Below are 121,896 nucleotides of genomic sequence, written 5' to 3'. Positions count from 1 at the left end.
ACACTGACACATTATCACCAAAAGCCCACACCAAGGAGTTTTGACTGTACCAGTTAGGTCTACCTGTAATTCTAATAACCATTAGGCTATATCCTACAAAATATCAGAATATCCGCAAGAAAAATATTTATCTTTGTTCTATGTTTTTAGTCATTAGTTCAATTTCTGCCAAAGCCATTATGTCTTAGGTGGAAGATTCCCTTTAAACTGTTTTATTATTTGTTATGCATTAAGCAACATTTTAGAAAAAAACAGAATGAGATTTTCCTATAGAGAATACAAAAGCAGGCAGAGATACACGATGAGCAGAGATAAAAGCAGAGTTGACAGTGGAAAGGACGGTTAAATGGTCAGAAATGCAAATACAGAAGTCGATGTATGAAACAGACTTTGAGGGCTGTGTCATTATATAACTGTAAAACTAAAGACGTATGATGTTATATTCAAGTCAAAACTGATATGAAAATTAGAATAATTAAAAAAGCTTGTTGAAGACTAGGCTTTAAAAGCATGTTAAGACGTAAAGTGACTACAGGAATTTTAATAGCTGTCAACAAAATATGTTAACCAACGACAAAATCTGAGAGGAATAAAGTATCTTTTAACCTAGCTGGATCTACCTTACTGCAACGCAGTGTAGACAAAGTTTCATCCTTGTAATATACAGTAATTCATCTTAAATAGCCACAAAAGGTAAATGAACTCAGCGCTCAGTTTCTCTAGCTTCAAATCGTAAACCACTTTTAAATGTTTGTGAATGAGTTTTATTTATTACTTGTACGTTTTAGAGGAAGCCAAGTTCTGTCACTATGGACAGAGCCAGAATAGCTGTTTCCATTTTCTCTGCCAAGCTCATCAAAGCTAACCTAGCTGCTAGCTGTACTTTAGACTGATATTTAGTGTCCAGATAAAATGGTGGGAGACACTAGCAGGTTATAACACTGTTCCGTTTCAGTTAGTGGGTCTTAGATTTAAACACATACCTTCAATCTTTTTGGAACATGTTTGCATGTTTGTTTAACTAGGAAAATATACAGTAAGCTAATCACATATCGACACTTCTGTGCTTAATTACCCCATGATAAGGTTCTGGCCTCAAGTGTACTTTAGTTATAAAAAAAAAAGAAAGGTTACACTGATATCAATAACTGAAACAATATAAAGGAATTCACACTTGTTTGCAAGTGAACTAAAGTGCTTTTTCTCTCTTTTCAATGACATGTGACTTCTCAGGGAACTTTCTGCAAAAGAAAAAAAAAGCATTTTAGTTGTTAAAGTGGTTTTGTTTTGTCTCCAGATAAAGAAAGATTACTTAAAACAAGAAGTGGGAAAACTGTGCCTTTCATGCACATACAGTTTTTCAGATGCTGCTAAGGCCATGTTTTGAAACTGGCCAATTATGCTGTGACGTGAATCTAAATCACACATTTTGACTTAAACAGAAGGATGGCTCCATCTACAGGAGCTACCATTACCTAGAATAGAGTTTTACAGTGTGCACTTTGTCCAGTGTTCTTCCATTTAGATAACTGAAGTCAAAACTACTTAAGTACGTAAAAACTAACAGAGCCTCTAATGTTAAAGCTTTAAATATTTTGAATGTGATGTAAAGAATCAAATTATGATCTACTTTTTCCAATGTTTAGGGTTGAGTAAAAAGTGAGAACCTGAATCCTCATATTTGAGAATTCAACTTTATGAATTAAAAACATTTATAACTAGTTGTAACATCAACGGCTTATTGATACAACTGTTATTTACAATATGCAAGCAAGCTTCACTAACATTTCTATCAAACTTCAGCTTCACCTGAAGAACAGGTTTTTTTTTTTGTTTTTTTACAAACAGGTTAAATCTTTTTCACTTCTGTGATTAACATGAGATATCCAAGAAATTATTTATGATTTCTCAATAAGAACAATTCAAAAAGTCATGCAAGTTCATTTATTTATTGAATGCAAAATACAGATACATTAAAAGTAACAAAGTAATAATAGCCTCACAAAGCAAACCATAGCTTTAAACGCATGCTTAAATTTCATCAGTGCATAATATAATTGTTATAATACTGGCTAGTCCACCATTAATTTGGCTCTGATGAAAATGTTTGTCTGACTGACTGCTTGCTGTAACAGAGTTAAAATATTTTTGCAATCATATTTCATGTTCATTAGGCTTCTGGCTAAAACAATGAAATTTGTTGATTTGAAGTTGTAAAAAGTAATCCCAAAAGCAGGAAGAACATACAGTAAGAGGAGCATTAGAGGGTTAAGCCTGGGGAAGACCATTTGCTTTACACAGCGAAGACCAGGTGTCCCGAGAAGTAGCAATTGGTGCTCAGGCCACTGAATCCATCTTTTGACTCCACCCACACTTTGTCTCCCAACTTCAGCTGGAGCACCGTGTCCCCTGATGCCTTAAGCCGACCTCCCTGATATGTGGGGTAACTATGCAAGACCACCTTGTTGTTACAGCACAGATCCATGCTTCCTGCACCGTTGTTGGACGTGCAGACAAAGCTGAACTGATAGACACCAGGTATGACACATGTGAACATGCCAGTCTGCGCACTGTAATGGTTCTGTTCATTGTAGATGATGTGATGGAAGCGAATGATTTTCTCTGAGGGTGAGCTGTACTTGCCACGAACGACGGAGAAAGCAGATTGTGTCTGTGAAGCATTAAGGTTAAGTGCCATTGGTCCTGGGGGGCCTCTGGGGCCAGGGGGTCCTACTGGACCTACAGAGGTAGACAAGTATTGATATGAAATGTTGTATTAAGGCACAGTCTGTTCTCAGCTTGTATTAATCATATTATCAGTTTTATATCAACTTTGATGAGCTGCAGTTCTGAACTGACGTTTTCAGTTGTCTAAATGTGGCAAGTAAATGAACACATTTATTAAAATACTATACTTTTTTTTTTTTTTAATTGCCTAAACCTTTTTTGACACACTTTGGATCTGTGCCGATTTTTGAGCTCCCTGTTGACAAAACATTACCTCCAATAACTTTGCTGCATTTGTCCTGTGCATGTGTTTATTTTAATTTTTCAAACGTCATCCTACTTCAAAGTAACTGTCAAATATAATACTTTCCCACCCTGCGGCACACTTCGAGACATTAAATATTACTATAGAAATAGTTCATTTTGCTGATAGTATTAGTTTCATTTGCAGCTTAAATAGAGGCTTCAATATTTATATCATGCTCCTTTATAACTAGGTTTGAAGAATATGTTTTAGCTAGTGACTTGTTGTTGCTCAGTATGTGTTAAAATGGTATACTATTAAAAACCTTCAGCCATCCAGAAAATACTAAGGCAAATGGCAAAACAGGCATGACAATAATATGAAGACAAAGTACCTCGTTGTCCTCGAGGTCCTGGAGGTCCAGGGAGTCCGACTCGCTCGCAATCTGTATATCAAGGAAATATGAAAGTTAAAACTGGTTAGGCTTTGTGATCTCAGTATTTTTGGAACTTGTATTCGAAGACCACCGTCACCAAGGTGACTAAATGTTAAAAACAAGAGGTATTCAATTTAAATGTGCACTTTTCATAAAAGGTGAGGCTACATTGTGCTCTTAAAGTGTGAAAACTAATTGTTAGTTTTTAAAACCGACCTCTGCTGCATTGACTTCATTACAGCCACCATCAGCGTCTGCAAGATTAAACGCCACACGTGAAGAAGAGTATCCGTACAAGGGGTTAGAAAAGAAATAAAACACACCAGGTTAAAAAACACAGTGGGTGACAAATGATTGTGAAAATGGTGCTCCCCTCCCAAGGTCAAAAAGTCTTGTGCGTTGTTGTTTCACCTGTGCACGCCTCTCTCCAGGCCGACAGGTCCAGTCTCGGAATGGCTGAGCAGTTAACACGTCGGTTCCTTCGTGATTCCACATTGAACGGGTCAGGGGTGATAGTGTTGACTCCAGTGTTGTCACAAATGATCCTTGATAATGTAACCCTGGACAGAGCTCTTTTCTGTCTCTGGGTAAAGACACCTGGGTTCTCGTACCAAAGCCTGATTGTTTTAACAGGAGACAGAGTGAACAGTGACTTCATTTGAAATGCATATATTTTTGAGATTTGTTTTCAGTCTGCAGTTAGCACTTGATACAGCCTGTCAGTCAGAAATGTGTGAGCTTGAAATGTAGTTTATTAGACTGGTCAAAGTCAGTTAACTGGTGCCTTAAGATAGTACCACACATGCACTCACCTGTCACCTTGGCGGATCCTCTTGAACTGTTCTGCGATAAGGCAGGAAAACAAAGCTCCAACACGACCACCGCGCACAAACGGCTCTGCAACACCTCCCAGCCAGACATCAATGTTTTCTGCTGTACCGTAGAGCTGCAGCAGCCTGGTGGCCAAGACACTGTTGTTCATAACCTGAGTAAGTTGTGCCAGGTTTGTGGGCGCCGACAGGCCGCAGAATCTTCGCCACGCGTTGTAGCCTAGAGGAGAGGATGCAAAAAACAGGGAATTGATGAGGACGGTAAAGAAAGATGAAACATCAAAAAAGGTTTAAGAGGCAGAAAATGAAGGGAAAGATGTACCAGGCAAGCCATGGTCACGTCCCCTCTCCATGTTGAGAGAACCCAGGTCCAGAGCCATATGCATCACAAACTGGAACAACCTCTCCCTTAGAGCGTCAACCATCATGTGATCCTGAGTGTTTAGTTTAGCAGGGCGGCCAACCAAACCACGGAGCAGAGGGTCAATGCCACCTAGAGAGAAAGAGAGAGAGATGGAAAAATAAAATTAAGGTGAACGCAACGAATAGAGGTGGATTTTATGTTAGAAAGTTCTCTCTGGATAGCTCACCCTCAAAGACGACTCTCCAGGGGGTAAAGAAGGCCTGGAACAGTGGGACGCTGGGGAACTGAGTGTTCTCCCTGTAGCTTGCATCAAGACGAGACAGAGCTGGCTGGATGGCCAAATGGGCAAAGCGGTAAGCGGCCGTTGCAAAGACGTTGGAGATGCTGGGGTCAACATTGGGATTGTAGCCGGGGTAGCGACCGAGCTTTGTGGCCATTGCTCTGTCGCCCACAATGTGTGGCAGGTAGTCCCTGAACACAAACAACTGAGAATGACAGACAGATTTATTTCAGTAAGGTCGCCTTCACACAGGCAAAGGTGGCCGGTACTGTGCTTAACATGATTGCTCACCCTCCCAATTCCCCCACTGGCCTCCAGGACTAACATGGGCCACATTCATGGCTTAACATAATCGTTAAAATTAATCTGTTTACAAGACAGATATACATATGTAAAAAAAATACAAAAATAAAAGGGACATGACAACCACTTTACTGACTTTGTGACTTAATTTAAATCATTTTAGTCAGATATAGCCAGAACACTCTTTAACACTTTTAATACAATGAAGGATGCCCACGTTGTATGCCTGTGCTTGTGCGTGAACTATACTGTGCAGAAGCACAACTCTTCCAAGCGTACTAACGCCAAGGAGGGGAATCGTGCTTGAGCACAGATTGATGCACTCACACTAGTCAAACAAACTGGACTTTAGGGGTGAAGTGTGCTTGGGCATGTTGAGGGTTGTTAGCGTTAGTGCACCTTAAAAGAGGGTAGTCTGTAAGACCCATGTTCAGATGACTGACTCTAAGATTTATTTATTTACCTGTGTGTAGGCACCCATGATCTTGCGGGCCTCTTGGTAGAGGGTCTCACTGTCCCAGCCTGGGTTCAATCTCTTTAGCTGACGAGCCAAGCGGTTATGCTCTCGCATGAACAGTGTGTGAATGGAAGTCAGAGCAATGTTCTCATCAACGCGGACGTCACCTAACAGGCAGAATTGTTCAGGTTAAGAAGTTGTTGAGAGGATTTAATCTCTACTTTCACTTTCATGTCCATCATCAACTTGTTAATAAAGATAAATGAATCATTTGGTCATGATTGATAAAGTAGTATTATGTCATTAATTCAACATTTCAGCTATTAAATGATTATTTTAGTTCATGCCCTTAGGGCCTGACAAAAAAACCAAAACAATAATAATTTCAAGTGTCATTTTTTTAAAAGCTCAGGCAATAGGAACAGGATCAAAAAGAGATTCTCACAGCCTGGTAACGCAAAATTCTTAATATTCAACAGTGGTTCAATACTGATTGTAAAAAGATATACCAAAAAACATTTACACATTTTGTATGTTCAAGTGACGTTGCATGGTATTACCTGCAAGGAAACAGGGCACCTCTCTGGCGTTGGTGTCGTTGGTGACTCTTGCACGAGTGGCGCACATGTTCCCCTCGAGAGTGTGGAAGGGCAGCAGCTCCCGGCCGTTATCCTTGAACTCTGTGTTCACCCGCAGCAGACCTTCACTACTGCTGAGGTTGCGAAGATTCATTGCAAGATTCTCTTCTGAGCCGTACACCTGACCAAGATCCAGGAAGGCTGTCAGGGCATTGATCTGCTCCCTCTTTTCAGGTTCTCCACCAAAGTTGTAAGCTGAAAATCCAGTTCCACAAACTGGGGCAGATCTGAACGCAGGGATGCAGCTGTCTGGACCGGTAGGAATGCGGGGGTCGCCTGGAGGGATCTGGATTTAGAAATGAATCAAAGGTTACACATTTAAACTTTAAGTGAAGTGAATATTTAGGTTTGACTTGGAACACTAACCGCAATTGGGATGCATGGCTCAGTTTTCTTACAGCTCTCATCACAGTTTATCCCGTCGCTAAAAGAGACGATGCTCGGGGAGAAGGGCGTAAAGGTGAGATCGTGGTCGTTCCACTGCCCAAACAAGGTCACCATGTGAGTGAATTCTGCATCGTTCACCACGCCTGCATCCGTTGTGCTTAAGATCTTGTTGGACACTTCTCGCACCTGAAGACAAGAACGATATATTTTTATTTAAAATAATCATTTATGCATATTAGCTGGCAAAAGCTAGTGTGTGTGGTTCCAAATCTGTACCAGTGGGAGAATGAAGTTGTTGAAAGTTCGGTTTGCGTTCCAGCCTTTCGGTTCAGCTATGCCGTCTTCATACTCAGCAGGTAGCAACCGAGTAAATGGTGTGTTGGAGGCTCCAAGACGAGGCTTTTTTCTGAAAGTAAGCCACAGACCTCGGTTGTAATAACATTGTTTTTCATAAATATATATGGGACTTTTCTGTTCTGACGGGCAAACAATCTAATTAGGTAATAAAAGTTGATCATGTAGATTTGAGTACATCTAATCTACATGAAAAGTTTCTTTGAAAAGTTTCTCTTACAGGTTGTTGCAGATACTGTTGGCTGTGCGGTATCTGTTCAGGTTTGGTGTGGTGAGACATTGTGGAAGAGCGACTTGAGCTGCACACCCAGTTATTTCAGAAAGGCGTCTCAAGTCTTCGTTAGTGAGCAGATCTGAAAAAATGCAAAAGGAAACCTTTCACAGACTAAAAATGTGTCTGTACAGTATGTCTGTCTATTCCGTCCATTGTTGTCTAGTCATTAATTATAGCTTTAAAGTGTTTGCTTTGACCACATTAAGAAACATAACACCTCAGAGCCTCAACGAAGAAAGGGGAAAAGTTGTCACAAAAAAAACAACAAAAAAAACAATGTAAGGACTGTGAATGTGTGTTTGATTGCTGCGTGTCTGACCTGTTGCATTGAGGGAACGTTTGTGAATGTGATGTGTCCGCTCTTGCAGCAGACGCAGGGTTTGTGCCATATAGTCTGCAGATCTCACTGCTAAGCGAGTATTAGCACGAGGCTGCTTGAGGAGACGGAGAGTATCGTGAGGGCGCACCACTGCCTTGCGAACTCGTCTCAGACTCCTGAAAAAGAAAAGATGGGGGAAAAAAACCCCCACATGCTTAATATTTTAAAGTTTTTGTAATTTATTTTTAATGAGGAACTGAGCTTAAGAGATGCTTTAATGAACAACTTATTCTCACTTTGGCACCAGCTGTGCTGTATCACTCAATCAATCTTCAATTTTCATACCAAATGTTATCTCAAGACAGATTATGACTTTACTCTTTGTTAAAGAATATTCATTCTGCTTCAAATTATTTAATTGAAGCAGAATGATTTTAATTAGATTTTTTTTTTTTTTCATACACTTTGTCCTATTTCACACGACTGTTGAGATGTCAGATTCCAAGCGAATCAGTATTGTCTTTGTCTGTGTAGCTTAAACTAAACAGATACACCCAGACCTGAATTTAAAGAAAGTGATTTAAAAAAACAACAACTACAAACTGCCCTGTTTCTAAAAGACAACTGTGTACACTTAGGCCGTTCGTCTTAAAGGGATACTTCACCCATTTGGATGAAGCTGTGTATAATCAGAAACATGGTAGTAGTGTTGAATGGTCATGAATCCAACCCTCATTTTGCCCTGAGATGAGAAAAATATGTTTTTCTTTGCCTGGAAGTTTTCTTCATGTGATGCAATATGACGCTTTTTGCATCACATGAAGAAAACTTTCAAGCAAAGAAAAACCAATTTTTCTCGTTTCAGGGCAAAATGAGGGTTGGATTCACGACCATTCAACACAACTACCATGTTTCTAATGATACACGTGAAGTATCCCTTTAAATATCTCACAAAACTTAACAAACTCACTCTTCTCTGGAGTACTTGTAAGCATCATCCACTAGTTTCTTAGCATCCTCAAAACTCTGTTGAAGGAGAGGATTGTCGAAATTTTGTCCTGAAAAAAAGAGTACAACAATCTTGTCAAATTGTGTCAATATTAATATACTTATATAAATGCAGTATCATATAGTTGATGTACCTGATGGTTTGGAGCAAGCAGGCACCAGGCACAAGCCCAGCAGGCACAGAACAGAGAGAAGCATCTCTGAAAAAAATAAAAAGATACAAAAATATAAAGTAACGCCAAGGGAAAATTTTAAAACACCATGTTAAATGTATAAAACAAACAAAGAATCTTGATACCTGTGCGTGCGTGGAGAAGTTAGCTGTTAAGATTTGAGATGCTCTTGGAGATCTGCAGTCACAGGTGTTTATTCTCACATTGTCACTGACTTTATACTCAGTGTGGGGCCATGAGGCCTCGCCCCCGGGGTTGTCCAGGTGAAGCTACTGTCAGTAAAGTGCAGTTCCTTCTTCCTTCTCTCTGTAAAAATGCTATCAGTTATTATCTTTGGCAAATGATTGGACCGATACGATCTAGAGGAGTTTAGATTAAGTTGTATTCAATGGGCTTTAGGAATGCTCAATTTGTGGGAACCGACCATGTACAATCATTTTTCATCAGTTGTTTTTAAGAATTTTAGTCTGACACTGTCTGATGTAACAAAGTCCTTGTTTTGCATCATTAGGAGCTTAGCATTGAAAGTCAAGTTCTTTCCTTTATTCATAGCTGACAGTTGAGAGATGACAATGTATGGACCGTTTTCTGGCCCTATTTTTCACTTTTTTACTGATGTTGACATGTTGCGGCTTGTGGCCCTCAGTATTACCACACAGAAACTGATGTCCTTGAGAAAGTCTTTGAAAAGAGGAACACATTTACACCTGTTCATTGTGACTATGATTATAATACTACTGCACATTAAAAAACGAAGAGAAAAAAGCTAATCTTGATGAAAAGAAAGAAAAAGTGGATAAACTGTCATTCTTTCCAGAGCGCTGGTAGCTTAGAGGTTAGTGTGTGTGCCCCATATACAAAGTCTTCCAAGCAGGCTGCCTAGGTTTGATTCTGACTTGTGACTCCTTTCCTGCATGCCATTCCAACTCTTTCTCTCTCTCTCACTGACTTCCAACTCTATCCATCGTCCTGTCTCAACCATAAAGACAACGAAAGCCCCCCTCCCTCTGAAAAAATAAATCTTTAATTATGGCAAATGAAACTTACGAGTTCCAGTATGTGCCTCATAAACTTAAACACATAGTAACATAGGTAAATAAGTTATAGGCTGTATTTGTTACAAATTGTTGTGCAATGCAGAAAAAGTAAAATATAAACCAAAATTTAAGTTTGCCCGGAAACTTTGTCGAGGGCAGGGAGCCCTGGGCTGCTGTAAAGACACTTTTTTCATAGCTCACACGCAAAATGGTCACTGATAACAAACAAGGAACCGAGGTCGGAGAAGTCCATTGACCCATGAATAGCCTTCCTCATTGATTTACACGCTCGTCTTGAGCGTATTTCTTCATGTAGCTCGTTAGTCCATTTAAAGCAGAAAAACACAACAGGAGACAGTGAGAACATTCCCTGGCTTTCCTTTGAGCCAAAGAAGGTTGAATATGATTGTGCAACAACCATGCACTCTATTCTTAGAGCCAAAACATTCAGGTAATTACAACACACTTCTTTTGTTTATTTGTGAAATTCTTGTGAAGAACAATATAATAAAATCCTTTTCTTCCCCTCATTTACATGCATTTTTTGTAAAATAATATTTTAGTGTTGTCTTTTATTAATAAAATGCAAGGTCATGTTTTCAGCATGCACAGGGAAGTTGCGTTAATGGCCATTTCATTGAAGAGGAAGACAAAAAAGCAGAAATGTCTTTGCAATGGATGAAACAGTGTTAGTCAATTTCACGGTGTAGCAAGAGCTTCTGTTTGTCAAGCCTGTTGGTTAGAGAGGAGCCACACAAAAAAGGAATGTCACAGGGCTGCGCTGTGAGGAAATTCAGCTTTCAGCAACAATTCTGCACAGCCATGCAGGAGGCCGCCATGGCTCAATGGTAGAGTCGGTCAGCTAGGGGTCCAATCCCCAGCTCCAATAGAAACATGTCCGACAGTTAATACTGACGGACACTTTTCAGCGCAATGTGTGTGTGTGTGTGTGTGTGTGTGTGTGTGTGTGTGTGTGTGTGTGTGTGTGTGTGTGTGTGTGTGTGTGTGTGTGTGTGTGTGTGTGCGCTTAACCAGGAAACTGATGCTTATTAGTTTGTTATTTTGATGACTCAGAGCTGATAATGAATGATTATTATTTTACAAACTGTTTGCCTAATGGACAAACAGATGAAAATTAGCCTTTTGGCTAACTCTGTTATATTTACCGAAAAGTTTTTAATATGCCTTGTACCTGTAAAATAAAAATAAAATAAATAAACATTGGCATTACATGTTTGTTTGAAAGCTAGAGAGCATGCAGGAGTTTCCCTTGCTCTCCAACACATCTGTCTTATGAAATTGGTTGTGATGTTGGTGTGAGACTAAATCCCCATATTCCAGGAAGCACAATTATAATGGACAATTATTCCATTTATGAACAATAACTAATTGTGCAGTTTGACCTTTATTGTGAACATCAGGAAATAGCACATTTAGTACTGGAGACGTTAAAGTCAAGGCGTCTGCCTCTAGACAAGTCATGCTTGAAAGAGTTTCCAAGATGGAGGAAGCAAAATTTTATGCACACAAAAAAAACAAAAACAAAAAAAAACAATTGCAGAAGCTCATAGATCTTTGACATATCTAACTGCTTTAACAGCGTACACATTTAGAAACATATGATCCCTTTGATAGCTTTCTGAATCAACTACAAATGCATTAACATGACCTGTTTTGTCAACAAACATGTTGTAGTTTTATAGTACATTCAGTGAGTCTTGCTACACTGAATGTAAGTTTGAGAAACAAGAGGTCACATCTTGTCTTTTTTTTTCACATGATTTCCTCGTTTCAGACAAAGCCAAAGCTCCGTTCAGAGAGGAACAGGTCTACTCTAAAGACTATCTGTATGCAGAGCCAACAGTCTGAAATGCTTCTTTGTCCTACGTTTTGTTTTCAGAAAAACAGAAGAATTCTGTGTCTTGTAAGTGAATTTATCTAATTGAAGAAAACACATTTTTTTTAAAAAGAGGAGGAAGAGGAAACACTGATGAACTGCATGCCAGGATGATTACACAAGCTGAACTTTGAGTGACAAGGAAGAAAGTCAGCCAGAAACAAAACACGTTGTTATGGAATCCCACCCACTATTATTTCCAGACTATTGTGTCGCCAGGTACTTGGATCATTCAATGGTGCGAGGACATAATGCCAAACACATTCTATTGCTAGCCTTGTCAGCACATTGAGTTAGTTTTTACTTCCCCTTACTTTGTTACAGTACCCTTAGCTTACACGCTCACCAGGAAGTACAAGTCCAAGTTGTTAAGTGCTCACATAACCTACATCAAAGCAGTAAAACAGGGATCGATGTTGGGTTTAGTACTACTGTTACTGTAGTATATATTTACAGAGAGTTGTTTAAGACTACTGCAAAGTTTTGAACGAGTGGTAGTGACACACTTTTGTTACCATAAACTTCTCCTCATAAAGATAAGACAAGAGACAGGCAATGCAAATTTTTCAAATCACAAAAAATTGTAGGCTAATAATTCGCCAACTGGGCCCATGCAACACTTTAATCTAGGCCGCCTATTTAACTGCACATTAACTGCAATAATGCAACATATCCTTCTAAAAAAAGTAACATACACAGACATACATCAGATACCAACATGATTTATTACTAGGATGGACTCTAAAACTTCTAGTTCATAAAGGGAAAACTACAATCTTTCTAAAATAATAAGCATCATCATGGTTATATTATCATGTAAATATATAATGTGCAAAAAATAGAATTGACGGAAATAATGTCTAATTTGAGACCAAGTCTAAACACAAAATTCAGGCTTTGTCTTTTGCAGAAAGTGTTTCAAGACGTTCAAACCATTCTAGGAAAATATTTAGATTTTTAATTGTAATTAGCAACCTAAAAAGTATATAGTTGGGGTGGAGCTGTCTTCGCAGTTCCACCGATTATGACGCCTTCATCCTGTCCTGACGGTGATGCAGGAAAAAGTAAAGTTTTGAGCACTTGTAAATCCTGTTTACCCTACAAGGACACAGGTTAATGGTCTTCATTGACATATCATGTGAATTTGTCTCCTCGTTACTTTGGTCCTCGAGAGAATGTCGAGTAAAATTCCTGGTAGCTGCAGCGTGTCTGGATGACTCACCGCCTGCTAGCTACTGTAGCTGTCTCAGCTACAGCGCGGGACACAATTCCATTGACATCTTTTCAAGTCAACAGCATCACCGGCACTTACTCAGCTTTCATTGACATTCATCCTTCCATTAAAAAAAAACAAAAAACACAAGCATGGTGAAAAACAGTTTGGCATCAGTTATCGTCAGAGGTTGAAATGCTGTCCTGAAGAGGTAGATTCTTATCCAGGAGCTGGTCAGGCCAGAGCAGCTTTGTTTTTGAATGGCCTTAAATGACCTAAATGTCTTAAAGGAAGATCTGAACAAATTTCCTGTTTTATTTCCTTTTAGAAAAGATTTTCTATTCGCTCAAAGCAAAATTTATCTGCAATATTAACACTCATTGGCCTCACAGTTACTTGTCAATATGACACTGATAAAAGCTGTTTGATAATGTATAAAACTGATAAGCACTGCAAGTATTTAAAATTTAGTACTATGTGTTCTTTGGCTGGCTTTTTTTTATCCTGTTCCTCCATGTCAGTAATTCAACTTCACTGTTTTTGTTTTCATCATTATAATCATCAATTATTTGTGCTCTTGAAAAGTAAAGGCAGAAGCAAAGACTAGATGTAAGGGAAACATCCAATACATAGGGTGAGGGCTATAAGTGTATGTGTGTTTCTTCAGCTGTTGGGACAAAATAAATTTCCTCCAATGGGGGATCATTAAAGTGTATCTTTGATCTTTAAGATCTTTATCTTTACGTATTGAAGCGACAAAAGCAGAGAGGCTAAAGAGTGAAAGCAGAGATGATAAAATTTAATTTAGACAATTTTTTCACACAGTCATTTAAGCTAAATGCTTGTCTTTTTATTTTCACCTTTATTAGGAGGAAGATGAGGAGTGTAAAGACATATGGGGGAGAGAAGAGCGGCAAAGTGTACAATAGAGAGTCTGGTCTATTGTGTTTGTAGCCTTTATATATGGAGAACTTGCCATGCCAAAAGCACCGCTTCTATTGTCCCTATGAGGCATATTGTGTAAAAAGGTTCTTCTTGGGACAGTGAAAATCTTGAACGAAACCTGCAGGTGGAGAAATACATCGTGAAATAGAAGGGGAAGTCAAATGTCAAGGTAGTCTTTCAGGAAAAATAACAAAGTTACGTATGATTTTAAGTCAGGGAAAATCTGTTAACAAAGAAGTGTTTTAATCAATTGTGAGATTACTGGATTATTTTAGGATGATCCAGTAATCTCTAAACAAAGGGATAAAAAAAGATACCTACACGACTAGTTCAACTTACACCAGTGTGTCCGCCCCATAAATTCCCTTTGGGTGAACTGACACGCTTTAGATGTTGTTTAAATACATACTTACATGTTAACCTTTCCTTTAACCAGGGAATTTAATTTAAACCTGGCGCCTGCTAAATGCACGTGTATGTTTGCTGCCATCGTGAGAGCTTGAACTGTCTGTTTCTATGAGATTGATCAACATTTGTTAAATATTTATTAGGTTAAGGATAGTTAGGGATTAATCTTTAGTCTTTTTACTTCCCCACACGGAAACCAACCCCCCAAATCCACAGCCCCATTTCTGTTCAAACAGACAATTCCCAGGAACTTACTGTACAAACACAAAACACATATCCCAGGGTTTGAATGTGTTTAGTTCCTGGTGTATTACAAAGAATAATACAGTGAGCTACTGGTAAAACATAGAAAACTAAAGTCAGACCTTTCCTTTGGTACAGTATATAAATGTACTGAAGTCGTTACAAATAGCAGAAGATGCAATCTACAAATCCCAATGTAATAAAACAAACCCAATCTTAACAATTATATATAAACATCCTGAAAAGTATATAGGACTTATGGAAACTTTTTCACCTTTGTACCTTGAAATATTTAAAATAATAATTCCATATTGGTCTTAGTTTTGCAAGTAATCTCATGTATTGAAGATCTTGTAATAATTGGTTGAAATAACGTGAGCATACTGCTGTTTTTGTGTCTCTTAATGGAAGCCAAGCTGACCTACTTTCACTAACCTTTGAACACCTCTAAGTAATAAAAAATGAACGAACAGCAAAGCCATGCTGCTGTTGATAACTAATAGAAAATGTGTTGCCAGGGTAACAATGACAGGTTTGTTGTTTTGAGACAACCAAATTCCTACAATGGGCATTGTGCACGCACAGGTGAAATTGTGTAATCAAGAAGTCATGGAACTGCACAGAATGAGGTGCCTCAATCAGACAGGTTAAATCAGTCGAAGGTGTTGATTTAGTTTTGATCTGACTTCCACTGCTGTTCAGAACTGGGACGTCTGCCAGGACTGCAAGCAGTTATTTAAGCTTAATGCTTACAGGCTTTATGATGCAGATGTCTAAGTACCATAGACGACTGAACAAAGGCTTGCTTTTTGCTCACTGATAATGTTATTCAACTGCATGTGTACACATTGTCACATATCTGGAAAGTCTTATACCTATTGGTTTATCAGGTGCATTGTTCAAATTCAAAGACGTAAAAAGAGTCTTGCTACACCTACCTCTACCTCATCGGTGCTGCTCAGCCACCGGACAAGGGCCAAAAGTTCATTTCTAAGAGGGTTTCTATCAACACCTGCCCTCAAAGATCATTTTTTAAGAGTCTAAACTGCCTAAAAATACATTTAAAAAAGTCAAATTGATGGTTTTGAATACCTTGTTATCCTGGAAAATCATTTTCAAGTAACCTTGTATTGAAGTAAAATCTATGACTTTTGAGTGGGTGGTGTTGATCAAAAAGGGGAGACTGTTAAGTCTTGGTGTCCTCGCGGTTCAGACTTCTTATTGATTTTTAGAAATGTCAAAGTAAAATTCACTAACTTTTCCTTTTCAGATCACTATTTTTTGAAGTCAAAGGTACAAAGGTTTATTTGTATTGATTTTGCCACATATGATGACATAATGGTTCACTTAAATACTTGCAAACCGCACATAGAAGCCATTTGTTCCACAGTACATTTGGGTCTATCTAAAGGGTAACATTTCACCCTTTGCGTGCACTTTGTGAATTAGATGGTTTCTATTTGGCTAGATTCAGCAGTCTCAAAAGAAAGACAATCGTGTCAGTGAACGAGGCCCAGAGTCTTTCTTGAAGCTGCCACTAGGAGCTGCCAGAGAGAAAATGATCACTTCTTAGATGATCCATGCTTTGAATATACTTCTACTTCTTGATTGTCACGCCTAGATCCCTAGAAAATGACATCATCCTGGTTATCCCCCTCAACCATCTCTTTTTGCCTGCATCATGTTTCTGCTCTTTTGACAATCATCATCATGAAATGTGTGATTCATTAAGATGGAAAAACTACACAGCTCCCACTTTAATACATTTCATGCAAGATTCTGTTGATCCTCGAGTCATCAAAGCCAAACTTAGAGACTGCAGAATAACATTAGCAGTTGTGTGTGTTGTATTCTTGCTTGAAAGTTCAAGATGAGGCGCAGCTTGTGAAACTGAAACGGGTGAGCGTTGTGAATTTCTAAATAAAGGTGCATGTTGACCTAATAATGTACACCAATGTTTTGACTTTCCAATGATTTGATTTAATTTTTGATTAGGTATTGTAAAAGTCACAGCTAAGGTACACTTAAGTCAGTGGTGTCCAAACTTTTTTTCTTGTGGACCAAAATTGTCGTGTTAGAATTACTTACAGGCCACAGTTTTTTTCTTCTTTTTTTTTTTTTTAAATGTAAAATAATATTGTAAGAAACTTTTTGTATTTTGACCTCTTCAAACACACATCACAATCAAAAGGCTTGCTCGCTGTTTTTTTATTTGTTTTTCTCAGAATCAAACCTGTGACATGGTTAACTTTTTTGTAAAAGCTTTCTGTAGTTAGCTCAGGTTACTAAAGGGTTAAAAAACAGTCTGCTTGTTTGCAAAGATTATGCAAAGGTTCCTTTTCATAGTTAACTAAAAATGTGGAAAATAGCTGTTTAAAAAAATAAAGAAAAACATAAATTTTGCTGAAAAAATTCTATTTTAGGAACACATTTCAGCCCTTGCTAACATGGCCAAAATCGTCTTATTCTTCGATTGAAGTCGTGGCCCGCAAAAAATCCCCTCAAGTTCTGCAAATGGCCCTCTGGCCGCACTTTGGACACCCCTGACTTAAGTGAATGTAGTGGCTTACATTATACACAAAGAATGTCAAAATTTCAAGACAGTATTCAGAGTTAAAATTAAACAAACTGAAACTACACAGGATGTCACACAAAGGAGCGGCCACATACCACTACATATTTTAGTATTTTCATCTTGGTTTGAGGATATGAAACTTGACTAATGTTTACTTATTGGTTAAGAGAAAAAAAACTTCCGCTATGCTGATTAAACTCCCCTCCCCAAATCAAAAGTTTTTGGTGGGGGCTACTTGGCAGGTGGGCTCTGTCAAATATAAGCTGCTTTCACAATTCTCTGTCCAGAACTTAGGAGGGAAGACATTCAACTAAAAGCAACAAGATGATGGCCTCTCTCAAGATCGCTGTGTTTCTCTTCATTTGTCTTGAAGGCTTTGGTGAGACATAACATAAATTAAAAAACGGATGGTAAAAGAATTTAGCAATTTCATTGAAAATGTATTCATTGTAAAAATGTCAACCTGCAGCTCTGACTTCCGCTTTTAATGGCCGTGATGGTTTGCAGGATGTTCCACCTGCCATGGCAGCAGTAAGTGAAACATTTTTGATTTCTTAAATTAGAATAATATATGAGGTACAGTTCACAATAGATGTGTGTTTAACATACTGATAAAGCCATTAAACATAATTTCACATATCAGCACATGAAAATAATACATGTGTGAAATTCAAGGACTGCCCGGATGAAATACTGACGGATGTGTTTGAAGCATGAGCAGTAATTAGTGTTTCACTGTTTGCTGCTGCTGGTGGTTGAGCTACTTTTAACTACAGTATACTACAGTTACAGGTATATTAGGAAAGGTTATGGATGGACACCACTCAGTTGTGGACAATTTAAGACACACCAGAAAGGAATCTAGAATTGAAAACAATGGTAAAAGTTGGAATCTTGGTTAAATGTGTCTTTCAATGTCAAATATTTAACTTTTGGGAGTGCAATCCCCTTTAAACTGTGCTGCCGTTAAAGGGATACTTCACCCATTTACATGAAGCTTTGTATCATTAGAAACATGGTAGTCGTGTTGAATGGTCGTGAATCCAACCCTCATTTTGCCCTGAGACGAGAAAAATATGTTTTTCTTTGCTTGAAAGTTTTCTTCATGTGATGCAAAAAGCGTCATATTGCATCACATGAAGAAAACTTCCAGGCAAAGAAAAACATATTTGATGGATGGATTCACGACCATTCAACACTACTACCATGTTTCTAATGATACAAAGCTTCATGCAAATGGATGAAGTATCCCTTTAAGTAGGGCTTGACTTAGAAAGAAGCATCTTGAGTATTTGAAGTATAGTTATAGTGCATCAAAAAAAAAAAAAAAAAGCCGACTAGAATAACAGTGAAGTTGATTACCCCCACTGCTATTTTAAAGCAATATGACAGTAGTGATAGGAGCAGTATGATACTTTCATACAGGGGTTTTTTGAGACACACTACAGTTAATTTTACTTAACCAAACTGAAAGTTACAGAACTCGTGTTGACTCCTTTCTGAGAAAACTGAGATTTGCATTTCTTGAAAATCAGGAAGTATTTAAATACTTCCACTTCATGATAAACAATCATACATAAACCTCACACTCATCCTCTAATTTTGATTTGAGTAGAGAAGAACTGAGGCAGAAAGAAGTTTACTCTTCTGAAAAATGTTGAAAAATAAAGATTTCAAACCCTGTCCAAGTAGTTCCCTTTTGTTACTCATGCATTAACAGATAAGTATGAAGGATTTTATGAGTTAACGGGTTTAAGTTATCTTTTTTTTTTTTTTTTGAACCACCACTTTTTATTCTATATTCATATTTATACACAGCTTTTGTAAACAGCTTATATAAACAACAAGTATAAATGTTCAAGGCAAAGCGTCAACAATTTGAAAAAATCATAATATAAAAATAAAAAGAAAACATTTAAAAACATGAAACATACAGTTCGGCAAATTAAATAAAATCCTAATCATGGCATCATCTACACCCACAAAAAGAGGAAATCCTCGATTTGGTCCAAGGAGGGTTACTGTCACAGTCACCTATTACAAGGTGCAAAAAGGGGTTGCAAAACATGCCAGGGCAAGCAGTCCTTATACATCACAACATTCCATTATGTATAATTCAAACAGACAATTCTCCCAAGCAGTCACGTCAATTTGAGGCAGGCAATGACAGGGGTCCACAAATTCATAAACAATTCCAACTTTAAGTGTAGTTTTGCTGTTATTTTTTCCATTAAGTACACTTTCTTTAACCTTTCTCTCCATTGGAGAGGGGTGGGAGGTAGTGGGTTGAGCCAGGAAACAGTTATCATTTTCCTTGCCACTAGTAGCAGGATATGTAGTAAACGAGCCTGTTTTGGGTTTAAGTTATCTTAATCATGTGACATTAACTTTACAGAATGGAGACATCTGCAAGGACTGTACCCAAATATTTGAACTTCTTGCTGACCTCTTTTCCAATGCAGACCTCCAGGTGAGTACAATAGTCGATCCAACAGTAAACACGTTCTTTGAGATTGAGATTTGCTCACAGATGTTATTGTTACAGTGAATAACCATATCCTCAAAGCAAGATTAAAATACCTACTGTGCTATCTGAAGTGCTTACTAAGACCTGTGGCTGCAGTTTACAATAAAATACATACATATAAAAAGTTTGAAATTCCAGCACTTATCCAACTGCTCTTTTATCAGCTTAAAAACAATATGCATATCCAGACGTGCTAATGTTTTGCACACTCATGTACACAGTTAAAATCACAGATATGAAAAGATAAAGTTCATTGTGAAATTGAGCTACCAGCCACTTCCTGTTTTTTGTCTTAAAAGGGGAAGTAGAATGTCTTTGTAATTTTCATTGCTTATCTGACATCAAAGATTCTCCAGAACTAGACTAAATTATACAGAACTGCTCAGAGCTGAACTGAAAGGGGTGTGGACTAGCGCGACGGTCATATCAACATATTACATTATTACATTTAGTTTAAAACGTTTTCCTACTAAAATGCTGTGAACAATAAACTATTAATTTATATTAATAATCTGATTGAGATACCTACAAACATCCATCTACTAAATAATAAAACCTTGAATGCTTGATGCAGGTTTTCAGCTGCTACTCTTTATTGATCAAAGTTGTTAATAGTGTTGTCTATGTGTAGCATACAGTTGTTTGTCATCCCTAATCCCAACACGTCCTATCCGCAAATTAAAAGACTATGTATAATTTAGATAGTCAGGAAATACTGTAGCTGTGTTCTTTTTCAAATAGCATCAACATGAGAAGTAAAACTATTCACTCAATCAGCTTACTTTCTATTTTTTATTTTTAAGGAAGAGGGAATTAACCCAGATGCGTCTCATAAACATCACGATCAGTCGTTGATTTGCAGGAGTTTAGATCTGTGAAGTCGAAATTACACCAACACATCAATAACTGGCCCATTGTCTAGATTGTAGAGGACATGGTTTGATTACTAAAGCCTACAGCTGATACAGCGCTTTACGAACAGAAAAAGATCATGGATGCCATTGACAATATGTGTGACCACCTGCCTGGACCACCTGGTACTGCCAAGCTCTGCAAAGACGAGGTTCAGAAGATACTCCCAGTGGCCATCAACTTCATTACTGCGGTCGTTGTAAGTCACATGCTGAACATGTCCTATTGGTTTATCAAATAAAGGTGTAAAACAAATTTTCCTGTATTTTTCTCTGTGTACCTGATCCATCTGAAAGGTCTCTTTTCAGTATAACACACTATATATTTCTTCTCTTTATATCTGTAGAAACCTGCAGAGATCTGCAAAATCATTGGTCTCTGTGGCTCCAGTTACAAGCAGGAGATGATCAGCTATTTCAAGGAAGCCATTCAGGCTCCTGTGACCGGTGAAAATGTACATGTCAAACTCAAGGAGTTTAAAAGATTGCAAAAAAAATAAAAAATGTAAAGAGTAAAAGCTCAACTTTGATCTGTGTGCTTTCCTCCCTCTCGTTTGTCTTTCAATCAGGGGAAGCCGTCAAAAGAATGCTCCTTCTGCATTTTTCTTCTCAAGACTTTTGAGGACATGCTGCCTAAACAAAGGACTGAGGTAAGCAGCAATGGGACTCACACATGCCCGTTATCAAACAGGGTACATCTCTTCATTCTGCACATCCACAAACGCAGCCTTTTAAACAGCCTAAATGCCACCAGCCAGCACTGCAGACTTTTTGAAAAAGTCATGCTCACCAATGTCTCTGTTTTATCTGCAGGACGCTGTGATCAAGCTGCTGGAGGAGATTTGTCACATTTTGCCCGCAGCCTACCAAGGTCAGTGTGAGACTGTTGTCAGCAAATTCACCAAGACAGTGCTGGACGCCATCCTGGGCTACGCCACACCTCAGGCCATTTGCGCTCTACTCCACATGTGTGACGGGCAGGAGGCTTCTGTTGTGGGTCAGTTTTTCAATCACTTCTTTTGTTCTACTTGTCAAAAAAGGAAAAACAGACAACCAAATAACAATGTCTCCATTCTAAGAATTAGTACCCAAGAAGTAAAACTGTACAAAAAAGTAAGTTGGAAAGGCCCGAGAAGTGTTAAAGCTAGTTAAACAAGTTCAACCTGTTTGACATGTTTAACATGCGTCTCTGTGAGGAATTATTTGAAAAGTCAAATTATTTAAACTATTTATTGAACCTTATTCAGCAGCTGAAACCAGCAGGTGTTTATGGTATAAATAATGACCAATCAGTTTTTACATGATTTATGTCCAGTAAAATAAATGTGTCTTTTTCCCTATTAGACCCATGCACTCTGATAACATACAGCTGCAAAGACATCAAGACTGCCCTCCAATGTGGAGTAAGTAAAAAACAAACAAAAAAACATCCAAATATCAACTTGTGAAAAACATAAATTATCAGTAGTGATGACGTCTGACTCATTGACTTTTCATTTCAGACTGTGTTCTACTGTCAGAAATTTGCCTGGAAGCCTCTCAACACCAACACCATTTAAAATGTTACGGTAGGAGGAATTGTATTAGTTTATGTGTGAATCTAAATCATGATTTGTAAAAGATAATGCTGTTTACATTCAGAAATGTCTTAAATGTATTTTTCCAGGGTGGATTGAAAAGGGCAAGTCAACGTGGATGAATCAGATCCGTCAACCAACAAATATTTAACCGCTTTAAACCTGTGATGTTTTTCTGATGGGATTTCTTCAGCTGCTGATTTGATATGTTACTGCATTTTGTTTATCTACATACCGTCTGCACTGAGTGAGGAAAACAAGGACTTAAGTTTGACAAAAGGAATAATTAAACTTCAGAAATGAATGAAATATTGAACAGATATGACAGCTTAACTGTAGAATCGGGGACTTAAGTAATCATCATGAATGTAATAGCAATAGTTCTGCTTGCTTCACACAATTTTTGTTTTTGTAATACTTCACTGTCCAACAGTCCATATATAAAGTTTCATGGCCTGATTTAATGAGAATTCTTCATCTAATATTTTATTCAGAGGACTACAGACGAACTACCTGAATAAAATGTGCAAACAGTTGGGGTTTGAGAAAAAAACCAAAAAAAACAATTACAAGCACTTAATATGTGCTTGTAATATACAAGTGTGTAGAAGGTCAAATCACAATTTTCCATGACTAAAAAGTGTATGACTTTGTACAAAGGGTTTTTCACAGTTAGTCACACTGCTGGTAAACACACTGAGAACAGTATGGAAACGAGAAGAGAAACAAATGTGATGGTTTTATGTGACTTATTTTCAACACCTGAGGAAGTGATCCTGTTAGCCCACGTTCACCATAATCTTCAACGTTTTGTCACGAGTCGTTACATAAACGTACTCAGGATATGCATGTTTTGTGTAATAAGGATCAGAAGATACACAAATCCAGCTGGAGAGAACACAGAGGAGACTGAACTTTATTTGACGGTTTGAAAGAGAAATTCAACAACAAACAGAGTCCTTTGATTTGAATCACTGAATAGCGAACGTGTAAATCGAAGGACAGAAACAAGGGGAGGATGCTAGATGGGAGTGGGTCAGGGTCAACAAGTTGAGGAGTACGTTTTGAGGGAAGTGGGTTAAAGAAGGCACTTTTCCACAAATCAGCCACCACACTGACAGACTCACTTCCAGTTCTTCAAAACTATCTAGAACAGAAAAAAAAACCCTCACAGGAGACAATGTAAACAGGCTGGTTTCTCTGTACAACACCAACCAATCAAATGTCTCCTGTGGGTCGAGTGAGAGGATGCAAACCTTTTGTCCATAATAATCTGTGGGAGAATATGTAAAGTCAAGTTTCATATCCTCGATGAAGGAGGATAAAAAGAGGGGCCTTGGATAACCTTTAGCCGAGTAGAAAACAAAGGAGTGTAATACATCAGTAAACAGTGCCACCTAGCTGCGTGACTCGACGCATTAACGACACAGCTCCAGCTAGGTTCAAGCTACGGTGTCCTCATTTCACTCAGGCTTGCAGTGAAGATTGTCAAAGTAGATGTGCAACTGGAGAAGCATCAAAGGCCAATACTGCGCGTCTAAGTCTCACCTAACAAAACGTTTCCTCAATGTGTCTGCATCAAAGCTTACTCCATAAACCTGCCTAAAAACAAAAAAGAAACAAGGACGAGGCAAAGCCTCATACATTTAAAACAAATTCATGTCAGACTTGTGTTGATGGAATTTGTTTTGAAGTATGAATAGGCTTGTTTTTTTGTTGTTTTTTTTAAAAATAAATTAAGAAAAAAAAGAACCTCTTCAACAACAAACAGTTCAAACGATTGCACATATAACACGTTTTGGTGACTATGTGCTCAGCATTTCTAGTGAAACATTCAAACTCCACAAGTAACATCTGATCTGATCATAACAGCTGATCCCAAGTCGTTCATGTAACAAAATTAAAAAAAACACTCAGCTGAGAAGATGTGAACAGTAGTACCGTGTCTCACATTCAATAAGCAGCCTGTTAGCTCTTTGTCTTGGTCATCTGCGCTCCGTTCGTGTGAGTCAGAGAAGCCCAAATATGTGCAAACACATTTTTCTCCTGGCTCAACCTTAGTGTAAATTCTCTGAAGTAGTAACTGTGGATAAAGGCACTCCCTCCCCAGAGGTGACAGAGCCCGGGTTTCTCTGTAGCTACACCCAGCATCAGCCTCAGGAGAGGGGAGAAGTGTATCACCTACTCGTCTTGCTTTAAGTAGAAATTTGACACAGCTATCACCTGGAACATTCACAATGGCATTTAAACTAACAAGGTCATTTACAAAAATTGCAGTGGTTCCACAGTGCAGCCCAACATGACCACAGGATCAATAGCAGCTTCTGACTTCTCTGTAAAACGTCAGAACTCAAGTGGCCTGAAGGGACGGCACGCGTAAGGAAACGAGTCGATTTCTTTTTTCACACTGTACAAGCACTGCGAGATATTTTCTTACAAAACGCAGTCAATGGTGGGTCATACTCACATGGTCCTTTAGGAAATCTCCTTTAAATATTTCATGTTTTTAATTTAATATCTTGGCATCTGACATACTATTGTTTTGTCCTTGAACTGTGAAGAATACTTGTAAGTGGAGGAAGGTCAGTTTATCGTGTAGGAGAGGCTTTGGTGACATGATTGTGTGTGTGAGGAGAACGAAGAGGGAGGTGGAAGAGTAAGGAAAGCAAAGAGTAGAGAGCAAAAGGAAACAGGTTTCTCTGTAGTACACCTGCATGAACATGAGAGAATGGGTTCAGAATTTCAGCGTCTTGGGCACCTCCCATGAAAAGACGTCACGACCAAAGTGCCCGTAAGCTGCTGTGCGCTGGTAGATGGGCTTCCTCAGGTCAAGATCCCTGCGACAGGTATTAAAAAAATATAATTACATTTAATATAATGGTGGGGTTTGATTGTTTGTAAGAAGAAAACTCAAAAATCGAACAACGCAGGATACCTCACGATTACTCCTGGACGGAGGTCAAAGTTCCTCATAACGATGTCCAGCAGCTCCTTTTCGCTCTTCTGCGACGTCCCGTAGTGGAAGATTGAGATAGACAGCGGGTGTGCGACTCCGATTGCATAGGATACCTAAACCATCGATACACACCATCAAAAAGGTTTCGCTGGGACAGATGATACATCTCAAATGTTGAAAGCACTGCATCATATCGGCTTGTTTCTTTTTTTTTCAACGTTAAAAAAAAAAAAAAAAAAAAAAAAAAAGGTTTCATTCCAGAAAAATGTTTACATAAATAAAGTCTTGGACATTAAAAAGGTGAAACATATCCCATGACTGTATGGATGCAAGTATCCCTTTCATCCTGACACATTGTAATAGTGTTAGTTTGTTACACATTACTCATTGAGAATTATTTTTTAACTATCCTGCTATTATTTACTACTATTTATAGTAACTATCCTGAAGTCTTCATTGAGTTAAGTCTTAAATTCTCCAAAGTGTACATTTAGGAAACATCAAGGTTAACACTGAAATATTGTAAGCTCACCTGGACCAACACCCGCCTGCATAGCCCAGCTTTCACCAGAGATTTAGCCACCCAGCGTGCAGCATAGGCAGCAGAGCGATCCACCTTTGTGTAGTCCTTCCCTGAAAATGCTCCGCCTCCGTGTGCACCCCAACCCCCGTAAGTATCCACGATGATCTTCCGGCCGGTCAGACCAGCATCACCCTGTCCGAATGACACAGGCCTTTGAGATCAATTCTTTCAAGCTTTAAAAGAAGCACTGAATGGACCACCAGGGTCCGAAGACTTGAAATAAACCCCCTAACAACGTGTCATCTTGTACGTTTTCTGTGTGGGTAAGCAAAATCACAGACGTTACCGATGTTGTTATCTCACCTGCGGTCCACCGATGACAAAGCGTCCGCTGGGCTGCAGGTGATATATGGTTTCATCGTCCAGGTATCCACTGGGAATGACAGCTTTCACCACCTGCTCCTTCAGACAGTGGATCATGTCGTCCAACACCACAGTCTCATCGTGCTGCACAGAGACCACGACCGTGTGGACGCGCAGCGGCACCATGGCGCCTCGATCCTGCCTGTACTGAACAGTCACCTGAGGAGAAAACAAACAGCTGAGTATAAGCTTTGAAAAAGCAAGCAGAGTGGAAGAGATCATTCACAGTTCCACCTCATATTTGTTTAACCTCCAGGGATACAGAGTCTGATACAAAGGCAGAAGAGTTAGTGGAAAAGAAATGCTGCCTTAAGCAATGTTAAGATGTCATATTAATAAAGTTAAGTTAAAAACAATGAACCCAACCTGAGAACACACCCCATGTGCAGAGGCTATAATCCTCTTTGCAGCAGCTGTGGGTTTGAATCCAACCATGGCCCTTTGCTGCATCCCCCCCCCCCCAACACTTCCTGTCTCTCTTCAGCTGTCCTTTCTAATAGAGGCTAACATAGTTGACTCAAAGGTGTCATTTCCTCACTGATGTTAACTGCAAACATTCTATGATTCCTTTTTGCCTTCTTTAGAAGTAATCTAAGGGCAAGGACCACTTCATCCTTTTAAGCTTCTCAGATTGAAGGATTTAGGTTTTACTCTGGGCTTTAAGAAAGTGAGTTTTGCAATTTCCTTCTTTTTTTTTAAGACGCCCTTTTCCATTAGTCAAAGGAACTACAAATGATTCACTATTAAATGTTAATAATCTTTGAGGGAACATACCTGCGTTTTGGAATCAGGTCGGAGCCACGGTAGTGTTCTGTCACGCCGCAATTCAGCCATCTTGGCATTGAGCTTGTGAGCCAGAACAATTGTGAGGGGCATACACTCTTCTGTCTCATCAGTGGCATACCCAAACATCAGACCCTATGAGAGTTTGAGTGACAAATCATCACAGCACTGTACAGGTTAAAAGGAAATTCAAAGACATTTCTGGCACCCAGCTGGGGGTCAAACGGTCATCAAGGTATGATCTCTCCAACCTGGTCGCCGGCTCCCACGTCCTCTTCTTTTCGATCGAGGTGAACGCCCTGTGCAATGTCAGGGGACTGCTGCTCCAACGCCACCAGCACATTGCAGGTTTTAAAGTCAAAACCTGTAAAGCATAACGAGGGACCTTTATCACGCCTGAATGAGGTTCAGTTAAAAATCTCTGGCATTCTTTTTTTTTTTTTTTTTTCGAAGCTCAAAAGAACAATATCTTTCTGTATCTTTCAAGGGACCGGTCTGGTTCAGTGATTCAATATTAAGGTCAGGAATCATCACTTAGTCACCATATAGGGAAATAAACAACAAGTTCAGAGACCACTCACATGATCAATCACAAACTTAACTCATCTGTTTTTTAAATTAACACCACAAACTACAGTGACTTTCACTGTGTAGTACAGTGGGCTTGTCTTGAACTGTTTGGTACAGAAAGTTAAGTAAGGTAAGAAACAGTAGACATAAGCCATTTTCACAAATGCACTCCTTAAAATATCCAGATCATTTCAGTAGGACTGTTCCGGTTATTGTGCTGACCTGGCTGTTCACACACATAATGAAACCGTTTTGATGATTTGAAAAGTAAACATCTTACCTCTCTCTGGAACAACCGGCCCTGAACAATGCTGAGCTTTGAATGTATTATGAGTGTTTTAAAATGCTCAAACAGGAATACACTCAAGCTTTTATGACTGTACCTTTGGAGGAGTCATCATAACCGATGTGTCTGATAGTGTCCCTCACAACCTTCTGGTAGTCCACGTTGGCCCTAGAGGTGATCTCCCCTGCTAGCAGGATCATCCCCGTCTTAGCAACAGTCTCTGAGGACACGAGGACATTAAGTGTAAAGGATGACAGTCGGACTGAGCATTTCAGGCCTTTAAATACAAGCAGATTAATGGAAATTACTTTACAATGTAGAAGGTTGAAGTGTCAAGTCCAGTCTTTTTTTCTCTCTTTTTTTTCCTTCAAAATTGTAAAACATGAAAGGAACAGGAAACATTCCAACCAACATTGTACAACCAAAAGTTAAGAAATTTTATATATATATATATAAATATTGAATTTCATACGACCAAAATATTTGATTAACCAAGGGGTGGAGTTCTATAAACATGAAACGTATATAATGCATAAACCACAGCTTGCTTACATGTATTACATATATGTGTGTTAATATAGCTCCGACTACAAATGGAAACAACACTTCGCATCCTGAAAATCCAGACACTGTGTGCCGACCCTTTGTATGTAAAACCTGTAAATAGAGATCAGGGACTCCAACTTCTTAGTGGAAAATTTCTTCTCTTATTTTCAGTGACTATAAAGCTTCAAGTACAAGTTGGTTGAAATGAGGTAATACATCACATGAACAACATGATACTTCAGAAAAAAACCCCAATCTGAATCGGGAAAACAAAACATGCTTTAAGTTTACAACATGGACCTCACCACTGTTTAGCATCATGCCCTTCTTTCACATGCATGTCCCAACCATTGATAAGAAGCAAAGGCCAGCTGCTGTAGTTTCACTGGTTTGCCGTAGACTTACCACATGCTACTTTGGCATCAGGGTCTTGTCTAAGGTGAGCATCCAAGACAGCATCACTGATTTGGTCGCAGATCTTATCTGAGGAGGAGCACAGATATATTTGGAGATGTCTTTCAAAAATACTTCATTAAAAACCGGAGGGTTGCCGGTTCAAGTCCCTGCATTGACCAAGTCCGGAAATTGGTTTGGTAGCTGGAGAGGTGCCAGTCCACTTCCTGAGCAGACCTCTCCATTGATGCATGTCACTAGGATCCTGTTTGTGCATGAGTGTGTATTTCAGCCTGTGTGTGTTCATGTTCTTTAAAAAGAGTGTAAACCGAATTTCCCCTTGTGGGATTAATAAAGCATAAATTATAATACATTTTTACACTAAATTACGGTAAACATTTTAAATAAAGTGTTTTAACCTCATTGGAAATTTGTGACAATTTCTGGCTTATTCCTTTATTTTGAAGAGCTCAAAGTTTGAAATAGTTTATGTGTCGTCGTCGTCGTCGTCGTCACCCCCCCCCCCCCCCCCCCCAGTATTTCCACTCACATTGTTAAAACTGGTTTGGCAGCAGATCAAAGACTGGACTGAATGACTGAAGCATTTCAGATGTATGAAGGACAATTTGACCCCCCTCCGTAAATTGACAAGGAAACACTTCTAGCTCATTATCAGTAGAGATCGACAGTATGTAGGTAGTTCTAGAGTGCCCTGTAATTATAAAGCATGTAGATGGACTTCATTACATCCACTGCTGAGCTGCAGCCCCTGCAGTACCTATATTTAGGACTACTGCTAAGCCTATTATCTGTTGCAATGGAGGGGCACCCACTGCCCCAATGTAAGAAACTCTACATTTTAATTATTATTATTATTATTTTTTTACAAATAAATGATGCTTAGTTTAAAGCTAAATAGGTGAACATTGATTAAATAAAGACTATACAATATGAGTTAGAGTAACCCTTGCAGTTAATATCACAGATGATGGGCACTTCTGACATCATTGCACAACTATAACAAACAGCTGTCAACATCAAACTCTTTATTTGTACGTTTGTCTTTTCTCTTACAGGCTAAACAATAACTTGTTTACCTGGTGAGTCACAGTAAGCTTAGGTGATGCCACATGGTAGCTAGTAATCCTGTCTAAATTAACAGTAAACTAACCACATTGTTGAAAAAAGATGTGCATGTTTCTGTAGTATAAGATTGTGTGGACGCATAACTAGAACCGTGTAAGTAAAAGAAATAAATACCATGTGGAGCTCAGTGTGACTGACAGGCACGAGCAGTCCCAGCTAACGACATGTTAGCTTTCAGAGCTAGCCGCCGTGTTGTTAGCATGCAGCCGCAACTTTTCTCCAAATAAAATCCCACAACACGCCGTTTTATAAACACGTTTGTGGATCTTTAAGGGATATTAGTTCAATAATGAGCAGTCTGCTCCTGTTACACCGCATGGACACGCTCACTGCCTGTATTGTTAAAGGTCCAAAGAGAATGAATGGTCCAGTACGGATAGAAACAGTAACACCACATGACCTTGTTTTATATGCTAACAGAATGCTATTTGTTATGGTACGATGGGAAACTACCTCCATGTTAAAAACCTACCAGGGTGTCCTTCACCGACCGACTCAGATGTGAAGAGGAAGCAGTCTTCATCAATTAGCGAGTTGCTATGGAAACCGTTCAGCTGGCCGTTCATTTTCCCCTCTAAATAAACTGTTAGCTTACAAGCTAAGTTCAGATACACCTACTTCTTCACCTCAGACTCTAGCTCAGAAGGCGACCACGCTGCTTCTGGTTTGGCTTGGTTGGATGAAAGGCAGAGTAGCTCAGGCAGCTGCTGTTATCCGCCTGTATGGAACTTGTTCTTATTTATAGGTATTTAAGTTATTTCCTTGCAGCCAATGTTGATGTTAAGCACAGACCATGTGGTGCACGTGGGCGTGCTCTAATTGTCCTCGAGGTTAAATGGCCTGCTTGAAGAAGTGACGCAATATTGACTTTTAACAGCGTAAATACTGTTTTCTTCTTTATTTAAATTAAGCCATTTCAATTGGCGATACAATAAAGTATGTACATTATTTATGATAAGGGAATATTAAAAGGCTGTGAAAGCATGAATTACTGTGTTTCTCTGACTTAAGGGATTTGTTAGAGGCCCAAATAGGTGTTTATTCATTTTCAGGAATTAAAGAGATTTTCACAGGCTATATAAAAATAGTATTTCTCTAAGGCTATTTGAGGACGTATTCTTGGCCTACAGGTGCACATTTTGTTTATCCAGCAAACTTAAAACATACAAAGTGATTTACACGTGCAAAGAAAGGGCTTCTAAAAATGAATGGACTTGTTTTAATGAATAAAAATGAAAAAAATCAGAATAGTTACAACTAGAAAAGAATTAAGGTTGGGAAAGTATTTTGGAGGCTATATATTTTACCTTATCATTCAGAGGCTTGGTTTAACAGGAACAACATGAAGTGCTGCTCTTTGACAAGACATTTGAGGGAAATGTTTGTAGGTCTTAAACATTCATTCATTTAAGGGACTTAAACATGTATTATTAACCAAATTTCTTAAATTCTAAAATTTGGGGGGGATATTTTGTCATTAGAAAACATTAAAGTCGGTTGTATTTCATTTAAGGGATTTCAGAGGGCTGAAAGGAAGAAAGTACTGTATAGTGTGCCCCCAGTTTAAAAAAAAAACTGTTTTTAGGTTGTCAGTGTTTTCTTGTTGTTTTTAACTGCTCTTTAGTTGGCTTTGTGATAGAGTGCAGGCTGACCATTAAGACCACTCACATATTTTTGGCAAGAAAAGCTGTTTTAGAGGTATTCCTATATGTTTTGTAACACTGGGTGGATATTAGGTTTATGGATACACTGAGATTGTTATTCTTTTTTTAAGGTGACAAACAATATATATTGACTTATATATTAATTGTAAATACATGTGAGCATTTAAAGTCATCAAAGAAAGTGAAAGGTTTACATCTACCTACTCCTTTTCGAACACTCTTCTCTTTTTTTTATCTTATTTTCATTTTTGGTTTGGAAGAAAGTCTTTCATTCATTCATTTAACTTTCAGCAGCCAGTTACATTTTAAAATGTACATGGGATCAAATGGATTTTTTTGACAGCACATGAGAAAAAAACAACCCAGATGATATTATGCGTCTGCAGCTTGTTTTACCTCTTCATCCTGTGTCTGTCTTTGGTTTAGGGCCTACTTGATAATCCAAAGAGTGATTATCTTGATTACAAACATGGGGGGTGCACACAACTCAAGCCCTTCTTGTTCTTGATTTCATGCATGGCGAGCTTATTTGTATCTGCTTGTGTCTGTATCAAAGTCTCAAATACTCATTATGTGAAAAAATACGTAGAAAATAAGTCTCTGTACACACTTCCAACACAAATATTCTTCCTGACAGTTTGAAACAGTGTTTGTCTAATAAACAGTATGAAGTAAGTTTGTTCTTGTTTTATTTGCACACTCACACAGTTACACAACACTGTTGCCTTGAAGCAAAATAACCACATTAGCCTAAACATCCATTCATAAAACTCTATAGAAGAGGGACTGTATTCACAAAGCTGCTGAGAACAAGAGCATTAATCTAAGATTACCATTCAAGTCACATAATCGTACACACATTTTAGATTGGCCAATAGGTAGAAATGCTCTATCTCTCTGTTTGGATACTTTTATTAATTTATGAATACAGACCAAGAACTATAGAGGGAACATTTCAAAACCATCATCTAGTAAATGCAAGTTTCACATATTTATGTCGTGACACAGAGGTCTAAATCAACACACGCACGCACGCACACACACACAATGCGGGGTCCTTATTTTAACACGAGACTGTTTACATGGATCCTTATTGCTAACAATAAAACTGACCACATGTCCATCACAGGTTTACTCTGACTTTGGTTTCACATTCAATATGTTTGTTTACGTATAGCATATGAGTCTATAAAAGCACTTGTAATCAGGAGTCTGGATACATCTGTGACTCCCTGATACACACAGTGTATGCGATTGTGATGATGGTAGATTCAGAAACAGAGAACTGCAGGGCTACAACGCGGAATGTTTGCAAACGACATTAGAAGTCTTTAAATGTGCTGTTTCTACGAGCACACCGACTCTGTGAGATCAGAATCCTAATGCATGGATATTGCAGTTGTTCTCCTTGTTCAGCACCTCTTTTTTTTTTTTTTTTTTTTTTTTTTAAACCTGGTTCCTATTTTTTCATATTTTGGAGACTCCTTGACAAATAAAAACAACAAAGTCTCGATGCCTTAAATTGCATCATCTAGCAGACAGAAAACAGGCCCTAATGGCTGGTACAACATCTGTTTGGGGAAATGTGCAAACTCTCAATATATTCACTTTAAGTCTTTTTCTTTTTGCCATAGAAAGGCTCATATAGTCTGACTAAATTACAGAGAGAATCCCTACAGAGACTAATCATTTTGTGACATTATAAGGAAATATTTCTAAGACCAAAAACAACTGTTAAAAACTTCTTTCGAAGCCACCAGACTGCACTGATAAAAAAACAAAAAACATCTCTTGCTTGCAGAAGACTGGTTCCTGGTCTTCGGCTGCCTTTATTGATTCGTTTGTTTGTTTGTGGGACTTGAGGTCATTTTAAATAGTTATCACGTCACTAGCACAATATCTTCATAACTCGACAAACCAATGAAGGCAGGGATGACTAGGAGGTCTAACTTTCCGCCCAAATAAAATGATTTGTTAACTTGAGTCCAGAGGCTTTGAAGAGAGCGATGTAGCGACTGTTTCCTGTTTGAAAAAAGACATGTAACGCTTGACAAAAGGTTGAATTCTGTAGGGATGCTTTTTGTGACATTGTAAAACACATACAATAACAATCTTTGCATCTCAGTGGTAAATTAAACACTCTTTGTTGACACACTTTGATTGGGGTATGTGCCCCAAAGAAAGAAGCTGCATCCATTAAAGCCTGATTCAAGGCTGCTGGATGAAACAATCTTCTAAAGCAGTCCAAAAAATTGTATAAACCTTTCGTCATAACACCTCAAAATCTGTAAAAATAGGGCTTATGTTTAAAAATACTGTAATTCCACTTTAGTTACTGATATTCTATGCATTGTCTGTTTGTCCTGCTTTGCCTATCTGTTTGACCCCAGTGGGGCTAACCTGAGCTGGTCTGTGTTCACCTATGATGGCTGCGATGAGGGCCTCCGGTGCAGTCACCCCCCCTCCTGGAGACACAGGGCTGCGGGGGCTGAGCGGACTGATGGTGGGTGACTGAACAGTATCGGGGGAGACCAGCCGCTCCTTCTTAGCAACAGAGCATGGAGAGCGACTGTGGGTCTGTCCTTCTTTGCTGCGAGGATGGAGGCTGAGGCCCTGCAGGGAGGGGAGGGGGTTGGAGGAGAGAGACGAAACAGCGGGGCTCCGGCTGCGACGGTGACGATGGTGGTGTTTGCCGTTTTTAGGGCTAGGACTGCGGGAGCTCGGAACCAGAAGGACCAGAGTGCTGTCGTCTTCTGAGCTGACATCTGAGCTGTCAGAGCGACGACTGGTGGGGCTGTGGACCGGGATCTTGATCTATTTAGAATGAGGGATTCAAGAAAAAATTTAAATCAATACTGGGATGGATACTTTTAAAGAGGCATCTACTGCTGAGGTGAAGATAATTCAAGGGGCTTATGCACTGATGGCTGTTTGGTTGGGCAATGTATCTTATTTTGCTAATCATATGATATGCTTAACAATCAGAATCTGCACAAAGAATAGAACTCAAAACATATAATTGGAAAAAAAAGCAATATTTCCTACAGAAATGTTGTGGAATGAAAGTATAAAATAGCAGAAAAGTAAAGGAAGAATAGTAACCAATTTACATAAATGATTTTGTCCATAGAATGTTCCAAACTAAAACAAAGTGTGTTAATGCAGTCTACTCACGGAGAACTAAACATTTAAATCCTTACATCTTTAATGAGAACATTTTATAAAACTTCAAAAGGGGAAAGCTGCCAATTATTTTCAGTTGACTCTCTTAATCATTAATCCACTTGTAATTTCATCCCTAAGGAAATTTAAATGCAGTTTCCTCCATGCCTGCCTGCCTGGCCTGCATAGAGACCTGAACTCAACCCCATGAAATTACTTTGTGAAGGAGTGGAACACTGAGTGCCAGTCAACAGTGGCAGACTTCACTAATGTCAGAAAGAAGAGTAAGTCTGACTGGTAATGAAGCTGGCACCATCTGATGCAGTGTTTACGTTTTTCATATTCTTTTATATTTGTCGTGTACTATGATGCTCCTTTTTATCGTACGTCCTCTATGCATAGCTCTTGTGGCCCCTTACTATCAATTTCTTGTATTAATAATCAATAATTCTAATGTATATTTTTCCTTGCTTTGTATCACATGACCTGTCAGGTGACTTTAGAGGTTGTATATATGTGGAGGTGCGTCTCCTCACTTGTTTAGGTCTGATGAGAGGCTAGGGCCCGAATTGTCACATGTGGTGATAATTTCCATTAAATGTGACTTGTCTTAGTCTTCTTTCTGTCTTTGCTTTTTTCTTTTTGTCCAGCATCCGGCTCTCAATAATACCGATGTGCATGCTATTGGATATTTTTGTAAGACTTCCCAAATGTTAAATCTCGTGAAAAATCTTTCCTGGGAGAGGGAATGTGGTTAAAAAATGACCATGAAAGAATCAAATATTGAACAGTAACATATTGATCTAATTTTTGGATGTCCATATTCTCTTTGCCTTACATGAAACTATGAACGTATAATAATAAGCAGTGAGATACTTTCATTACCTGAATTGATGTTGACAATCCAACAATAGTGTTCATGTTGTTACTATAGTAACCCAATATGTATTCACAGTCATCTCTTGGTAAATCCTCCTCTGAAAATGTCACCTGTTGAGGAAAGGAACTTAAATAAATTGTCCCTGCTTCGCTGCCTTCACAATAAATGTGTGATTTTTAGTGTGTGAACCACCTGTGTTGTATGCTCTCCTTTGGCCCATATGTATGCCTGATAGTCTTTGTGATGTCTGAATCCCACCTGTGGAAAAGTAACAATGTTAACAGAAAATCGGCACACATTCACATAAATCCCAACGCTATGGAGCAACAATAATGACCTTGTATATTGCCACCCAGTCCCATGAGCTGCGCTGATACGTCGATGCAACAGTGAATCTGACTGTGGCGTCTGAGACTCTACTCCACTCCTTTTTGACCTGTAGCTCCACCAGAGGCACCTCCACCTTGAATGGGAACTAGAACAGGACAGTGTAGGAATTGGATTAAAAAGAAAGTTCATCGATTTGGTTACAGCGTCGACAGTGAGGAAATGTCTCACGTGGAGTGAAAACGTCGCAGAAACAGGTTTGTGGTCACTGATGGTGAAGCCCATGTGACTTCGGTACACATGCTGTGTCACTTTAGTTGCCCCACCTAACCACGAGGTCAAACCCCGCTGTAGTGCTGCATTGTGGGTAGGAACTGGGGAGCCAGTGCGACGGAGGCGCCAGAGGATTCTGTCTGTCCACGCTGGTTTCCTCTTTTTAGCACTGAAAGAAGAAAAACAAAAGAGATGGGCAGTTATAACAGGCACTGACAGTTTTACTGCTCTGAGTCTGATGGAGTGATGGACACTGGACTAACCTGGTGTCGTATGTATGAGTGCCCACATCAAACTTATATGTAGGTGGGAATTTGAGTGGACCCTCTATGAAGCCCTCCAGAATGGACTCTGTGTTTTTAGCCATGTTGAGCTGTAGAGACAAAAAGCGGAAGAAAAGGAGCTGGTGAGGGAGGGTAGTAACTGTATATTCACATCACTGGATCCAACATGTTTATCTCTATGACAGCAGGTGTTGTTAATCATACCAATCCTTTAAGGCGATAAATATACAAACACCATTCATAAAATGAGGGAACTAAGTGATAATACATTGTAAGACAGTCAAACGAATAGTGCTACAAAAGCCTTACTACACTGTGATCAAGTGCTCGGGGACATTATAAAGAAGTGTGTATGGCATCAACATCCTCTTCATACAGAAATGCTAGAGAACAAAAATGACAAAGATTTCACACATCTATGACATATCTTTTATGTCAAGTTTGAATACACAAAAGCAGTAGGGTAATATTCACATATAGGGTAGTATTCACATTTGTTGTATTCTCCAAAATGATTTTTTTACTCTCATTTTTGTTTTGTACAGATGAGTGTACAGGCAAGAATGAATTGAATTAATCCTAAGCGATGGCAAACTTGCATTTCAGCGCCCTCTGCTGCCCATGGTTGGTGATCAAAAGGAAAAGAGGTGCCCTTGTAAGTAAAAAAAAAAAAAAAAAAAAAAAAGACGTCTCACCTGATCTCGCTCCAACAGAAGAGGCAGCTTATTGCTGTCAATGGCACATTTCACCACATGGATGTCGTAGTCTTCAATACGGAAATTTAAATCGCCAAACCAAAACACCACACTGGGAAAAACAAAATGAACAAAATAAAAACCCAAACATGTCGGTTGTTAAAAACATTTAACAATGTAACAGCTTTGTCAGTATATTAAGTATTACATAAAGTATGTTATTTGAATCTCCAGACTTTCTAAAGATCAAATAACAACACTCTAAAATGGTCCCTTCAGCTCCTAAATGACACTTAAATGTTTAAATGTTGTCACTCACTCGTGGTCCAGCACACCCGTGGCCAACCCTCCTTCAAACTGCTGCTGCTGCAGGATGCTTTCGAAGTCCTCCATCCGCTGCTCCAGGTTCCTCATGTGAGCCGGCAGGTGACAGTTGAGAAAGCACACCGGGTGGCCAAATATTGTCATCCTCGCACTGACGCCACCTTTATTCCCCTGAGGAGGGAAAAAAAGGGAAAAGAGAGAGGACAGAGAGAGAAATGGGTATAAACTCTAAAGTCAGGGGAAGACAGAAGACCAGAATATTGTACTCTGGAAAAAGTACAGCTACTTGATTATATTGTACTTAAGTAGAAGTAAATTACTGGTCCAAAATAAATGAGTAAAAATAAAAAGTAATTCTTGTTCCTAATGCACTGAGAACTATGTACTTACTTTAACACTTGATGGGTGGGTTAAAAGTAAAATAAAATGTCTCCGTACCTTCATGTGCAGTGCAAAAATATCTCTTGCTATGATCCTCAGCATTTCAAAATATGTTTGAAGAATTCTTTAGACAAAGCACATGTAAACAGCTCAACTGAAATATAATCTTACTTCAATGAAGGGCAACAGGTGCATTATTTCTCTGCGGCACAATGAAAGTTAGGAAAGGTCATTATTTGTCATCCTATTAACACAATGTTCTTCAAGCCAAACTGGACGCTTATGGCCAAGGTTTGAATTCGCTTTTTCAGGTTTATTCTCAACGTTACTTGGACTTTAAGCTGAGTCAATATTTTGGTCCAACTCATCTAACTCCATCATCTGATTTGTGTGCAATCAGGCCTTTACTTTTCTGCCATCTATCTGTGCACCTGACAGTCATGTTGGTGCGAAATGTCAAATCAACAGGTTTTTTTTAGCCCATTTACTTTCATCTTTTTTACTCACTAATGGAAGCTATTGATTTCAAAGTACAATACTTCCTCCAAAATAAACTTAAGTAAAGTAAGTAAAATAACTCTACTAAGAAAAAGTACACAAAGAACGTACTCAACTACGGTAATGAGAGTATATGTAATTCATTCCATTCATCCCTGACTAAAGTAAAAAATAATAACATAGGATTATGTATCAACTATATCTGTGTTCAGGGACAAAGTCAGGGTATTTTTTGCCCCTGAGTCACAGAACCAAAAAGCCAGACAGCCTGCTGCTGCACTGACCTCAAAGAGAAGGAGACTGCACCAGCAGCCAGAGGTGATGCTGACATCAACACGCACGAGAAGGTCACACACTGACATATGCACCCACACATGCATGTGCCTGTTTGCAAGTGGATGCACTCACACATGACACCACTAAACTGCCCCATCCCACTAACACAACCCATCCCGAAATGTGCAATGTAATAAATCTCAGAGCTGAATTTAGAGCAGTACTTTTCAATGCTTAGCACGTACCCAGTATCCCCCGAGTCCTGTGCGTGTGCTCTGTGTCTGCACACCTCGGAGGAATGGAAGATGGCAGAATTTAGAGAAAACCAGCAACAGCACACCCTGCATACGCTGGGACGCCACCTAAACAGATCATTACCCAAATAAAAAGTCATTATCAATAAGATGAACTAGAAAAAGAAGCACCTTCAGATTCAACCTTACTGACCAGAACATATCCAAAAGGACTGAGTGTGTCCATGCAACGCTCGCTCCACTGGTCAGAGAAAAGAACATCCTTCAGCCGCTTGTTAATCATGGAGTTGACTTCTTGGAGTCTATGTGGTTGCCAGGAAATTAGAGAAATGTAATTTAAAAGTGGGAAAAGGGCTCTGATAAAAAAGGACAGTGATGTGTAACAGAGGCAGACGGAACAGAATGATCACAGATCACTGAGTGGGCACTCACGGCTGTCTCTCTCTGGCACTGCTGAGCCTGGGAGAAATAAATGCTTACCCGATGATGAACATGTCAACGCTGCCATCTGAAACATTTGGTCCAAACAGAGCAGTGATGTCATCTGGTGGGACAGCAGATCCAACGTTCCATGTGACGATGTAAACCCTTTCAGAGGATAGAAAACGGGGAAGTGCGGCATTAGAACTAAGTCCTATATAGTGTATACTGTAAGGTGACAGAGGATATAATCTCTGCTGTCATCCTCAGGGAAATAGCTTTCATCAGTGCTGCTGTAAATAGAAAAAAAGACAAGCACAATTAAGCACCTCTTTTTACCTCCACGATGACTAAGGTATGTGAGTCTGTGTGTTTGTGGGACTGTTAGACGAGGTAAAAAAAAATATGGAGCAACATGTCCATTGAACCTTAACCACCAGCAAAACAGTGTCATAACAAAACCAACAGAAAACAACAGAGTGACAACTAAGACTTCTTTTTATAGCTGATTTTTTATTTTGAAAACTCTCTCTTTATCTGTCTCTCGCTCTTTACCGTATAAAACAGAATTATTGTTTCATGAAATAGCTCGTCAAAAACCTGAAATATTGGACAGGACAGACATGCAAAAGCTGGAATAGCTGTTTAAGCATGACGTTTTTAAGCTTGCTAATTTTGTCTCAAAAGCTCGGAAACAAAACAAGACAGTCTGTGTTCTGAATGAGTGTCTCTGTTGCTTTTGCTTTCTTTTTCTGTTCCATGACAATGAATACACCTGCTATGCACTCTGATCCTGGAATATGGTGTCATGTAAGCACATGCGGGATGACAAAATTATGAATCAAAAAAACCTCAGCTACAAAACAGTTACATTAAATGTCAGCAATGAATATCCTTTACCATACATTTTTTAAACGTTACCTGTTAACAACATTATTACCTGGTGAAATCGGGCGGATTGTGTTTATCGCTAGAGTGAAAAAAAACCCCTCTAAAGACTAAAGAGGGCAAACACAAAAATATGTCCAAGGCACTTCCATTACAAAAGTTAAAAAGCTTTTATTAATACATGAATACAGGTTAAGTTCCGATTGTGAGGCAGACAAACGCGTTTCAGCTCAGAGTGCCTTGGATATCTTTTAGTGTTTGCCCACTTGTCAGAGGATTTTTTTTCATCGTATCATTCCACCTTCTGAAAAGACCACCTTTTCTGTTCAGCTCGATTGAGAGCCCACACAGCACTCCTAATCACTGATGTCTTATTACTACCTGGTGGTATTATAATAACCCAGAAAATAAGGATGGATTACATTTGTTACATATTTGTGTATTCACACCGTACGGAAACCGCTGGATGTATTTTTGAGGCATTTAGCTAATAGGCTACAACATGCATGTTCACCAGTGAGCTTTATTGGAATATGAACAACGGGTTCCTGAGTGTGACACTGGGCCCGGCAAAAGTCTAAAAACCTCCATCTAAATAACTCAATCTAAAGCTCTGTAGTCCTACTTTCTCTTTCATTTATACAAATACAACACAAAATATATTGTTGTAACCCGTTCATGCAGCAAATGCTTTCATGTATTCTATGATTCTTTCACATGTAAACTTATTGTGTATGACTTTTCTGATCACAAGCAGCACCCACAACAATCAAGCCTCTGATGATGGTATAAAACAGAAATCTTAGACATAAAGCTGAGAAGGTCATATCACTGTCATGATTTAAAAGGTTAAATGTCATTTGTTTTGATTATTTTGATTATATTTGCTACTCTTTCACTCATTCGTATATGTTTAAATTATCAAGCACCTCAGCTGCTCTGCGACCTTGTGCTTCCACTAAGATTTTCAGGCTCGGTAAACCTGAATCTGGTGGAGATTGTTTGGTTTTGAGGACCTTCACTCTGGAAAACAGCTTGTTGTGTTCAGGGGATCAAGGTGTGAGCTACTTTACCTGCAGAGGTACTAGTTTCAGACAGGGGTCATTTTAAAATCAAATCGAAACAGTTCTTTAAGGGGGATGAGTCTTGTCGTCATGTATACTCTTGTTCCTCCTGTTTTATTTTGTTCTGTTATATGATAGTTTGTTATCTATGTTGTTCCATTTATTATTGTTGCGCTTGTTTGGTTCTGTTTGCGTATCTGTTTTGATTTAGGTATTTTAAAGGCCCTTGTAGGGACGGACAGAGCAAGTTAGCTTAGGCTATAAATGCTTTAGTCTTTAGTTTACTTGTCCCTACACAAATAAACATTACATAAATAAAATGAGTATAACAACTGCTGATAATAGTATGCATGTTGTTATGTAGTATGCTCTGTCAGCTCTTCGTGAAAATGGCAGCTTTGATTCATGTGACGCAATGAACGATCTGGCGAACATCAGCCACTGACTGCAGCTGTATTTCGACATAACAAAGAAAAACACAGACGGCAGAATCAATACAATCTCTTTGGGAAATTACAGTCATACATTACGTGATCAAATAAAGGTGTTGTCATATTTCTCACCTGAAGTCATAGTTCTCTGCCTGCACTTGGCTCTGTGTGGAGCTCCCAGGTGAAGCCGCCCTCTGCAGCTGAGGGCTGAAGCCGGGTTTGGGGCTGAGGTTGGAGGTGAGGCTGGGGTTAGGGGCCAGGTAAGGCCGGCTGCTGTAAGACTGAGGGCTGTGGGGACTTTGAGGACTGTGAACAGGTAAAGAGGAATCTGTCGGGGAATGCTGCAGGAAGTTAGCGTTCCGGGGTCCTGGAATACAAACTGGGATCAAATCTATTTCCTTGGAGGTGTCCGCTAAGGGCGTCTTAGAGACTGGTTTAGTTCCAAGAGCAGTTGGTCTAGGGCGGCTTATGCTTGTCAGCGAAACTGGACTAGACCCAGATTTTTCCTGTTCAGAATGCATTTGGTCTATTGGTTTTATGGGAACCACTGCAACCTGTAAAGGGCTCAATCCAGCCTGCTGCTTGAGCACCTCAGGTGGGACGAATGTGAACTGTGGAGTTAAACTTGGACTGGGAGTGATCAGTGTGCAGGAGCCGGCTGGCACTTGTGGCCCACAGGGGTCAGCACTGATTTGTCTCTGCTGCATACTATACATCAACCTGCAACAGGAAGAAGGAAGGTAATCAAGACACCAACATAATAACAGATAAGAGTGTTTGAAAAGTCAAGACAATGCAGCTAGTACGGAGAATAAACACGACACAGGTAACTTTTTCATTCTTCGCCCTTTCCCTTATTTTATTTTAACGTGCCCTCATTAAGGTCGCAGAGCCGCAGCATTAGCATCAGTCAGTCTGTGTTACACTACACTACATAGAGCTCCAGCCATGAGGACATTAAGTAAATGGACTTGAGCTTGTATAGTGCTTTTCTAGTCTTCTAAATACTCAAAGCACTTTTACACCATATGTCACACCTACCCATTCACACACTAATTGCTGGTTGCTATGTATATTGACACAAGTAACTAATCCCGATCATACACATTCATCCGCAGGCAGGGGGGAGCAGGGGTTAAGTGTCTTGCCCAAGGACACATCGGACATGTTGCTCACAGCTCGGCATCCAGCAGGGTATCCTTCCGGTAAAGAGGTGAACTGCGCCACACAGCCCCCATGGTGTATATAAACAAAAGAAAGTTAATATCCTGATTTCACTTTTTTTTTTTTTTTTGGAGAGTTGTATTATGATGACATTCAGTTATGTTTGATTTTTACATTAGGGCCTATTAATGATTAAATATCTATCTATCTTGTGAACTACGGATGCACTTAAGTGTTACACTGATGCTGAAGCATGCTTAAGTAACTTTATAACACTAATTCATTTATTAGTTAGTTTTATGAATAATACAAAACTGCAAAATAACCAGAGGACGAACTGAAAATTATAAACATATCTGCTCCAGCATTTGACCATCAAGAAGTAGCGCATAAAATGGAATGATGAAAATTCAAGAATATTACATTTGCATATTACAGCTCTTTGACTTTTTATTTTCCAGCAGTGGGCTAAGGAACTAACTTTGAGTCTCCTTTCCTGGATCATACCCTTGTTGCCTAGCAACGTTAATTAGCCTCTGACCCTCTTGCAAAGCAAAAGAGAATACTGTTAGGGTTCATTATGGGATGGTATCACACTGTATAGCACTTTATAGCTCACAATTTAACAACCATTTTCTCCCTCCTGAGAGACAAGAAGCTCGGAGCTGTAGATGATGGAGCACATCACACAATGTCAACAGATACTGTAGGTCACGAGGAGGAATAGGGCCTCCCTCCATTTTGTTTATATGCCCTCCCACACAGAAATTAGACACCTCATTTAATCATTCATGATATGCAAATTAGGACCTCTTTCATGTGATCGCACACACTATAGTAACCTGCAAAACAAAGCTGCGAAGTGAAGACGTCCAGAAGAGTCTGTATTGTATTCATAAAAGTACATAAAGAAACTTTCAGAGCTTAAATAACAAAAAAGTGTGCCCTTTTTAATTCTTCCCCCAATCATTGATTGTATAGTACATGAGTCTCATGTCTAAATGACCTCATCTACAAGGTCTACTTGAGAATCATCAAAAAACACAATTGTGCATGCAAAATCAACACAAACGCATCCTAGTAAAGGCTTTATTGTCTTACTTACCTCCTGAAAACATGTCATACCTTTTGTGCGGTTTTTAATTCCAAGGTGAACCTTAAAGGTGATCTCAAAAATTGCAAAGAGGAAGAGCATCAGCCTCCCTCTGTCTCGCACGTCAATCAAGGCGACTGGTTTGTCACATAGGCTAAAGTCTAAAGATGGATTTGAGTCTGGGTACAAAGCGACCCAGCAGCAGCCAGCAGGTCGGATGAGCCTTCGGTAACGGGCAGAGTGGACGTCTCCGTCACGGTGCAAACCGCGCTGTCTGCAGGGTTGTCAGGACAGGAGGCGGCCACGCATGATGTGTCCGGACTCGTGCATGTTGGTAATGGCACAAAATCCTACTTTACCTCCTACTCCTTATGACTGTCTATAGCGCAGAGCAGTTGGCATGAGCAACCGACTACTTTATAGTCAGTAGCATTCCGGCTGCACCTCCTGCACACCGGCCGTACACACACCCATCACGCGCGCGCTCTCGGTGTACCTCTCTCTCTCTCTCTCTCTCTCTCTCTCTCTCTTTCTCTTTCTCTCTCTCTCTCTCTCTGTCTCTATCTCTCTCTGTCTCTATCTCTCTCTGTCTCTCTCTGTCTCTCTGTGCACTCTGGGTAAAAAACCATAAACACATGGTTACCTGAGGGGCGGGTTTTAGCAGGAGAGGCAAAGCAACGCATCTACTGCCGAAGTGCAGCAAGGCAGAAATAATTGAGCATCTGTCCAATCGGTGACGTATTCATCTGGCATTAGTGCGTCATGATGGGAGCAACTGATCAACATCCTATTAATTACAGTTCAATTTGACAAAAATGATAACTGCTCCCAGTGGAGCTCTTCAGCAGGCCGGGGATGGAACCCATAAAGGACCCATTAAACCAACAATTCAAACTCATTTGAGATCTGTATAGAATATAGACAATTACCTTATTTTTTTTTATTGAAAGTAAATTTGTACTAATCTAATCGCTTAAATCATCCAAACATTGAAGTGTTACGATTTGCATGCCCGTCTATTGTCCTTCTTTTTCGTCTTTTCTGTCACCTTATTTAACCAGAAAACAACATTATTTCTGTTATCATCGTTTAAAGTCGAGGCTTTTGTTCTATATGCAAATGAGCAGTGAAGCACACTCTCAAAATACTTGATACAACAGAAATCAAATCCATTTATAATGAAGTCTTGCTTGAAATAAAACATGAAAAGTCAACAGAACATGGTACCAAAAAATAAAATAAAAACGATTTAGTCTTCCAGTGATCAGTTATAGTTTGTAGTTTGACTTAGTGTCAGAACAGCAGCACTCGTGATAGTTGTGTATAACTGTGTCTTTAATACTTGCAATCTCAGGCTCTCAACAGCAACATCATCAAATGTGTTCCCAGCTTGTCTATGGCCCTGACTGGGATTAATGCAGATGTGTAATCTCACAGGAATGTACCGATCCTAAGCGCCAGCTGTCCACAGCTAACACACATACTGCACACTAGGCAGTGTGCATTTATATTTATATGATGCAGCAGCCAACATATGAAACACTAAATATCTGTTAAAAAAGGTGCATTGGAGGTGCAAATGTGTGTGTATAAGTTGCACACGCAAAACACTCTTTAAAGCTTTTTAGAGTTTATGGTCTCTTTTTGGTTTTGACCAGGCCTTTCTCCACCAGGGAGCGGTAGAACTCCTGAATGTACGTGTACACACACTTCCAGTCGGGCTCTTTCATCCGGACTAAGTCGTCAGCATCCAGCAGAGGGGGGCAGCCAGCCAGCCTCCTGCACACAGAGAGCGGCTGTCACTGACAAATGACTAGAGACAAAACAATGTCACTTTGTGCTTATTTGCAGTGCACCTCTGGAGCTTGCTTCAAAAAGACATATCTACTTTGCATGTAAAGAAAGAGAGCTCACTCCGCAGTGCTGAAAGCCAGCAGGAAGTTTTCCTTGGGCTTGTTAGGGTTGAGGATGGAGTACTCGAACGCATCAGGAAAGAACCGGTGAACCAGGGCACAGAAGGCTATGCCATCTTTCCAACTGGAAGAGAAGTTCTGGATGTCCACTCCCTGTTTTACAGCAGAATGAGGAATCACTTGAAAAGAAAAAGTGGCTGATAATGAGACATAAGAGGCAGAGCTATGTATAGCACCCCAGGGCAATAATTCACAGGCAAACAGAGTCAGGGATTATTTACCTCATAAGGCTCTGTTTTGGCCCTGCACCAGTCAAGAAGCATCTGTTTGACATTCTTAGCATTGGGTGCTGCTGCAGCAGGAGGACATTTCTGGGCTGAGGCTACAGCAGGACAGGCCTGACTGTGGATGAGATCCCAAGATTAAAGAAATGTAAGATATCAAAGGTAGACAGAAAGTTTGTGTACACTTATCTTTTTATTTAGCCGAGGCCCACTGTCACAAGAAGAGTTTATTTTCTTTTAAGACTGAAAAGATTACTACTTTTCTCCATGGCATTCAGCCTCAATTTATAAATTCATTTACACTGATCAGACCTGTCTCTTCACTGCCACAGACAGGGCCTTACTGTGGCTTCACTTAAAAGGAGTTACTTCCTAATCAGAACGTATTTTCTTAATCAGGTTTTTATCTCAAATATACTCCCATGTAACATGTCATGCTGCATATAGAAGATAGTTATGTGAGCATGTCTGGGATTAAATGATCGCCTCACCTGTGCAGACTGGGTTTTGATATTCCTTTGTGTATAGTAATGAAACGCACATAAAAGCAAAAAATTAACCATATGGTCAACTCACCCGGTTGCTGCTCGGTTAGAAGAAGTGGAGGTTTTTGGAGATAGCGTGCTTGACAGCTCTTTAAAAAATTAAGACAATTACACATTTTAATGTGAGTATATCTTGAAAATATGGCTGTTTTTCCAAAACTGTCTATATGAACTTACTGTTTGCTGGTGGCTGTTGGTTCATGGACCCTCTGCCTACACTAACAGCTCCTCCTGCTTTCCCTCCTTTGCTCAGGCCCTGTTGTTTCAAGTCCTGCTGCCTCGACCCTCGCTCCTGCTCCCGTTTATCTGATTAGAGATGGGGGATAAGGATGTACAAGAAAGGCATCAGGGAAATGATGGAGGTTTTATTATGGCATTCTTTTCCCAGGGAGCAAGTGTCAGATTTTACCTCTCTTTCTCTTGAGCAAGTCCCTCAAAGCAGCACGGATCATTCGCCTCTGTTCAAAATCTGCTGCGTTGTCCAACTAAAATAACAGTTGTAGTCAGATCGGACAGAAATCCATTTAGTTTAATTTAGAAAACCTTTTCTCCCCTGGTTTATGGAAAAAAACCAAAAAAACCCCAAAGAGAAGCCTCTTAGCATTACCTTCTACCAGGTTAAAGATCACGTCCTTTTTAACATTTCAGTAATAAGACAAACTTCACCAGCAGCAGGAGCCAAGGGCTAACAGCTGGTTTCATATTAAACTTGTAAGATGATCTGTAAAAATCTGCTTCCTTCCATGCACTGATGATACCGCTTGCATCACATGTATCGATGGTATAATGAAATGAAAAAATTCTAGTTTACCATCTTATTAAGAACCTCTTCATCCTCAATCGTTGCCAGGTCTTCGCTGGTTAACGCTGCTGCTCCACTTTCAGCTTTGGGCTCCATGTCTGAGAAGTAAATATGCTTGAACGTCCCAAAAACAAATCGCTGGTGGTTATATCCTGCATGTAAATATGTATACATTTAATGAGAATATTTTATTAGAAGAGTGCTGAAAAACACCAAATCACCCAGAGAACTCTTCTGACTAAACTAAAATCACCTTTTAACGCTCATGTGTTCTGATATGATAACAAACTTCATGGATTAAAACATGATTAAAGTCTTCACACACATCAAACAGATAAGACATTTGTGTTGATTTTAATGAAGCAATGTAACCCCGTCACACAGCATAACATTTCATTGCAGTACTCAAATATAAACAGTTGGGACATAAACTGAGCTGCAGTGTAAAGAACTGTTTGTCTTACTTGAGTACCACTCAGTGTAGCTCAGCAACTGAGCAGAGAAGGGGCAAAAACACGTACAAATATAGTAATGTAGTGGAACAAGACTGTTACTCAAAGAATCTGATAACAGTGTAAAACTATGCACTCAGACACGGGGAATAAAGGAGATGCAGTTAAGCCTGATGGAAGAATAGAGTTAAAAATGGGAAAAGCAAAGACTAAGGTTTTTTTTCTTTTTGAGGCCAGTGAGGTGTGGTTCAACTCACCTGTCTGCTTGAAGCCAATTCGTTGTGATGCTCGTGGCAGATTTTTCAGTCTTTTTAAAAGTTGTCCCGCTCTCCTCCACACAACCCTCCTTTTTTAGATTTTTACTGGAGAGCTGTAAGAGCTCCGTGTCGCTATCACACCTCACACTGCAACTCTCCAGAAGGACGCATGTTTGGAGAGCGAGTTGGAGGTTACATGAACCTCCCAAAGATGGGAAAGAGGAGGGCAAGGAGGGAGAGGTCTGTGTCACCCTCGGCCAGAATCTCACCTCCTCTTGTCATTGCATGTCTGATGATGTCATATTAAACTTTTGGTAGCGTTCCCTCAGCCGGACTTCATTTTCCCTTCATTTGATGAGAGCTGCAGACAAAACTTCTGCGTGGAAAACAAAGGGTTAACAAGCGGGAAAAAAAAAAGTATCTCCAGGCACTGCCTTTTCAGGCAAAGGGCTGCCTGGTGGTCCCTTGTACAAAAAAGAAAAACAGAAGAGTAAAAGCAGACACTCACAGAATGAAACAGATAACTATAGAGGAAAAAACATTTTCAAATTTCAAATGATAATTTAGCAAATAAAGAAGTTCTGGAAAATTTGTAGCATAGGCTAATAAATCAGAGAGCACACAAATAGCTCCACCTAGTGGTTAACACTTAAAACTGCTTTAAAATGACCTCAGTGACATGTCGGCTGACTGGACCTTAACAAGAACAGAAACTTGGACAGCAGAAACAACTTCAAGGTGTGAACTTTAATGAAGTTAAGAAGTAGTTACAGAGACAGTTAAAAATATAGGCAACAACTCAGTAATGAAGTGGTTTGTTGGTTTTTATTGTTTATGCATCTTTTTTTTTAAATTATTATTGGAGCAGTGTTTATGAATCATCCTTTTCTTTCCCCTTAAACAAAGTCACTGTCGCTGCTGACTGTTGGCATTCAAAGTATAATCCGAAGCATTTGACAAAATGCAGGTTCACTCCTTTCTTTAGCATATCCAAATAAGGCATGAGGCAAACATTTCATTCTGAAACCACAAAACGTTGAACCATATATGACTACAAAAAGATAAATATAATAAAATAACTATTTACACCCCACGAGCTTTGCAAACATTCAAAACCAGTATGTACACATGGAGGCTTCGTGGGCGGTGTTTTTCGTACCTCATCAGAGCAACAGGTCAGCCAAACAACCAGAATCTGCAGCCAAACGTGCAGACTTAAACTGAGAATAAGAAATCACATGCGTTTAATAAATGTGTTGACATCAGTGATCAAATTATACCCCTCGACTCCCCATGACCTCTGACCTCTGGTAAATAATCCCTAAACAAGAGAACACATCTTTTTAAAAGCTGAGGTATCCAGAAATGTCAAACCAGTGAAATGATGTGCGATGCAGTCTTTAAACTAAGGAGAGCTGAAAAACCATTTATTATAAATATTACAATAACACAGCATTTGATCAAATCCAGTTCAAAAATAACTTCACTGACCCCTGGTTGAAGAAAAGTCTCATGTGATATGCTGCAGGGGAGAATCTAAGATTATGAATTATGGCACCCTGGAAATATTAACTTAGCGATTCATCCAGTGAAATCTTTTCACTTCAATTATGCAGGCAATTATTTATTTATGGCAATACTATAATTCATGTGGCAGGTGTCTGATGTATGGCTTTATTGTCTTGTGAGAACTCAAAAAATGGACACATTATGTTTTGCTACTGACACTATACACTAAAAAAAGCTTTTAAAGTGATCTTGCATACCATACAGGCAGCAGGGAGTGTACGGCCGCTAACAGACATCCCGGATTATTCTAAATGCTTTCAGTAGCAACAGCATGCTTAGAAGGCCGGCTGTCTGGAGAGAGCAGACGGGGGGAAACACGTAGGCAAGGAGCAAGACACTCAACGCTAAATCCACAGCATCACAAAGCCAGTGATTGTTTATGTCAGTTTAAAAATATATATTTTTTTCTTTCCAAATAAATATTTAGAGGGGAATAAAGTGTATTCTGTCGTGTAATAAAATCACATCAATAAAATGCTTTACGGAAAAGCGTACTGTAACACTGCTCAGCAGAAGTCAGCTGCTCCAGGTTAACAACTTTTAGAAAGTGTCACCTGCTCTCTCACACACACACACACACACACACACACACACAAAAAGGAACAGATGACATTGTTGAAGATTTAAGAAGCTCAATCTTCCATTTCCTCATCTCTTCGACGGGAAAGAGGGACAGCTAAAGTTGAGTGTCACTCCTTAGAGAGCCGGCGGACCTAATTATGAAGGGAAGCTGCGGCGAGCGCGCTGTTGTGAAGGGATGGAAATAATTGGACTAATTCTACAGAGAGTGTCTTATCGAGCTGCTATGAGAACAAAAATGTAGGCCCTTTTAGTGGGAATCCACACCGAGGTTCATAAGAAGGGACAGAACACAGAGCTTAGGCCTCTTATTAAAAATGTGCTTCAGTAGAGGAAAGAGGCATTCTCATTGCACTGAATGTTGGCTTTGTCCATCCTTGTAACTTAAACTAACTTCCTGCTTCACATAGCAAAAATAAGCTGCCTGTAATCGCCCTGTTCCTTACTATAACAGGGCCGAGTCAGTATTAGGTAACAGTACCATCAATATATTCTAAATACAAAGTGTGCCTATTCAAATTTGAAGCTCCCTGCGGTCTAAAATATGCACAACAGCCACCCAAACGGAGATTAGAGCCCTCTGTAAATGAGAACATTTTCACAGTGGAGTAGTATGAGTGTCAGAGTTTATACCTCATGAGGTACCGAACAGTTAAGTGTGCTCACGCATGCATATATCACTAAAGGCTATGTTGAATGATGGGTTTACAGATGAAGGAGAGAATTTAACCGTCAGTGTCACAAGTAAAGGCAACCGTTTCCCCTCTGCTGACTCCATTTCTATTTTGACCACAGGGAGGAGTTGGAAAAAAAAAAGAGTGTCAGATTATCAGTGATACTCACACTACTGTCTGCTTCTCTAACCTGCTTTAAAAAAAAGAAACACTTTTTAACCTTCAATATTTTATTCTCTCCTTCATCTTTTCAGTTTAGTCTATCTTGTCTTCCAGTTTCCTTTCCGTTCTGTGCTGATGATATATTGGTTCAGACGTACAACCTTTGTCCGAATCCTCTCCACTTGCAGTATGAAAATCCACATTTCCAGACTCTCTAGCTTTGGCCTTGCGAGCGTCCAGGAAGCTCACGATGAACTCGGAGTTCTGATAGATGAGCATGCCGGACAGAGTCAGCACCGCGCCGGCACAGCTGAGGGCAGACAACTCGCTGCCGAAGAGCAGCTGAGACAACAGCAGGTTTCCCACCACGCTCAAGTTGCCGAGGATGTGCAGGGTGACCGCGGAGGTGAGTGTGATGACGCAGCAGCTGGCCAGGTTGTACATGACTGAGCCCAGGCAGCTGAGCAGGATAAAGACCCAGAGGTGGCGGTCGTAATGCAGCGGCGACTCCAGCAAAGCCCAGTTCTCTAGAGCCAGAGCCGCCACGGCCAGGATACAGAAGCTAGGAATGGACATCAGGTAGAGCAGGAACACCGAGTTGATCTTCTCCTCCTGAAGTAAGATGCCTGAGTACACAGACGGAAACAAACAAAGGTTACAAACGTGACAGTTCACTAAGCAACTATAGTCCCATTTCCACACAGCAGTCCGGTACGGATCGGTACAGTTTGGTACGGTTCGGTTCGATTAGCCCGATCTCATTTGTGTTTCCACAGCCACCCGTGCCCTATTTGGTAGGCGGCGTGTAAGCCGGATGACGATAGCTGCTATGTAAATAGTATCACATTATAGCAGCTAACAGCTAACCGCTAACTAATAAATTCAACAAAGGAGAAAAACGCGACACAAACAAAACCAAAGCTGGAAGACATCCAGCAGTTCATCTACTCTGTCACTGACATGTGACTCTTTACTAAAAAACTCCATCAAGCTTTGTTTCAGAGAAGGCTGTGTGCCACAAGGAGAAATAAAGACGTAAACAATCAGCTGTGTCTATGGTTTAAAGACAGCGGAGTTTTGTTTGCAGAGGTAACACGGGAAGTGACGATTCTTTCAACCAATCAACAGACTGTAGTGTTTAGCTCTACCTTTTCGGGTCGGCTTGACATTCTTGGCACCCCAACGGAAGGGTCCCAAAAAGTGGGATGGTACGGATCGGTTATTTGGGAATCTTTCCCGGGATTATGGAAACACAGCAAAATGCGTAACGAGACGATCCGAGCCGGACCGCTCGGTGGAAACGGGGCTTATAGTCACTGTTTCAACTCCAACATTACCAGCAAAGCAAACGTCTGACCTAAAGGAGATAAAAGACCTTCTTCACTCTATTATGACGAGAATGTGCAGGATTTCAGTGGACTGCTATGATGACAGAAGATTCATTTGTTTTCTTATCAAAATGACTGAGACAGACTGCCTGTTAGATCGAGAATGGGAGTAAGTCATGCAAATCTCTTGTTTGGAAGTGCCTGTAATAACCCTGTGTGTCCGGACATGTAAGGAGAACAACATGATTATTTTAGTAAGAGCTACGCACAAACAAACACGCCAGAGCAGCACGCCTTTATGAGTCAAAACACATCAACACAGTGCGACAGAACGCCAAAGGATGCCAATAATTTGAGCTGAAACTTGAGACAGAACAGTGAAGCAAGTTGTGGACCTCAGGTTAATCATTGGGATTGAAAATCAGAGTAAAACGCAGCAGCTAACCTCTGCTGGACATGTACACACACACACAGAGTCATTCGCCGGGCATCTATGCAGGAGCGCTTTAAACTGGTGACCCTGAAGTCACAAGCCTGCCTCTGTCACCGCGACGTCTCCCTCTGCTCCTTCAGGTACTAAGAATTCAGCGGTACATTTTTCTGAGGAAACTGAAGACCTGCTTTCGCGTTACATAAGATAAAAGGCCTCTACTTTTTTCCCCCCCTCTTTGACAGCTACTACGTTGTTGAGACTAATGACGTTAAAGAGCCTAATCCCATGCACACAGGAACCAACCAATTACTTAACTTCTTCACCCTGGAGAGCACAGAACATTAGATAAAGGGTTACGTTGGAGTCATGGTATGGAAGCTCTACTCAGGCCACATGACATCAATTAAAGAAGAATCTGTCTCCTGTCTTAAAGACGTACACACAAACATCTCTAATGTCATTTCTAATTTTAAAAACGGTTGCACCAAAGGCAAACATCCTTGTTCCTCTTTTTTTTTTTGTAAACAGTTCAGGGATCAGCATGTCCATGTGAAGGAACCTTGCACACTGTAACTCTAACACTGTTAGTGTTATGTTACCTAGGAAACAGCTAAACGTGTGGTGGGTGTGTCACAAGACCGAGGGGTGAATCACTAAAATGTTCCAGGACTGCAGACGGCTGTGATGTCTCAGGATGAAACTGAAACGTCTGAAGTCTTTAGTATGTGACAAAGTTTCCAGGTTCATCTGAATTAAACAAATACATGAAAAAAAGGTGGTATACCCAGTGATAAACAAACAAACAAGCATATAACAGGATAGTAGACACTCACGTGACACAGGAAAAGTCTTACTTACTTTGCTGTATGGACTTGACGCCTCTCAACATAGTTGCCGCAAACACAAAGAAGCAGCCGGTTTGATCAAACTGGACCTCTCCCATGATGCTGAAGGAGGCTCCCAGGCAGATGGGCATCATGGCTGTGTACTTGATAATGTGATGCTGCTTGCCCAGGATCAGTGTGGAGATGGCCAGAGTAAAGAGCGGCGTGGTTGTGTAGATCATTTGTGCAAATGAAAGCTGGACATAATTCAGACCCATGTTCCCGAATGCGATACTGGCACAAAATGTCAGACTCAACAGGAACACCTTACATTTTGCACTGGGGGTCAGCTCCTGCTCTCCGGCCCCTCTGTGCTGAATTACCTGCAGTTTGATCAGCCCATAGTCCACCACGATTGCCGTCAGCATGTGCAGAGCTGAGAGCAGAAGAGGGTACCTGAAGTTGTAAACGGCAAATATCCATTTGTTCAGACTGGAGATGGTGGTTCCTGTCACAAGCCAAACAATAACAGCTGACAGCAGATGGAGCATCTCTGCGGGGGGCCTCCTCCTACTGCCTCTGTCTTGCAGGGTCGCCTCGCATTTAGAGAGGCCATCGGCGCTGATCATGTTCGTATCATTGTCCTCTCTAAAAGGAAAACACATGTTGACAACGTGCCTCTCATCTCCAGCCGCAAAGCACGATCAAACCCATAAGTTACGGTAGCAAAGAATCGCCAAATAACCCGCTGTATCACAGAGCTGTTCGCCTCCTGTGTGAAGTGTTGACCGGTCTTTGTTTTTTGGGTAAAGCCGTCATGTTTTTTAGCTCCGCCTCCTCCAAACACGTGTTTCTATTTTGCATGGCGGGCTGGTTGTGTAACTTATCCTGCGCATGCAAAATGACATATGCTGGACTGAGCCGGCTGGAAAACATACATGCGCCTTCTCCTACAAGACGAAGACCGAATGGATTGGTTACTACACTTCGTGACGATGCACAAAAAAAAACCCCTCACAATGTTGTCATCAAACATCATTGAGCAACTTGAGCACTGGACGTTTCTGTAACTGACCCGTCACACAGCGCAGAGCAGGGCACTGGAGTTATGTTTTTTTCCACGATGGCTTAAAATAGCAGCTTACTTCACGCCTTGGAGATCTTGTGATTCTATTTTTCCCAGACACTGGAGCATATGAAAACCCTGAAAGCTCACACTGTGTTGTTTAATAACACACCATGAGTCAGACTGTTGTCACCGTTTCATGCGTAAAAGTTTGAATTAACGTCACTTTGTCATTCCGCTGAGCAGCAAACAAACGGCTCAAAACGAATAACCTGCAGAGTTTTTGCTAAAATACAAGGTTACAGTGTGTTTATTAAACTAGCTGACCTCTGCTGTTGTCACCTGTCACCTGTCTCTCTGACAGCAGCTCGCGCTGTTATGCTAACGTTAGCATGTACGGAGAGAGCCGTTGCTAGCTAACCTTTCGGTTGGTCGCTAGCTACAAAACAAACGTTAGGCTGACTTCCGCTCATAAAGTGAACGTCAGGCAGCACTACACAACAAACCCAACCCAGTGACATGGTCCTGTAATGCGATTTTACCTTACTATTCTTCGACATGTATCGAGACAGCAGTGGCAGCATCCCTTAAACCTCCGTCAGTCAGGAGAAAGGCGCCTCAATGTTTCATTTAAAGGGCAATGCCACCGTTTTAAACGCAGCGTACACACAGCGCCTGCTGCAGGATGTGTGTCCTCCTACTGATGTTTAGGACCATAGACTTACATGAAAACGATGAATTGCTTATTCCGAGGAGAAGTTTGCCGAATGCTAAATGTTATTATCCTGTAATAAAGTAAATATGATTTGTTTGTTTGATCTTTTACACCAATCAATTAGTGTTTGTTAAGACAAGGGTAACTGCTGAGTTATACCCAAAGTTAAAATTACCAGTATAAGAATTGTATGTGAAGTATAGTAACTTTAACTTTCATTGCTGAAATGCAAGGAAAATAAATAAATAAATAGAGAATAAGGACAGGAACAGTCATTGTTCCTGTCATTGTTAACACCTACTGGAGAAGAGACTCTGTTTATGAGAATGCAAACCTTGTAGACTAGTAAGAAATAACAAAGGAAGCTTTTTTTTTTTATTGTCCAATTACATTTGTCTTTTTAGCTCAGACCAGATAAGTATTGTAGATCCTCAGTCATCATGAGACATGCCATTTCTCTTGACGTCTTCTGTTTTATCCATCCTTTTTAGATTTGAACATTTTGAACAACACTGGTCTGATAGCAAACAACACAACAGTGACGGCTTTATGTTTTTATTTGAGCTCAAAAATGTCAAATTTCTGAGGTCAGAGGGCACAGAAGGTGAGTTCACATATTTCAGTAAGAGTCAAGAAACAATTAGCTAGGTGAAGAGGCTTTTCACTACACAAATGTTTCAGCACTCTAATACCATGCATTGCTATGTGCTGCCATGGAAAACTATACCTCTATGTCTCGTGTATAATGCATCAACTGTATGTAGGTAAACATCATGTTATTGTGCTTGTTTTGAACAACACCTTATTTGCATCATCAATATTATACATACTGTATCTTCACTTGATTTGATAACTTATATTCATATTTCACCCCCCAACATCTCATTAGCTGGTACACAATCTTAAAACCTTTAAGATTTATTCACACACAGAGTTGAAGTGGTAAACAAAATGCAATCGTCAAGTTATGTGAAACAGTAACTCTGAATAGTGATCAGGAATAGTGTTCTTATTTCTATTTTTTTTGTGCTATATACAGGCAAAATCCACCATCCAACGCTGTTTACAATTAACAGGAAGCTGAAATCGATAACTAAATAAATAAATAGGATAATATGGTTATAGAATGTACATTCACTACTCATTTACATCAGTGCCTGCTTGCATTAAAAAAAAACCTTAGCATACATATTGCTAAGTCTTTCTTTCGTACTTTTCTGATTGATGTGTATAAAACAGATGTCGCCACAGAACAATCATTCATCTAATATAACACTGTAAATAAAACACTCTTTCTGCTGCATAAATCACCTGACTCGGGACACGTTTCTTCTCTAGTGGCCATGCAGTTGTGTTATTGCTAACATGTCCAAATAATGCCAGTTTTAAATGAAATGAGGAACCTGCCCACTATTCCCACTGTCTCAATAAGGGGAGAAAACAAGTCTGTTTTGACTTAGCGAGACAATGAAGCTCATATTGTAAGTACAGTTTAAAAGAAATAAAATAATGAAATTCTTTTTGTTCACATGCAAGTACCCTGGAAGAAAAAAGTCTGTAAGATTTCTTCACTACATGTTTCTGTTTGGATAGAGGGTTAACAAGGGACTTACTACATCATTACATAATTAAGGCTAAAACTACAAATGAGCACCAAAACAAATCCCAGATTTAGCAGATTTACTCTTCAGAAGGATTTCTGCCTTAAGAGATTGGACGGGTTACTTCAGTTATTTAGGCTTGCACTCAGATAAAAGTGAAGTTTTTTAGGTACACATAATAGAGAGGGGATCAGTGTACGTCAGGATATCCTGACTTATAGTCCTAAGTATGTTTAAAGCTCCAAACCTACTGGATCCTACATTTCCCATGATGCAACTTTTTCCTTAGACCCTCCCAGATTGGCAAACTCTTAGTACTCCATGCTTCCAGTATGTAACGAATTTGTACAAGTTTAAAACTGGATTTAACACTTCAAGTTTCAGTTTTTAAACAAGTAGCAAACCTCTCCAATAATCAGAGAGACCAGTAGATGGATTTATGTGTCAAAAGTCTTTTAGTACACAAGAACGTTTCATCCCGCTATGGTCCTTTAAAAGCCGGTGTCTGTGTTGGAGGAACATGTTTTTCCAGCCTCGAGGAGAACAAGACATTCAGTTCTTGGACCAAAACATATGCGGCACACCTTACCCTGAAGTTTACCACACACTTCATGAAGTGTGTTTCAGAGCAGAGGTAAAGCACATGTTACAGCCCCACGGACACACTTAAACACACATGAGAACTTTATATACTCTGGAAGTTCCCTGCGGTGCTGAGAGTTCATGTGCGCTGCGATTACACGGCACACATGAACGCCCGAGGCGCCATGCATTCAGCAAACATGTTGGAACGGAGCAGGAGAGAGGAGACCAGTAGGTGGAAGCAGGAGCTTGTTTTGTGCTTTAAAGTCAGCTCCACACACACACACACACACACACACACACACACACACACACACATACAGAAACATCCATATCCCAAAATAGTCCTTAGAACTCACAGAGTATCCTTAAATGAGGAGGAACCTCCAGTCTGATGGAAGTGTAGTCCTAGAAGATCTGAGGACATTGGCTCCAGTCCTGTCTGTCTTTGGCCTCCCAATATCCGCCCCTGTACACGTAGATGCTTTCTCTCGTTGTGTCATCCGTCCTCTTCTCAAACCACAGAGGATTGTAACCCTCGACGTCTTGCCCTAAATGTACACAATCATAGTTGTCGTACTTTTCACAGAAAACAAACGACACACGTCTGTAACAAGCTCTGTTTGAATTCACAAATTGAATCTCCTTTGAATTGTAATTCTGTCAGTCTTAAAAAAACGCTTCCTCCCTAAATAGGAAATCATCTAAAATCTTTAAATATACAAATGCTGCTCATCAAACATTCAAACGCAGGACACATGATGTCTCCTGCTTCAGTGATGGACTACTCTCATTGTATGTTTACTGTATGGTTGAAGGTTTAATCAGTTTAAAATCATAGTTTAAATTCTCTTGGTGAAGTCATTTGTGAAACGTTTACCACCTGATAGGTTTCCTCGCTCTCACCTTCCTCTAGTGCCTGTGTAGCTTGCACCTCCCTTCTTTTCCTCTCCAGCCTCTGGGACTCCTCCAGCCGTTGCTTATGGGTGTTTGCCTCATCCCACAGACCCGCCTCCATCAGACGCTGGTCCGGCCGCAGACGACTGTCTGTGGGTGCGACGCCCTCTTCTGGCTCATTGAGTGTCAGGGCTAAGGAGGAGAAAAAGTGCATGTTCTCTGCGTTGTCTCTGGAGAACAAAAGGACGGAAGAGACAACACGTTAGGACAATCTGAGGACAGCCCGTAAAGCTGAGGCGGGAATGTGTTCGAAAAAAGACAAACATACGGGAGGGGATATTTCTTCCACAGCAGTTTGGGCTGAAGAGTCTGATAAACTGTTTTTTGTTTGCCTTCAGATCCTCCGCATCCCTGGCTGCTGTCCACTATTTTGGCACTCTCCATCTTTTCGTCCCAAGTCCCCGACAGGATGTAATGGGCTGTGCCTTCCCTGTTCTCCACCACTCCTGTCACCTGGAGACACCCCGAGAAGGTGACACACGAGAAGAGCTCAGTCAGACACATGAGCAGAGGCGTATTCACTGCTGAGTCAGTTTTTACTGAATCTTTACACCCTGAATTGGACACATTTCTTAATAAATTCCGATGTAATTAAACGTACATCTTCAGGTGAGAGACATTGTTTCAAAGTGTTCCACACTGACAGTAGAAGATGCAGCACATACATTTGTCCAACGTTGTGAGGACAAATATCAGGGAAAGAGCAGAAAACAACAGAAAGCAAAATGAAAAAAAGAAAACACAACAGACTCACTTTACGGGGTACGTCTCTGGAGAAGTAGCTGTATGGAGAGAATTTGAGATGACACGTGTCCTTGGTTCTGTTGTTTACAATGTCAATGTCCCCAGACTGCAGAAACAAAATGACAGAAGAAGAAGAATGAAAACTGAATAAAATTCTTCACACAGACACAAAGACGCACTCACAAACAAAAAAAACTAGGCAGGTTGTGTTGTTGACAGTAAAAGAGGCCCACCTGATCAATCCAAAGTTTTCCCACAATGATGTTATGCACAGTAGAAGTCACTTTGCTCCACACATAGTGGTTTCCGCTTGAGTGGAACTGAAGGTGAATATTTCCTGCAGAGAAGAAAAGAAGGAAACACTAAAACGGTGACCATCTTTTAAAAAAAAAAAAATACATCGGGGGAGGCAGTAGCTCAGTCTGCAGAGACTTGGGTTGGGAATTGGAGGGTTGCCGGTTCAAGTCCTGATGCGGACTAAAAATATGGAAGTTCGTCCGGTTCCACTTCTCAAACACTGCCGAGGTGCAACTACACGAAAGAACAACAAAAGTGACAGCAGAGCCCCACCAGCTCAGTGGGCGCTGTGTGTGTGTGAGAAGCATGTCTCCCCCTCTGGGTTGAATAAAGTAAATAAAATAAAATAAGTAAATATAACGAAGCTAATGTCGCTACGACTGATTATCTAACAAACCACATTAAACATTCACATATATGTTTGAGGCACACTTGGTTCTTACCAAAAGGCATGACAGAAATATATTTCCCACGAAACTTGCTATCAATAGTGATGTACTGCCACAAGGTCCACCCTCGCTGTGATGTCACATGGTGGGCAGCAGCGGGAGGGTGATGACTGACCTGAGGTTTGAAAGTTGTCAGATGGCGTCAGAGGTTAAACACTATAGAATAATCTAATCTTCGAACACGTTTGAACACATGCTGAAAACATCTGTAAGGATTTGTACGTGTGTTTGTCTCACCTGCTCACAGATGGAGCGATAACCGTACTCCTCCAGCCTGTCCAGCTCGTACGTCTCTCCAAGCAGAGGGTTGAAGGGCTTGGCTGTGCGGTGGACTGTGGTGGAGTACGAGGAGACGGAAAAAGCGGCGACCAGACACATCTGCTCCAGAGACGAGTCACAGCGTGCCGCTCGGTCCAGAAGCTCGCTGTACTCCAGATCCTCAGTCAGTCGCTGCAGCATGGACAGCGGCTCGTTGAAGTTTACCTGCAAGCACAGAGAGCGTGGTGAAGATAGTTTACCATTGAGAAGAATCTTTTCTTTTTTTTTCCCACTCAAAAAACCCATTCTAGCACATTTTCACTGCCTGTCTTTCATTTACAGGCATGGGTATCTTGGAGAGATCTTTGCCGATGCAGTTCTTCATGATGCTCCACAGGTTTAGGGAGTAGTTTGGTTTGTCAGGAATACGACTGCGTCTTGTTCTGCGCAGCTGCATGTGCATTGTGCCTGAGGTATCCTGTAAAAACAACACGAAACACAAAGTCAGTGTAAAACCAAAGACAAACGTGGAAAGTCGAGATGGTTGCGAGCGATTAAAGTAGGGACTAACATTTTCATTCTGAGTCCAGTCATTGGACACTCCTCCGCTCATCATACTCTGATTACTCCCTGAGCGCCTGTGGAAAAAACACATCAAAAAACTTCAACAGAGTCCAAAATAACTGTGCTTGTGGCTTCTGGATAGGAGCGATGTCTCACTTGTGCTGTATTTCGCCGCTAGTAGTAACAGTTATGAATGCAGGGGAGTCTTCCATGGCGTCAAAGAACTCGGCGTCGTCATTCTCATCACTTGCATCCCCTTCCTGAGACCGCTCCACACCTAAGGCAACAAACAGGGGACAAATACATGGAGTCAGCTGAGCGTCAACAGAATTAAAAAGAATATTCATTATCATGCGGGTCCAAAAAGTGTCCAAGGATATGAGAATAGTTGCCATGTTACTGCAAAGATTAACAGTAATTAGAAGACTTTTTAAAAAATATATATATTTGCTTTGAATTTGTATCAGATCCTGATGTTTGACATTCTCTCAGCTGATTGGTGAAGTGTTCCTGTCATAGCAACGCTGCAGCAGGCCAGAAGAGGGCAACAACAGACTTGTTTTTCAAGATGCCCCCTGACCGATGAGAACACACAGGATGGTGATTATACGTCTGACAGTGTTGAAGTGTTCTGGGTCATGAGTGAAGGACAGACTGGTTTCTGTAGCCTCGGTATGGTGACTTTAGAGTGACTTGAGTGTCATTCCTGCCTGATGAAACATTTCTCCGCTGTGTCTACTGAAATGGTTTCGGCGTTATTATTTATTTTGTTGTTCAGGACATTTGTGAACTTAGCTGTGGCATACATTATTGCATATTGCAAACTCCAGATACGTTACAACCTGTATTGATTGAATAAAATGTGTTTTATTTTTAAACAGTGGGTCACAGCAGAAGTCTTACCCGTGTACGAAGAGGGATTCTCCCTCCACGCTCTCTCTAAGCTGTTGTGCTGCTTGGCTAACTGTTCGATGGTCTCCTCCAGATGGTGGCGCTGCTCTCTCTCATACTGCAGGGCCTTCTGCCACCTCCGACTGTTAGAGTCTGCTACGTCCAGAAAGTCACGACAAGCCTGAGGTGTGAACACAACGCACATTTAGAAATGCTGCACGCAGAGGCATCCTCGCGCTGCGGCGTCTCGTAGCGACTGCAGCCGATTGGTCTCTTTGTTTGCGGAGGAACTCACATTGATCATAGCATTGGAGGTGATGCGGAAGAGAGTGGCTCGCTCATTGACGGCTTTCACCCTGTCCGTGCTGTCGGGGGATCCGCGCAGTTCCTCGAGATCACTGAGGGAGCGCTGGAGGGCGGCGCCGTGCTTTCCTATCAGCTCATTGCAGGTGCTCAGGTCATCTAGCTTGCTGGCCAGACTCTTGAGCACTCCTTGGGTTAGGGCTCGATCTTCCTGAGGTTCAGGGCCTTCATCTCCTGAGTCATCTTCACACAGGAAATAAAGCACATTAACTGACTCAAGAGGCATGTTCTAAGAATGTTCTAAGAGGTTATTATGTCTTTTGTTTTATGGAGTTTAATTAGGTGTGTGTTGTCTGCACAGCAGGGGAATGAACTGCCTCCTCAGACACACTGACAAACATTTATAATACTCCTCATTTAGACTGGGACAAGTTTAAAGAGTGTTTGTGGTGAAGCGATGGAGGGAGACAATAATTCTTCACACCCCTGATTTCCCCCCCCACATCCCTTCCTCAACACCATTGGAAAGCTGTGAATGAAAACCGTTACCCTGGAAACGTAGGGCCGTGCAATCAGGAGGCGAGGCTATTTATAGAAAGGAGGAAAGGGAGAAAAAAGGATGACGCAGTACCCTTCTCCCTCCTCTCTTCTCCCTCTCCTACCCCTTTGTTGGCAGCTGAGCCTTCCGTCTCTGGGATCTTTATTTTTTATTTTGAAGAGATTAGAACGATTGGACTGATTTAAATGATGGTGTGAATTTTACAATTCTTGATGTGATTAGTCTTCGGAATCATTCATTCGATCGATACAAGCTGCTTTTTTTTTAAAAATCGTAATATTTAGAAAAGGTTCAAAGTTAGAGAACATTTCTCCCGCTTTGTCACGATTGTTTTTGAAGTATTATGCAGGAAACTTTCAAATCCAACATGCCTCTTTAGTTATACTCCATCATATAATATGGATTATCTACATTTGATGTGCCTTGTGAATCACAACTTTCCACATTATTCCTTCCTCATTTATCTGCAACTAAACTAACTGAATTGTTGTTTTTTTTAAGTTCATAGGTCCTGTACAGTATATTGCATGTTCACATAATTAGTTTTTAGTCATGGACCTGTTCAAGAGAGTTTAAGTCTCTCTCTGGCATTAGTCCTAAAAGAAAAAAAAAAAAGACCACCTTTAAAGTGCGACTGTCATTAGTTCAAAATTCAGCTGACAGCTGGTTTCACAGTCAACACGGTTATAGATGTCAACACAAGTAATCCAGCTTTAAAATGCCAATGACTGCCTCCGTCATATGAAACGGGCTTTTCTGGGTCAAAATATTTTTATTTATTTTTTTCTTCCCTTGGAGAAAACAAATTGCGTGTGTAATCTGAAAACTCCAGAGCATGTTTGTTGAATCTAGGCCAGAGTCTGCATTGCCTGCGAGTCCCAAAGAAGGCAGACATACTACAGTGGTTTAAAGGGGGAGGAGGAATCCAAACAATCAGATCAAACTGAATTATTAAAGTCCCAGGTGGAGAAGATTAAAAAAAGGGGGGGGGGGGGATACACAAACCCTTCATTCATGTATCAGGATTTCATGACACAAATACAGGAGAGAGAACGTGTTGTTAAAAAAAGTTGTATCTTGAACCAGCTGCTGCAACCTGTTTATATGATACCCACCTACTGTATGTAATAGGAAACGTATATTTAGGGGATGGGGTTTACTTTCCATCTGGTTTGTGTACTAATGGGTTCTTTTTTTGTGTGTGCAGGACACTGGAGAGTCTGGGATAAATTGGTGACTCATCAGTGATTCATGAAAACACACCCACAGGTGATGGTGGAGGCACTAATATGGACACAGTGTAGGAAGAGAGAATCACAGTTAACAAGCGATCGCACCGGAAGCTTCTGCAACATAAAAGAGACAAATAAATCCTGACTGATTAGGTTTATGAAACGCTCCCTCGGCTCCACCGCTCCCTTTGAAACACAAATATTCAAATTACTCAGTGGGCTTCGATGGTGGTCAAAGAGCACCAAATGTGAAATGTGTTTCCTCAACAAATCTAAAGTACAAATGAAGGTGATGATGATGGTCAAACCTGATCACTGCTGCAACATCAACCTAATTACTTTTCATCTACTTTAAGTCCTTTTTTTTTTTTTTTTTTTGCCACTCAGCACAGAACCAAAAAGGCTCATGCAATAATATTCTGTAATAATCACAACACGCACTTCATCAAAACACACGGGGGATTCAGTCTGCGCTCCCACATGCGTCTGTTTTAAAACTGTGAGAGACAGACACCGTAACCATTGTTAGGTTAGGAAAAATAAACAGATGAGATGAGGCAACATATACTTTGACATCTGTCATATGAATTAAAAACTACAGTATGCACGGCTCAGTAACACCATTTCTGAGCTTAGAATAACCTCAGACAGAAAGTCGGGCCGTTTTAAAATCGTCTTAATGGGCTCAGCTCATTAAATCCTGTTTAGTGTTTCAGGCTGTAATCACAACCAGTAATCACACACTGTGCTGTTGTTATACATGGTAGACGGAGCATGAGCAGCTCCACATAGCCGCGATGGGCTCCACATGCTTACATCGCCCAAGTAAAACATTGATTTGTGTGGTGCAGGTGCAAATCCTTTACTCGGCAGCAGAGGATGTGTAGAAGTCACATCACCTCTGAGGAGTGATTTGTTTCAGGAGCTGCAATGACACTAATTATCTCCAAGAACAACGAAGGCTACAAAACAATCTGAAACACGAAGAGAATATTTGATTGGTGCCAGTGTTAGTCCTGAGAGAAATCAATCAGACATTTGTACTAAACACAGCCACACTTCCTGAGCCATATAAACAAACACCTTACAATGATTACAAGCACACACACATGCAGGAAGGCAGTCATGAAAGCACACACCACCCCTTGATCTGCTCTCAATTCATTAATAAAGAGATTACTTACAAGGTGACACTCATTGAAAAGGCTGCCCCCGTGTCTCACTATTATCCAGAGTATATATGGTACAAAAAAATGTTTTCAATGAAGACCCCTCACACCCTCTCTTTCTCTACTCCTCCTGCTACAAGAACAGGAGGAGGAGCCAAGAGGAAGGTCATTTCATTCAGCTCTTACTGTCGTCATACTGAAGGAGACGGGGAGGGAGAAAGGAGACAGAGTGGGAGGGAGGTGGGAGCTGTTTGTGTGCCTGTGTATATAGAGAGGGAGGGCAAGAGAAGAAGAGACAAAGAGAGCGACGGAGAGAGAGAGAGAGAGAGAGAGAGAGAGAGAGAGAGAGAGAGAGAGAGAGATGGAGAAGAAAATGCAGTGCTCCCGTTTTTCTCCCCAATGAATGTCACCACAGCAGGACAGATTCGATCATCTCATAAACTATGATTGAATGTACTATCAGAATATGATATAGTCTCAAGGAAAAACGGTAACTTAAAGATTACAACTGAAAGTATAAGTTATTTATCACATCACTGGAAAAATCCCTCACCTGGCTGACCATTTGCTCAACATGTTGGACAATGCTGCCCTCTTGTGGCTTCTTTTGTACATGACAATAAAAGAACCACAGATACATTAAGAATTCATTGAAGTCGTTCTTGGTTGCACAAGGCTTCATCTAGGTTAAATGTAAAATATGTTCAGCTGAATAAGACTCTCACGTGAACCATGTTGTTTCTTTAAAGCATATATCTGGGATACAAGGAGTGCTAAACACTCAACAAAGGTCAACTGATAAATTCAACTACAATTTATACACTGAAGTTACTCCTCCACAAAATGTCTGATACATACAAAAACATTTTGAACTTTGGGTCAAACAGGAAATGATATCTTACCTGAGTGATGCATCAGTAGATTGGCATTGGCTTTTGCTTGCTGCAGGGCTGACACCCATCGCTGACACTCTCCCTCAGACGTGGCCTTCAGGTGGTAGTTTCTTCCTCCGCTTGTTAACACCAAGTGGCAAGTGTCACCCACCTCGATGTGTGCTGTCGCGACAGGAATCGTGCCCCGGCAGGTGTAAGCCATCTCCGCCTGAGTCCTGAGGGACCCAGACAAAACAGATGGCAAAAAAAGATGAGGCTAATAATAGCATGCAGCAGGCAGCAGACTACTCTGAGCACTTTCAGTGCTGATAAAATGGAGCAGATAAGTTTTAAACATTTTTTAGGGAAGTTCAAAAATAGCATCTCTGTGTGTCTGTTGAAGTACTGATCCTTAGGATGCGGTCTTTCAAACTGGAATTTTAAGCCGCCTACTTCCCATTAGGACACAGAGCTACAATCCACTGTGGTGCAATACATAGTCCAACATTATAATGGCCCATATTGTATAGGTTTTACATATTAATGTACTGAATGTTTCACAACTGTATTAAAATGATGTTCTGTTTTATGTCTAAGCCGATGATCAAGCTATATATTGTTAGGGCTATAATATACTAACTAATGAAAATAGGGTTTTTTCTCTCATCAATTTCTTTCCATTCTTTATTTTTGTTTAATGGTCTACAAAATGTGTAATTTCTTTGTCGTTTAATTTAACACAAGGCAAGCTTAATTTCACAAGCTTAAAAAAACAATTGTTTTGTTACTTTATCTACTACATTGTATATTTAATGAAGCATTACATAAGTGGTCTGTGAAATAAAAACAATATTTTTAGTCAAAATTAATAACTTATATCTTCATGTTCTTCTTGTTAGCGATGACTCAGGACATTCCCTTTCCTTTTGTATGCAGCAAAAAGTTTTATTTCTCTGAACGTGGAAATAAGACCCTACCAGTTATAACCTGTAACAAATGTGGGAATTATAAAGTTTTCATTTCAACAGTGACATGCAGTGAACGTGTCGAAGTTATAGAGAACTCAGTAACCCTTAGTTACCGTTACCCTTAGTTACCGTTACCTGTAGTAGGACAGCAGGCCGTTACTGAGAACGAACCACCGCCGCTGGTAGCCTTTCAGGTAGTTGGTCCATTTAAAGAGCCAGCCTTTGTAGGTATCTACACCGGGCAGGAGGAGCCCCGGGAAAGTCGGGGAGGGCAAACTCTTCACCAGCTCGTTCATGTCCTTCTCCCGGGCCGTAACGTTACTCCAGAGGGATGGAGAGTTGAGCTTTCAACAGCTGTATACGTTACCGGGAGCGTTAGCTTGCTGCGTGAGTGAGCCAGCTGTACTGCACTGTATCCTCTCCGCCAAAGCTACTGTTAGCTTGCAGCTGTATGGTGAAGCCTTGCCAGTGTCCAACTTCACCCCAGAGCTGTAAAAATGTCAGGAGTGATCAATATTTATGTAGCGAGGACGAGCTACTTGACAACGACTTTATTTCATTTCGCTGTACCACGGTTGAGCCTGCACTTGGACTGCGTGTTCATAATAAAGCCTGTGGATGAGAGAGAGAGAGAGAGAGAGAGAGAGAGAGAGAGAGCGAGAGAGCGCGAGGGGGATCATGATGACGTCCTTATCACAGGATTGTAGCATATGGGTGCAGGTCTGTGTGTGTGTGTGTGTGTGTGTACACACACACACACACACACACACACACACACACACACGCGCGCACACACACACTCACTCACTCACTCACACTCACATTTGGCATTTACCGAGATTTTCATCATCACTGCAAGAGTGAGCTGGGAACTATAAAAAGGTTGAAAACCATTTCAATAATAAGCCATTACATAAACAGTATGAAATTAAGGTAGAAACAAAACAAATACCGGAAATAACAGGTTGAATTATTAAAAGAGTAACACGTGGGGGGAAATGATGGACATTTCATATTAAAACATTTTAGAGATGAAAGTCAAGGCCAAGGTTTGAAGTCCAGAGGTTTCAATGAATTCATAATGTAGATGTTGTAATACAGAATTCGAGATTACGGTTTTAGGCTTTAGAATAAAATGCAATCACGTGCTTACATAATTGCTTTAATTATACAGTGTGCTGCATTGACACTTGGCTGCACATTGAGGTTTCCTTTACCTCTTGTGCTGCAGCATACATTAACATCTGCAGTGTTTGTGGGATTTTTTTTTTTTTAAATCGGGTAATCTACATTACTTCAATACAATAATCCATAAATTCATTTTTGAATTGAAGTTTGACAGCTGCTTGTGGGTTTAATGTCTTGTAGCACATGCCACTTTTTATGAACACAATGTTCCATTGTTTTCTTTCCATGTTTCTTCAAACCTCATCACAAATTCAGGCTGTTATAAAAGAGGCTATACAACCAGAGTGGAATGAAGTTGGCCATAAAAATAGAAACTACTTCTTCAAAAAATGAGTGTATGTGATTACCCCCTCCTACTCTTGCTCCACTTCTCCATTAAAGGTTGGCTTAGATTCCAGATAAGGGTGAATTTATAGAAGTTTAATGCCTAAACATATATAAATAAACACTATTTTAAAATAACTAAGACCTTTCTAGTTTTTGAATGTTGACAGTCATTCAAATTTCAAACAGTCACCTTTTTGAACATTATCACGAAACTTTTTTTTTTTTCAACCTAATCTTCAAACAGTCCATGTAACATGGCAAAGTATGGTGCTATTTTAAACAGACGATTTTTAGTAGCTCAAGAAATAAAGTCAGAATTGAAGGCAAACAAGAGCTCTGTGATGGTTTCCATCATTGACCAACTTGACTTGAATTAAGGATTAAGGGAGAACATAAAGCCTCTTTTGCTTGCATTTCTGGTAACCTTTATTCAACACACCAAAATGGTAAAATATTAGACTCTTGTACAGACAATATTTAAATAAATACCATGATAAATTATCATGAACAAATGCAACAAGCAGTATCATCAAAGAAAGACCTAAGGCTTCTTGACTTTTTCTTGAGTTTTTGATGTTTTACTAATGTGTACAGGGGAGGTTACGTTTAAATAAATGCACTAATAAGTAAATAAGCAAACAGCTAACAGTTGAAGATTACTGTCATTTGGCATCGTCACAGTCAGTGAAAACTTTTAATTGTACAATCATATCTGCAAAGTGCTTTGTGACAATACGTCTCACATAAAGGGGCAATATTTCTCTCGTCAGATTTGGACACTTACAGGTTTGCATTCGTCACATGGAGGGACAGTTCAAAACCCAAAGGCATCCCCCATATCATCATCAGAAATAAATATCTATGGCACTATACCAGGATGCTTGCTACTGTCCTCCATCCATTCTGCTGTGACGTATTTTAACTTTACATTGTGCTGTATAATTTCTCATTTAAATACCATGTTAAAAGTAATATAAAATCAGTTTACACAGCACAATGCAAATAAAAATATTTAAATTCACCCAACCGTTTAAAAGTAGTGCTGAGTGGTATCTCACCTTTAAAAATGAAATGGTTAACAGAACAAGACTTTTTAACCGCTGTATATTCAGAGGTTTGCTGGGTACACTAGTAAGGCAGTCAGCACAGCCGATAACATTTTAAAAATCGTCACGGTGAAAAAATGTTGCTACAAGAGTGAGTTTCAATCCAAAGGTTTGTTGTCGTTATCACAGTGTGAATTCATTCCGACTTACAGCAACCCTCCTAATGATAAAGTCTGCTTTCATTTATATGCACAGCCTCAGAGTCCTTGTTTTAAAGCAAGCCGTCCTGTTCAAAAATAGAGGGCAGGAGGGAGAAGTCGAAGGGCACAAACTTGACACCGGTCCCGTGGTAGAATTTGTTCTGAAACTCCACCCTGAAATCAAAGATTAGAGTGAAACAAGAAGATGTTAATGATGCAAAAGTGGTCTCAAGAGTCTTTTTTTCAAATGATCTTAGTTACTCTAAAGGTAAATAACAGCCATACAACTTAAAAAGAGAAACATACAGTACAGAGACCCCGTCGTCAGAAAGTCTCAAATTAGATTTATTTTCAATTGGAGGTCTTAAAATGTCTAAAAAAAGTCTTAATTTTTAAGCTTGTGAGAGGTCTTACAATTTAGATGGCACCTTGAGACATATCTGAATATTTTACTAAATGTACACAGTACAGACTTTTTTAACAGACAGATGGGTTGTGGAACAATAGCCGAACGCGTGCTCATGTGGAACATTGAACACATGTTCAATACTCTTTCCCAGTAGATTTTTCAATCCATTTATTCACACCACATCCTCAGGATTCCACTAATCCACATTGCCTTGCTTCATTGATACATATTCATTGATTATTATAATCCGACATTGGAAAAAAATTATGCTTTTCCTAAATCCAGTATATCTATACAGTATACCTGGATCCCTGACTTTATGCAGAGCACAAGGTCAAGACTCCACCTAGTGTTCAGTACTGGAATTACACACACATACATAGAAAATAACAGAGTTATGTAAGGTTTCAACTTTCATACAGAGATCAAATTAAACTAATAAAACAAGCAATTTGGCTCCAATACTGTAGGGTTTTTTTTAGCTTTTCATGTGAAAACACAGCATTTATGGCAGCATATTATCTATGCATTCACAAAACCTGAACTGAAGAGAGGAAGAAGGAGTACTTTAAGGAAATTTACCCTAACCCTTCAGATGAAAATGACTGGATTTGTTAAAAAGGGCAAACAGACATTATCAGGCAACTTGCAAACTAACAAATGTTTACATTTCAGACATGGGGAACAAAATCTGTTGAGTTCTAAAGGAAATCTGGTGCAAGATTTGTATAAACCATCTGTATGTATTGGTATTTAAAAAGTCTAAAAAAGCATTACATTAGATTTTTTTTAAATGTTCAGAAATGCTTATTTATCTAAATGTCTGACTTACAGAGCAACGTAATATATAGTTCTATTACTGATATAATAAAGGTAGCTGAAGAAGCTGATAAATATAGATATTTAATTGTTTTTAATTCAATCTTCTCTTTTATTTTATTTATTTTCTGAAGCAACGATGTCCCCAAACAGCTCATACCCAGCCGGCCAACTTTGAGTTTTCATGGTTAACAGTTAACAGAAATAATTTGGGGTTTTAGACAGATGGTTCAAACAAAACCAACAATATGCACACATCATCTCTTTGGTTGGGAGATTTCAAAGCATGTTTTGTTCTACTGTTTGACAATTTATATTCCAAATGTTTAACCACTTAATTGCACCAACACTGTAGTTATTATATATAATACCTACAACCCAATACAATGTCCGATCTCGTGCCAGAGTATATGTTACATTTCTCAGCAATTGGAGGATTGGGAGCAACCAGATCAAATAGACTCACCAGTGAAGTCGGAGAGCATGGAGGAAAGCTGACAGACCCTCCATGACTAGTAGGATGGATACAGTGAGCATGGCAAAGAGGCCGAACACAGGGACCAGAAACACAACCCCCACCCTCGTGGTGATCCTTAGACCCAAACGCATCACCATGGACCACAACACCTCTGACAGCTCTAAAATTGTAAGAAAATAAAAAAGAGAAAAATAAATTAATATCTAAATAAATCTAAAGGTAAGTTAAATACAGAACACAAGTCAGCAGAAACAGAGAAGTACAGACAAGTTACAGCGCATGGGGATCTGCTCCCTCAACAAACTTACGAGCATGGGCCAAGCTGAGTGCCCAGAGACGCAGGTACGATGCTGTGTTGGATATGCAGCCCAGGCAGTACTCTATGGTGTGAATGGCCTGGTGCAGGAGCACATCTGCAAAGTCAAACTATAAAACATTTCAAATAAAAAACGAGGTAGCACACTTAGTTAGTAAAGCAAATCCTAAATGAGAAAACGCAATGCATGTTGTGTTTGAATTGAATTAGCTCCACAGCCGATTCTTCTCTATGATGTGATGCTTTCTCTTACATTTTTTTATTTCCTTGTTTATAAGTGCAAAACATGTCACTCAGCATTTCTGTAAGTGTGCCAATGTTAGTCTGCAGGTTTATTTTTAGCAGGTGTAAAAATACTGAAATTACACAACAGCATGCTGAAATGACAACACAAGCAATACAAACATCATAAACAAGGCACACATTATGCAGCATGAGAGGAAGATGCAATGACATTGATGCAACAATACAATGAACAAATCGACTTTCATCACGTCATATTGGTCACTATGTAAGGACATTTAAAGTTGCAGCTTGAAGTGCAGACCCCTGACCTGTTTAGGAAGAGCTTCTCTGCTTGGCACTTCATCCGGACCCTCCTCTTCGTCTTCTTCAAAGGATGCCGGTGCTGAATTGTCATCCTCACTCACACGTCTCACCCGCTCATAACCCTGAGGTGAAACAACAGTATTGATTTTTACAGGTGTCGACGAATGAATTTCAAACATGTTTCAACCTAACGACACTTACTCTACGTCTGCGCAGGCCTTTGCCTCCACGGTACAGCCAATACAGGTAAAGAGGTTTTCCTAACAGCAGCACAGGAACTGACAGCATAGCTATCAACACCAAGAAAATCTGCAGCCCAGTCTGTGGAATCATGAGACGAAAAAACCCTGGATGAACACGGATCAAAATACATCAAGAGCTGAAAAGGGATCCAACGGTATTGTGGATACATACCTGTCCTGGGTACAGAGGAGGGATATCATTCCCCTGCATGACAAACATGTTAATGAAGTGAATGAGGATGCTGGGGGCCTGGCTGGAGTCTCGTGCACCAAATGCCAGCCACTTGTATAAAATCATGAGGACCAGGTAGCCAAAGAGACAGAGCAGGAAGAGCAGCTCAGGAACAAACAGCAGATATACATTAAATTTCTGCCGGAAGTGCCTAAAGGGAGCGAAGAAAGTGAGAAAAAAAAACAGGTGAGTGACGATAAGGGTGGCATCCGAAAAAAAAGAATCAAGAGTTAAAAAACAAAAATAATGATGTTAGTAATTAAGCTCTTAAAAGCCATCCAAACACGACTGAAAGTTCTGAGTTTAAGATTTGCACAGGCAGATACAGGGTTGTGCACCTCTACCAGTAATGCATGGTAATGCATGCTAATCAATGCATTATTGAGTACAATTACTGACCTTTATGACTTTATGATTAGCTTCTGACAAAAAAATACAACAAAAAAATGGAAGTTAAAAATGTACTATGGTGCTTACTGAAGTGAAAACTGGTAGTATACAAAGTAAATCATTTAATAGAGCAAACAATCATTTAGTTGCTGGAAACGCAACTCTTTGGTCTCAACTACATGCTTGCCAGTGAATATAAACTATATCAATACCAGCAGGTATGTTTATATCGGGAGCTGCTCATTGTCTCTCCCTAACTGCTTTAAAGAAGTTTTAAAAATAGATGAAGACGCAGTTATTGAAAAATAAATCAGTTTAGGCTACATATGCCAGTTAATAATGATATTTGAAGGGCTATGTTCAGTAAAGTGAAGCTAAATATCTAGCTATGATTTTATGGCTTGTTAACATCTATTTTCAATTTGTGTTCCTTCTTCTCGAGTTGTCCGTTATTTGATCTGGATTATTTATTTTTTTAAATGTTTTTTTCACTTTAATCCCACAAAGAGTAGTTGTTGCCGTAGTAAGTGCTAATGGGGATATCGCAGAAGGACATAACGCATGTTGAATTAAATGTAGCAATTCAGGACATAAAAAATACTGACATGTCAAACAACAGGAAGTATTACTAACAATATATGACTAACAGCTGGTGTAAACACAAAGCTAGAATAAATAATCAATGTTTTGGTCAGGAGTAAAAAAATATTTTGTTGGTGACCATTTACAGCCCAGATATACACTCAACAAAAATATAAACGCAACACTTTTGTTTTTGCTCCCATTTGTCATGAGATGGACTCAAAGATCTAAAATTCATTCCAGATACACAATATTACCATTTCTCTCAAACATTGTTCACAAATCTGTCTAAATGTGTGATAGTGAGCACTTTTGCTTTGCTGAGATAATCCATCCCACCTCACAGGTGTGCCACATCAAGATGCTCATCAGACACCATGATTAGTGCACAGGTGTACCTTAGACTGTCCACAATAAAAGGCCACCCTGAAATGTGCAGTTTTTGCTTTATTGAGGGTCTGGGGACTCAGAACCAGTCAGTATCTGGTGTGACCACCATTTGCCTCATGCAGTGCAACACATCTTCTTCGCATAGAGTTTATCAGATTGTCAATTGTGGCCTGTGGAATGTTGGTCCACTCCTCTTCAATGGCTGTGCGAAGTTGCTGGATATTAGTGGGAACTGGTACGCGCTGTCGTATACGCCGGTCAAGCACATCCCAAACATGCTCAATGGGTGACATGTCCGGTGAGTATGCTGGCCATGCAAGAACTGGGACATTTTCAGCTTCCAAGAATTGTGTACAGATCCTTGCAACATGGGGCCGTGCATTATCTTGCTGAAACATGAGGTGATGTTCATGGATGTATGGCACAACAATGGGCCTCAGGATCTCATCACGGTATCTCTGTGCATTCAAAATGCCATCAATAAAATGCACCTGTGTTCTTCGTCCATAACAGATGCCTGCCCATACCATAACCCCACCACCACCATGGGCCACTCGATCCACAACATTGACATCAGCAAAGCGCTCACCCACACGACGCCACACACGCTGTCTGCCATCTGCCCTGAACAATGTAAACCGAGATTCATCCGTGAAGAGAACACCTCTCCAACGTGCCAGACGCCATCGAATGTGAGCATTTGCCCACTCAAGTCTGTTACGGCGACGATCTGGAGTCAGGTTAAGACCCCGATGAGGACGACGAGCATGCAGTTGAGCTTCCCTGAGACGGTTTCTGACAGTTTGTGCAGAAATTCTTTGGTTATGCAAACCAATTGTTTCAGCAGCTGTCTGAGTAGCTGGTCTCAGACGATCTTGGAGGTGAACCTGCTGGATGTGGAGGTCCTGGGCTGGTGTGGTTACACGTGGTCTGCGGTTGTGAGGCCGGTTGGATGTACTGCCATATTCTCTGAAACGCCTTTGGAGACGGCTTATGGTGGAGAAATGAACATTCAATGCCCGAGCAACAGATCTGGTTGACATTCCTGCTGTCAGCATGCCAATTGCACGCTCCCTCAATGCTTGCGCCATCTGTGGCATTTTGCTGTGAGACAAAACTGCACATTTCAGAGTGGCCTTTTATTGTGGGCAGTATAAGGTACACCTGTGCACTAATCATGGTGTCTGATGAGCATCTTGATGTGGCACACCTGTGAGGTGGGATGGATTATCTCAGCAAAGCAAAAGTGCTCACTATCACACATTTAGACAGATTTATGAACAATGTTTGAGAGAAATGGTAATATTGTGTATCTGGAATGAATTTTAGATCTTTGAGTCCATCTCATGACAAATGGGAGCAAAAACAAAAGTGTTGCGTTTATATTTTTGTTGAGTATATATGTGATATATAATACCATAATGGAGCTCAGTTGAAATGTTGGTGTAAGCAATGCACAGAATACTGTTATATATCAGTATCTAATATGATTTATTCTGCACATGTTGATGCCTGACTCTGATTGATGCCTGTACTGCAGGTATGGAGACAAAATGGATGCAAGGTCACTGTCAGGGATTTTTATCTGGAGCCACTCACAAATGATTGAAGACACTCAGCACCACTCCAAAGCTCATGTGGATGACCCCGATTATAACCGACATCTTCATCTTGTAAGAGTTGAGGAAGGAGAGCCGGTTCACTGCCAGGTTCCATATCTTATGGAACAACCATAAAAGCTTCTGATTAAAAATGATACTGAACTGAGTCAAACTAGATTTCAGATATTTATAACAGGGTGAATTTACTTACAGGATCAATGCCAAATGGGTATGGTCCACTGAAGACACCACTGACATTAGGGTCTAACGTGAGCAGAGTGTTTGATTGGAGCGTCTTGTTTCTGTAATGTAAAAAAGACAGATGTGAATTAGAAAATCCCCCATTTAAACACTGATCAAAATCTACACTGAAAAAATCTGCTTGTGTGTGTTTCCTTGATAACTGACGTCCACTGCTGACTTGCAAACATAGCCTTGACGCTCCAGGCAGAGCCGAATATATTAAGAGACTTGGAGAAACAATCGTTGTAAATCAGCCCAGTGTAGATAGAGAAAAGGCCCATCATCAGGATGATGTAACGCCCATTGAAGAACGTTGTCCAAATCTGAGAAAAACAGAGACACATTTATGAGCTCAAACTGATTTAAACTAATCCAACGTTCTTTATGGGTGAATCCAGCATCTCTTTCCGCACCTCATTACTGGAACGTTTCTTCTTCTGATTTTTTTCCGTCAACACCATCCACAAGGCGAAGAGACTCATTACCGTCCCGTGCCCGAGGTCACCAAACATCACAGCAAAGAGAAAGGGGAACGTGATGATGGTGTAGGGCGCTGTCAAATAGAGAAAATGATTCAATGACTCACCCTTAACTCTCCAAAAGCTGTACACCACAACGGAAAAAGACTTGAAATTTCACAGTGCGAGTTCTTACCTGGGCTTACCTCGCGATAGTCCCCCACCCCATAAGCCTCCACGATGCTCTGAAAGCCTGATGTGAACTTATTGGTTTTTAACAGCGTGGGAGGAGTGTCAGTACTTGGGATTCGGTTCACAAAGCAGGGTACAGTGGCGTCACCTTTTCTCTGTAAAATATGCAACCAAAGGCAGAAAATGTACTGAATCAAATAACAAACAATGTAAAATAGTCAATGTGGGTTTGAATGCCCTTGACAATATTAACAGAATAGCAAGGTATCTGTTTTGCCATTCCACTTTATTTTTCACATCAAATGTTTACAGCTCATGGGAATTTGTGACCATGAAGCCCTAGTTTAATAACTCTGATGGGGGAGAGCAACGTTATCTGAAAATATCAAAATAAGCAGCCTGAGAACCTTTTTCATCAAGAGCAAACAACACGCATGATACAGCCAATAATTAAAAAGGAGAAACATCAAACATGGAATAGTTCAGGACAAGGGAGTCATTCAAACTGCCTGCTGCCAGTATAAATGGAAATCAGCTCAAACGTGACACTTGAATGAAGCAAAACAAAAAAAGATGAAGAGAGCAAAAGGGTTTGGATTTTTTTCAGAATAAAGCTATGCAATAATTCCAATAATAATTGCAAACAGTAATTGGAAAACGTTTTACACAGGCGTGTTATTCATTTGGTTGAAATATCACTGTTTTGTGTTTTGAGAGGCTTCTTTGACTTGTCAAATATAATGTTAGTAATTAAGTCAAATGTGTTCACATATTAATGTCAAATCACAGATGACGAGCACATGCTGCTAACCCACTTGATTCCCAAACACATCTGTGTGTGGCAGATTTTTCAAAGCACAGTGAATGTTGCAGTGAAGCTTAACTGCATGTCTGTAGCAACATAATTCATACTATGACCTTTTTTCACAATTGGGACTCTATGGAATTACCCTTCCTTTATATGGGACAATAAGAGTACTTATATTCAAACCAAAGTCGTGCACAGCAAGGACGGGAAATACTTTACAATTGTTCATTTACATCAGAAAGAATTTTTAACATTGTCCAAAATTAATATATTGAGAAAATGAAACAATAAAACACATTTTTGATCTTGCGTTGAATGCTGGTATGACATCCTGCTGCTCTGCTGGTGTACAAAGTAGCATTATTTTCTCTTTTTTTGGACAGATGCTGAAGTTCTTATTTGTGTTATTGGGTCTTGCTTTGTTTATTTTTGATCTCAGACATTTCTTCATTTGTCAAAATGTGCAACTACAGCAGGCTAGTCAAAGAGACTGGGCCTTGAAAGGTGTTGTGCTTTTATTTGAAGTTTTAGTTTAGTTTATTAGTTTAGTTGTCAGGGACCATGTACAAACAATACCATTAATCTCACAGAGAAAAGATGCTTCATACCAGATTATAGCAGTTTGCTAATTTCCATCTGCAGTCCCTCGGCAATTACGGTAATCACACAAGCAAGAAGCCCCAAAAGGTCTTTGCACTCACCGAGCCCTCTTCTAGCGCCCCCCGTAGGTTTGCCAGGTCGCTGACCGGACACCACACCTCAGCGATCAGACACTTGTTGGTGACGTCAAAGCTGCAGAGGTTCAGGATGTGGTAGATGGCCTTCATCTTTTTCACCTGCACAACCCAAGTGAAAGCCGACTCTGAGGCTTTCTGCAGGACCTGCCTCAGGTAGTCCTCGGTGCGGTGCAGTACCTGGACAAACACAAAAGTTGTGTTTGCTGAGCATGTTTGGACACAACTAACCTTCTTTATGTGATTTGTGGATCTTACTTACATTGTTAAGGTCTTGGATGCGTGTCCTTAAGCTGTCCAACACATCTGCCCGCTCCTCATCGTTCTCAGGGTGCGGATAAAGATGGCAGTGGTAACTAGGGCAACAAAGACAGACGAGAATGCTCATAATAACGAAGATAACAGCAAGTAATGATAGGTTAGGCTATACAATGCTTGCTTTCTTACCAATCACAGATTTTTTGTACTTTCTGTCCAATCTGGTCTCCCCAGAAAGAAATTAGAAACACAACACTTTTGCTAATCTCACCCTAGAACGACACAGATCATTCAGGTTAGTATTACAGCATGACAAAAAATACTAACAGCATGAAGATAGGCTACTTTAGCTCCCCAACAGGGAGAAAAGCACAAAACACAAATCCAAAAATGTTACACATTGAAAGAAGACCCTTTTTTTCACTTCACATGAAGTGAAAAAGACTTTCAGAGGTTATCAAAAAGTGATTAAACTCACAGTGTCGAGATCAGCAAGGTTCTCATCCAGCTCTGCGTAGCTGAGGATGGTGTAACCTTTGCACACTCGCCACAACATGCGCTCAAACGCCTCCACCTTAACCCGCTGGATGAGACCTGAAACGAACCTGCGGCGAGGAGAGATCCGATCACATTAAACGTGCACGCCTGCATTTTATCACTACATCCTGCTGTGAGAACGTAAGCAACACAACATGACGCAGCTCACCCTAACTTTGCTCCGAGTCTCTGCATGCCTGTGCATCCGGTCACCGAGTCCGTCTCCATGGTTGGAAATTCTTCATACTGGGGACCAAGAGCCTCATGCTAATTATAAAAAGGATTCATTCATTCATTATAAAAAAAAAGGAGCAGGTTTCATTCATGACAGCTTGTATCAGCTGCTTCTTGCATTACACAAAGCTATGCAATGTTTATTTTCACAAACGTCTGTCTTACATAGTCTTTTTTTCGCACCATTGTGTTTATTTCAATATGGCAACCAGGATGAGTCAGGTGCTGCTTGTAACAGCTGCACTGTAGCGGGATCATTAATTAAAATCTGCACTTGTTCCACATCCATCAGCCGTGGATACAAAACAAGACAGTCATAGAATTTCTGTAATTACTTTATTAATGTGTAATGTTAATTCCCTGTTGCTGATGTCAGTCAGACCTGAAAGAGTTCTGCTTTGTTTAGAGACCAAGGTCAGCTTGGAGAGTCTCAACAGCTCTTGTTGTATGATGCCCTTGCTGATATCTTCAAGGATGTTTGGGAGAACTTGTTGTTCACTCCAGGCTCCTTGACCACATAGATTATTGCAGGTGGGTCAATGTGACACGACCCCTTTTGAATATATGCAGAGCCTTTGGAAGTCTCCTGCAGTAGTCATCTGATGTATAAACGTTCATCAACGTGAGCCGTGTGAGTCTAAGGAGGCTTAATGTGTGGAGTCAAGTCTTGAAGAAAGCAAGAAGCTGCGAGAGAGGTGAGGGAGAGCGTTTTGCCTGGGAAGCAAAACAGGGTCGGACTGAAGAAAAACAATGAGTGCTTCACGGTGTCTTTGTGTGATAAACAAGGAGCTGCATGCAAACACTCACTCTGGAGCGGCTGTGTATGAAGGTCCGTGTGATTTTCAACATGTGCGTGTACTCGGTGAGCTCCAGAAGGTTCCTCTGCAGCTTCTCTTTGTTTCGAGCCACCTCGCTGAGCTCCATCTCCAGCCTCTGGAGCTGCTCCTGAACATCAACACACACAGAGAATAAGTTCACAAAAGCCTCAGGGTGAATTCAGCTGTGAGATGGCCTGGTCAGATTTTCAACAGTAAAGAGAACTCGCATTAGCTCACCACCCAGGAACAAAAAAAGGCGATATAAGAAGAATGTTTACAAATGTAAAAACATATAGTATGTTTTTGTATATTTGTAGGCATATGAAGATATAAGTAGGAATGTTTCTTATTGTTTCATGTCACTCTATATATCCTAAAAGTAAAAGCACCAGGTTATTTATAAATGTTCCTTTTAGTTATTTTTTTCTGTTTTTGCAGGAATACAAATTTATTTGAAAATGTAGCTTACTTGGCAATAAACCTGGTTCTGAGTTACAGTATGTGATTGAAATGAAATGACACTTACCATGATCTCAAGAACTTGTCTTGGTGGAGGAGCGAGTGGACTCTCATCCTCTTCTGGAACTGCAATGTTAGCTTTTTGAATCTCCCTCAGAAGGTAGCCTGCGGTGCAGACAGAAAACGCTGATGTTTGTTATATGGTAATAATTGCTCCAGCTGTGACATTTAAAATCTCTGAGGTAGGTTAGGCTACTACTTTAGAGCTGTATGTTCAGCTCGTGCTACACCTCGGTCCCAGGTACTCTCTCTTACCCAGAATCCTCTCCATCTCCTCACATCGCTTGATTTCGCTGACAAAGCGTCGCTGGAATGAGCTGACACTTGGGTTGAGCTGAAATAAGAGGAGCATCACAGGTCAGGTGCAAGACACTGCATCATTGTCATTGCACATGAAATTTGCCTCCTACTGTAAAGTGAAGTGTAATGGGAGTTTATATCTGTATGCGATAGATAGATAGATAGATAGATAGATAGATAGATAGATAGATAGATAGATAGATAGATAGATAGATAGATAGATAGATAGATTTTTTTATCTGATATGTGACAATGGTTAAAAAAACAGTGTTTGTGCACTCTGTACTTACATCTCTGAACTCGACCAGCCCCAGCTCCCCCAGCTCACTGATGCAGTCATATTCAGAGCCGGACTGCAGAAACAATTGCGCCAAGCACATCTCCTCACTCCGGAACACCATCTTTATCTGCAGCCAGACCTCCTCCACCTATTTTAAATCTGCCTTAAAAACACAGAAAACTGCACAACGAGCCGCGCGCTACAATCGAAAATAGGACACAAAAAATCAGCGAGTCGGTGCGTGGCTTTAAACCCCTTAACCAATTAGCGTTCTCCCCTGGGGATTAATTATTGTCTATTAATGAAGACGACTTCAGAAGGGGGATTTATATCATTCTGAGTTTGGTTAATCCAAAAAAAAAAATCAAATGAACAGTAAGTAAACATTGACAGATACCTCCCTTAAGCACCTTTTGCATCGAGCGATCATAGAGAAAGGCGTCATCCTTAGAGCGCCTGTCATTACGGCGCAAAAACAGCGACGACTCAACGCCGGCCGGAAATAAAACGAGCAACAGGCAAAATAAAACACAAAGCATCAACCCGCCGTGGAGACAAAGAGGACTGAAGGCAGCCTCACGCGTTAAAAATAAGCCTCAGTCAGAAATAGACCACGGCCTTTATTCGCTCTACGTCGCCCGGCAGTTGACACAGATTGCGTCTCTTGGTTGCCAGATACTGTCGTATCCTCAAATTTAATAACCACCGTCTCCTGATTTGCATCCGTGGTTGTATTAGTTGTCGCAAACTAAAGGTTTGAAATTGAAAGTAAAGCGCAAGAGAAAAACAAACAATGTATTGGCAGCAAATGCCAGCCAAAAACAGATTCAAATAGGTAGGCCACTGATAAGAGACTAGAACATTCAGTATCTGTTATTTCAAAGTAGACTATTAGAAATTTGGTTTGAAAGATAATTCATTGCAAAACGTACGTTATTCTGTAACTATAAATTACATCCATTTTAAAATCTTTGAAAATCACTGATAAAATGCAGTTTTTTCTTACATATCCTATTTGAAGATATGCCATTTTATAAATCTACAAAAATAAATAACCCTTCACGTTTCATAATGCCTTTAAAATTTAAAAGGACGGAATTAGAGTTTTAAACATGCAATGAAATCATTAAATTTCGTGGTCTTGTTTTGAATATTTCTGTAAAGCGGATGAGTTTACAAACCTGGCAACCCAGCATCTTCTCGTTATTCCGTCAGTGAAAGCAGACAGACCATCTGCTCTTCTTTGTGTGAAATCTTTTATTTAGCCTGATCTGGGATGAAATGTTCCTTTTTAGTTTCTCAGGACAAATGAGAAATTAACACTGAATGATTTAATGATCGCTCTCTCAGGTCTGAGCGTCTTTTTGGTCAGATTATTTGACTGTTTGCCTATGTTACCATCAGAACACATGATTTAACAGAAGTGATTATCAGGGTCAGAGAAACCTGGTTGGTCACTTTTATATTTTTTTTATCCATCAGCTAACAGAAGCATATGTATGTTAATGGCTCAATACAGTATTAAAAATCTGAGTTACAACCTTCAGCTGTCCCATTTCAATCAATGAGTCGTCAATATACACGCTTTACATGCGGCACAGGAGTGGTAATGATACAGAGATGTAGAGGTTTTCCAATCCCTGAATTAGACAGCATCTGTGATCCAACAGTTTATGAAGTGGAATTTTTTTTTAGCTTGATAGAAAAGTGACTGCTTCAGGTCTGACTCAGAGTTTTCTGAAATGTTTTGTAGAGGTTACACCTTCATGTACACAATGAGGACGGATCTGAAGGAGAACTTCTCTCTCAGTGTGATACTCGGAGTTTTGGGAAATGAAATACATGATTGCATAGTTTGACTGTACCTGAACCTACGATCAAGGTTTACAAGGACAAGCTCAACATGGTTTGTTTTCACTCAGAACTTCAGTCGTCTTAATTTGCATGCAAGCCAACAGATGTTGTCAGTGCTCTGATTTGTTTGTATTTGTGTTGTAAATGTTCACATTTACATAAATAGCGCCGTGCTGTCCATACCTATGACTTTATTAAAGTGAGCAAATCAATAGAAATACGTTTATGTTTGTTTTCTAGAGTCTTGAGTGTTTACACATCAGCCACACTCTTTACTGGACATTTTTTTATAAAGCACTCCAAAAAAAAAAAAATCACTAAATGTTTAAGTCCTCAGACTGTGTGCCAGTTTGTTGAGCTCTTGTGACAGAGCTGTAACGGTTTCTAGGATCCTTCGCTTGTCCTTCTCCTCTAACCGAGCTTCACATCGCTGCGCAAACTTATCAGGATGCCACCGTGCTTGCTGCTTGCGCAGTGTTTTACGAAACACCTCCACGTCTTTGCGATCCACGCCGTGCAGCATCACCTCCACCATCTCCTGCACGGTGCCTCGAGGAGCCGGCCAGGGGATGTCGCTGTAGCTCAGCTTTGTGCTGTCCCCCGAAGAGCCTCCGCAAAAAGTAGCTGCACAGCCCTCCTCATACCTGCGCTTCTTCCCCTGCTTAGTCTCTTCCTCTTTACGAGCCGCTCGAGCCAAATACTCTTCGTGTTCTCTCTTCATCTTCTCCAGCAGCTCTTTGTTCCTCTCCTGTTCCTGCTCTTTCTCTGGTTTACTCTTCTTCTTCTTCTTCCCTCGAGAGAATGAGGCAGCCAGTCTTTGGGCTTCAGCGTGTTTTTTGTCAAAATACTCTTTTCTGATGCGATCAGCCCAGTCACCAAAATCTTCCTCGTCATCATCGACGGGAAGAAAATCATCAGCTGTGAAAGAAATACAGGAGTGTTGTAATCAATGGCAGAATGTTTAAATAAAGCTCTGGATGAACACATAGGTTTTTGTTTACCGTCATATACTCCAAAGGTTTCACAGAATTCATCCTCGCATTCGCCAAACAACTTGTTGACCCACTCCTTCTCAGGATCTACTTCAGACGGATGGTTCATGTTATCTGCAGTCTGTGGGGAAACATTGAATAACATAAAAACAGGATTTCAACGCTTGAAGGAGGACAACTATATAACACACTTTTTTAAGTCTTCTTTCTCTGAAACCATAAAAATTAAAATATATTTGCTATAATTTAAATAAGGTTAAATGTCGAGGGTTTTTTTGTATTTAATCTATTTATTGATCATCATGATATATACATATATATATATATATATATATATATATATATATTTCTATTCATGATTTAATGGGTGCATCATTTTGTTTTCTCAAATAAATATATATTTTTATATTCGCATTAAAAATTATTTTATTTGAAAACCCAAAATCTAACTGTTTCAGTTCTGGTATAATCACCGTATACAATTATTATATTTATCATCATCAGACAAATATTAAATGTGACATGTTTTTTTATATCTTCTTAAAATGAATTCTCACCAATTGATGGAATTCAAAGAAGCAATGAAATTGACCTTTATTCTCCGATCAACATATTCCTGTTCTCCTCCACTACACAGAAACATGAATCTCTCTGATCTAAGCATGATGAATTTCTTATTATGTACCTTTGTCTGTTTCATCCACTGCAGCAGGTCCTCTGGTGTGACTCCAGCGTTGTTGGGCGCATTCATAGCCTGGGGACAGCTCTTTATCAGAGGCACGACTAGATCATCATACGCTGAATGAAAAAAAAAAAGCCCAGATAAAACAGCTGACAGCCAACATTCAAAACAATAACAATAATAATAACAACACTACTACAACTCCAAATAATAATAATAAAAAAAACAGTTTCTCTCGGTCTCTGCCCTCCTCACCTGTTTTCCCGTCTTTCAGAGCCCTGTTGACCGCGCTGTGTAACGCTGTGTCTCCTTTACGGTCCTTCTGGAGAACATCGGCTCCGTGCTCGAGCAGCAGCCGCAGCACAGCGTCGTCTCCCCGGCAACAAGCCAGCTGCAGTGGGCTCCTCTCCCTCTTTCCCTGGGAGAAGTTCACTCCCAGGTCCCCCCGGTGCTTCTTCAGGTACGACTTCAGCTTCAACAAACTGCCTTCCTCCACGTATTTCCAGAGCCGCTTCTGTCTGTGAGACACCATACCGTGTGAACACAGCTCGGACGTGACTACTGACAAAGCTAATTGTAGTTCTTTTTAAGCGATATTCACATTTAGCTAGCTAAGGCCCACTTAGCCTTAGCATCAGATCATCCGTTCTTGCTTCTAAATAACTCCGAAGCCAACAAGAGCTCGGACTCAAAGGTTCCGGGTACAAATGGTTCCGGTGCAGCCACTAGATGTCAGTATTGACGAGTTTTCCAAAACAGGCCTCTTTTGCCGAATTACAGGCACACTGTAAACATGCAGAATTGTGTGAGGATACAAACAATAATGAAATCTTAGTAACACAAATTCCCATGATCTTTTACGTTTATCTCACTCAATGATGTGTTGTACATTTTCTGCCTGAAACCTGGCAGAAAGTGTAGAATAGACCGGAGTGTATGGGATAAACAAAGATTCAGCATTCAGAAAATAAATTTGTGGGTAGCATTTATTATACAGTAGCCTGTATGCATTATCCTGTTACCTAAGTTCTTTATCAATTGTTACAATTTTTTTAAGACAGTACATTTCTTTTCACAAATAAGAAATATTAAAGGCTCCACTTCAGGGAATATAACTGATTCAAGATATTACAATCTCAGACTAAGATTTTAATTTATATACAGATACAAATTTTAATTTTAAGTAATGGTGAATCAAAACCCTGCATATGCACGGTTGCTTATACATACTATTCCTTTTTAAAGGGGACATATTATGCCCTTTTTTCACCTTTTAGAACAGTTCCCTGTGGTCTTAATGACAAACATTAATAAGGAATATTTTTAATGACTTGCACTGAAGGCAACTGTTTGAAATCACAAAAGTTAATCTATATTATATCTATTATATCATTATCTATAAAACTCTTACTGATATATTATTTAAAAACAGGTAAATGGGAAAACATTTTATTAAATGAGGTTGCTTATTTTTGAATTTGGTTCTTATTGTATTTTGACCAACAGTCCAAGGAGCAAAAATTATGCATATATTGACAGAGGACACACTTACACATTCTCTCTCCTTGTTTTGTGTGTAGCTGAGGACTGTTGGCGTTCATGATGTGGCTTCAATAAGAGTTAGTAACATGTTTTCATCATTAGCACAAGTCATCAAATAAGCAAATAACTGAAGGTATCAATGCAGTCTAACATGTAAGATTGGAGTTACAATCTCACATTATAATCTGCAGCACAGTTACCACCTGAATGAACAAACTGCAGCACACAGCCTCTCTGTTGCGTAACTTCTTGCCTGCATGTGACCGTGTGCTGCTTTCTCTACCTGTGATTCTTAAAGCCGTGCAGCTGAGCCTCGGAGCTGGCTCGGTGCTGCTGCAGATGACAGGGTGTTCATTTAGGCCCTACGGAGGGAGGGAAGGATGCACAATGGAGAGGATAGAGGAGGGAATGAAGGGACACATTGTGCCCAGGGAAGATCTTCTCTGAGTGAGACCCAAACATAACCCAAGATCCGGAGTCAACCAAAGCTTGGCCACTTCCGCTCCTTTCTGCTGTCGGAAACGACGTGTCTCCACTAACGATGGCTGCCTTTGAAATATCTGACAACTTGGGAGAGACAGAGACAGTGAAAGGGAGAAAGAGATGTCTGAGTTGTCACCTCAGGTGTTTAGTACATATGTTGAAAGCTTTGTTGTCCTCACTTCAGTGGCTCATGTAACTTGTCACAAAAAGAGAAGTCTCCTCACGTATCACGGTCAAAAGGGAATACTTTTCCTTTAAGATCTCAGGTGAAGCATGCATCTTGATCGATGCCACAGAAGGCCCTAAAAGCATGGACATGCCTCTGACATACAGGATATCCCCGCTCAGGAACCCCTACTTTCTGCCTTTCCTGCATGGCCTGCTGACTTCTATCCTGTCCGTGAGGTCTGGCATCCTCCATGGACACTGCAAGGAGGAGCTCTGTAAGACCAGGCGGCAGGAAGCTAAGGGTCCTGCAAGACGCTCCCCGAGGTCAGCATCTCATCCTATCTCACTATGGTCACATCAGGGCCAAGGTCCGGTCCGCTGGCTGTGCTGCTCGGCCTCCATTGTTTAGACAGAGGAGAAACGTGTGCACACTTCCTCTGTCTATTTTCAGCATGACCTGTTTTATTGGCTTCTGATTTATGAAAGCTAGACATTTACATATGACACACAAAACAACACAAGGGAGAGGCCTGTTTGTTATTCTTTACACAGGATAAGTGAAGGTGGACCCCCCTGTAGAAACTGGGCCCTCATACCTCTCTCTTAGTGTCTATTGTAATGCATCACCTGATAAACACCCCGCTGTCTGCTAAAGGTGATGGGTTTCACAGTCTGCATTTGTTGGGTTTCTCTCAAAGTGAGGAGGTATTTCTGGTTTTATTCCTCTCAGCAGAAGTTAACATTGGGAAAATTAAGATTATTTGCTGCATAGTATTACTACCTTGCTCTGAAATTATTCCGCAACGAATGAAATTTCAGTATTAAAAAAAAAGTAAATACTTGTATTGTCAGCCAAATATCTTGTATTTTATCAGATTCTTTTGATCAGTATTACTCCTATAATTTGTATTGTGAATTTGTGTTGTAAAGGGTTTCATTTTCTGCTCATATTAATGATGTCAAGTATAAGGTTGTTTAATCTATGTCACAAAAACAACAACATTGCAGCTGTCTGACATTGAGCCAACTCAAGGGGTCAGATGTTTTATTATTAATTCTTGCCGTACTCTGCAAAGGAAGAACAAATGTAAAATACATTTATAAGACTGAAGAAGTGGAGCCTTTAGAAGAATAAGACTGTTTACGCTGTGATCTAGAAAAATAAAGGCGCATTACACAAATGATAAGAAACACAAAATGAGCGCATGTTAAATTCTACTAGTGAAAAAATAGCATTTGTAACTCAAAAACAACTTAAGGGACAATTGTTGCTTGAAAAACAATGCCCTGGTTTTGATAGACAACCCTCGAGTATAAATTATGAAAAAGACTTCAGAGAGTTTTTTTGAAAAAGAAAATGTATATTGGTAAAATAAATAAAAAATAAAGCGTATATAAGGAGTTGACAGTTGTGTCTACAAGTTACATTTACTTATGTCATTTGACAATATGGAGCTTTGGTTTTAAACTCAGTGGTGTTTTCAGCCTTGCTATGCTTTGTTTTTCCCCAAAGCCTCATGTTTGGGATTTCTTAGAGAGGGAAAGTGGAAACCCATGGGATTCCCTGTGGTAATTCTGGTCCCAGCGTAGACACTTAATGTCCACACTGTTATTACAGAAGAATGAAATCAATTGTTGTATCATTTCTGAAACGTCATCTCAGACAAACTGTCTGTCTGTCTGTCTGTCTGTCTGTCTGTCTGTCTGTCTGTCTGTCTGTCTGTCTGTCTGTCTGTCTGTCTTTAGCTGTTGCAAAACTCTTGCCATTAAACCTTTGAAACATGATCACATTGACTTCATAAAACTTGAAAACAAATGAATACAATCTGCCCAGATTAACTTTCACAGTGGACTTTGGGTCTGATGCTGACAGGTGGAGGACATCACGCGGCTTTTAAAAATGAACATGTGTGCACTGATTCTTCCTCGGTGCTCATTTTATTCACTGTTAATCCATGGTAGCAGTTTCAAAAGTTCTTGAAGAGCAAGTTAGAATCCATCTGCTTTTTGTGAAATCCCTTTTATTCTACGTGCAGATTTACTTAAAAGTCGGTGATCCATTTAAAAAGGGTCTACTTTGCATTTCTGTGTGTGTGTCTGTGCTCAGAAGAGATTAAGTAGTGCTGAGACAGTGATCAAGAAGAAGAAGACAGTGAATGTCGCTGCAGCTGTTGGTTGTCTCTCTGTAACAGTGAAAAAAAGTATTTCTCCTGTAATGAGGAGTTCAGCTCATGTCACTTTTCATGTAATGGCACAAACTCTGTTAACATGTAATTCGAAGTGACTTGGACTAAGCCTGTCCCCTTCATAGGTATTACACAGGGACAGATAGTCAGCTCCCACTATACAATGAGCACACATGGATTAGTCCAATCTCCCCAGTTGGCCTGCTGTTGCTGATTTTATCTTTGAAAAAGCTCATTACAGTCAACATGGTTGATCATCAAATTCTAATTTAAAGCACAACAACCTGTTTTGATGTTTTCTCTTTTTAAAAACAGCTCATTCAACTGGATAGGTAGTCTAATACCTATAGAGTTAAATTAGGGTTACATTTGAGGGCATTTGTGCATCAAATCTCCACTTTTACAAAAAGGTAAAAAAGAAAAAGGGAGAAGAAATATTTCTGAGAAATAAATCTCATCTGGTTCAATATCTAAATGAGAGAGGTCATATAATCATCTTACCTCAAACTGCATAAAATACTTCAAACTACAGTTTATCATGTATGTGGTGTTTTAAGTGTGTTTTATGTGTTTAAATGTGCCATCTTATGCTTATAATGACATATGCACAGGCAAGTCAAAGACACATTTCTGCCTTTTGCATGCAAAAAGTTAGACAATTAAGTATTTCTTGTCCCTTTCCTTATTAGTATTTCTAAATTATGATGGGCATATAACATAGTGAAACTCTCTGATGCATTCTGGGATCTTTTGGTTCAGAAATTATTGTTGTTTTATTAAGACTGGAAGACCTGTACATCTCAGGGTTAGGGTTAAGCCATATTTCTGTCTGTTGATCTAATTTAGACACTGTTTTACTCACCGATTGTTTTAAGAAACAAACATGGTGGAGGAGGGAAACAGAAGTCTAACATGCATTTCCTGCAGACATATGCTTTGATTTCAGCCCCTCCGAAACACAATAGGAGGGAGACTGCCTCCCCTCAGCATTGCACCAACAGGAAGAAGAACATTCACTGGATGGGAGAAAATACATTCCAGTAACACTAAACAGGCTATCACAAGAAAGACACAAAGTGAGACCAGAAAGAGTGTTTTTCTTCCAGAAGCACCTTTTTTTTTATTACAAATCATAAACATAGATTCAAAATATATGTGTATACACAAAATGCTTTCATGTATTTGTCAGGAACAAATTCATCATCATCAAGTCATTCAGACAAGCGACAAACACAAGCAGACTCATTCCTTTAAACAAACTCTCACACACACACACACACACACACACTCAGACAGGCTGTCAAAGCAGTCACCTTTTAATTGGGAACTCCACCAGCCTGAAAACATTTATCAGCTGCCATCTGTCGGTCTGTCTGGGATCCACCACTCCACCCCCAACCCACCCCTCTATCTCTGTCTCTCCTTACGACACCCTCATCAGACTACAACACCTCTAACTGACTGGAATACCCTTCCTATACATACACACACACTAAACTGCTGCCTGTGATTCTACTGACTAAGCTGTAGGGTTGAGTAATTCGGTAGAGATCACACTTCAAGTGCTTACAATGAAAACAAGAACAGCAGGGGCAAATGCATGAGTATAGACATTTTAGCAGTTCTTAAGGACGGAGTTCAAAGCTCTTTTGCAAAAAGTCCACAGGAGAACCATGAGACACAAGAGCATGTGGTCCTTCAACAATACATTCCACTTGTTCCTGAAAAGAACAAGTGTGGAGCTGCCATTTGCCTTGTCTTTAGAGGTCCAGTTTTTCCTGCTGTGTTACTAAAAGTCAAGCAGGATTTTGTCTGGTCAGACCCCAAAACTTCACCCTCAACTGTTGCCCAAAACAGTCCACAGTGTCTGAGAGGAACGGAAGTGTTACCCCGGAACTGACCATGGATCTTTGGGCACACCAATGGCTGTCAAGTTTTGATTTATCTGCAGTGTTCTGCATTGTTTAACTCTTTGTCCCAGAGTTTCCCTTGGCCCTCAGTTGTCGTCACACTTTTGTAGCCAGAGAGTGAGCCTCTGTCTTCTGTGAGGACAGGGAGTTGCCGGGGCTTGCGTGCAATGATTTTTTGAGGTTAAGTAGGCACAGACACTGGGATCTGAAGCGCAGGTCAAAGAAGGCATAAAGAAAAGGATTGAGGCAGCTGTTGACGTAGGCCAGACAGGTTGCGTACGGATGAGCCAGTAGCAGGAAGCGCAGGAAGGCACAGGTGGCAGGGAACAGGTCTAAGTAAGACAGGGCGTCCGCACTCTTCACGATGTGGAAGGGCATCCAGCAGGCAGCAAACACCACCACGAGAGTGGTGATGATCTTCAGCAGCCTCCTCTTCCGCTGGTCCTCTTTGCGCAGAGTGTTGAAGTGACGGGTGACGGTGCAGCCAATGAAACCATAACACACCATCATCGCCAAGAAAGGCAGAAGAAAGCCCAGAGCTGAGGAGGAGATGCTGAGACCGGCGATCCACAGGTTCTCTTGTTCTTTGTTTGTAAGGACCAGGCCAAAGTCCATGGCGCAGGATGTGCGGTTGCTGGTTGGATCGTATTTTGTCGTGCGGAAGATCAGAGTTGGGGCTGCCAGCAGGCCGGACAGCAGCCAGATGGCTGTGAGGCAGGTTTGTGTGTGGCCACGGGTGCGCAGCTGGGTGCTGGACAGCGAGTGAACGATGGCCAGGTAGCGATCGAAGCTCATGCAGGTGAGGCAAAAGACGCTGGCGTACATGTTGAGCAGGACTACGTAGCTGCTGATCTTACACAGGGCCACTCCGAAGGGCCAGTGGTAGCCCATGGCAGTGTAGACAGCCCACAGAGGTAGAGTGACTACAAAGGTGAGGTCAGCCAGTGCAAGGTTGCCGATGTAGACGTCAGCAGCTCGCCGCTTTCCCTGGGCTCTCCACACAGTGAAGATGACCACGCCGTTTCCAGAGAGACCAAGGATAAAAATAAGCATGTACAGCACCGGGATGACAGAGTATGACGGTGTCCACTCAGAATAGTCACACATGGTGGAGTTTTCTGTCTCCTCATAGTCATAGTATTCATAGGGCCCTTCAGTTGGCTCCATCTCCATTCTGTCTCTTTTCTTGTCTTTTTGTCCTTTGTTGAAGAAGAAATGTAGGATGCAGATAGGTCCACAGAAGTTGTCAGGGCTCTGAAATCTGTTGCTACATGTGAACTCTGCCCACCTTTATATACCCCAACAGACTTGTACCCTCCCAGAACGCCCCCTTCTCCCCTCCCACTGCCCTCCTACTCTCTGCTGTGAGGAACATGCTCTTTTACTGCACACACACCCACTTCTCCCAATTCATTCAATTTGTGTCCCTCTCTTTGTAATGGATTGTAAAGCAACTTTAATAAATGTCATTTTGCAAAAGTCCTAATACTTTATACATCCCGTACTTTTTTCTTGCACACATTGTGAATAAGGACAAGATATACAAATGCAATTATTTTTCACAAATTTTATTTCCAACTCACCTTAAATACCAGTGTTATTGCAACACTATTTTTTTCAGTAGTCAAAGTTTACCAGACAAGTCTTGACAGTGGCCCACAAGTCAAGTCTGGGCATGACACGTTTCTTGAAGTACTCAATTTCAATATGTATTGAGAGTCCTTCAGAAAAGTAGCACTCTGTTTAAATAGGACCAATGCTCAATTTACATTTGTATGTTTGGTTGCTTCATGTCTGTGCATGCTCAAACAAGTAGAACAAAAAACTGAAATCAAAACAAAGATGGGGTTTGCTTTATAGAACTTTAGGCTCTACAAACAAACTTTGACCTCTTGACTTTATTTGAATATACAGAAAACAGAAACAAGTATTACTGTGAAGTGGAGTTAAATTCAAAGTTCAGTCTATTTGAAGTAAATAGGACTGAGAAGAATACAAGTCAAAATGTAATTGAAGGAAATGTTTTTCATCAGTCTACATTTTCATGAAAGATTTTTAAGAATAAAAATGAATACTAGCTACAAAACAGCTTTTAATCCTATCAAACTTTAAAGTCGTTTCTGAACCTTGATTACTTTGTGTGCAGATTAAACAAAAGAATGACAAGTTGATCTTATATACAGTAAAGCATAAATATCAACATGACAACATAATGAACCTGCTTCAGAAACAATCCAAACTTGAGTTGAAACTGTGCAGTCACGTTTTGTTTCATGTCACATAATGTAAATACAACTCCAGGCTCAAAGAAACAGACAGAACAGTGTTGTATTAGATGATGCACTAAACATATTTCTGTGTAAAATGTTACAACCACAACAACAACATGCCAGTGTGTGTGTGCAAACATAACCATGCATAGCTTTCGGGATGAATATCTGTGATGCTTTCTAACAGTGTTAAATAAAATAGCTTTTTTGAAACTCTTAAACTACAACAGAGGAAATAAAGTGTGTTATGTTAAGTGTTTCAACACTCCTCTCTTTGTTGTCTCTCGAGTGTATCTGTTGGTCCAGGTGGGACAGCTCAGTCTTCAGTCCGCTCCGTCTCTCAGCAGAGCAGCAGCAGTGGCGCCAGGGCACCGACCTTTAGACACAACTACTGTTTCACTCAACAATCTTTTCCTCCACTAAGCCCTTCCTCCACTCCTCCATCTCTGCCTCCTCTTCCCTCCCCGCTTACGTCCTCATTTCTCAGACTATGCAGATGAGAATCGATTCCCGTCTCCCTCACTTATGCCCACGTCATTTACTCTAAAGGAGATGTTTGTTGTTGCCAGATTTATTGTGATGCAAGCTTGAGATATAAGGTAATCAAACTGATCTGATTGTTTTTTGTGTCTCCGCCTGAACTGTGTCCATAATCGTCCCTCCAGCAGCTCTTTGTCCATCCGGCCGAACAGGAAAAAAGCTAAGTGAGTTGAATCAAAGCAAGCTTCCTATCTGCACTGTGGCGAGTCTGTTTTTAGTTAATGTGAGGATGGGAAAATAAAGCTAAATAAAACATCAGGCCTTGATGAACACATCAATCCACCCACTCGTTTTCCCCAAAATCCCCTAATCAGCCTTAAGAAGCAACTTTACAAGACAGGATATGAAAGAAGAAAAACAAGATAAAAAGCTGTCTACAATGTGACTGACGAGAACCCAATGACATTTGAGTGACTTGAGACTAAAATCTATCTAAATGATCTTCCCTTTATGCCTTGAGGAGTCACACGTTCCTACTGGAAAAAGCTTTATCTCCTTGCAGAGCAAACATCACTTCACCCTGCATACTAGAGACCCAGTTTCCACCATTTTTCTTTCTTGTTTTTCCTCTAAATTGCCCACCTGTGTTTCATATTGATGTTGTTACTGTTGCTGCCGTCCTCTCATGTGTGGCCTTGTGCTGTAAACCACACACCATGGAGGCACCACGGTATCCATCATGTTTGGTGTCCTTATTTAACAGCCCCAAAGCTTGTTGTTCATCCTTCATCGACTGTCATTTATCAACGATGAGTCAGTTATTGAGTCATTACTTCTCATAACTGACACAAACAGAGAGACACACAAACACACACAACAGTGTGTCTGTCTGCAGGGCTGCCTGTTTTTCACCTTTTAACATGACCTTGTGCGTTTATGAACCACTTTTTGGTGATACTTTCAGCGCCAAAAGGGTTCTAAGTGTGTGTTCTTGTTGTTTAGATGTGTGTGAGGGTTCGCGGGGGGGCGACAGTTGTTTGATGTGTGTTAAGCTGTCGCAGACCACATGCATGTGGCCCCCCTGTGCTTGAGACAGCTGCTTCCTTGAGGCTTTGCTTCCAATGTGACAAACTCTATGAGTCAGAATCCAGCTCAACTATTAAGTCATGATATCACATGTTTTGACCTGAATGCAGCTTGACAGCACTGATGATAAAAAAGACCCTTGGGCAACTACTGAGCCGTCAGCACCAATACATTACATTGCCAATCACATCAGCAGTCTGATATGCAATTTTAACAAATTGCAAATTTTAACTATCTGAATGCTGTCAAAATTCACACTCGCAGCCTGGCTGGAAAGCCAGAACATTTGGTGGTTGTTACCGCCTGCTTCACTTTACAATTCTCTCTTTAGTCTTTTCAGCCTAGACGTTGCAGCAATTAACACCAGCTTGTTAGACAAAAAGGGCAAAAGGATGGTAGATTTATGGCATTTCTTACTGTCCCAATGAAGACTAAAGGGACTCCAGGTAAGCTTTACAACTGTGTCCATGAATGTCAAAATGCACTGGGGACTTCTGAAACATAGACACCCAACAACAACAAAAAGGATGTGGTCATCATTGAACCTCCCCTGATTTCATGTTATCTTATGTCATTTGAAACTCCTGCAATCTTAGCCTGGATGGTGTTTTTTTTCTTCCAGTGTCTCTGTCTTAATCATCATGTCGACACATTGTTTTTTTAAGAACTGAAACGTGTCTTGTAATCGCTGGAACAAATAAAAGAAATACATTGGGCTGGTGCCCCAAGCAGTTGCCTACCTTGCCTGTTGACAAGCAGTGCCTCTGGCTGCTTTGCAATACTATATAACACCTATTATGGCATTCACCAGTTAAAGGTCATATCATACAGCATGTAGCGTACTGGGGGGGGGGGGGGGGGGGGGGGTTCCTATGTATTACTCCATTACCATTTGGATCTTGTGAAAGGTGAAGAAGTAGTAATGCTGCTGGGTTTTAATGTCTTAACACCATTCGATGGACATACATTGAGTTCCTGAAATGTTTTTAATAACTTAGAGTCCTCATGACGCAAACGTAAGGCTGTCCTTTACCCTACATCTAGAATAGCAGCAGAGTATATGAACGAGCAGTGAACCCAAACATGGATGTCCATTTTTTGTTTTCTGATTGTAGATCAGTCGGCCGGGGGACTCTGTTGACATAAATCTTCCTGCTTTTCAACATGTTGTCTCTTCTGCTAGCAGCAACTGACCAAAAGTATTTATCAACCATGAACCTGAGGACAGAAGAGGAAATCCCATACAGCTTTCACAAAACGGTATAAATAGCCCTCACTTGCACTCATGAAGATAAGAGTGGAGGATATAGGAGGCTTTTCAACTGAAAAGATGAGAAGAGTAAACAATTGGAAGTAACAAAAAGTAGAGCAGATTAAATCACTGACAGAAGCAATCAGGCAACATGGCTGCTACAATTTAGCTACATATAAAAACCTTAAAAAGTACTTCTTGAGATAAATAACAGTGTATGTGGGAGACCTTTACAATTAAATTAGGATTACAAACAAGGGAAACAGATGAAGAGAAAATAGCACCATCCCAGGGGTGCTACACTATAATTGGTCACAGTCTTAGTTTATGTCCTTATAAACACGTTTGTTTAGTTCTCTGTACAGTATATATGAATCTTATATACTGTACAAAGACAAAACGTTGCAACTTCAGAGTTAGACAATGCGGTCCGTCTGTGAACCATTACCTAACTAAGTAACCGTTTCTCTTCAGTTAGCAAATATTTGAACGCTAACGCCCAAACTGAGATTTTGAGCATTAAACACAATACACATTTTAAACATGTGCATGCTAGCTTAGTTCCTGCTGTGCTAATAAAACTCTTGCAGATAAGCAGCCATGCTTTTTGTTTCTCCTTAACTTGGATATCACCTGGAGGAGCTGCATCTAAGAACACAGATGTTCAAATCTAATCTTGTTCGATTTCTGAGTGTGCTTGGTCTCTGTGAGCCAGCTTCAGAATAAGTGACCATTCCCCTTCCGTCAGCGAATGTTAGCTTTTTTTTCTCGTGCTAATTTTTGGCAACTCACTTTTTTTTTTTGCTGCTTGCCTTTCTACATTCATGTCTACCACCCTTATGTTTGAATGAAACATCCTCTCTCGCATTTAAGTTTTCCATAATACTGCTTCAAGTGTTTCTGACATGCGTATACTGTACAAAAACAAAAAAATAGAAAAAATAAGTGAAATTTGTTTACATTAGCTACCGAAGAACTGAGCAATGCTACATTTATTTGCCTTAACTTTAAAAAGTATTAATCTGTGTTTCTGTCAGAACTTAATGCAACTTTAGGTCATTTTGAAAACATTGTTGTTGTTCACTGCAATACACTATGCAAACTTACAATACTATGTCATGCTCTGGAATTTTCTATATGGATGAAATCAAATCTACAAGTTACAAGTTAGCTACAAAATCCAATATGCTCAGAAACTTTTTTTGTTGTTTTCCCATATGTGGATTGTTTTCCTTTTTGTCTATTTCATTTATTTATTGCATACTTTGAGGAAACTGCAGACTTTGTTTCACGCCAGCTACAAGTTTTCAGCAACATCCTGAGATAAACAAACCTTCCAAATGAGTGGTAAAGGAGATAAAGTCGAAACCCTTCTGTCTTAACACCAGGAAACAGAATTTTTAAAACCTGCACAAACTTCTCCCACTTTCCCGTGGGGAACATCCACCAGACAAGAAACTTTATTTTGCTGCACTCTACTGCACTCTATTCTGGATATAAAACGTATATTATACACAAAATCATGTGAGTCATGGATGTCCAGAAAACAGGAGGTTTTCTGTATACTGTATGAATTATTCTTGAAGCGCTGCTGGATTTAAGCAGCTTTAAAGTCATTTATCCTCCACTTGTAACATGAACTGTTTCATAGATTTTTATGGCTGTCCGAACTTCACACAATTTTGAAACATAAGCCTCCAGTTTAGTTCCTGGTGGAAAAATGTACTCATACATATACATACATGCACATGCACAAAACACACTCCACAATCCTACAAGCTCACACAGTGTGTGTATGTAACACCCATGAAAACTCTGGATGGAACACAATAAGCTATTGTAACCTCAAACCAAAGCTCTTGACGACCATATGCTTTTGTCGTTAGTCTCAATTATAACAGACTATGAGGTCACTTGCCGATATGTGCAAACACATCCTGATTTCTCTGTCTCATCCACACACCCACTAACAAACTTCAACACAATGCAAAAAACAAATGCATTATTTTTAGGTTTTGAATACATTTTTATGATAGTTACATTTTTCTCTTAAAATAATTTCTGATGGCAAATTCATGGCAGTTCTACAGTTCTACTGCTAAGGTTCATCATAGATACATGAGATAAAAGTAAGAATGGAAATCAGAAGAATTATTTTGTTTGGAAAATGTGTTGACCACTCCAGCAGCTATGCAGCATCTGCAGCTGATATCAGGGATGTGTGGTGATGATTTCTTTGTGGCTCAATAGCAGGCCAATGTTTAAGATTAAAAATCAATCATTCATTCATTTCATATGTTCAGTTACATCAAATCTAAACATTTGAAATACAAGGTTTTTACCTGTACTCTTCCAGACTGGAAAAATACCAAATCTATCTTTTTAAGACAAATATCCCTACTTGCACATTCTATTTTTGACTTTGTTTTGATAATAATGGGGGATCAATAAATGAGTATATTAGGAGTTACACGATCAGGCATGATTTAAACAATTGAATAAAGTGAATGAAAGATATCTTAAATATATCAGTGTGAACTTATTTATTTGACAGGAAAACCATGTGCGCACGCCAACAAGCACAGGAGATTAAAGTGGAACAAGGAAGTTGGCTCGTGTCTGGTTTGTATCAGTCTTTGATGGATGTTTACCACAGATACTGTGTACTAGTCTCACTGTTTGATTTTGTTTTTAAAACCCTGTAGTCCAAACTCAGCCGTAAAGATGTGATTATACAGAAACACAGGATACATTTGATCCAAGTTTTAAGGACCTAAATTATCAGTTTTGTGGAAACTTTAATGCTGTATCTCTGCAGGATTGCTCAAAATTGCTGATACAAGCTTAATACTTTTCACAATCTGCCTAATATGTCTTATTATTGAAACCTCTGAAAAACCAACTTTGCTGGTTATTTATCAGACTGTTATCTCAGGTGCTTGTGCTTCTGCTGCTGACCATCAGTATCTGCCATGTCCTAGTTAGGGCTGACCCATGTTTTATCAGGACTAGAGTTCTGCACAGCCCCCCCCCCCCCCCCCCCCCCCCAGCCACCCACCGAATGTGTATCCTCTGTGAGCCTCAGGCTTCCTTGATAGGGAAAGAGAGGACTTGATGGACGGGAAGAGAGGAGACAGTGGGGATGTGGTACAACAATGGCAGGAAGTGGCTTCAGATCAATACAGATTAAGGCAGAATGGGGTGACACAGGGGCAGTGTAGTAACAAACATCCCCCGTGAAGAGATAAACATGCAGCATAAATGGCCAAATAAACATACCAGGCCCCAAACCATTAAAGACAGAAAGGCAGCTTCAATCAAATTAATTCTTCTAATTAAAGTAAAATGGGGTTGTTATATTTTTCAAGAATGTACTTTGGTTATCTGATTTAGAATTTAATTACATTTAACATTTAACATGCACTGCCTAAATGTTCTTAATTACTGTAATCATCTAACCAAAATGGTTTCACCACAAACATTTGCTGCTGGGTTTCTTGAAATACACAGTGCTGCAGCAATGCAAGTTTAAATATTCAGACTGACAGTTCACATTAAATTAAAAGTTAAACTGCAACACGTTACAATACAGCTCAGACAAATAACAATACCAATTATTGTTGTATGCTTTTTAAGTCTTCAACTGACTGCAACACAAATGGTGGCAGTCTGTTAAAAGACATCTTGTTTGTCATGCATAAGAAAAGAAATCTATAGAAACTTCTCCATATCAATGAAGCCCATTTTTCTTGCAGGAAGTTGAAGGAGTCAACATCGGGTTCGGTTGGGGAGGGGAGAAGCTTTTGAGCAGTTCAGAGGTCACTGCGAGGTCCCTAAAACAGAAAACCTGATACGTCTCTGAGGCTGTAAAATGTGAAACCTTGTGACTTCAAACAAGCTGAAATCAAGTGTAAAGAATTTAGATTATGAGAAGATAATGATGTTTTACGACACCAAGGTATAGAGATTAGATCACACTTGGTAATCTATGTGTGATAATATAACAAAATGTACTTGTTTGTCCAGATTTAAGAAAGAGGACATGTTGATAGAAGTAGGTTTGGGAATTACATGTGATTTGATGCAACACGATTCACTTACGATATAATATAAGACACTTGGGCTACAATGACGGTCATATCATGACACAGCGATTCTGCCCTAATAGAAGTATTGCAAAAACAATCAATATGATGAAGAAAATAAAATCACTCTAAAAAGTGCAGGTTTAATGTTTTAATTCTCTGCAGTTTCATCTCATTACATTTCATACCACTCCTTCTCATCGCTGTCTAACATTATCCCACTTTATTCTTTTTCTTCGTTTATCCTGCTCTTCACTTTGGCAAGTCAGTCACTTCAGTTCACGTTGCCCTCATTTGTGTGTTAAGTACCACATATAATAAGTATGACAATATTTGACCTTACACTGACTTAAAACAATCGTGTATTCGGTGTTGTACATCATCTTTTGTATTGTGAAACTCAGGCAAGGCCAATGAATCATTTATTCAGGAGAATAATTTGCCTATATGCCTTTCTAGAATTCTACAATAATGCACTTTTTCATTGCAGAGAAAATGACCCTTTGGAGGACCAATGAGACAATAACTTGGAAGTATATATGAAACTACTTTGCAGTGTGCACCAAGCAGCATAAATCAGTCCAAGGATGATTCATAAGACGCTCAGCCACAAAAGATCAGGGGGATCCCCGCTTAAACCAAACAGGTGTGCCTTATCATTTCCTCCAGAATCATAATCCAGTGTCAAAAAAAAAAACGGATGGCTCTGAGATCATTGGGACTCCTTGTGCAGCTACTGTTATCCTGAGGAAAACCATAAAAGGACACACATATCCTGTCCACTGTTCACTGAACGAGCATCTGTGCGACCCCTGACACCTTCCACTCTGACTTTGCTTCCTGTCCCAAACATGCAGCTCAGCTTTTTATCTTTCATCTACTTTTCATCAAATAATTAATGCCTCCAACATTTAAAAAGTCCTAATTAAGTGCAACTACAACATTTCAATCCTCTCGTCCATCACATATGCAGAGAGTGGGGAAAAAGGGGAACACATTGTTTTAACTCTAGACAAATACAAATATTGTAAAGGACAAAAATCACATCATGCATATGTTCTCAAACTGCAGATAACACTTGCCAGCTGCAGTCTAATCTGACCATTTAAACTATTATCAACTTGTCACAGTTGGGGTGTCTGACCCTGACCTCTCCCCCATATAATCCCCCCCTTTGGGCATGATTGGGGATGGCAGGCCGGGGATAAGGGTCTTCGTTACCAAAAAGCTTTAGTGGAGCTTTTCAGCTCCTGAAGCCAGACTTTAATCTCCCAGACGCTTCACACATATGTTCTCGTGAGATTATCCACCCCACTTTATCGACCAGTCCCCAATAAACAGTACATAAACAGATATCACTTGTGTGGGATACACATTTTCAATAAAGTTTTAAAGTCAAAATGAAGAGCTGTGAAAACAAATAGGAATCATCTTTGATGTTTTATTCTTAAAGTTCCAGTAAGGAACTACCACTTTGTGTTGATGTTAGCGCCCCCTGTGGACAATGTGGCACAGTGTTTTCTGACAAAGACGCCTCATCCTGCTTTTTATTCACAGTCAAATGTATCGCTCTTTGCAAATCTGGTGGGAAATGTAAAAAAAAAGAAGAAGGCTGCTCTAGCTGGGTGCTGTTAATTACTTTGTCTGCCACCTACCCCACGGCAGTGGTTTCAGGTATTGAAAAATAACTATATAAAATAGTCAGTTTTTGTGCTGGTCTTGTTTGCTTAGATGATAGATATGGTGTTGTTAGGATCAATTTCAGTCTGTTTTATAACATGCTTACTTTTCCTATCTGTAACTTTAAATCATCGTGGCTTTATGTGCAGTCAGTCAACAATTTGGATGGAGTGCAAACAGTTTCCAAAAAGGAGTGATACTGCAGCACGGCAGAAGGAAGGTCTGTAGTTTGGTGATGCTTCTTATTACTCCCTCTGCAAGTTTACAACGTTTTGCAGAGAGAGGCAGAGAACAAGTTTGCTCGGTCTGTTTGTTGATGTTTGGAGAGCTTGAGCACAATCTCTTTCAGTTAAGAACCGTCGTCACATGTGAATAGCCCCAGCTGTACACGTTGATTCTCCATGAACGACGCAGACATAGTTTAAGTTTAGTACATTGGCATGTCATACACTCAAATTTACTGAGAAGATGTGAAGAACCTTGATGCAACTCTTCCCCAGCAACAGCTTTCTGTACCACAAAATCAACAAATTCTGCTCGGCTTTCTAACAGAGAGATTACAGGGGCATGTCTGGGTCACATCTCCACAAAGCCAGTCTCCCGTTACACACTCTACAGTCGAGGTCCGGGAGTTGTGGGTGTCAGGGGAGACAGACAGGTGGGGTTTATGTTAGGGTGGGGCTGGTTTTAGTTGGGTTGGGAAGACGGATGAACAACATTGCATTGTTTACAAATAGTGGCGACAGTAAAAGAGATGATGAGAGGAGGCAGGAAAACAATAATGTCCTAATGAGAAGCATCATCAGACAAATCATGGATTATTTTAGAAAAAGAAAAAGCCACTGAGGAAGAGTTAGACGTGGAATAAGCAGGCCAAGGTTTAAAAAAAATCTCAATCATCTCGTCTGGTAGTTTGTATGTAATAAATCAAAATCCTGTACATCTTTCCTGCTGAGAGGCTGAAGTATGGAGACGAGGAGAAATCAACAAACAGTCTTACTCTTCTGAAAAAAAGGATCTATCATGTGCAACAAAATGTAACAATATGAACTTGTAGAGGACATTATTTGCTGTATGAAGAGAAGTAAAAAAAAGCTGAAGAAGGAGTCTTGTATACACGCAGAAGACTCCATTCAGAAACTAAAGGCGAATGCCTGCGTGAGGCTCTTTGGACGCTGCTGTGGGAATTTGCCCCATTTGAGATGCAAATTCCTCGAGGAGCTGAAAGAGCCGGAGAAACAGGTGTCCGAGGAAGTGTGCTGCTGCGTGGGTGAGTGAAGGCGGGTGTTAGGGTGCTGAATGATAACACAGTGTGCATTGAAGCCCCCTGCTCGTTCAGTGCAGTCTGTGCTCCACGACTTTTCCTGTCTCAGTTTCTTGAATATTACATGTAGGCAAAAGAAGCAGGGAAAATATGAGACACATCTGCAAACGTCAAGAGTTTCACATTTTATTGATTTAAATGGAACTCAGTATAAAACAGAATGTCGATATGGAACGTTCAAATCAAATGAGGAAAAAAAGAGAAAGAAATGAAGTCCAGCGTATCTATGGAGGCAGATGGATCAGTCGACATTTACATATTTGGTCTCTTACTTTTGTTTTGGAGGGTTCTAGATTGGTTAGTGTTTCAATTTCATCAGTTTTAACTTTAATCACAAACGTGTCATTTTAAGATGGCAATCTTTCAGACTGACTGATTCACTGAGGCTCTGGCGCACCATCTACATGACAGTAAAGACAAAACTCCACGTAGAAAATCAACCCATAACCCGCCCGACTGTGACAGCGTGACACGTGTTCTTCCTACAGATTGGAACAACATTGTTTCAAAATCTAAACGTCAGAAGATTCAGGCGTGAGGCAGGAACACAGTGCTGCTCAATCGACAAAAAATTAAACCCCTAAATGTACTTGCAAAAAACCCCCCAAAGAACATGTTTTCAGATCACAAACAACCAAAAAGATATTTCATTACAAAAAGCTTCACGATAAATTTGTTGTTGTACAATTACACTTTTTAACTGCTGATTGAGTACAGTCCAAGAGTGAGGGTTGTGAAATGGAGATCGTTTATGATTACATTCAAGAATTTCATCAACACAAACTGCTCACTGCTCATCAACTAAAGGTTTAATGTCGCCCTCGACGTCTTAAATTGTTTTCTCAGCTGGATTTCTTAAAAGTTAGTTCAGCCATTTACATAAAAGTGTTCAGTCAGGTACTGTATGGTGACTCTTCAGCTCAGTAACACCATGTAGCACATTCATGAGGGCACATTTCAGTGGCGTCCTGCTTTAGGATGTAAGAATTAAATATAAAAATGAAGTGTATGGACTGATGTGTTTAAATCAAATATTTAACAGTCTGATGGGCCACAAACCTTAAGCATGATTGTAAACAAACACTTTTGTGTTGAGAGTGCTTCTCACCATGTCTCCTCACAACATCAATATAAACCTGACAAGCTTTCACAGTCAAATACAGAATCACAACGTGATTGATAAAACTGCTCAGTCGGTATATTACAAATCTTTGGCTTCGTAGCACAGATACTCCTCACACACGTTCCTTCATCGGGTCAACACAACTGGAGAGAGTCAATGCTGGGGCAGCGAGATGATGTGAGGACGCCCTCAAGTGTTCTGCAACAGCAAAGACAAACTTCTGAACGCAGCCCGACAGTCGAAAGATACTCCTACTTTATATGTGTGTGTCTGCACAACAGTCAAGCAAAGCAAGATAAATACTAATCTCTGCATTGGCAACGTAGCAACTAACACGGGCAAAGTGGAAGACTTGAAAGTGCTCCTGTTCATCCAGACAGGTACTTCATTTATAAGATGAGGAAATAAACAGAGCTCTCCTCTGAGAGCTGAATAGCAGAAGTAGCTTTTAACAGTGCGTTAGTGAGTCCATAGTATCCCCATGTTCAGTCATATTCAGCCACAATCCCATAGGCTAAAACTTCAGTGACGCCAGCGCAGAAGGCACGTTGTCGCCATCTGCTGTTACTCCCTGGTCATTACACATGTAGCAGTTTTACTCGATCTGAAACTATAAACTATAATCTTATGGTACATTTTCATTACGTTTCTTAGTCAAAAGTGCCATAAAAGAACAAGAACCTGTGCAAATAAAAAGACACTCAGATGTAAATCGACTAACAAGTGGGGCATTTTTGCCAACTGTTTAGAAATATTTCAACATTAATTATTTCCTGGAGTTTCAAGAGTGTAAAAAAAATATAATAATTAGCTTTGTTGCTAAAATGCGTCACAGCCTAGACTACGTCTGCCACCGTTGTGTGGAATGATTTGCGCGAGTAAACTTTGAGCACTCAGCCTGCTACAGGTAAGTGTCATGCTCCGCACTGCTCACGCTCTCTTTGGACCCTCGCACAGTCATGTGGTCGAGGAGAGGCGAGGGGTCGCTGGGAGGAAGGTAAGGATTAACGATCTCCTGTGACGACGAGGTTTTCTTCTTCTCTTTCTCCGCTTTCGTCGTTCTCCTATCTGTGGCGTCCTCTGACTTCGCCCCGTCTGTCTGTGGTGCCAGAGGAGACTCCACTATGATGGTGGGCCGCTGCCTCAGGTCCTGTCTTCTGGGCGGCTCGGCAGTCATGATGGCCTTAGCGCCGTGCATCCTCGGAGGGGACTTGCAGTGTAGATCTCCGCGAGACTCCTTCCAGCGCTTGAGCTGAGTATGATGCTCCTTCTCAATGTCTTTCTCAGACACGGCTAACTCGATAACCTGAAACATTAAATGGGAGAATGCGAGTTATTCACATGAGCAACGCTGGGTCCGTTGTGTTTGCGGCAGACTACAGGTTGAGTGTCTTTCTATAGCTGCCACAGAAGGGCAAAGTTTAAGGGGAGAATAATATCTGGGCATGCTGTAAATGCTGAGTCAGAACAATAAAAAGCAGAACAGCCATGATGGATTCAAACTTGTACCTCCTGCACCAGGAATCCTTCCTGCATGTACTGTGGCTTTATAGCACGGAGCAGCTCCATTGTTTCATAGAGACCTTGACAGGGTCTGAGTTTCTCTTGGGATCCCAACATGCATTTCAGGAGAACCAGGCCGACCTTGAAGACGATTTTTACTCCTGAAAAAAAAAACAACAAAAAAAAAACAAACCAGACAACACGCGGTTACAGCAGCTGTTATTGTTCATGTTTTTACAGAGACAGGCATTCATAAAGGTGCAATTAACTGCTCGTGAGCAATACAAACACTGTACTCAGACAGGTGACAGGATATCCTAACCTAAACTGTACCTCCTGTTCACGCTGGGCTTTGGAAAAAGTTCATTCGCTGACTTGAACACAAGTGGAATAATCTCCATACATGTGAAGTTACATATGCTCAGATCTTTTGAACATTTTAAAACAATGAACTTGTCAACATGCAATCACAACTGCACATGCTTCCTTAATTGAGAAAAGGTGAACGAGACATCTGTAGCATCACATTCAGAGAGGAACAGTTTCCTTTCACTGTACTTTGTATTTGCTTGCATTGTCAATAACAAGAAATTAAACTTGTAATGCCTGTGTCCATAAATCTGTTTCCCCAACCTGTAAATACAGGCATACAAAAACCTGTCCTGACCATGAAAGGTGGCTAATAGGAGGGGTTGTCACATAGATCAGGTCTCGCCCCGCCCTTTACACTCAGGTCTATCATATTTCAAGTTAAACATGGAGATAATGAGCGTATGACATAACCTCGAGGAAAACTAAATACTGCTCTTGTGTATTTATCTCTCGTGTTCATATGTAAGGAGATTAAACACACAGCAATATTGATGTCCATGACGTGCCATACCCTCGCAGAGGAACATGTCCCACACGCGCAGCACTGAGGCCCAAGGTAGCGTCCGAGAGAAGGCACACATGAACCACTCCGTCATGTACAGGATGGGCTCCAGCTTGTGCTTCTTCAGGTGACGGTGGGCCAACGGGGACACCCGCCGCAGCAGGGCGTTCAGGATCTCCCCGTCCAGCTGGATCGCCTCCTGTGGGAGGAATATGAGCCAGCTGTCAGCGGAGAGAGTGACAGAGATCTTCTTTCTGCATAATGTGATTTGTCTGATTATCTCCGCTATGAAGCCCCGGTCAGCACCTCGTGTCAGGAGCTGGTGTGAAATGCAGTCTCAAGAAACACAGTGTTCTTGACCTGTGCTGCAGTGTTGTAGGTTTAGTTTTTGCAATGTATATAGGGTATGGAAGGATAATGACTGAACGTTATAAATGTAATCCTGTTACTCGTTGCACTCTGATGTCTTCCAGCTTTATCAGTGGACTCAAGGTCCCCTTTGTGTGTCTGTGTGGACCCTTACCAGTCCTGTGCTGTAGTATCCAGGGAGGTATTTCTCACAGATCTGGACCAGAACCCAGAAAGCATCCTGAGAGGAAAAAAAAAGAAAAGGAAAACAGGGTTGGCAAACGCTGACAAAGTTATTGTGACATGAACTTGTAACAATGACAAAGGGAGAATGTTTTTTTTTTTACAACAAGTCTTTTTCCTAACCCTATTAGGTATGCGAGTAAACCTGTTTAAAAAGGCTGTCCGTCTACATTTTGCTAGTTACGAAGCACAATCTAAGCGAGGCACAGGGTGCAAGGAGCTTAAATTATATTGCTCGTCTATACTTATAACATACCTAACCCTTCAAGAGTTAGGTACGTAACATGCTCTCTTAGTAGCTGGGACATGCTGCACCACACTTTTGATTTCAGACCAGGTTCAAAGTGCTCTCAGTGCAGTCGTGTTTTTTTTTTTTTATGTGCACATGACAGGGACGCGCCACCTTATGACTTGTAAAACCTAATTTAAGAGCAGCACACCCCTGGGCCCTTAGAGACTCAGAGGTGCAAGTTTAGTTACTATTTAAATAACGTCAGCGCTCATCCTTAGAAATGACCCCTGGGACAGTGTCAGGTGGAAAAAATAGAAAAGGCACTGCATGCGTGTGTGTGTGTGGTCACCTCTGCTGGCATGTGCATCAGAAGTACAGCAGCGATCGGAGCCTGAGCCTGACAGTAACCCTCCTCAGGACGGTGCAGAGTATACGCCTTCAGCACGCGGAACAGGTCCTGCTGCCTGAGTATTTGAACGTTTAAATTTTATCCAACAATAAACTACATGCAGTTATAATGATGCAGCAATGGGCATAATCGCAGACGGCTTACCCATGACCTCCTCTTGCTGCGAACATTTCATGGAAGGGGAACTGTCGATGCAGGTCCCTCTCTATAATATCTATCCATTTAGGATCCCCAGGCTGATCATCCAGTTCCTAAAAACAAGAAAAAATGCCTTAGAAGTTATTATTTCTCAGGACTGTCAGTAATTTTCCAAATGTTATAATTTACCCCTCATGTTTGTTTGTTTTTTTTTCCTACCAAATAAAAATAGTTTTTACAAATAACTATGACTTTGCCTGAGTACCAGACAGGCATGCTTTAAAACAAAAGGAATTCTCTCTAGAAGGAATCACAAATATGCAACTGACCTGGAATTTGCCCTGGTTTTGCTCCCTTCTCACTTTCCCCCCTGTGAGGTAGAGCCACGCCCGTCCACGCAGAGAGGGAGGGATTCCCTTCTGGCAGCGCTCTTTCACCTGTCATTCAACACATGCAACGTTTTTCACGAGCCCTCAGAAAGCAGGAGTAACGAGCAACAGGTGAGACGAGCACTGACGTTTCCATCTTCACATTCTGACATGACAGTAGGCTGGATACAGGTTTTTTCCGGCACAGTTCGGTTTACAGTTTTTTTTATTTCAAAATTGACCTAACTATGTTCATGCCCCAAAAACAGCCCCGTACACAAAGAAAGAGAAAAAAAGAGTTGAGGCCAGATCTAACATGCAGACCTTCTTGTGTTTTTTGGCCATCCACTTGTCCCAGCTGTTGAGCATCTCCAGCCATTTTGACTCTCGCTGTCTCAGCACCTCATTCGGTATTTGTTCTGCACTGAGGAGATAAAACGCACTGTAAAACCTGTACTGAAACTGTACTGTAAGAGGAACCCTGTCATGAGCGGGGGCGGGGGGGGGGGGGGGGGGGGGGGGGGGGGGGGGCTCATCTCTTCCTTGTCCGAACAGGAAACATAACCTCAGACAAAACAGGGAAGCGTTTGCCAACGGCAGCAAAGCACAGGGGAAAAAAACAGGAAGCTGCGGGAGAACTTTCCCCTTGTTCGGTTCCCTGCTTAAACACAAAAACTTGCACCATGATCTCACTTCACAACAGTACAACCATGTCATCACTCACACACCTTCATCGCACTTTAAGAGCTGATGACATGACAAACAAGTTGTTAACCACTAATATCTATATAAACAAGTCACACTTACATAGCTGGAGTAGTGAGACTAGTATGTCCCAACAATAAAACAATCAATACAAATCTTAAAGCACAAACATAACTACACAAACCAGGCTGATGGGGTCAGTTCAGTGTAATCATTTAAAAATAATAATAATATTAATAAAAAAAATTAAAAAATGCAAGAACAACAATACATGGAAACTAAATGGTAAGAAACATACTGCACTTTCATGCAGGATCAAAAGGTGCAGTCAGTCTTTAAACATGAGCAACTTGTCAAAAAAATACCTGGTACCTATAACCATTGTTACTGCAACTATCAGCAAAGTGGTGGATCTAGAAATTGCTTTCCTTCTTCCACAGCTTCTCTATAATTATCAAACATGATGACTCAAGATTTCACTGAGGGTTTCTGGACCTTATCGGTGTGTTTGAAAAACAAGCAATATATGATTGTCCTAAGCTTACCAACATAAGTACAAACATACACATGTGAACCATATCCACTCATTGTAAGTAAGTACCAACAGATTTTAATTAGACTGAGCAGTATGAAGCTTCACTTACTTGTCTACGGAGGATTGTTGTGCTCCTCCCGCGAAGCCGTACCTGTCCACCTGAGTTTCCTCGACGAGGACGTTCCCGTTCACCTCTGGTTCGGACCCGTATGTCCCATTATCTGTCAGCTTTTCTGTGCTGCCCCGCATGTCAACTCCATTGCCCTGCTCGGTTTTTGCCATTTAGTCAACATTTACATTGAAAGAGAGTCTACAGTCTTTCTCACACAACTCATAAGTCTCACGAGCACTTTAAAGGTCTCCATGGAGCCGTCCGCGTGCTGTCTGACTGTCCCAGCTAGCGACGGTTGGTACGAGTGTTGGCTTCCTTGGCTGAGAGCTCGTTGAAACTACAACATACACATAACCTGTGATAGATTTGAATGAAATAAAATGTTGGCCTTGTTCACATAATTAATGCGAACAAAGTTAACTTGCATCAATAGGTCAAGATAATGACGCAGCTATGTCGAAGAATTAGCTCTAATGCTAACATGCTAGCATCATACAGCCGTCAGCTGACACACACACCTATTAAACGCAGATTCTCTGCTGTCAGCAACAATGTTGGTCATGTTAGCTGCTGCTGGCTACAAGGAAGCGACACTGAGGCAGATTAGTAAACAAAACATCCATGGCATCCTCTCACTCTCTCCTGCCACCTACTGCTGAAAACCACTAACTCAGGCATATTGCATTAAATCAGTTCTGAGGATTTACATATCATACAGGTAAAAATTCTAGAGCATACTATGTTATTATATGACAACCACCGTAACTGGACAGCAGTTACGTTTTTAATATGAACGTTATAATGGTAAATTCCAACTACATAATAATATGGAAAGAGCAGAGGCCAAATGTTTAAACCTTAACCCTAGAGCCCTAATTGACAGTAGGCTAATGTGCTAGTGATAGAAAAAACATTTACCAGCTGGAATAACTTACAAACTTAAAGGGGCCATGATATGAAAAATTCACTGTGACAGTGTTTTTGAAGATTTGGGTAACCTTAGTGTCTACTTACCCACACAATTTCAAATAAATCCATGTAGTTCTTTGTTTATGGTCTGCCTTAGTCTTACCACAGAGAAAAATGCTCAGTTTAAAGTTTTCGGATATTTTTTGACATCACAAGTTGGAATCTGGTAAGAAAATTCCCTCCCCTCCGCTGGTATCGCCTCCCATGCACTCCACTTCCAGCCTAGAGTGAAACTTTGGCGCAGGCCAGCCATTTTTGTTTGTTTCTACAGAGGAGTGATGTCTATGAGGAAAACTCAATGGGGGTCATTGCATTTAAAGAGACACACACCAAAATGGAGCATTCTGAGAGAGCTGGTTTCTACAGGGTCACAAATGTCCTCCGGTGCTTGATTCATGTTATATTTGGACCAAAGCACAGCACATGGGTTTCTTGCATGGGGGGGGGGGGGTTGTTTGAAAAGGTAAAAAAAAGGGTATAATGTGCCCCCTTTAAACAGTTATATATTTGCTATTGTAGGGAGTCAGGGCAAAGTTATGAAAAAACTTATTGAGGATGAAAATAGAAGTCAATTTTTTGACAACACCATCCTATTATTCCGATGCTATTTTGCAAGACTGTCTTCTGTGACAGTACAACTGTTTCTGGAGAAAAACAAACATAAAATGAAAGCACGAGAATACAGAATATTTAGTATAAATACTAGATTCTTTATTTAAATATTTTACACATTTTTAAACATATTTACAGAAATTAGACCTGCATTGTTACACATTAGACATATGTGTATCTTCCATACACACAAACATTGCTTGCTGAAAAGATGACAATCATAACATACAGACTGCAGAAGCACCTTTGAGAACAGCTTTACAGAAACAGACGGGCATACTTCATTTACATCAAATGCTGAACAACTTGACCGAGATGAAACAAGCTTGCAATGACAGGAAAGGCCTCTTGATTACAGGTCTAGCTATTTGTTAAGGCTGAAACTGTGCTCACCCTCATACTGTAAGTTTGCAGCACCATTACCTACTTCACCACCACTTCTTTTTGCATGTGGGATCCATCCATCTGTCAAACACAGGGCTATCACCAAAGTAAATACAAGTTCAGAACCTTTCTACAGCATTTTTAAACCATTTTAACAATAGGAACACATGGACAGTGGCCCTTGTAGAAACCATGCAAAAAGAACAATGCGAGACGGACAAATATAATTGCCTCTATTAAGTATATGACGGAAAAAACATGTTTTAACAGCAGGGCTCATGGAGCAATCGTGTCTAAATATGGCTTTCCTTCTTTGGTTTCATAAACCTGTCTTGTATTTTGTTGCAACCAGTCACATATAACTTAAATACGGTACACTCTTGTTGCTCTGATAAAACAATTGAAAATATATTTGTATGTCCCCCTAAACATTTCCACCCACACTGCTGGTCATCACACAAAACTCATGGAATTTACAGTATTGCTGTTTGATGTATTTAACAACAAAGCGTAATTACATACACATAGAAAATGTGTCTTTGGTGCACCTACTTTTTCACCATGAACCACTTGGGTGAGCTGTTAGTCAAAATGACAGACTATCACAGGCGGAACTGTATTATCCTCGTCTTTGATTAATGTAATGTGATGCAGCACACACATATTACAATCATGGTGATTGTGTTTATATAAATCATGTCAAGTTGAGTACAGACATCTGCACTGGGAGCAGCAAACACAAGTAAAGGGAAATAAGGAACTGAGGAATAAACGGAGTACACACCCACCCACACACACACACCTGACTTTTAAGAAAGCAGAATCTTTTACCATCCATCACACAGACAATTCAAACTCTAACTTTAAAACTAAATAATGTTAAAAAAATACATATTTTCCTTTAAAATTCATGCCTGACCTATCATTGCATTAGTAAGCATTCCCAGATGCTAAATTAAGCTTTGTGAGACATCAGATGTTTACATTAAATACACCAGCCACTCCAACAACAACATATCACATGTACGCCAAACACATGCACGCATCTTTTCACATCTTTCCTCCCACATAGACACGGCAGCAAATGATCTCGACACATCATCTTCTTGTTCATTTCAGCAAGTGGAAGTGTGGGGTAGATAAAGCTAACTCCAAAATCAACATCTATACAAGAAAAATATAGTTATGAATGCATGTGTACATCTTCCACAATTGTAACCAAATAATTGCTTCAACACCCAAAGTAAAGACAAATAAGAGGACTGAACGTAGCCCTAAAAACACAAGAATATTTACAACATATCAGGGTGTGGCCATCAACAGACCCCCAAGCAAAGTGAAGAAAACTGATCAACCCTCACATGTAAGCTCAAATAAGTGCTAGTGTCCTTTACACATTAATTTAATCTGAGCATTTACTCATTAGCTCTACCATCACTCACATTCCCAATCCCAACTCTAACATTTAGTTTTTTTTACAAGACCCTCCCGACACCCAGTATCTGCTTCCTCAGTCCACCAGTAGGCTTTGTTCATACACGTTTACGACAAGTAACGGATTGGAATAACAGAAACAGATTGCCGGATTCAAAGTCAGCTCTATCACTACTCTCTTAAGGATCCACACCATGGCTTACTCCTCTTATTGTTTCACTTTTTTGACACAGAGAGGCTTCCAGGTTTTAAAGCCCTCAGTCAGACCCATTCCTGTGTTGATGCAATGCAGTGGGACATGCAAGACTGAAAGGCATCCCTCAGGTAACTGTACTTGGCTCCTCCTGCATCATGATCAACATGAAATGGTGGTTTATGTCTGCTTCCCCTCAACCGTTGGAGCGCCGAAGCACAACAGAGGAAGGGAAGTAAAGATGTGCGGAGGAACATCAGCCCCACGGCTAGGGAGTGTGTGACGAGTTAAAGGGCCTTCCCTGTCAACCCACAGAGGATGCGGTGCTTTTTTTTTAGAGGGGGGAGGAGGGCCGTAGGTGGAAGACTCAGGCAGACAGGAGGGAAGGACCAGCCCCAGAGAAGCGCACACACACACACACACACACACACACACACGCACACACACACACAGGCACACACACATTTTTAGTCTGTGTATTCCGCCACTATGGACAGCAGTACTGTGATGTCATCTGGCTTCCCTCCTGCAAAAACAAAACAAAACAATTAGCAACATGCCCTGCAAATTAGCCCTGGGCATTTCGAAACCCTATTTCAAGCTCAATAACAACACATTGATTTAGAAAAGACAAATGGAGAAAGTTAAAGCTGTAAAAGCAGACAAAGATAGTATTCAATTTGAGTCTTTTAAGCCTAATTCTAGTGAAATAACAATAATTACACTTGTTGTGTAATATTGTTTGATTAAAAGATCAACTTAAAGTGTATATGTACATCAAAACAAAACGCCATGAATTGAAGTGTAAATCTCCAAGAGAAACAATTGCATACATGTTTTAGGATATGTGCAGGGATAATGAATAAGGCCATTTTGGTTCAACTGACTTACATGTACTCAAAGTAGATTTAACTTGACAACAAAGCCTCCAAAAGCTCTGTATACATACCTCTTACATTCAGGCCATTGTCACAGGCAAACTGTGCGAAAGGTGACATATAGTTGGGGTCATAAGCAAGGTCATGAGCTTGCTTTGCAATACTCTGTGCAGTCTGCAGGATGCTGTCATAGTTCGTAGTCTGAAATTGGCAAACATTTAAAAAAATGTTAAAAAAGGAATGTGAGAAGTGACATCTGATAGGTTGTAAAGCGAGACATAAATGTGACACCTTGAGTTTTTTTAGCTCCTGCAGTATCATGTAGTCCGGCATGTTGTCAAAGAGGCCGTCAGTTGCCGTTAAGATGATGTCACCAAGCTGCACATCAAAAGAGGAGCTGTCCGCTGCTTCAGGACTGTAAGAAAACACAAGGGCAAGTCAGGATCAGTCAAAGGTGAAAGAGAATCATGCAGCGCCTGTCAACAGTTTCCATCATGGAATTAAGCCAGTCAGTGGTCACTCTGCCAAGTCTTGAGGGTGGACGCGGCGTGGGCGTTTAATCGGACAGCTGCCTAGGAAGCAACCTGTCCTCCGTGTCCTTGCCAGACGCAGAAAGCGCCTGGTTTTTATTGGCAACATACTTCATACTCAAGTTGATTTCCTGGGAGCATGAAACCGTATGTCTGTGCCTTCTCCTGAAGGTTTTATTTTAAGGTTGCACAACAGAGCCATTAATGTTTCTTTCATGTGAACGTTTGGTGGTTTAACAGTTAAGTATTAAACTTAGTTTCACACCAGACGGGATTACTGCGAAACAGGCTTCTAGACGGCTCTTAATGGATTATAAAAGGTTTATCTTCTTAATCAGGCTGCCATTGTTAGAATCACAATGTGACACCAATCAGGATTGCCTCGCAAACCTGCATACATGCTGGTATACCATGTGTCTTTTGCTACCTAAACAAACATGTTTTGTTTGCAGGCAGGACACTACATTTTATAAAGATATTATTTATGAAGTTTAATTTTAAGGCGAGGACTCAATGAGTTTCAAAATCCTGCCAAAGAGATAGTTGTGGACAGATAAATGATCCTTTCAAAACAGGTTTATGAGAAACAATGAACTACAAATCATTTAGCCCAACCTAATGAAGATTCAAACGGTATCACGTTCTCCTGATGATAGTATTATTGCTCCAGAACATTAAAAATGACAGAAAAGTTGACGACCACCGCCCCAATAGATATGTGATCCCCAAAAAGATGACCAGCTAAAGGCAAGCTATGTGGAGGTGTAGCCAGGTTTGTCCAGCTGCGTGAGACCGACGCAATCATTGTTTCATCTGCTAACACTGCCTGAATGTTTATATCCCTTATGTGAGGGCTAGGCATGTCTTGACAAATCCAGTTTTATCTGAACACTTTTTACAGGAGGCAAAATGAAAATCCCTGTCTGCTTAGGAAAGTCTCTGTATGCTATGTATGTCGCAATAGCAGAATGTAAAAGCAATTTCCCCTCGGGACCAATAAAGGATATCTTCTTCTTTCTTTCTTTTTTTTTTTGAATACTTTGTTTATTCACTTTTTGAACACGTGAAAAAACACAAGAATATTCACAAACATAAAAAAAAAATGTTTAAACATTCATATATATATATACAAACAAACAAAAAATAAATATCTTCTTCTTTCTTATGCTGAAAAATACACCATGGACTGGTTTTTTTCTAACACCTGATTTACAAGTGTGTAAGCAGCACTGAGATACTAACCTGTCGCTGAGCACCACCCCCTCAGCTCCTGGAGGAGCGATGGACAGCTGGAAGGGCGTGTTAAAATAGTGCTGCTGCTCGTCTGAGCGATGGACTACCTCTCCTCCCCGAACCACCAGAAAGCCGGAGTCACCAAGGTTGCACGTGTGTAACCTGTGACTCCGTCGTTCCAAGACCACGATACAGGCTGTACTGCTCCCTACAAAACAGAGGAACACCACATTAATGACAAACATAAAAGGTGGACAGAGAAAATGCACAACAAAACACAAGAGGAGAAAGGGAGAATGGGTTTAATGTGCGCTTCTCTGCACTCTGTAGAAAATGCTGCATCAATGTGCGCACCTTTTACAGTAGGTGGGTGAAATGACTATACAGTTTCCAACAGTGTGGAAAAACAAAAACAACCGTAGAGGTCACAGCTCGTACTTGTCCCAAGATTCTTAGTGATGGCGGTTCGAGGTGCCAACAGCCTGACTAACCTTGAGCGGTGAAGGTCAAAAGCAGACCTCGTCAAAGCTTCCCAAAATAAAATGTAGGCCATTTGACAACCATCGTGACACGAGAGAGGCGGTAAACTTTGAGAGGGCTGGCTGCACGTCAGGGCTACAGAGTCCCAGAAGATATGCAACCTTGGTCATGACTCACATGCGTGGCATGTGCACACTTCTAAAAACCTGTCTGACCCGCCTGCTCTGTCGACTATAGACACATTCTTGACCTTTTCCAGTTTTGGTATAAGGTTAGTATGTTCACCCGCCATGCTGAGTCTCAACTTCCATGAGTCAGAAAGAAATGCAGCCTGATTCAGAAGTTAGTTACCTCACAGGCGTTACATCAGTAAGTAGGATGCAGGTCAAAGCCTAAATCAATGGTAACAAACAGCCCACACACAGTAATACAGGGGGGTGAAGCTAGCTCGCCGGATATAATAAACAAGATAATTAGGACGATCATTGTGTATCCTATTAGTGCGTTTCCAAAAAAGTGTTGTAACCAAACTCAGCTGTCATTACGTCTTTGTACATTCATATAGAGCATTACATTATAGACCATTACCTTTCCTGATTTTTTGACACAAAAAAAGTGAACCTGCGAGGTAAATGATATATTACAACAATATGTTGCACATCTAGCTTACTAAAGCCATTATTTATAGTGTGACTCATCCTGCAGCTATGTTATTTATTACTGAGAGTATGTCTGTTCACATGGGAACATGACTCACTCCAACACTGGCTTTGTGAGCACCTTACTACTTCATCGGCACGTGTACTCACCTAGAAGGGGGACTTTGTTCTGTAGAAGCTCGTAGTAACCAGAGGTCAGGATACCCACTGGATTACTCGGCGTGAAGCGTCCCTCCTTCACAAGTCTCTCACAGGTTCTCATTAAGGTGGCAGAGAACTGAGAGGGGTCCACGCCATAATCACGCCAACCACCAACGCCGTCTGCAACCCCTGATGGACAATGGGGACATTTTGTTTCATAAAAAGGTTGTTTTGATGCTGTTCACCAATACAACAACAATCTTATCCCATCCGTCATACACGGTGAGATCAAATACTGGGCTTTTAAGAGCTGAAACAATATGATGATCAATTAATCAGGTCATGGACAAAGTCAATAAATAGCATTTATTCTGACAAGTTATTCATTTTTTTTAAAGGTAGGCTATAAAACACTTTCGGGTCCAGCTTTGCATATATAAAATATTGTCTTTAATGAATCTAATAAGCAACTGAGGCAAAAACAAAAACCTTTTAAACCTGTCAGAGTTCAAATTGACTTTCTAAGATGAGGCTTTTTTCAAAGATACAACTTCTATTCATTTTAAACACCATAGTAAAACAAAACAATTTCACTAAATAGATGTATGGTCATATAATGTAGTGAAATAGACCATTGACTTTATGGTCAACAAAACTGTCAAAATGTAGTGAGCTACAGAATAATAAATCTGTGTGTATTTGTCATAAGAATTAAGTAACGTGGAGATTACCATATGGTTGGAAAAAAAATATATATAGTACATTCCTACAGTATGATACAGTGGTTTTATACTCATATACATCAGCCTGTTTTTGCATATAAAATGTTTTTTTCTGTGATTATGTACACTATGCACTCATCTAACGCCCGTGTTAAACAAATTCAGATAAGGAATGTTAAATATCAGTTAATAAGCATTTATACAACACTAACTTTGGTTTCATTTTCTATTGATATTTCGCCTTGAAGCTGCTCCTCAACCGCCCCCCCCCCAAAAAAAAAACCCCCGAAACAAAACAAGAGAAAACTTGAGTTTACAGACACTATGTGTCGTGTGTTACAAACACGTGAAGCCTGGACAGATTGTGTTTCATTGAGCTGGCTATTTTTAAATTTCACATTATCAGCATTATCATAAAAAGACTGCAAAATTACTATAAAGCTAAGAAACAACGTCGAGGTGTCGACCATTGAGGCAACTCGGTCGTGCCGGCTGGAAAATGAGGAGGACAAAGCAATTACGCCGAGCTTAGCTTCGCAGGCTACTGATGCTAACAGCAACATGGCTGCCTCCATGCTCAACCATTCTGACCTTTGCAAGACATTGTAGTAATAAGTCTGAGAAGTCACATGAGGGGCTTTATTTAATGTAGCCCCTCATTAATTCAAGCGCATCAATACCATTTAGTCCGATAATTATCGTTAGAGTCGTGCACTCTTCAGTCGGAGCTAATTTAGGTGAAAGGTCATTCAGTGGTACACCTCAAACGCACGCGCTGCAGGTTACCAAAATAATCACAACATGACGCGAGTGCAGCTGAACTTGAAGCACTGTTCATCCCTAACCATTCCCCCTGCTACAAAAGAAATTAAACAGATAAAGTGGTAGCTGCAAGATGATGAAAGTTGTGCCTCCTTCTGAGTTGGAGGTGGAGGGCTGTTTTGTTGTCATCCGAGGGAGGGGGAGGGGGGGTCTCCGCACGTGCAGGCCAGCTAACTGAAGGTCATCGAGGGTGACCAATCTATGCTTGTCGGCTACTGTGTGTTTTATTTGCATGTGAGCTTACCCAAAACATCTGCTGCCCTGTGCCGCGCAATGAAGCAGGCATCGTCTCCGTAGCACATCCCTTTCTTCAGGATCCCCTTTCGAAAGTCTTTCCCAAAACCACAGCTGGCGCTTATCAGGCTGTAGTCCCGACCGTCCGTCTGAGAGAGTCCACCCAGGACAGCCCGGGCAACCAGTCTGCCATAAGACAGTACGGATAACATCCCCCAGCAAGGAGCTACCCCGTATTGTGTAGATCACACGTTCCCCCCCCCAGCCCTACTCCCTGTCTTTCTACCCGGACCCGGCCGCCTCTTCTTCAGATCAAACACCGGCTGCTTCTTTATCCGTCCATTCACTCCCCACTGTCACGCTTCCGTTAAATAACAATCTGGCTCCAAGCGTGAAAAAGGCCACCGTGCCGTCCTGTCCGGTTAAAGTGCAGTTTAAGACTCAGGTGAGTGTTTCATAATCGAAGTTCCTCCTCTGGGCTCTCTCCGTGCAGACATGTTTCCACACCGTGTGTAGCCGGACACTAAGCTGCGAGTACATACGGGTCTTTGACCGTGTTCAATTCTGACGCTACGCTTTACCTACATCATCCAATAGCAGAGCAGCATTCAGACCCGAGGGGACTCGCAGTTCTCAGAGCTGCAGGAGAGCTCAGTAGGACTGAACTGCGCAGGCTTCAGATGCGCGTTTGTTTTCTATCACGGGACCGACCGATTCTTCTTTAAGAACTAAAGTTAAGAACCATTTATTCTACAATGAGACCACGTTATAAATACACTTCCAGATGAATCAGAGAAAAATAACTATGTGCAAGACTGTTTGATTGCAAAACCTCGAAAATGTAATCACAATTTAAGGTCAAAGCAAAGTGTCATCTTTCTTTTTTCCTATGGGTTGATCAAAACGAGTGCACCCCCTTTTAGACGACTCTGCAACGACACATTTCCCACAAACATAACGGTGTTAGGAAAGGAAGAGAGGACATCAACACTTTACAGCCCGAATAACCACCAACACATTCAGACACAGGGCGGCAGTTCAAGGTAAGACATAGTTTTTGTAAATAGCAATAATTATGTTGTTTTTGGTTTTGGGTGTGCCTCGAACAGAGGACATTATGAAGCGTTTTGTGATTATGTTAAACGGAGCGGTGATTATTCTTAGTGAAGAGTGGTGCAATGGCTGTAACTCAGTTTTAAAATCAAAATCGGCCCTTTTATTTCTTTAACTTGCGGTAGTTAGTAAATGTCGTTTAGCTGTCCTTTTGTATTTTTTAGTGTATGCATTTTTTTTTTTTTACCTCAGGCTACCTCGTTTATTTTTAGATAAACCAAATGATACCATGTGGTAGCCTGCATCTTTAAAACCCAATTAAAAACGCATTTTAAAGGACTCGATGAGGCTACGTGCGGCTGTACTGTAGACATTTGATTATTCGTTATTAAAAGGAAAGGTTACACGATGTTGTTTTTGTCGTCATCCTGTGATGATGGCTGGGAAACAACATGACAGGCCGTGATTTATCATGCTCGATTATGTTTGATTATTATCTCTCAAAATGTTTCTCTTTAGGGACATGATGATGAGGAGGTTGTGTGAGTTGACACGCGTGTTCGTCCTGGTTATGTTACTGTTGAACACTCAATCAACATGGGCTAAGAGAAGCAGCAGCAGCAGCAGCAGCAGGAAAACATCCTCCTCCTCCTCCTCTTCCAGCAACAAGGGTGGGACACAGAGTAAACCATCCAGCTCTCAGCCTTCAAGCTACCCTCGACAGCCTCAGAGTCCCAACAGAAACCCCAACCCCAACCCATATCCAGCTGGTGGAAGTTATCCAGGAGTGGGCAAGCCTAACCAAGGAGGAGTTCCCAGACAAAATCCAGCAAGTTATCCAGGAGCCGGTAGTAACCCCAACCAGTATCCTGCTAGAGCCAATCCAGGAGGTTATCCAGCCCAGAATCCTGCAGGAGGTTATCCACACCACAATCCTGCAGGAGGTTATCCAGCCCAGAATCCTGCAGGAGGTTATCCACACCACAATCCTGCAGGAGGTTATCCACACCACAATCCTGCAGGTGGTTATCCAGCAGGGTATCCCAACTCACAGCCAGGAAGAGGGAATTATCCAAATCAGTACCCAGCAGGAGGTAGTTATCCCAACCAGTATCCAGCAGCAGGTGGCTATCCTGTCAGAGGTGGAAATACTGGTCAGAATTGGGGTCAGGGTGGTGTGAATCCAGGGGGTTACCCTGGTCAGGGTGGTGGATATGGGGGTGGTTACGGTGGTGGATATGGGGGTGGTTATGGGGGCGCCGGTGGTTACACAAACTGGAACCCAAACAATAAGATCCTCAGTCCTCGCTTTGGTGGAGGAGGCTACGGACAAGGAGGCTACGGACAAGGAGGCTACGGGATGGGAGGCGGCTCTCCTTTCTCTCGTTCAGTACAGCACATGGGATACCAGCCGAAGTCATCGGGTTTTGCTAAAAAAGCCATGTTAGCAGCAGGCGTTGGTGCGGTAGCTGGAATGGCTGTTGGATATGGACTTGGGCGTTTCCCTCGACCACATTTCAATTTCCGCAACCCTGAAGAAGAGCAGTATTACAACAGCTACATGTACCGTCGTTATGGCACCGAATCTACAGACAAAAAAGACTACGGCCGTGATTATGTCTACAACCCCCCACCAAGGGCCGAGACTTATGAGAGCTTCATGGATAAATGCATGAATAGGACTGTCCCTCTTAAAGATCAGAAAAGCTCCACCCCTAAAAGTTCGCCTGGAGGCGAGAACGAGGACGACGACACAGTCAGCATTGAGGAGATTGGATACCCAGCTCTGATAGAGCAAGTGAAGAACCGGCGCTGTGTTGAACAGTTCATGGTCTACTCTGAGCGCTTTCTGCAGGAAAGAAAAGCTGAGCAACGATCAATGCCGCCAGCTGAGGGGAACAGCCCGCCGAGTTACGGTGCCATGCAGCTCTTCACCTC

General features: G+C 40.6%; 13 protein-coding genes across 21 annotated transcripts in view; 2 read left to right on the top strand and 11 right to left on the bottom strand.

The window, feature by feature from the left end:
• Positions 1-2,600: 2,600 nt before the first annotated feature.
• Positions 2,601-8,978, bottom strand: mpx (myeloid-specific peroxidase). The gene is made up of 16 exons (XM_079364073.1): positions 8,920-8,978; positions 8,756-8,821; positions 8,584-8,671; positions 7,614-7,789; positions 7,241-7,373; positions 6,943-7,072; positions 6,646-6,852; positions 6,202-6,565; positions 5,648-5,808; positions 4,828-5,086; positions 4,560-4,730; positions 4,220-4,457; positions 3,819-4,024; positions 3,624-3,661; positions 3,366-3,416; positions 2,601-2,739 (listed from the first exon to the last, which is right to left on the bottom strand). Exons 2-16 carry the CDS (start codon positions 8,817-8,819, stop codon positions 2,731-2,733), a joined length of 2,295 nt encoding a protein of 764 aa, XP_079220199.1. The 5' UTR covers positions 8,820-8,821; positions 8,920-8,978; the 3' UTR covers positions 2,601-2,730.
• Positions 8,979-17,384: 8,406 nt separating this feature from the next.
• On the top strand, positions 17,385-22,586 carry sftpba (surfactant protein Ba). Its single transcript, XM_079364528.1, has 10 exons — positions 17,385-17,491; positions 17,582-17,643; positions 19,508-19,582; positions 20,622-20,750; positions 20,898-21,005; positions 21,120-21,200; positions 21,364-21,547; positions 21,895-21,953; positions 22,053-22,118; positions 22,217-22,586. Exons 1-9 carry the CDS (start codon positions 17,437-17,439, stop codon positions 22,107-22,109), a joined length of 810 nt encoding a protein of 269 aa, XP_079220654.1. The 5' UTR covers positions 17,385-17,436; the 3' UTR covers positions 22,110-22,118; positions 22,217-22,586.
• A 439-nt stretch (positions 22,587-23,025) lies between these two features.
• Positions 23,026-30,590, bottom strand: mat2aa (methionine adenosyltransferase 2Aa). Of its 2 annotated transcripts, none has more exons than XM_079364526.1 (9): positions 30,226-30,590; positions 28,620-28,697; positions 27,766-27,888; positions 27,064-27,176; positions 26,804-26,947; positions 25,970-26,188; positions 25,616-25,798; positions 25,063-25,196; positions 23,026-24,964 (listed from the first exon to the last, which is right to left on the bottom strand). In XM_079364526.1, exons 1-9 carry the CDS (start codon positions 30,317-30,319, stop codon positions 24,862-24,864), a joined length of 1,191 nt encoding a protein of 396 aa, XP_079220652.1. In that variant the 5' UTR covers positions 30,320-30,590; the 3' UTR covers positions 23,026-24,861. The 2 variants fall into 2 exon arrangements, with proteins under 2 accessions (XP_079220652.1, XP_079220653.1); XM_079364527.1 differs by having other exon boundaries at positions 30,380-30,589.
• Positions 30,591-31,724: 1,134 nt separating this feature from the next.
• inpp5ja (inositol polyphosphate-5-phosphatase Ja) lies at positions 31,725-44,708 on the bottom strand. 2 transcript variants are annotated; one of them, XM_079365309.1, is made up of 13 exons: positions 43,844-44,708; positions 41,707-42,294; positions 39,252-39,359; positions 38,965-39,073; positions 38,763-38,879; positions 37,358-37,533; positions 37,039-37,150; positions 36,323-36,432; positions 36,018-36,228; positions 35,797-35,934; positions 35,652-35,717; positions 35,465-35,569; positions 31,725-34,231 (listed from the first exon to the last, which is right to left on the bottom strand). In XM_079365309.1, exons 2-13 carry the CDS (start codon positions 42,288-42,290, stop codon positions 33,761-33,763), a joined length of 2,307 nt encoding a protein of 768 aa, XP_079221435.1. In that variant the 5' UTR covers positions 42,291-42,294; positions 43,844-44,708; the 3' UTR covers positions 31,725-33,760. The 2 variants fall into 2 exon arrangements, with proteins under 2 accessions (XP_079221435.1, XP_079221434.1); XM_079365308.1 differs by having other exon boundaries at positions 43,864-44,708.
• Positions 44,709-45,416: 708 nt separating this feature from the next.
• On the bottom strand, positions 45,417-48,661 carry smtna (smoothelin a). 2 transcript variants are annotated; one of them, XM_079364565.1, is made up of 8 exons: positions 48,085-48,661; positions 47,385-47,527; positions 46,983-47,058; positions 46,751-46,879; positions 46,605-46,662; positions 46,026-46,146; positions 45,746-45,897; positions 45,417-45,610 (listed from the first exon to the last, which is right to left on the bottom strand). In XM_079364565.1, exons 2-8 carry the CDS (start codon positions 47,469-47,471, stop codon positions 45,463-45,465), a joined length of 771 nt encoding a protein of 256 aa, XP_079220691.1. In that variant the 5' UTR covers positions 47,472-47,527; positions 48,085-48,661; the 3' UTR covers positions 45,417-45,462. The 2 variants fall into 2 exon arrangements, with proteins under 2 accessions (XP_079220691.1, XP_079220690.1); XM_079364564.1 differs by having other exon boundaries at positions 47,385-47,473; positions 48,085-48,660.
• A 229-nt stretch (positions 48,662-48,890) lies between these two features.
• slc35e4 (solute carrier family 35 member E4) lies at positions 48,891-55,575 on the bottom strand. Of its 4 annotated transcripts, none has more exons than XM_079364615.1 (3): positions 55,267-55,575; positions 53,688-54,301; positions 48,891-51,694 (listed from the first exon to the last, which is right to left on the bottom strand). In XM_079364615.1, exons 2-3 carry the CDS (start codon positions 54,280-54,282, stop codon positions 51,162-51,164), a joined length of 1,128 nt encoding a protein of 375 aa, XP_079220741.1. In that variant the 5' UTR covers positions 54,283-54,301; positions 55,267-55,575; the 3' UTR covers positions 48,891-51,161. The 4 variants fall into 4 exon arrangements, with proteins under 4 accessions (XP_079220741.1, XP_079220739.1, XP_079220740.1 ...); XM_079364613.1 differs by having other exon boundaries at positions 55,262-55,569; XM_079364614.1 differs by lacking the exon at positions 55,267-55,575 and adding an exon at positions 55,047-55,207.
• Positions 55,576-55,973: 398 nt separating this feature from the next.
• Positions 55,974-67,480, bottom strand: osbp2a (oxysterol binding protein 2a). Its single transcript, XM_079364308.1, has 14 exons — positions 67,016-67,480; positions 65,943-66,148; positions 62,073-62,323; positions 61,790-61,958; positions 61,043-61,163; positions 60,894-60,960; positions 60,663-60,800; positions 60,302-60,547; positions 60,059-60,179; positions 59,552-59,655; positions 59,329-59,424; positions 58,843-59,027; positions 58,524-58,744; positions 55,974-58,168 (listed from the first exon to the last, which is right to left on the bottom strand). The coding sequence occupies exons 1-14, from the start codon at positions 67,174-67,176 to the stop codon at positions 58,026-58,028; spliced, it is 2,229 nt and encodes a 742-aa protein (XP_079220434.1). The 5' UTR covers positions 67,177-67,480; the 3' UTR covers positions 55,974-58,025.
• A 263-nt stretch (positions 67,481-67,743) lies between these two features.
• Positions 67,744-81,689, bottom strand: atp6v0a2a (ATPase H+ transporting V0 subunit a2a). 2 transcript variants are annotated; one of them, XM_079364305.1, is made up of 20 exons: positions 81,041-81,689; positions 80,706-80,784; positions 80,458-80,555; positions 79,921-80,058; positions 79,049-79,146; positions 78,821-78,947; positions 78,532-78,614; positions 78,347-78,440; positions 78,052-78,264; positions 76,547-76,697; positions 76,306-76,445; positions 76,058-76,215; positions 75,861-75,951; positions 75,648-75,766; positions 72,627-72,837; positions 72,414-72,533; positions 72,218-72,334; positions 71,656-71,773; positions 71,336-71,507; positions 67,744-69,815 (listed from the first exon to the last, which is right to left on the bottom strand). In XM_079364305.1, exons 1-20 carry the CDS (start codon positions 81,149-81,151, stop codon positions 69,713-69,715), a joined length of 2,541 nt encoding a protein of 846 aa, XP_079220431.1. In that variant the 5' UTR covers positions 81,152-81,689; the 3' UTR covers positions 67,744-69,712. The 2 variants fall into 2 exon arrangements, with proteins under 2 accessions (XP_079220431.1, XP_079220432.1); XM_079364306.1 differs by having other exon boundaries at positions 79,049-79,125.
• Positions 81,690-83,058: 1,369 nt separating this feature from the next.
• nfkbil1 (nuclear factor of kappa light polypeptide gene enhancer in B-cells inhibitor-like 1) lies at positions 83,059-85,288 on the bottom strand. The gene is made up of 4 exons (XM_079364096.1): positions 84,814-85,288; positions 84,562-84,674; positions 83,886-83,997; positions 83,059-83,802 (listed from the first exon to the last, which is right to left on the bottom strand). The coding sequence occupies exons 1-4, from the start codon at positions 85,088-85,090 to the stop codon at positions 83,210-83,212; spliced, it is 1,095 nt and encodes a 364-aa protein (XP_079220222.1). The 5' UTR covers positions 85,091-85,288; the 3' UTR covers positions 83,059-83,209.
• A 4,738-nt stretch (positions 85,289-90,026) lies between these two features.
• aplnrb (apelin receptor b) lies at positions 90,027-92,097 on the bottom strand. The gene has a single exon (XM_079364372.1). It carries the CDS (start codon positions 92,018-92,020, stop codon positions 90,944-90,946), a length of 1,077 nt encoding a protein of 358 aa, XP_079220498.1. The 5' UTR covers positions 92,021-92,097; the 3' UTR covers positions 90,027-90,943.
• Positions 92,098-103,136: 11,039 nt separating this feature from the next.
• LOC306837237 (TBC1 domain family member 10A-like) lies at positions 103,137-110,870 on the bottom strand. 2 transcript variants are annotated; one of them, XM_079364832.1, is made up of 10 exons: positions 110,133-110,870; positions 109,612-109,951; positions 108,587-108,686; positions 108,224-108,331; positions 107,901-108,007; positions 107,697-107,811; positions 107,048-107,113; positions 106,534-106,723; positions 105,657-105,811; positions 103,137-105,453 (listed from the first exon to the last, which is right to left on the bottom strand). In XM_079364832.1, exons 2-10 carry the CDS (start codon positions 109,782-109,784, stop codon positions 105,049-105,051), a joined length of 1,419 nt encoding a protein of 472 aa, XP_079220958.1. In that variant the 5' UTR covers positions 109,785-109,951; positions 110,133-110,870; the 3' UTR covers positions 103,137-105,048. The 2 variants fall into 2 exon arrangements, with proteins under 2 accessions (XP_079220958.1, XP_079220957.1); XM_079364831.1 differs by having other exon boundaries at positions 109,612-110,870.
• A 402-nt stretch (positions 110,871-111,272) lies between these two features.
• Positions 111,273-119,572, bottom strand: LOC306836922 (protein phosphatase PTC7 homolog). The gene is made up of 6 exons (XM_079364304.1): positions 118,916-119,572; positions 117,137-117,316; positions 115,857-116,055; positions 114,376-114,499; positions 114,156-114,285; positions 111,273-113,732 (listed from the first exon to the last, which is right to left on the bottom strand). The coding sequence occupies exons 1-6, from the start codon at positions 119,115-119,117 to the stop codon at positions 113,674-113,676; spliced, it is 894 nt and encodes a 297-aa protein (XP_079220430.1). The 5' UTR covers positions 119,118-119,572; the 3' UTR covers positions 111,273-113,673.
• A 224-nt stretch (positions 119,573-119,796) lies between these two features.
• Positions 119,797-121,896, top strand: part of LOC306836921 (uncharacterized protein) — a 2,604-nt gene continuing 504 nt past the window's right edge. Inside the window, exons 1-3 of the mRNA XM_079364303.1 lie at positions 119,797-119,948; positions 120,478-121,280; positions 121,311-121,896. The exon at positions 121,311-121,896 is cut by the window's right edge and continues 504 nt beyond it. Coding sequence (XP_079220429.1) covers positions 120,482-121,280; positions 121,311-121,896 — 1,385 coding nt within the window. The 5' untranslated portion in view covers positions 119,797-119,948; positions 120,478-120,481. The remainder of the gene's footprint in view (positions 119,949-120,477; positions 121,281-121,310) is intronic.

This window comes from Symphodus melops, assembly GCF_947650265.1.
Source record: "Symphodus melops genome assembly, chromosome: 16".
Lineage (NCBI taxonomy): Eukaryota > Metazoa > Chordata > Actinopteri > Labriformes > Labridae > Symphodus > Symphodus melops.
The sequence above is the reverse complement of the archived record's forward strand: the minus strand, read 5'-3'. Positions and strand labels throughout refer to the sequence as shown.

Coding starts and splice junctions, on each gene's coding strand:
- LOC306836922 (XM_079364304.1), bottom strand. CDS start 119,117: ATGTTATCCGTACTGTCTTATGGCAGACTGGTTGCCCGGGCTGTCCTG. Junction 116,056..117,136: donor GAACAAAGTCCCCCTTCTAG/GTGAGTACACGT, acceptor TCTGTTTTGTAG/GGAGCAGTACAGCCTGTATC. Junction 114,286..114,375: donor AGGAGCTAAAAAAACTCAAG/GTGTCACATTTA, acceptor TGCCAATTTCAG/ACTACGAACTATGACAGCAT.
- smtna (XM_079364565.1), bottom strand. CDS start 47,471: ATGGAGCCCAAAGCTGAAAGTGGAGCAGCAGCGTTAACCAGCGAAGAC. Junction 46,880..46,982: donor CTTGCTCAAGAGAAAGAGAG/GTAAAATCTGAC, acceptor ATCTCTAATCAG/ATAAACGGGAGCAGGAGCGA. Junction 46,663..46,750: donor CCAACAGCCACCAGCAAACA/GTAAGTTCATAT, acceptor AATTTTTTAAAG/AGCTGTCAAGCACGCTATCT.
- slc35e4 (XM_079364612.1), bottom strand. CDS start 54,318: ATGTGTTTTCCTTTTAGAGAGGACAATGATACGAACATGATCAGCGCC. Junction 51,695..53,687: donor CGTCAAGTCCATACAGCAAA/GTAAGTAAGACT, acceptor CTGTGTACTCAG/GCATCTTACTTCAGGAGGAG.
- inpp5ja (XM_079365309.1), bottom strand. CDS start 42,290: ATGTATAGTATGCAGCAGAGACAAATCAGTGCTGACCCCTGTGGGCCA. Junction 39,074..39,251: donor GTTGACATGTTCATCATCGG/GTAAGCATTTAT, acceptor GCAACCACATAG/ACTCCAAGAAGTCAACTCCA. Junction 37,534..38,762: donor CAGGACTCGGGGGATACTGG/GTACGTGCTAAG, acceptor TTCCCTCCTCAG/GGGAATAAAGGTGGCGTCAG.
- mat2aa (XM_079364526.1), bottom strand. CDS start 30,319: ATGAACGGCCAGCTGAACGGTTTCCATAGCAACTCGCTAATTGATGAA. Junction 28,698..30,225: donor GGTCGGTGAAGGACACCCTG/GTAGGTTTTTAA, acceptor GCTCCTCCTCAG/ATAAGATCTGCGACCAAATC. Junction 27,889..28,619: donor TGATGCCAAAGTAGCATGTG/GTAAGTCTACGG, acceptor TCGTGTCCTCAG/AGACTGTTGCTAAGACGGGG.
- mpx (XM_079364073.1), bottom strand. CDS start 8,819: ATGCTTCTCTCTGTTCTGTGCCTGCTGGGCTTGTGCCTGGTGCCTGCT. Junction 7,374..7,613: donor ACGTTCCCTCAATGCAACAG/GTCAGACACGCA, acceptor GCATTTTTTCAG/ATCTGCTCACTAACGAAGAC. Junction 4,025..4,219: donor AGGATCCGCCAAGGTGACAG/GTGAGTGCATGT, acceptor TAAAACAATCAG/GCTTTGGTACGAGAACCCAG.
- nfkbil1 (XM_079364096.1), bottom strand. CDS start 85,090: ATGGTGTCTCACAGACAGAAGCGGCTCTGGAAATACGTGGAGGAAGGC. Junction 83,998..84,561: donor AGTGGATGAAACAGACAAAG/GTACATAATAAG, acceptor GTTTCCCCACAG/ACTGCAGATAACATGAACCA. Junction 83,803..83,885: donor AACCTTTGGAGTATATGACG/GTAAACAAAAAC, acceptor TTTCTTTCACAG/CTGATGATTTTCTTCCCGTC.
- atp6v0a2a (XM_079364305.1), bottom strand. CDS start 81,151: ATGGTGTTCCGGAGTGAGGAGATGTGCTTGGCGCAATTGTTTCTGCAG. Junction 76,216..76,305: donor AGAAACGTTCCAGTAATGAG/GTGCGGAAAGAG, acceptor TGTTTTTCTCAG/ATTTGGACAACGTTCTTCAA. Junction 71,508..71,655: donor ACTCAGCTTGGCCCATGCTC/GTAAGTTTGTTG, acceptor TTACAATTTTAG/AGCTGTCAGAGGTGTTGTGG.
- aplnrb (XM_079364372.1), bottom strand. CDS start 92,020: ATGGAGATGGAGCCAACTGAAGGGCCCTATGAATACTATGACTATGAG.
- osbp2a (XM_079364308.1), bottom strand. CDS start 67,176: ATGAACGAGCTGGTGAAGAGTTTGCCCTCCCCGACTTTCCCGGGGCTC. Junction 66,149..67,015: donor GGCCTGCTGTCCTACTACAG/GTAACGGTAACT, acceptor TGGGTCCCTCAG/GACTCAGGCGGAGATGGCTT. Junction 61,164..61,789: donor GAATCCCTCTTCGTACACGG/GTAAGACTTCTG, acceptor TTGTTGCCTTAG/GTGTGGAGCGGTCTCAGGAA.
- LOC306837237 (XM_079364831.1), bottom strand. CDS start 109,784: ATGGCAAAAACCGAGCAGGGCAATGGAGTTGACATGCGGGGCAGCACA. Junction 108,008..108,223: donor AAAACCAGGGCAAATTCCAG/GTCAGTTGCATA, acceptor TCTTGTTTTTAG/GAACTGGATGATCAGCCTGG. Junction 107,114..107,696: donor TGATGCACATGCCAGCAGAG/GTGACCACACAC, acceptor TTTTCCTCTCAG/GATGCTTTCTGGGTTCTGGT.
- sftpba (XM_079364528.1), top strand. CDS start 17,437: ATGATGGCCTCTCTCAAGATCGCTGTGTTTCTCTTCATTTGTCTTGAA. Junction 21,548..21,894: donor GCAGGAGGCTTCTGTTGTGG/GTCAGTTTTTCA, acceptor TTTCCCTATTAG/ACCCATGCACTCTGATAACA. Junction 21,954..22,052: donor AGACTGCCCTCCAATGTGGA/GTAAGTAAAAAA, acceptor TTTTCATTTCAG/ACTGTGTTCTACTGTCAGAA.